Genomic DNA, 144,179 nt, shown 5'->3' on the forward strand with positions numbered 1-144,179 from the left:
CCACCTTCCAGTCACCATTATTTCTGATGAGAAGTCAACCATCAGTCATGTTGTCTTTAATGTGATGTATCTCTGTTTCTCTCTCTTTCTCTTAGTGCTTGCAATGTTATCTCCTTTATTTGGCTTTTGGCATTTTGACTATGACATCTAGGTGTGATTCTCTTTAAGTTTTTTTTTTTGCTTTGTTTTTGTTTTTGTTTTTTACCTTGGGTTTATTCAGTTTCTTGACTCTGTAAGTTAATGTTATTTACTCACATGGAGACTTTTCAACTTTTTAAAAAAATAATTGTTCTGTGCCTCTTTCTCTTTCCTCTCCTTTTGGGACTCCTATTACATTTGTGTTTGAATACTTTATATTGTCTGGCAGGTCTCTAAGGCTCTGTTTATTTTTCTTAACTTTTCGTTCTCTGTTCTTCGGATTGCATAACTTCTGCTCTATCTTCAAATGTATAGCTTCTTTCTTCTGCCATCTCAGATCCACTCTTGAACCCATGTAGTGAATTTTTGTAATTTTCAGCTGTAGAAATCCCATGTGATTCCTTTTTTATAATTTTCATCTATCTATTGAAAGTATCTGTTGGTTCACTGTTAACAAAATTTTCTTAAATTCTTTGAACATTTTTCCTTAATTCCTTGAGCATAGCTATAACAACTGCTTTGAAGTTGTGTCTTAATCTACTGTCTGTGTTGGTTTTTCTGGTCACACTTTCCTGTTTCATTGTATGTCTAGTAATTTCTGGTTGAAAACTAGACATTGCAGTGATTCTAGATTCCATTCACTTTACTAAAAGTTGTTGGTTTTCTGTTTTAGTAACTTTTCTGGACTTAAATTGCAGAATTAATCTCCTCCATGATGTGCAGCCACTGATACTACAGTGCAGTTTTTATTATAATATTTTTCTTTGTTTTTCAGTCTGGCTCCCTAAAGGTGTCCTCTATTCTTGTATTATATGATGATGAGACAATTATTTAGACAGAAGTTATGCTCAGGTAACTTGAACAACTAAGCCTCCCATCTTCTGCTGCCAGAGCTGTGTGTGGCCGAAGAAACACATTCACATGTACAAGTCCTCACGCAAGGTGGGAGGGTGAGACGGGTGAGGGTTGAAAAAGTACCTATTTGTTCCAATAGGTAGTTTTTGTGGCAAAACCCTGTCTCTACAAAAAATACATAACACTAGCTGGGTGTGGTGGCATGTGCCTGTGGTCCCAGCTACTTGGAGGCTGAGATGAGAGGATCACTTGAGCCCAGGAAGTCAAGGCTGTAATGAGCTGTGACTACATTATGGCACTCCAGCTTGGGGGACAGAGTGAGACCCTGTGTCAAAGAAGGAAAAAAAAAACTACCTATTGGGTACAATGTTTACTGTTTAGGTGATGGGCACACTAAAAACCCAGACTTCGCCACTATGCAATATATGCATTGTAAGAAACATGCACTTGTACCCCTTAAATACATAAAAACAAATAAATTTTAAACTAAACAAAAAAATTTTTGCACATCGTCAGGTCTCCCTTGGCTCTCACTTTTTGCTGCCCTTTTTTTTGGGGTTTCTTCCCTAGTCAGAGATGTGCAGGGAGTTTATTGTCCCAGCCCTCTCATGGCTTGCTTACTTCCAAGTTCTCCTCATCACAATTCTGGCTGATCTCCTGTCTACCATGAACAGAAGCTATCATCTCAAGCCAGTAAAGCTGCACATTTTTATTTTCTCCCTAGAACTGATTCCATGAACTTTAACCCATAAAACTGCAGATGCTCATCTCCCCCATCCCAGACCAAATCTACCAACTTCTGCTGGTATAGCTACTAGTTTTCTTTTTATCTATTTATTTATTCATTTATTTATTTAATTTCTGTTTGAGGTGGAGTCTCGCTCTGTCACCCAGGCTGGATTGCAGTGGTGCGATCTCAGCTCACTGCAACCTGGGCCTCCCGGGTTCAAGCGATTCCTGTGCCTCAGCCTCCCGAGTAGCTAGGACTACAGGTACCCACCACCATGCCCAAATAATTTTTGTATTTTTAGTAGAGATGGGGTTTCACCATGTTGTCCAGGCTGGTCTCGAACTCCTGACCTCAAGTGATCTGCCCCGCCCTCAGCCTCCCAAAGTGTTGTGATTGCAGGCGTAAGCCACCGCTCCCCGCCTAACTACTGGTTTTCAGTGACAGCCCTCAAACCAAGTCCACCATTCCCATTAGGTAACCTGTGCTTTTCCTCACTCAGGCCAGGGGCTGGGGAGCTTCAGGCAAGATGTCCGTAGACTCATGGCCATTCTGATGCAGGAGCAGCTTTTTAAGATTAAACACTTATCAGATCATTGTCTGCTTTTGGTTTTTCTAGTACCCAGAAACATTTTCTAGTACCCAGAAATTGTTGTTTTTGACAATTTTGTCTAGTTTTATACTTGTTTTCTTCAAAAAGAAATTGGCCAACTTCTTAGACCCTTCTGAGGTGAATCTTGGACTGGATTGGTTTCATGTTTCTTCCACTTACTTTATTGCCTACAGCTTTTGATTTTGATCAGAGATGTACTGATATTAGGAGGCTGGTGAAGGCACATGGAAGGAGAGCTGAATTTTGCATAAGTCACCTCAAATGTACAAAAATAAATGGCAGAACCAGTGATGCTGAACGCTGAACTGGGCGTTTCAGAGCTAGGGTCTAGTCTCAGTCCAGCCTTGAGAAAACCGCTTTGAGGTTTTCTAACAAAAGACTCCCCAGCCTCCCCTAACAAGTGTCACTGTTCCCATCTTCTCCCCGGGGTCCTTTCCCCACCTCTCTTCCGCCTTTCTCATGGGCCCGTGACTGTGAGGGTGAAAATGGCTGAAATTAACTTTCACTTCTGCTCAGACATCTGGAACCCATGAGCAAAGTCATTACCTTGTTTTCTTTCTGAGTGGCTGCTGGAATCGTGTGTGTGTGTGTGTGTGTGTGTGTGTGTGTGTGTGTGTGTGTGTGTGTCTGGTACTGTTATTTTCCAACCTGTGTCTGTTGGGGTGGGCATAAAGGTGATGTTTTATCACAGATCACATAAGGGCCAGCACACCTCCCTGCAAACTCTCACATCCCCTCCCACTCTAACCTTGGGTAGACAGACCATGTATTTTCTTTGTAGGATGCTGGGTTTCCTGCTCTCCACTACATTCTCTATACCCTCAAGTCCAAGTATATAAAAGTTGTCTAAACATCAACTATTTAGGCCCTATTGAAAAAATGTTAGAGGCGGTTCAGGCAGCGTCACAACATCCTGGTTCAGTAAAAGACTCAGCCTAGGGATCTGTCTCTGAGAGTCTGTAGGAGTCTTAGTCACGAATCATGTTCAAAGCCTTCTCCTTGGCAGCTTCCCCCAGTGACCCCTGATAGAATTATTGCCCCCACCTCTGGTCTAGCACTGTGCCCTGCTGAGGCCTCTGTGGCTACATCTACTACGCTCCACTGCAGTGATCTGCTTATCAGGCCCCTTCTCCAAGCTCCTTAGGCTGAGACTCTCAGAGGAGGATGGAGTGTAGCTGCATTGGTATCCCCAGCCTCCAGCAGGTGCTTAGCACTGAGCAGGTGTTCAGAAAAACAGTGCTGCATTAATTGAATTGAAATAGGAAGACTAAGTTACCTCATCTCAAATCAGTCACTTTTTAAATCAGAAGCTCGCAGAGTTTGGAACTCATGTTTCATGTTTGGATCCATGTAGTAGGTATCAGGAAGTGAATGTAAGAGTAAATTAACAGGAGCTGCCATGGACTGAGCAGGCCCAGGGTTCTGGACATTGTTGTGAGCCCTTTGCTACCACGTGGAGAAGATCAGCTTTGGGACTTAAAGCAATTAGCCACATTCACATCAGCTTCCAGGTATTTGCAGTTTATTATGTGCTAAATACTGTAATAGATACTTTTTATGCATGAATCCATTTATTCTCACAAAACCCCTTGGGGAAGTGAAACAGATTATTTCCATAGTGTCTTAAAACCCCAGAACTCTGCGTTGCTGCGTCTATTGACATGAACACCTGTCAAACCTGCAACTCATAGCTCAGTATTGTTTCAGTCCAATCCAAGGAAATGAACTCCTTGAGAAAGCTGACATTCTGGACCATGGGGTAGAAGCTACCCTGTCTGCCTCCCACACCCACTCTCAAGGATCCAAGACTATGAAGGGAGAAGAGAGAGCCCACTGAGTGGCTTCCTCTTATAAGCCAATATCAAGACACTAGTGGAAAGGAACCAGCTGACCACTGGCTCACTGTGTCTGGCTGGACCAGCAAGACTCTGAGGTCATCACAGAAGCCTTCTTGGTCCCATTGGTCCTTTGACTGCTGTGTACAGGATGCCACCCACCACTCCAGACACCACTCACCACTCTAGATGTTGGGATCCTTCTCCCGTTACCTCCATTATTCTTGTACTCTACTCCTCTGAGTTTTCATAGCCAAGCAAATTTCCACCATTGAGGAGGCTCTGAGATCCAAGTCAACTACTGGCTAGGGTACTGTAAAACACATGGGAAATTAGCTTTTACCAAGCACCAATTCTATGCCCACCATTCATACCCATTCTACCATTTAATGCTGATAGTATCCTGTGAGCTAGCTATTTTAGCATCATTTAAAGACAAAACAAAACCAGTGAGGCTGAAAGAACGGCTGCCCTGGTGCACACAGATGGCACATGGCAGAGCCCAAGCCCTCTCCATGAGATCTGCAGCATTTGTCCACACAGCAGGGCAAATTACCTTGTAGAGTCAGCATGGAGGTTTGCTAACTCTGCCGGACTTGGTGCAGGAAAAATACCAGCCGTGCTGTTAAACCAAAACCCCATGAGAAAACTTTCTGGTGACAGAAGGGCATTGTGACCCACGTTGCCCAGGGCCAGGGACAGGGCAGCTGCTCATGGTTCTTCCTCACGAGTTTTCCTGGAGCAGAGGGACACCCCCAAACCCAGGGAGCCCACAGGAGCTTCAGAAGGGCTCGGCTGGAGGGCGGGGCCCCCATTGCACTTGCTCACGGGGGACTGGGGAGGCTCTGATCGCAGACCGGGGGTGCTGCCACCTCTGTCTGCTGCCGGCAGAAAGCCACAAGCCATGAAAACTGATTGAGATGAGAAGAATTCATCTGGGACTGGCTTTTGCTTTAGGATGGTGTTGGAAGTTGCTCGTTGTCGCTAGGAGCCTGCTCCACTGTAAGGGTGTCGGGATCTGAAGAGCTATGGTGAAACACCACTGAAGCATTGCCAAGGTGAGGCCCTGCGTCTTCCGGGTTCTTTATCGTCTTCCTTTAAACTGTGCAAATGGTGCTGTAAGGCCTGTCGTGGGGCAGGCAGGCAAGGACATTGCTGTGGGTGCCACAGACGGAGGAAGAGGCATGAATGGATCGCTGCCTCAGCTATGAATAGATTGCTCCATGGTTTGTGCATTTCCAGTTTTGAGAATTTTTAATTTGTAAAAGGTCATCCATCTAGGGTAGATTCTGCTTTTTGGAAAAGGCAGTGAATGTGCCACAGAGGAGAGAAGGGACGTGGGATGTAGAGAGGGGGTTGAGCGGGCACACACAGGCCACTGCTGCGCTCCCGGCGAGTCACTCGGCCTCTTGATAGGAGGTGATATTGACTGTGCAGAGCTGACAGAGGTTAGTGGTCACAGGCGGGCAGCATCTGGCTCAAGGCAAATGACTGTTGCTTTCATTTTATTTTGTTTGTTTCTGAATGAAGTTGTTCCATTTTTCAGGCATTCAGGAATGGGGTAACTGAATAGATGTAATGATGATCTTCTTGTTTAAGAGATCTATTTCAGCAGGAAACACCAACTGTGAAAAGGAAAGCATAGTTGATCACATATTTTGAAAGGATTTGTGTAAATTGTAAGGTTTTGACAACGTTTCCATTTATCTGGTAATGTGGGTGGATGAAGTTCACCCTCATCCACCCACATTACCAAGGAACTAAGGAATTGTGCGTTTGCAGTAACAGAGAAGAAATTGCCGTGATATGTGCATATCCTCCTCCCTCGGGAGAGGGGGACTTAATTCCCCTCACCTTGAGTGAGGTTTGGACTAAGAGTATGGAAAGGGAGAAATAGTAGCTCTGTAGAGGAGAAACCTGCAGATGCCAGCTTCACCAAGGGACCAAGCTTAACATCACCGGGAATAAGCTGGGCTGCTATTGTGAACTGCCACGACAGTGCGGTTCTTCCCACCAACTCATAACCCCAGTCAAATCATGAGAAAACATCAGACAAATCCAAACTGGGGAAGATTCCACAACATATTTCACCTTCAAAAATGTCAAGGTCATGAAAAACAAAGAAAGACAGGCAAAGCGTCACAGATCAGAGGAGACATGATGGTCAGGACACCCAAACCCAGAATTCGCATCCTGTATTGGATCCTAAAGCAACACCGCAAAGGTCATTAGTGGAAAAATAGGTGAAATCTTAACAAGACCTGGGATCTCGCTAATACTGTGGTAACAATTACTCCTTAGTTCTGGCAAATGTACCATGGTTACGTAAGGTGTTCACATTAGAAGAACCTGGTGAAGGAAATATGGAAATTCTCTGTATTATCCCTTGTAATTTTTCTCCAAATCTAAAATTATTGCAAAATAAAGAGTTAAAAAAAATTAGACTCATTCTTCCTCAGAGCAGAAGTAGCCAAATCCTGAGCATTCTTGGGAAAACTGGCGTTCATGGCCTGGTGATTACACCTTCTCTTTGAACATTCTGGAATATAGCAGGCCTTTTGAATTTTTGACCATCCATCATTCTCTCTCCCAACCCCTACCTGATTCCAGAATAGCTCTGTATTTGCCTCTCTTCATAGTATTTCTCATGGATGATTATGTTGTTGTTGTTGGTGTTCAATGGGTTTTGTGGGGGTTGTTTTTCGCTTATGTTTTTTGTTTTTCAGAGATGGGGTCTTGCTCTGTTGCCCAGGCTGGAGTGCAGTGGCAAGAGACCATCGCCCACTGCAGCACTGACCTCCTGGGCTCAAGCGATCCTCCCAACTCAGCCTCCTGAGTAGCTGGGACCACAGGTACGCCACTGTATCTGGCTAATTTTTTAATCTTATTTTTTGAAGAGATGGGGTCTCGCTTTGTTGCCTGGGCTGATCTCCAACCCCTGGCTTCAAGCCATCCTCCCACTTTGGCCTCCCACAGTGCTGGGATTGCAGGCATGAGTCACTGTGACTGGCCCAGCATGCATTTTTGAGCCTTTGCTCTGTGGCAGGGGCTGCAGGACTGAATACACCCTCATCTGCCCAGCGAAGCTCACTGCACTGGTGCAGGCTCCTGGCACCCCAAGCACAGGCCCAGCTACCCAGACCTGACTCCTCTCCAGGAAGGAAGCAGAAAGCCAGGAATGGAGAGAATGAGGACCCAGGCCCCTGGGGGACTACAGAATTCCAGCCAGGAATCTGCCATCCTCTGGGCTCAACCACCCCACAGAATCTGGTCAGCCAAGTGGCTGTGAGCTGGGCTTGACAGCCTTCCTCGAGAGTAAACTGTGGCCTCTAGGATGTAGAGAGGGGACTCAAAGGGCCAGATCCCATTTGAGTGAGGATTCTGACCTTGTGAGCCCACCTGCAGCCTGGGGTCTGCAGCCTTGGGGACTGGCCACCGGTGGCCAGCATCCTGGCTTGCAGGGTTCACGTGTATAGAGAGGTAACAGCAAGACAGAGAAGCCTGGCCCCTCTTGCAGGCCCAGCAGAGCAGGTGAGCTGTGCTCAAAGGTGATGCTGAGCCTGATTAGAGAAAAGCTTCCAAAGCAGGTGAGGAGGAAGAAAAAATGATGAAGCCGCAGGAAGACAGCACGTAGATGGAAATCTCAACATACTGAGATGGAAATCAATCACAAAACTCTTACAGGAAAATCACAGCTAAAAGTTGGTGATTACATGTGGGCCTGCAGTGCCTTTCCTGTCACATCTGCTACCCCACTGCCAGCCTGCTGCTACCCCACAGCAGCCCTCCCATTTGTGGAATGTTCCCTGGCGTGCTCCTGCTTGCCTGAATCCCTTCCCCACCTTCCCACCTAGGCAACTTGCATTTGCTCTGACGTCCAGGGCAGGTGCGAATGTCTCCTCCCAGTCACAGTGCCCAAGCCCATTTGTGTGTCCCCAGCAACCACCAGCACACACCCAGGGCTCTGGTTTGCAGGCCTGCCAGGTTCTCTGGACCAAAGCTCCTGAGGACAAGGACATGCCCTACATGTGCCTCCAGGTCCCAGCACCCAGCGCAGTGCCTGGCCCACGAGGGGTATCTGGTAAAGTGGTTCTTGAGTTAAAGACACAAGGGCAAAACCTTAAATGAAAATCCAGGTTAAGACATGAGGATGAAAGCTTGAAAGAGGAAAAGCAAAGATAATTGAATGATCATCCCTAATCGTGGTGCACCCCAGTGCCATCAGCATGCTGGGGTTTTGACAGGACCCTTGGAAGAAAGAGAAGAGGCATCTGAGGCCTCTGGCACATTCCACTTCCTGTAAGACAGTGTGATATAGATGAAAGCATTGGGGCTTCCTGCCAGCCAGGTCAGTCTGGCTCTGCACCTGCCAGCTGGGAGTGTGAACTGGGAGCAGTTGCACCCACTCTCAAGCACAGACATGAGAACTGAACAGAACCACGGAATGGGGGTCCAGAGCCTAAGACATAGACGAGGCTCCTCCTTGTCCACTGTGGGGCTTGTGCAACCCCTTCATCAAAGCGCTGGTGCTTCCCACATTGTAATCAAGGAAGTTTTCTCACGTTCCTTCTCATCACAACTAGCTGCTGGCCTTTTTGCACACTTTGGTACCTAGGATGCTGAACCTGGACCAGTGGGAGGCAAACAGGACACACCTGGGATGCAAAATGTAAGGAGGCTCCCATGCTCAGGTCGTTCAAGTGCAGGAAAAGTTTGTGTATGTGTGAAACGCACAATGCCATGTGGTGTCTATAAGGGCATTTGAGGTTCTGTGCTTAATGGATGAAGTGGGTTCTGAGCATTGAGTCTGCGGATTCCTGATGAGTTTCCTGGTGCTCTGAGCTCCATGAACTTGTAAACAAGCTTTTGTGTAGGTGGGTACTTACAGTTTTTGTCAGATTCCCAAAGGGGTCTGTGAACCCCAAAATATTTGGAATCACACAGTCAAATATCTAGGAAGAATACTTTAATTTTCTCTCTCAGCGTGTTGTGGATATGAGGAAGTGGAAATGACTTGGACATAGAAGTCAGACAAAGCAGCCACATCTGAGTGGTCCCGTCCTGCAGTGTAGTGGTTAGATGGCTAGCCTTGTCAACCAGAGGGCTCCAGTGCAAGGTTCAGCCCTGGCAATGTGAGCAAGTCACTGTGTGCCTTCCTGAGATGACAATAGTTTGACCCCACTATATACTAGCAGCCTTACCTGTCTCGGGTAGGTTAATTATATCCTCTCAGTCTTATTTCTTCATTCATTGATAATAGCACATCACAGGATTAACAGAATTAAATTACAAAGCCCTAATTTTTAGGTGAGTTGAAGCTGAGGAGCACACAACTTTTCTTACAGGGTGCACTCAATTCTCAATGTCAGAACCACCAGGGGGTCCTTGTACTTCAAAAAGACACACCTTACATGACAACTTCTTTGATTTACTTTTATGCCCAATATTCATTTTGAAACCTCACAAAGGAGAGCATGGTGGTGTTGTTTCTCAAAAGAGAAAGTAAATTTAATAAGATTGAGAGCCATGAACCTAGACACAGTCACAGGGCACATAACAAGATTTCAGTCAATGACAGACTACATATATGATGGTGGTCTCATAAGATGAAGACACTTTATTTTGCCTGTACCTGTTCTATGTTTAGAGACACAAATATTCACCACTGTGTTACTATTGCCTGCAGTATTTAGTACAGTCGCAGGCTGTATAGGTGTGTAGCCTAGAAGCAACCGGCTATGCCGCAGAGCCTAGGTGTGGAGTAGGCTCTACCATCTAAGTTTTGTATACGATGTTCGCAGAACAACAAAATCACCTAATGACACATTTCTCAGAACAGATCCCCGTAGTGAAGCAATACGTAACTATATTTTGGGAACTTCCCCTGTATCCATATAGTCAGTCCAAGAGCTGTGTGTTTGGATCTCACAGTGCTTGAGATCCTGAGAGAATCTCATTTCCTGAGTCAGATGTGGGCATTCTTTCTTGGCATGGGTACATTGCCGTGGCTTGTGCTGAAGGCTGCATAAGAAACAGAGGTTGGAAACTCACAGTGGAATTTATTGCTGAGATGACGTTAAGCTGTTCGCATTTCACCCAGGACCTCCACAGGAGGAGCCCAGAGAGGATGACTCTCAGACTCCAGATCCAGGAAATCCATGCCTCTCTGGAGCAATGGATGTCTTACAGACACTGTGACTCTTCAAACTGATTATTTTCTTCTTTGTGCTTGGACTCCAGGACACTTAGAACCCAATTTGCATCTAACCACTAGCAGTTTGGTGACAGCATGTCACAGTTTGTATTTCCGTGCACCAGCTTTATACACATTTTTTTTTCTGCCCTAACTTACCCTTTGGTCTAATGTCTTTATCTGTTTTTCTATCCTGTTGTATTGTATGTATTTTTATAAGCGGTCTCAAATCTTTTCTGGAAACACTAGGAAATGAATATATAAACAAATACAAGCAGGACAGCATTTCTGAAAGAGCCTGATATACAGTGAGGGTGCTCACTAAGGATTAGTTCCCTATCTGTGTACAAAACAGAAAAATTCACTGAGGGAGCCAACCTGCAGTCAAATGTCCAGCTGTGAGTCTATTACAGTTATAGAAATAGCTTATTTTTACACATATTCCACCTTAGATTGATTTGGGGGGTGTTTGTTTTTGTTGTTGTTGTTTGAGACAAGGTCTCACTCTGTTGCCCAGGCTGGAGTGCAGTGGTTTGATCTCAGCTCACTGCATCCTCCGCCTCCCGGGTTCAAGCAATTCTCCCACCTCAGCCTCCCGAGTAGCTAGGACTACAGGTGTGCACCACCACGCCCTGCTAATTTTTGTATTTTTTTGATAGAGACAGGGTTTCATCATGTTGGCCAGGCTGGTCTCAAACTCTGGACCTCAAGTGATCTGCCTGCCTTGGCCTCCCAAAGTGTTGGGATTACAAGCATAAACCACTGCACCTGGCCTGTTTTTTTGTTTTGTTTTATTTTGTTTTTGTTTGTTTGAGATAGAGTCTTGCTCTGTCTCCCAGGCTGGAGTGCAGTGGTGTAATCATGGCTCACTGCAGCCTCCACTTCCCCAGCTCAGGCAATCCTCCCACCTCAGCCTCCCAAGTAGTTGGGACCACAGGTGTGCACCACCACGCCTGGCTAATTTTGGTTTTTGTAGAGATGGGTTTTCACCATGTTGTCTAGGCTGGTCTCAACCTCCTGAGCTCAAGCAATCTGCCTGCCTCAGCCTCCCAAAGTGCTGGGATTACAGGCGTGAGTGACCATGCCTGGCTCTACCTTTTATGTTAAAGTTTATATAAATTATTTCATTTTAAGATTCTTTTATTCCTGCCATTTCTGTGGTGCAATTGGATTTTTACATGAAGTTAAATAATACTTTTTATTTTGGCCAGGTGTGGTGGCTCACACCTGTAATCCCAGCACTTTGGGAGGTCAAGGTGGGAGGATTGCTTGAGGTCAGGGGTTCGAGACCAGCCTGGCCAACATGGCGAAACCCCATCTGTACCAAAAATACAACAATTAGCTGGGCATGGTGGCAGGCACCTGTAATCCCAGCTACTCAGAAGGCTGAGGCAGGAGAATTGCTTGAACCCAGGAGATCTCAGCAGTGAGCTGAGACTGCCGCTGCACTCTAGCTTGGACGACAGAGTGAAAAAAATTAAAAATTAAATGATACTTTTAATTTTATTATTTTATTTGAATAAATAAAAGGATCCTTTAAAAAGTATTACACACGAAAATAGGGTCAAAAGTCATAGCCCATTTTCTAGATTTTATTTGGTGCTTTATGGGAGAGGCTAAACTCTCTCTTTTTTTTTTTTTTTTTTTTTAACACATTAACATGGAAAGGAATCATTTCTACTTTGTGGTGTCTGTCTGTCTATCTGATGGGCTCCCTGGCACCTGCCAGCACAATGGGGGAAGTGTGAGGTCAAGATAGGCATCTTGTAGATGAAGAGCATGGCATGCTGGTAAACGTTTAACAACCAGCTTTCCAGGAAACAAATGTATTGTATACATACATAAGTTTATAGTAACATGTACTGATATAAAGGATGCATAGCACTTAATTTACAAATAATAACAAAATATGCAATAGTCTCTGTCCTAAATACCGCAGAGGCGATTGAGTCTCATAGAAAGCTCTCGTGACTTTGCACTGTCATATCCGTAGCCAAGCAATGGTTGCAGCAGATGAGCAAGTGTGGTGTTGGCACAAACACTGAAATGTTCATTCATGTTAAGGAGCAGATCAAAGTGAAACAACAAAGACGTGGGGCAGGCTGCAGCCTTAGTGCCATGAGCGGCTTCTTTGTTGAATTGGATAATAGTTTTTCAATATTCAGAAAAGTTTCCTCAATGTTTTGTGCTACTCACAGTGTTCTAGCTACAGACAAGATGCTCTTTTAAGCATAGAAAATCCATGAAACAAATCACTGCCGACCTGTAGCATTTGCCTGTTCCTGTTGTGTAAATACTCCCACCAGGGCCAATTTCAAGTTGCCAACATGACTTGCGTGAACATGGGTTTGAGATACGCAGTAGCACAGCACGATAGAGTACTTCCGCCTTATAGACTCAGTCAATTAAAGAACCTCAAAGCATAGCTATTATTAAGATGCAGTAAAAATAATAAGGAAGTGATGAGGTTTAAGTATTTATAACCTTTGTTTTAATAGAATTCATTTAGTTATATCTTGTATAATTTAACATTAATTTTTTATCATTTTAATTTTATATAGTTTTTTTTTCTTTTTCTTTCTTTTTTTTCTTTGAGAAGGAGTCTTACTCTGTTGCCCAGGCTGCAGTGCAGTGGCACGATCTCTGGTCACTGCAACTTCCGCCTCCTGGGTTTAAGGGATTCTCCTGCCTCATCCTCCCAATTAGCTGGGATTACAGGCACCCGCCACCATGCCTGGCTAATTTTTGTATTTTTAGTAGAGTTGGCCAGGCTGGTCTTGAACTCCTGACCTCAAGTGATCTGCCCACTTCGGCCTCCCAAACTGCTGAGATTACAGACATGAGCCACCATGCCCGGCCCCTATAGTTTTTATACCTTAATCTTGCATAATGATTTGAATAATTCAGCTCACAAAATTCCTGAGAATTTAACAATCGGCTCTTGCATACCGGCACAAGCTGGCCCCCAGTGCATCACTGACGGGGAGGCCGAGTGTCTTGAGGCCACACTGCAGATCAGGGTCCTGCCTGCAGCCGAGTGGGGACAAGTGGAGAATAACTTGCCTCCTGGGCTCTCCTGAGTCCCGAGCCTGACAGCAGAGGCCCAGGTGGGTGACCCTGCTTTGTGCTCGGTGGCAGGGGAAGGCGGGTGGGCCTGTGGGCCTGGATGGAGAACTTGTCCCCATGGCTGTCATGTCCCTACACCAGCTGCTGCCAGCCACTGTGGGGTTCGCAAGTCCCCACTCGAAAAACGGCTGCTGTTTTCCACAACCATGGGATACAAGGATGTCCCCTTGGGTGCCTTCTCATCTCTACTCTCTGCTGGCCTCTTTGCACAGATCGATACCTGGGGTGCTGAGCCAGGACCAGGGGGAGGTAAAGACACACCTGGGGTGCAAAACTGAAGGAGGCCCTGATGCTTGAGGTTGTTCAAGTGCAGAGAATGTTTGTGTATGTGTGAAGCACACAACCACACGTAGCATCTAAAAGGACATTTGATGTTCTGCACTTAATAGATTAAGCTGGTTCTGACATTCTACCCCTGGGCTTCTGATGAGTCTCCTGGTAGCCTGTCAGCTCCTGATCTCAGATGGGAGCTTGTGTGTAGGTGGGCACTCTTCTGCAAAGTGCATTTATGGCTTTTATCTGGTTTCTTCTGATCAGAAAGATCTGGGGGTGCTGGCACACCCAGATGACTGGTAACTCCCAAAGGGAGAGGTGCAGCTTTGTCACTTGCCCCTGTGTCAGGTGGGACGTGAGATGCTCTATTTTTTTCTGCTCCATCCTGTGCCCAAGGCTTATGCAGGGTGACCCTTTTCAGAGAGGCCTTTGCCACCAGGTCAGTGTGAGCATGTGGCTGGGTGATTTCCTGCCGTGGACCAGGGATCTGTGTGCTGTCTGAAGTAAGCAACGGTGCTCTTTCTTGGCAAGGTCTGAGGGCTGAGACTTGCAAGGAGACACCTGCTCTCTTGGTCACCAGACTGGAGGTTCCTATGTGCAGGTGTGGAGGATGGAAGGGGTCACTCTGCCCTCTTTCCTGCCTGGGCCTCACCTCTGCTGAGGCTGCTGGCTGCCCTGGGCTCGCAGTGAAAGGGGCCATCTTCCACCCTCCCCTGCTGGTCAAGTGCATCTTCCCAGGCTCCGGCACTCCACGTTGCCACCCAGACAAGTGTCCTGTGGGAACTAGCAAGTGGGAATCAAAACTACCCCCAGAGAGGCTCCTGGCCGGGAGATGAAGGGATCTACCCTGGGGCTTAGGTCCTGGCTTTAGAAAGATCCCATTCACAGCCAGGCACGGTGGCACATACCTGTAATCTCAGTACTTTGGGAGGCCGAGGCAGGCGGATCACTTGAGGTCAGGAGTTTGAGACTGGCCTGGCCAACATGGCGAAACTGTCTCTACTCAAAAGGCAAAAATTAGCTGGGTGTGGTGGTGTGCGACTGTAATCCAAACTACTTGGGAGGCTGAGGTAGGAGAATTGCTTGAACCCAAGGAGGCAGAGGTTGCAGTGAGCTGAGATCGCACCATTGCACTCCAGCTTGAGCAACTGAGCGAGATTCCATCTCAAAAGAAAGAAAGGAAGGAAGGAAGGAAGGTAGAAAGAAAGAAAGAAAGAAAGAAAGAAAGAAAGAAAGAAAGAGAGAGAGAAAGAAAAGAAAAGAAAGATCCCATTCACCTGCACAAAAGCCACACCCCTTTTTGGCCAAGGAAAGGGTTTCAAACCTTTCTCTACAAGGCCCCTTGAAGAGGGATAGCATGGATTGCAGTGGGGGCCACATGCCATGCATTCATTGCAGTCACTTGGAATGGCTCCACACCATTCATCCTGGCAGCACAGAACCTTCTGTTTTGGAATGAGGTTCCCCTAATTGCTGTCTGCCATAAAGCCACCCTCTCATGATGGAGCTCCATCCTTCTCCCTCCCTCCTCCTGTTTATTTTCAGACTGTCAAAATGGCCTATCTGTGGCCATTTTGACTGCCTGCATGTACGAAAATTGGCATCTTGATGTTTTGTCTTCCTTTTGTTGACTGAAGACCTGCTGACAAATGACTGAGGAAGAAGGCATAAATCTGAAGGGGGAGAAGTAGGCGCCTTCAGAAGCTGGTTATCCATGTGTAATGCCATCACAGGGACGTGCGTTTAAGATCTTTTATCAATCTTCGTAGCTAAATACTTTTAGTTAATTGCAGGCAGGAGGGGCTGCTAGCTCAGGCTACATGGAGCATGTGCTCAAAAACTGTCTCCAATATGGTGACTTGCTGTTTGAGGACGGTCTAAGCGACTGAGGAGTGTGTCCCCTGTCCCCACCCTTGAGATGAGGCCTGATAAGGGTGCTTGCATATCTAGTATTGGGCACCCTGGTGCTCTCCAGCATGTGGTGTTGGCCTAAGTGGCCCATGTGGACTTTGTTTCAAGGATTTTACAACAAGAAACACCAAAATGAGGACATCTCTGTGGCCATGTTTCAGGCAAGGGGGTAATGGATACAGAGCATATGCACACACAAACACACATGCACAGAGACACGTACAGACACATACATGCACACAGACACATAGATACAGACACACACGCATAAGAATACACACAGAAACACACAGACACCCACACATATACACACATGCACAGACATGTAGAAATACCTAGACACAGAGGAACACACAAAGATACACAGGCACACATGCAGGTACATCTACACGCTTATCAAAAACAACAGCAAAACCACCTACCATGACAAATACTATTGCAGCAAAACTGAACAAATAAATTCTGTGCCATAAAGTTTCCTAAACCTCATCTATTTTGTAGAAATCTACTCACTTGAGTACCATCCTTCACAAAGTTCTTTCTATTCTTTCTACTGTACAAAGTTTTCTGTTGTCAAATAGCAAGAGACCTCTGTTTTCTACTTGGAATGGGCGTGGAAAAGGGAGACAGCACCCGCTCCCTCCACCCCTTGTCCCTGAGCCCAGCATGGTGACCTGCCAAGCCAGAGGGTGACGTGGACACTCACATCTCAATGCAGGGCCAACTGTAGCCTCTGGCCGGTGGCCCTGAGTGAGGGCAAATTTGTAATAACACCTGTTATCTCCTTTCTCCAATTTTCTCCCAAGCTCCATTGCTTTCGTTCAGGCCCTCCCCCTTCTAGACTGGGCAGTTCCGCATCCTTGGAGCTCATTTCTCTGTCTTCAGAATCTGATGCTCCAATTCATCCCATGTGTGGCTGCCACGGTCTTTCTAAAACTCAAATGTGGCCCTATCACCGCCCAGGGTAAAGCCACCATAAACTCCTCTGTGTTTGAGAACAAGGGCCAAGTCTCCCATTGAGGCCTCCAGGGAGTGGACAGTCTGGGTCTCCTTTCTTCTCCAAGCACGCTGGGCCCATCTGTCCTGTCCCTGAGGACTCCCTGGCACACATGACACTTCAAAGCTTTTGCCAACTCCATTCCCTGCCTGAAATGCCCATCTCCTTCAGAGAGCTTCTATGTATCCTTGGAGGTCCAGTCCTAATGTCCCTGCCTCCAATAAGACCTCTCCCCATCTTCCTCTCGCCCTGCTCCTGTCCCTGCCAGGCATGACAAATCTCTTCCCACAGTGGGCCCAACAGGGAGGTAGATGGTAGAACACGTTTTGGGCCAGGTGCCAGGTGCACATGGCTCTTCATCTTGGTTCCCCACCACACACCTGGAGAGCTGAGTGCTTTTCCTGAGGTCACGCAGAAGGTGACCAGCCTGGCTCTGGAGCTGTCTCTTTGCCACATCGTGGGGTGTCTTTAAGGTGACCTTGAATGTGCTTGAAGCTGTTTTATGTCCTATTTGCAGACCTAGGGGAGGACAATGCCAGGGCTTTTTGCCTTCCCAAGGTCACAGCCTGAAGACACTCAGAAAGATGTAGTTGGCTCATTTATCATTTTTTAGAAAAAAAGAAAACAACAGAATGTGCTGAATCCTTGTAACTGTTGGCAATGGCACTAGTTTCATGGAAGGTGGAAGGGCAGGTTAGGCTTCTTATGAGGGCGTTCCTGGCCTCTGGAGGGGTGTGGGTGGGCTCAGGTGAATGACTGACAGACTGGATTTACGTACGTTGAGTGTGAATCTCAGTCCACAGCTTGGTGTGCAAAAATAGAAAATCTATCTGGTAATAGCTACGTCTCTGTTGGGGAGAGGAAACTGACCTCTCAATTCAGGGTCTTCATACCTTTCTCCAGGGTGGGGTCTAAGTTCTGGGAGCCTCATGAGTCTCAGGAATTCTGGGGTGGCCTATTTGGTCTTTGTCATCAGTCCATGCAGGGGGCTGCTAGAATGTCATGTCAGCCTCTGACCCTGGCCAAGCCCCCTCTCAGAGATTCCGGGCCACATCCCAGGTTGAGGGATGCATCCTCCCACTCTGGGGCCCCCCAGGTGGGACTCTCAGGGAGGCCACTTGAGACACGGTTGCCCAAACTGACTCAACAAGATCTGTCAGTCACGGGCTGAAAGATCTGCATCACGGGCTGAAAGCAGGAAAGTTCTTTTGTCTCTCTTTCTGCTTTCCTGTGACAATGGGTGCAGAACCATCGTGAATGGGTTCAGGTGCGGGTAGAGAAAATAATAAATAGGAGGAAGAACAATCTCAGAAAGGCAGGTAGCCTGTCCCATCTGCTGACAGAGCAGTGTGTAAGCGTCACTGAGCTTGTGACATTGATGTTTTTTCCAACATGCAGTATAAATGTACACTGTGATTTTACAAGGCCAGGAGCCAAGCAACAACACCCTTGGCAGAGGAAGAGTGAAGTGGGGAAGGAAACTGAAGCAGGCTGGGGAGGATGGACAGCTTGACAACTAGTTAGAATTGGAAGGACGATGGACTAGGATTGTAAAAGAATAAGGCAGAATGTCCTACCTTCCCACCTTGGCAAACCCTGCCCCTGGGAGTGGTCCTGGATTTGCAGTGGCCCTGGCCTGGACCACCATGTAGATGTCACTAATGGATCCTCCCAGGGGATGGGCCTGTCATGGCCCTCAAGAAAGGCAGGGATGACCACCCCAACTGTAGGGGAAGACACCACCCACCCTGAGGGCTTTTGGGAGCTTTTAAAAGAAGGCAAGTCAACGCTTTAAAAGAACTTTGAAGAGACAGGAGCTTAGTGGACCCAGTGGAGATAAAAGGTCCAGGTAAGGAGTGGCCAAGCACTTGGAATTTAGAAGAGACCAATCAGAAAGTCCCAGTGGACCAGCTTGGGGGTTTGGGGGTTACTGGGTCCATGTCAACATACAGCTCAGTGGGTGCCAAAGATCAGCCAGGCCTAGGGTGCAGATGACAGTGAGACAGGATGGTGACCTGGATTAGGACTGGAGGGGGAACCTGAGGCCAGGAGAGCAGGGAAGAGATTGCTAAAGACAGTCAGCCCATGGCAAGCTAGTTTTCTCCCCGAGCCAGCATTTCTACACCTGAGCACTGGCCTTGCTGTCTGGCTGGGTGACTTCCTCTCTCTGGGCTTCAGGACCCAGCGCTGCTAATCGGGGGTAGAGTCAACGGCCTTCCAGTGCACCCTTTGGTGGCTCTGTGTGGCACATCAGGCACACTGGTCAAGTAGGGGGTCATCACCAGGCCTTGGGTGCTTCTCAAACCTAAAGTCACGTGGTCCTCACAACAGCCCCGTGATGTCATCAGGAACCTGCCCAATGGCCCAGGGCTGGGAAGGACTAGAGCCAAAGTGCAGGCTCAGGACTGTTTGACCCCAAAGCCAGTGCTCTGAACCCTCCATCTGTCTTCATTAACCACCGCCTCTGCCACTACCGTAAGGCAAGAGAAGCGTGTCACGGCGCGAAGGCTAAGCACATGCTGGGAAATCACCCGTGGCTTGCAGACACACGCACAGCTACTCGGGGGAGATCAAGAGCCAAGAATGGGTGAGCTCAAGCTGTGCTCACACGGGGCGCGTGCTAGGTGACTGTAGGCCTCAGAAAACCTGGGATCCAGAACAGCTTTCCTCTGCTAGGAGGCTCTGGCACAAGTTTGCCTGAAGACATGGCCCCATGGCGAAGCCATCATGTGTGGGACCTTCCTTGGCCCCCTCTTGGTGAGCCACATTCCTGTCCACGCAGTAGCTCCAGCCCCCACCCGTGGCTTTTCACTTCTTCCTTGCTTTCCACTTCTGACCACCCTATACCAGAAGGTACTTCATGTCAGTCCTCTCCCGCATTCCCTCTGCCTCCGGGTCTCCTGGAATTGGAATTGTCACTAGTCAATCATTACTTACGGGGATATGCAGAAAGCCAGACACCGTGCTGGGCCTCGGGGGGCAGAAATAAGACAGCCACTGTAGTGTCAGCTGTGTGCACCCATCTCTCCTTCTGACCCAAACGCAACTGTGATGGGGGCCGGTCCTGCCCTTTGGGGCCATCAGACGAGGGAGCAACTGACATTTGCAGAGGCCAGAGGAGCCGTGGTGGAGGGGTTTTCTCAGGGTTCGAGGGAAGCGCCTGCCCATCCACTGAGAGCTTTGGGAAGGAAATGCTGGGTGCCTTTTGTGCCTCCTACTCACCAATTCCCCCCAGCTGCAGGCAAGGGAGGTTGTTAGCAGCCCAGCCTGTGGGGAGCAAGCAGGCCATGAGCTGCATGCAGCTGGCACTGCTATTACTTAGGAGGCATCACAACAATGACTCAGGTGCTGACCATAACCCTTAACCAGGTCACAGTGGCTGCCTAACTGTTGAAGCTGCTACCCCTCCTTTAGGTTACACTGCACGAAAAGTTGGCAATCCTCTCTCGGTGGCTGCTGTGGGAGCAGCTAACCTCACAGCACCCGAAGGGATGTCATCGGGACCCCAGCTCTGTTTCCAGCATCAGCTGATGCCAGCAAGAAGCCAGCCAGGCCTGGGGCTTGGCAGCCCAGGGACTTTACCATCCACCACCCACAGGGCTGTTGCCCTGGACAGGTCATTGATATCTGACTCACAGCCAATTCATGGATGATGTGAATCCAAAAATCAGAGGCCCACGTGGATTTAGACATGGAAATGCCTCATCAGCTTCCATGAGCCAGTCTCTGTGCGGCAGACTTGAACTGCACGGGGGCTGATAGGAAGCAGCGTGGGCGCTGGGACGTGACTGTGCCCTTGCCACTGTTTCCAGTCACCCAGCTCGGGTTCTGTGGTTGTCTAAGCCTGGGGGTGCTCTGCCGGGTCTGCGGCGGCCCGGCTGCCTTTTCAGCCTAATCACCAGAGAAGCCACAGAAAGAGCTGGACCACTTAGAGGGGCAGGCTGGCCACAGCCACTTGGAAGAACAGGCTGATTTTGTACAGATGTGTCATTTTCTCCTGACTTTTAAACTGTAAACATTATATAACATCCTAGAAAAATTTGAAAACAGATATAAACCATCAATAACACTGGCAACCTAACACTTTTACCTAAGAGCTACCCATTTTGATTTATCTGATGCGCAGTTTTCATTGCTGGAATCCTAAAGACATAGCACCTTAGATTCTTCTCTTTTCTTTTTCTTTCTTTTTATTATAACATAAGCATGTTTCCCACTGCTACTTTTGATCACTTTTGAGGACTCAAAATGATCATTTTTGGGCCTGCATAATATTTCACTGTGTGAACTCTATCACCATTTCAATAGGGTGTTTCGTTTGCTTCCATATTTTTGTATCACCATAGCAGGTGATGACTGAAAAAATAAATGCAGCTTGCAAAGTCATTCTGAATTACATCGTGGAGCTGGAGAGTGTTCTTTCCTAATCCCTTCAAGGAATTACGATGATATGGGGAGATGAAACATTCATTTGGGGGCTGGCGTGGGGTAAGCTTTGAATTGCGTTTAAAGTCAGTGTGATAGTGACTTGAGTTTTTCATCTCTTTTCTCCAGCTCCTTGACGGCCATATTTGCTGGCCAGGGTTACTGGTGTGGTCTTTGGCCAGAGAGCAGACTTTCCTCTCTGTGAAATGAAATGACTCATAAGGAAACAAACCCCAAGGCTTTGGCTGCATTTGTCCCATCTTCTAAACCAGGGTTTCTAATCAGAAGTCCATGAATGATTGTGGGGCTTTGTCGGGGGAGAGGTCCTGAAGCTGAGCACAAAATTTGGCATGTTTGTGATAAGTGTATTTTATAGGGATAGTGTCTGTAATTCCATCAGGTTCTCAACGGGGGCTGTGGCCCCAAAAATGTTTTTTAAAAAACCCAGCTTTCTCTCTCTGTCTCTTTCCCCCTTTCTGGGAATCCGAGATTGAAATGAAAGAAATCGAAAGATCTTTGCCTACATACCGAGGTCCAGTAATGGGATGGGGAATATATTATCCCCATTTTAAAAATGAGGAAACCGAAGCTCAGAAGTACTCACCAAAAAGCACACACATAGCAAGCATGTGGGGAACCTTGGATTTGAACCCAATCTGTCTTGCTGTCAAGTCTGTGTGCATGCACCCACTTTGCTAAAGTGCCTCTTTGTGGGCTGGGCGCGGTGGCTCATGCCTGCAATCCCAGCACTTTGAGAGGCCGAGGCGGGCTGATTACTTGAGGTCTGGAGTTTGAGACCAGCCTGGTCAATATGGTGAAACCCCGTCTCTGCTGAAAATACAAAAATTAGTCAGGCATGGTGACGCGCGCCTATAGCCCCAGCTACTCGGGAGACTGAGGCTGGAGAATTACTTGAACCTGGGAGATGGAGGTTATGGTGAGCCGGGATCATGCCACTGTACTCCAGCCAGGATGACAGAGACTCCATCTCAAATAAATAAATAAATAAATAAATAAATAAATAAATAAATAAATAAATAAAGTGCCTCTTTGTTAAGGCAGTTGCTTCTATTTCTACTTTTTTAACCAAAGCTAATTGCTAGTGTGTTAAAGTACGAGATTCTGCCTTGATTATGGCCGTCCGTGGTTCTTAACTAAAGGAAATGCTTTGGCATTTTAAAACACATGGATCCCCGTAAGCTTTGCATTTCTCACCAGGGAGTCAGACTGACACACAAATATTTGTGGTTAGTTAATTGTTCTTTCCTGCTACAAACACTCACCATAGGAGGTGAGCTGTATTTACCAAACTGAAATGTTACTACTTGAGGCTGAAGGAGCCAAAGAAACCTTGAAATTCAAGAGAACAAATCCAAAAGTTCCACCCAACGGAGTGGGAGACTTCAGCTCATTGAACTCCTGAATACAGCTCGGCCTTTTGTCTTCACACAGCAATGAGAACACATGGACGCAGGAAGGGGAACATCACACGCCGGGGCCTGTTGTGGGGTGGGGGGAGCGGGGAGGGATAGCATTAAGAGATATACCTAATGCTAAATGACGAGTTAATGGGTGCAGCACACCAACATGGCACATGTATACATATGTAACAAACCTGTATGTTGTGCACATGTACCCTAAAACTCAAAGTATTAAAAAAAAAAAAAGCAGTTTCTGTTAACAACAAACTCTGGCACCAGTCAGCGGGTTTGACTTCCTAAAAAAGTTTGACTTCCTTTCTCTCTTAGAAATTCTGTCTTAAATTTCCTTAAAAGCAAGTGTGTATACCTGGAGCAAAGAACATGGGGTGTAATTCAATTTCTCTTCTCCTTTCTTCCTCTGGGAATCTCTGCTAGGTTTCCCACTTATTATTGTTGAAAACTGGCAGTCTTTAAAGGGGATGGACTTCCTGAAATACGGCAAACAGTCATGCAACAAAAAGGAGAAAATTATATTTTCATTTTGGGTGTCTTAGATGTAGTGCAACATTCAACATGAGATCAATGTGCCCTCTTGACCCCAAAGTATTGGCTAATGATCCATAATCAATATTTAGGATAACACTGGTTGGGAGTATGAATGACATCTTTCCACCATTGTCTTGGTAAATGAAACTATTTACTCTTTCTGGCAGTGGATGCTGTCGGGAGGTGGAAAAGTAAGCATTTTCTTATGTTTGGGTTTTCTGTGATTGTTTGATTATTTAATTTATTCGTTCAAAGAAGAGAAAGATTTACTGCATGTCTACAATGCATCAAGTGGTAAGATGGGGCCTGAAAATACAAAGATAAACAACCAAACAAACAAAAATGGCTTTTCCTTGAAGAGCTCAGGAGGAGTCTAGTTTAGAAGGCAGACACGCAAGTTCTATGCTACTGGTCTGTAAGAAGCGCTGTGGGATCAGAAGAAGGGATGACTTAATGGGTACAGAGTTGGTGACGTGTGGATGACCTCGTGAACGAAGACTAGTTCTTCATGCAGATCCGTGGAGGACACCACAGAAAACTGTGTTGTTTGTTTAGCTCTTTTCCAGAACTTGTTATGATCTCTTAACAAGGTCTAGCCAATATCATTATAAGCACGTAAAATTCCTCATCCTAAACCCCACCCTGAAATCACTCTGACGACATGTCAGCCGTCTGACACAGATGTGGATAGTCTGAAAGCCCAACAGTTCTAATCATTTAGGTTCAATTTGGTCTCAACAGAGATTTTTACATGGGACTTCACGTTTTACAAATTATTTTAGTGTTATCAATTTGATCCTTTAAGGCGGGCAGAAAACATATTTCCACCCTCCACTTTATAGATAAAGCCATTGAGGCTCAGAGAGATTTTAAAATTTTACTGCAAATTACACAGGCTTCTGGTTTTTTTGTTTGTTTGTTTGTTTTTTTGAGACAGAGTCTTGCTCTGTCACCCAGGCTGGAGTGCAGTGGCACAATCTTGGCTCACTGCAACCTCCCCCTCCTGGGTTCAAGTGATTCTCCTGCCTCAGCCTCTTGAGTAGCTGGGACTACAGGCGCCACCCACCACCATGCCCAGCTAATTATTGTATTTTTAGTAGAGATGGGGTTTCACTGTGTTGGCCAGGCTGGACTCAAACTCCTGACCTCAAGTGATCTGCCCGCTTCGGCCTCCCAGACTGCTGGGATTATAGGCGTGAGCCACCGCGGCTGGCCAGATTATTCAATTTTAAGGTCTTATGGGCCACATAACATGATTGCCTTTCTAAAAGAATTATTTATTCATGGAAGTCTGAAGCAAGAGTCTCTTGAAGTTCTTTTTTGTCCTTGATAAAATATTTACTTTTCTTGTTTTATCCTCCTACGAGATCCCTCCTGTCCATGCCCACGGCCTAGATTGGTCTCTGGCCTTGAGCCTTACAGAGCATGCTGGGTCCCAGGGCTTGTCCTCAATGCACCACACGCAGTTGGCTCATGAACTAGGACCTCTGTGTCTTGAAGTGGGAGTGGATGGTAGGAAGGGGTAGATGGAAAAGCAGGGGTACAAGGCTGATGCTGGCAGCAATGAAGACCTTGGTGATTCGTGGACCATAGTGGAGACTGAGAGGGAGTGGAGAGACGAAGAGAAACCAGATCATCATTCCTGATGGAGCCCTCTGTTACCCCCAGGCTCCTTTAGGGCATGAGAGTGCCAGGGCTGGACCATCTCCAGGCTCCACACTCTTTCTCCGCAGCTGTGAGCAGAGCCCAGGCTGTCTGTCCCTCAGCACCCCCTAAATCTGCGATGCAATCATAGCCCCTGAATGTTAGGGCTGGAGGCAACTCAGAGATCATCCACCCACAGCCCTCGCTGCACAGAGACAGAAGCAATGAGATGAAGTGACTCGTACAAGATTGCACCTTGGGCTGCAAAATTCATACCAAGTGATCCAGGGAGGCCTTTGAGGCATTGCATTCCCAAAGTGCCTTCTAAATAGTTAGCCAGAGTTACAGAGTGGTGCTCAGAACAGGTTGCGGACGTTTATTGAATTCCATGTGATTTAAGTGTGGTTGGCAGGCAGTCCACACCACCGCCGTGTGCTGCATGAGGACCCTGTGTGAAGGGGGCTTGGGGTAACGGAGCAGCTGGGCCCGACCCAGGTGGATTCAGAGTCTCCCATCACTCGGAGAAGCCTGCACCTTGGAAATAATTCAACTCTTTGGCCTGACTTTTGCAAGGGAAATGTATTGGGCATTTTATAGGTCTCCATGGCTGTGGTGTTTTATGACATTGAACCCAATAAAACTCGTAATGACACAGGATCTGCCAAGGGGATCGGACCTTCCCTTCTGGCCCAAGGAACCATTCTGTTTTGGTATCCCAGGAAATGAGTGGAGTTAAAATCCTTGTTATTTCAAGTGAACAGGGTCTGGGCAAGGTCTCTGTCTCTGGTCACCTTGACCATGTGCTACCTGTCGCTGAGTCTAACGGTTGCTCCAATTCAGTCAAAAGACAGGACTCAGCAAATAGAACCTTGATCTGTCCACGGGGTACTCCTGTCCACTGTTCCAGCAAATGTGAGAAAACCCACTTGTCCTTTGCGAGAGAGAGGCAATGCTGTCTTAGTCCCATCCTAAAGGCAGAAGGACGCTAAACAAGGGTGTCTGTGGGCTACAGGCAAGAGCCCCGCAATGGCCTCCCCGAGGGATCTGAGGCCCAGCAGGCCATCCCAGGTCTCAGAAGCCTTGTAAGAGCAGAGTGGAGGACACTTCTTGCACACTGAGCTCTGAGCAGTGAGGGGAACAGCTGGGAGAGAGGCTGGGGTACAAGTGACACTGTGCAGAGATGCTGCTCCCAGCCGAAGCTGCCACTGTGGGCCTTCTCCGTCCACCCAGCCCCTGTGATTGCACTGCCCCCACCTCTGGGCTCAAGTAGCCCATGAGCCTGCTCTCTGGACCCATCCTGACAAGTTGCTGGTGGATATGTCTATGCAGCAGGGCCACTGCAGGCTTAGGAGGGCTCCATTCCAGCCCTGGCTGAGCATCAGAACGGGGATGAGAGGTAAAAAATACAGATTGCTGGCCCTGTTTCATACTTTCTGCATCATATGCAGGAGCCCAGGAAGCTATTACAGTCCCAGATCATTTCTGATCCAACCCACCAGCCAGCAATACCTGCTCAAATCTAGGAGTCACTGACCTCAGCCCCCTCCCCTTCCTGGGGAGCTCCCACTCCAGGGTTGAAGCACGCACATGACTTTCACCTCTTCTGGAGTCCTCCCCCCGACATTCCCAACAAGCTGCTGCTCTGGGATTCTTCCCCTAGTCTCTCCACACAGGCCAGCAGTCACTGCAAACGCCCAGTTGCAATGCACCAAGAACTTTCAGGGTTTTGCCCTGTTTTGCTGGTTGGTGCCAGGAGATGGAAGCTCTCGAGTGGGGTGTGCTGTCCCCTGGGCTGGGTGGAGGTGGCCACAGCAGAGAAGGAAGATGGGTCCTGGAAGTACAGGCGGTTTGGGCTTGCATCCTCCCTGCGCCACTCCCGGCTGAGGGACCTCAAGCAAGCTTGACCTCCGTCACTCTTCATTTCTTTACCTGTAGAGTGGAAGTCTGGAAGCCGGCCTCCTGGGATGCTTCGAGGATGAACAGGAGGTGAGAGGTAGTGCCAGGGGTCAGCCATGTCAGTGGCTCCACCTGAGTCCTCAGGGCCTGGGGGAGTGTCTGGGACGAAGTAAGCAGCCGGCGCACGGGGGTCCTCCCTGCTCCCCTTTAATTGCTTGCATCTCTCTGGGGCATTCTTTTACTGTCTTTGGCTTCTTCCTTTGCTGCTGCCCTCATCTGGATGCCCGCCTCTATTTCCCCCTTCCTTCCACTTTCTTTAACTGCATTATTTTTCTGTCTTTAGAGGCCAGTCACTTACCTCCTTAATTTTCAAAGTTGTGTCTTTTCTAATATTGTATCAGTGCTTAAAATGCAATTTTCCCCGCCACTGTAGTGCCTCATGTCATATGCGCTGCGCTGCACGCGGGGACGGCCCAGAGCAGCTTCCTGCAGTGTGTGTTCTTCAGAACAGTGGCTTCAAACAGGACATCAAACAGGGAATTGCTTTAGTTGTTCATGAAATCAAGTGGGCTCCTGCTGGCATTTTAAAAACTAAATCATATAGAATAGAGAATACCCAGGGGCATTGCCTGTAGGAAAGGCTTTGGGAGGCTTTTGTATCCTGGTGTGGGAATGCGTGTGCACTCGCGTGCCTGAGATGTCAGGCACTGTAGATGGAACAAAAGTTCATGCCCAGATGAACTGATAAGCAGATCGTGGCCTGTATATTCCATGGAATATCACTCAGCCTTTGAAAGGAAGGAAATTCCTTCACATACTGCTACATGGGTAAACCCCGAAGACATGATGCTAAGAGGAGAGAGTCAGACACAAAGGAGAAACACTGCAATTCCATTTAAATGAGTCCCTGGAGTAGTCCCATTCAGAGAACAGAAAGCAGAATGGGGGTGCCAGGGCCTGACATCTTTCTCACTGACAGCCACAGTAACAAAGAACAGAAAGCCCGACAGACACTGTCGTGGACGCTCTTAGACCACACCGCACAGTGGGGACTTCACAGACCCCGAGTCCTGCACTTGGTGGGTGGGTCTCACGACCGCCCTTCCCCCTTGCGGTGCAAAGAAAGTTCAGAAGGGCAGTGGCTGCCCTATTGCTGTCTCTCCCAGAGGATCTTTCTGACCATTTATTAATAATCCATTGAGAGAAAGACAATCTAGTAGGTCCTATGCATTTTCTATCTTCTCCCATTTTTCCATGAACTATATCTGTTATAGCAGCCCTATTAAACTAACTCCCCGACCCAGCCCCCAGCCCCTGACACCTGTTACTCTACCATCTGTGTCGATGAATTGGGCTACTTTAGGGACTTCATTTAGGTGGAATCATACAGTGTTTGTCCTTTTGTGTCTGGCTAATTTCACTTAGCACAATGCCTTCAAGGCTCACCCATGTTGTAGCATGTGCCAGAATTTCCTTCCTTTGTAAGACTGAATTCCATTGTACATATAGCCCACACTGGGCTTATCCATTCATCTGTCCATGGACACTGGCTGCTGCCACATTTTAGCCACTGAGCAACACTGTTGTGGACACAAGTGTACAAACACCTGCTCAAGTCCCTGCTTTCTGTCATTCTGGGTACACACCCAGAACTGGCCTTGCTGGATCATATGGTAATTCTGTGTTTAATTTGTCGAGGAGACTCCACACAGGACTTTGAATTTTACTCTGAATGAGGGTGACACTAGGGAGTTCTGAGTAGGGAAGCGATGTGATGGGACCTAACATTTTTATAGGGTCACAGTGGGCTGCCTTTGGGAATAGGCAGGTGGGAGGACAGGGAAGAGGAGAGCAGGGAGGAGTTGCTGTGTGTATCCTGGAAAGAATGAAGGTGGCTTAGACCCGGCTCTCGGCCGAGGCAGAGAGATGTCCATTCCTGGCTGCCTGTAGATGGGAGAGCCAACAGAAATCGGGGTTGCATGTGGATTTGTATGTGCAGAATACGAGAGAAAGAGCATGAGGAAGAGAAGATGGAGCTGCCATTCACAGGGATGGAAATTGACCAGGAACTCACCTCTGGCCATTTTAAGTCTGAGACATTTACTAGAAGTCCAAGTGGCCACATCACTTGGTGACATTGTCAGGTGGTCCTCTGACTTCTACCAGCCACTTTCCCTGGCCCCTTTTTGGCTTGATCCTCCCAGCTGCCAAGCACGCCTGGATGCTCCAGATGTTTTCAGGTTCCCAGAGCCCTTGCTGTAGCAGCTCACGCCTTCCTCCGCGGCCTCATCTGCTTTCCCCGTGATGTTTGAGAGCTTTTCTCAGGTGTGTGGGAGGAAACAGCATGTTGGGGGCCAGGAGACAGCCACCCAGACCTTGACAAGGCAGGGGACGGCTTCAGCTCCCGAAGACCCTCTTGCGTTCCCAGCCAAGCCAGAGGCTTACAGGCTGCTGAACACACCTGAGGCAGCACCCATGGTGCAGCCCTGGTGCTGCAGGCAAAGTTCTTGGTCCTGTCACAGGGAGAAAGTCTATGCCCCAAGGCCCCGACAGCTTGAATCTGAGTCAAGGGTCACCTTTCAGAGCTGAAATTGGCTTCTGGAAAGCCAGAGAAATGCATTTTCCTATAGCATTGAGAGCACCCCAGCCCTGTGCCCACTGAGGGAGGGAAGGGGGCTTCTAGAGGCATCATCAGAGCAAGATGTGAGCTGGCTTTGCTTTGACCTCACTGTCAGGGCCTGCCACAGATGCCAGCACTCAGAGCTCACTCTGCAGAAGAGGGAACCGAGGCTGGGAGGGGCGAGAGAGTGTGCAGGGTACACAGTGGGTGAATAAGTGAGTCAGGTAGAGAGCCCAGTTCTCCTGGGCCCCAGGTGTGCCAGCAGCCTGCACAGAGTGGCCTTGGCTTGGCGGTCTTTCCCCACAAAGCATGGACTCTCAGAATCAGACCCCAGCTGAGACGAAGCACTAGATAGATTGCTTTTTAGATGGTGCATCCTGTTAGAGCTTAGGCTTCCCAGAGTGAACACGCACTTTCGTGTGAGTTTTTGCAATGCATTCACTTTTTTAGAAAACTTCCCCGTAGATGCCCGCTAGATACTGGGTTCTGATTCTGAACACAGACACCCCAGTGTAGGTGGATTGGTGGGGGTCAGAAGATTTTAATCTTTGGGAGGATTGAGGGGTGTCTCTCACCCTTGCACCTCTGAAGGTCACTGTCACGCTGTTGCTGGCATCTCAGCATTTCCATCCACTTCTCTATTTCCACTAACAATGCCCTAGCTCTGCCATGGCCACCTCTCACCGGTCTCCTGCGGTGGCCTCCAACCTAGTGTCCTGCTTCACCCGCAGCCCACAATCTCCTCCACAAAACAGCTGCAGTGATCCCTTTAAAGGTAAGTCAGCTCCTCCTTAAAACCATACAATGGTCCAACACGGCATTTGGAAAGAAATCCCAACCCTTCCCCAGCTGGTCTTTGGGCCCTGCCCTCCTCTCGCCATCCCTGGCTGCTCTGCTCCAAGTGCAGGGAGCCTCTTCCTGCTCTGGGAACCTGCCAAGCCTGTGCGCTTTTAGAGCCGTCTCTCTGCTCTGCCCTCTGTGCTTTGCAAAGCCTCTCCTTGCCACTGAAGACTCCAGCATGCGTCGCACTTTCTGGGAGAGGTCTTTATCTTATCTAAATACCCCTGGGCCTGTCCCGTCATCCTGTTTGAATTTCTTTGTGGCACTTACCTCTCCTAGAAATCAGTGGCCGTTTACTTTGCTAGTCTGCCGTCTGCCTTCCCCTCTGCTCTCCTCCCTGCATCAACTAGAATGTGGGCTCCATGGAGCAGGAGCTGCCTGCTGTGGCCTCCAGCATGGTGCAAGATCTATCTCAAAAGTTCTTGTTCAGGGGATAATGGATTCCTCAAGGGAAGGAATCAGACCCTCTCTGGGACTCCCCTGGGTGCTAGAGGACCTCGCTACCTTCATGTGGGGCTGCTGGGAGCCAACACTGTCACAGCCTTTCTGGACAGCAATTTGGCTGTCTAGACCAGAAGCTCCGAAACAGTTCCACAGTATTCAACCAAAGCAATTTTTCTTCTGAGAGCCTAAACTGAGGGAAAAATTCTAAAATGTAGGCAATAATTCATACACAAATATTAGATGAGGCTATATACATACATCCACATGTAGTAGGGAAATGTCAAAAGTGGTATTTATTTTAAGCTTGAATGACATTAAAAAGGTTTACGGTACAATATTAAGTAATATGAAACATACAGAAGTTTATGTACAGCATCGTAACAGTTCATGCTTATTTAGAGGACTTGTGCCAGGCACCACATCGAGAACTTTATTTACATTTCCTAATTTTCTGAACAATCGTGTGAGGTAGTTATTATCTCAATTTTATTGACTGAGAAAATGAGACATGAACATATCAAGGAAGCTGACAAATATGGCGTAGTTTGTAAATTGTAATGTGAGGATTTGAATCCGGAGCCTCTCACTCCAAGCACTCCATTTAAACTCTACTGTATGCTGATGTGAGTTTCATAAACAACTTGAAAATGTGCGTATCCCTTGCTGCCCCCACTACCAGAAAGACTAAGAAGAAATACACCAAAATATTCACAGAGATTGCCTCTGGGTACTGGGGTTCTGGGAAACGTTTACTTTATAATTTCCTGTATTTAAATATTTTTCTGTAAAGAGCACACATCATTTTCATGTAAAGTTTTGAGTTTTATCAAAAGATTAGTAGTCACACACAAACCACAGATAACTTTGGCTAATTAATATAGAATCAAAAATACTTCTAAAAAACAAGCAATTTCAATCAAACATGATGTTTAATATGATTAAGGAGGGCTCATTCCACTGTGAAAAGACAACTTCGCATTAAGAACCATATAGCCGGGCACGGTGGCTCACAAGTGTAATCCCAGCACTTTGGGAGGCTAAGGTAGGAGGATCGCTTGAGCCCAGGATTTCGAGGCCAGCCTGGTCAACATGGTGAAAACCTGCCTCTATAAAATTTACAAGAACTAGCCAGGTGTGGTGGTGCATGCCTGTAGTCCCAGCTACTTGGGAGGTTGAGGTGGGAGGATCACTTGTGCCCAGAAGATTGAGGCTGCAGTGAGCCGTGATCATGCCACACACTTCCAGCCTGGGCAATGGAGCAAGACCTTGTCTCAAAAAAAAAAAAAAAAAAAAAAAAAAAAGAAAAAGAAAAGAAAAGGAAAAGAGAAAAGATAAAAGGAAACATAATCAAAGGCATCCCTGTAAAAGCTTGTTGTAACCTAAAGAAAAAGGAAACTTCCTAGATATCTTCTGCAAGCCTATAGCCAGATTCAGAAGTAAGAGACGCCTGCTAACACTGAGATAATTTTACTTTGTTTTGGGAATTCTTGCCAGTGTAATACAACAAGAAAAGGTAATACAACATCTACACATTTCGAAAAAAGGCATAACAGATGATCTGTTTGTCTTTCAGGGAAATCTAAGACAAGTAATTGAAAAGCTATTAGAGCTAATAAGAGAACTGAAATAGACAAAAATCAATAGCTTTCTTTTTTTCAACAATAACATTAGCAATGCCAATTCTCCAAAAATTGTATATAAATTTAAATTTAATGCCAATAAAAACGAATACAGGAATTTATAGCTTGTCAAAATTATAGCCTGAAGTTAAATCAGAAAAATGAATGAGAAAGAATAATGAAGAAAATCTTTTAAAAAAGAACTGAAACTGTATCATTAAACTGGAGTAATTAATTTATGTGGTTCTCTGCAGGAAAAGACAGAGTCCAGAAATAGGCCCATGATTATGTGGGAATTGAGTAAGTGATAAGGAAGGCAATTCAAATCAGTAAGAAAAATGGCTTTTAAAAAATTTATTATCTAATATTTGATTTGTCAAGTCATTAAATAATTATCTATATCCTAAAGATATCCTGTATTTTTTCTAAAAGATTTAATTTTCGCCTTTGATTTACAATTATTAAAATGTTTTCTTGAGACAGAGCCTCACGCTGTCACCAAGGCTGGAGTGCAATGGCACCATTATGGCTCATTGCAGCCTTGACTTCCCAGGCTCAAGCAATCCTCCCATCTAAGCCTCCCGAGTAGCTGGGACTACAGGCGTACATCATCATATCCAGCTAATTCTTATAATTTTTGTAGAGGTGAGGTCCCACTCTGTTGCTGAGGCTGGTCTCGAATTCCTGGGCTTAAGTGGCCCGCCCAACTTAGCCTCCCAAAGTGCTGGGATTGCAGGTGTGAGCCACTGTACCTGGACCATATTTATGTCTTTAATCAATTTGGATTCAATAGTCAAGAATGGTTGTGCAGTAAGGCCACAGTTTTATGTGAAGGAAAACGTTTTCTCAGCCTCATTTATCGAGTAGCTCATACCGCCCTGGAGACGCACAGTGCCTCCCCGGCATGTGCCTGAGGGTCCGTCTGAGACTCTCCGTTCACTTCCTGTTCTATTTTTACACTCCCTGGTCCGCTCCATCTTCATTACTGCAGCTTTTAGTAAGTGTGGACATCTAGGAGGGGAATCCTCTCTATCTTGGTTTTTTTTCTCTTCATAGATATCTTTTCTATTTTTGAGCCTTTTCTTATCCATAAAATTTTGAGAACCAGCTTGTAAAGTTCCTCAAAAACACCCTTTGGAATATAGATTGGAAACACATTTGATTTTTAAGTAATTTGGAGAGAATATGCCTCTTAATGATGAGTCCTCCTAATCATGGTAAATCCATCTTTCCTTCTGTTTAAGCCCTTCTTTAACATCGTTCAGTAAAGTTTACGTCTCCATACAAGTTTGCACATATTTTATTAGGTCCATTTCTAGGTAAATTATGTGTTTAGTTGGCATTGGAAATCAGCTTTAAAAAAAAACTACATTTTTCTAAATGGTCAAAATATATGAATAGGCCATATACAGAGGCAAAGAATCCATATAACCGATGAGCATCTCAAATATAATCAAGGGAAAACAAATTAAAACAAAAAGATTTAATTTATTACCTATTCCACTAGTAAAACTAATGTTTGACAATACGAGTTTTGGTGAGAATATGGGGAAAATGAAAACTCTCAGGTATTTGGTGGGATGATAAATGGGTTCGATCGCTTTGGGGAGTGTTTTGGGAATCCATAGTGCCACTGAGGGAACATAGCCCACTGCCCTGTAAGTCCATAGGTAAATTAAATATCTAAATTCCCTGTATTGTTCAGAGAAACTCTCACATATGTGCAAAAGAGGGAATGTATGAGGTTGCCCATCCCAATGCATTTCATCATTTTGAAACAGTGTCCCTTAGAAAATGAATGAATACAAGGAAGTTTATTCACTTAATAGAAAAGGATACAGAAAAAAAAAAAGCACTGGGAATCTATGTATTACAACAAACAAATCTCAAAAACACATATTTCTGAAAAAAAAAGCAAGTTGCAAAAAGGTTACATACATTATGAAGCCATTTTTTAAAAGTCTAAAACAAACAGAGCAGCAATATATATTGTTTATAATTGCTTATACATGTCGTAAATGTTCAAAATCATACATGGTTAACACCTACTAACTCCATGAAAATTATTAATTTTGGAGAGAAAGAGAGGAGAAAATAATGAACAATCTTTAGTTGTATCTTCATATCTGGAACATAAAAAGAGAGAGGAAAAAAAGAGAAGGAAGGAAGTGTACCAAAATATGAATACCTGTTTGATCTTAGCAGTGTCACATTATTTTCTGTGTTTTTTAATACAGTTAAAATATTCATAGCTAGTGGTGAAAAAATTTCTTAAATAGTTGTATATTTCTATCATCTTGGAGTGAGGAAGACATTTGCAGCGTGAACGACAAAGGAAAGATTAATAGGAAAGATTAATAAATTGACTAGGTAGAAACGATAGCTTTTACTGCATAATACATACCATGTTGTAATACATAATACAAACACAAAGTTCAGTTGGCCATGGAGGCTCACACCTGTAATCCCAGCACTTTGAGAGGCCAAGGCAGGAGGATCACTTGAAGTCAGGTGTTTGAGTCCAGCGTGGCGAACATGGTGATACCCCGTCTCTACTAAAAAGACAAAAATTAGCGAGCATGGTCGTGGGCGCCTGTAGTCCCAGTTACTAGGGAGGCTGAGGCAGGAGAATCACTTGAACCCCGGAGAAGGAGGTTGCAGTGAGCTGAGATGGCGCCACTATACACCAGCCTGGATGGCAGAGCAAGACTCCATCTCAAAACAAACAAAAAAACATTAGTAAGTTAAAAAGCAAAACCTAAATTAAGAAAAATATTTACATTTATGACATTAATGTAAAAATTAAATATATTTATCACATAAAGAGGTCTTCCATATCATTGAGAAAATGATAAACACTTTAATGTAAAAAGTGGTAGAAGACATGGATGATCAAATCATAATATGAGAAACACAAGTGGCTAATAAGTACATGATAAAATCAATAGAAAAGTAAATTAATACTATGTTGTTCATCACTTTTCACTGAGCAGATTGACAAAGTTGTTTTTTTTTTTTTTATTTGTTATAAACCATTGTACAGGGACTGGAGAAATGGCTTCCTTCATCACGGTGAGAATGTAAACCAGTCTTACCTTTATAAACATTAATTTAGCTTCATAGATCAAGATCTTTAAAAATGTGCATATTCTTAAACACCGTAATTCCGGTTATGGAAACATAGCTTAAAAATATTGGACAATTGAATATTTACCTTACAACAATGTTTACTGTGGGTTTATTTATAACAGCCAAAGGTTGAAAATAACTTATTTGACCGTTAGTGGTTAAATAAATTAATGGTAAATTTGTACAATAGCATGCAGTTATTCATATGTTTCAAAATTACATATATTTATATATAATTTATACTGTTCTGTTCACAGAAATAACCAAGTTATGACACAGTATAAACAGTTTGGCCCATTTTTCAAGAGTATATGTATATGTAACATCTTTGAAAATGCATACACTGAATATTCACAATGATTTTCCATTGGTGGTAGGGTTGTAACTGATTTTTTTTCCTTTGCGTAGATGAGAATTTTCTGATTTTCTACATGTGCAGTGCTTGCTTAATAAAAAATGAGACTGAAAAGTAAAAGACCACTTTTTTGTAAGCCAGCTCAGAAAGGATGAAAAGAATAACAACCCTTGTTAAAGAAAGTGTAGGGAACTACATACTTCCATACTGCTGTATGAAATGTCTGAAGGACAATTTGCCAAAATATATTGGAAGACTTAGAAAGGTTATGTATGCTCTTGAGCGTGGGAATTCCACTTGTGGGATTTTTAACCTCAACAAAAATTAAGGGAAGATATGAGGAAAGAGAAAGGGCATGAGCAAAGGACATTTTTGCAGCATGTTTATGATCTTGAGAAAATGGAAACAGCTGGGGTGTGCGGCAGAAGAAGTGGGGAAAATGACAACGGTTCATTAAACCTCACGATCAGATGCTGACAGCCCCTCACAGGTTGCTGCAGACAAAACAGGGAACGACAGGAAAAAGATGACCGTGATACGCTCGCTAAAAGCAGGTCACAAAACAGGATGTAGATAATGATCCCATTTTGCTTTTTCACAAAAAAAAAAAAAAAAAGCCACGGAAAATTACATATCACGAATGTTCAGAGTGGCTGTCTCTGGATGATGGCGTTGGAGTTAATTTTTATCTTTCACTCTATTTTCTGAATTTCCTATATCAAAAGCAAATTGAGGGTGTGAAGGGGAAAGCATATTTAATGTGATTCCTAAAAGGCTCAGCCCTCCCTGCATGGATTGAGCACTGAAAGAAGAGGGTTCTGTCACCTCTTTCGTCCTGACCCTTGCCTTTTCTAATGTTGCTCAGAGGCACGCAGACGTATTTGCTTTAAGTAATTGCTTGTCTGTTTTTAATATCGCATTTTGAAAAGGTATTTAGACAACATGAGTTTGTTACTTTCTGTTTAACCCAAATCCTTCAGAGGTACTTAAAGCAAAATGTAAAGTCCTCTCATCCCTTTGTGAATTTCAGTCCCCAGAAGTCTCACTGTTAGTAGTTTGATTTTTACCAAAAATGTCCAGGCATTTTCTTTTCATCTGCAAATGTGTTAATAGACTCTTTTTTTAAATTTCACACAACCAGGATTATATCATACAAAACATTCTGCAATTTACTCTTTCATGTAACAATAATGTATCCTGGGTATTTTTCTTTGCCAGTTCAGATCTCTTTTATCCTTTTACTAATTTATTTACCTATCTATTCATTTGCTTAACTAGATTTTATTATTATACAAGTTATCCATGAATATTGTTTTCAAAAATTTAAACAGTCAGAAAAGGTATAAACTGAAAACTCAAAAGTTCACCTTCCCTGCCACCTCTGATGTGCCCTCCTCAGAAGCAAGCAATGGAGCAGCTTTTGTGGGGTTTTTTGTTTTTTTTCTGAGACAGAGTCTCATTCTGCCGCCCAGGCTGGAGTGCAGTGGCATGATCTCAGCTCACTGTAACCTCTGCCTCCCTGGTTCAAGCGATTCTCCTGCCTTAGCCTCCTGAGTAGCTGGAATTACAGGCACCCACCACCACGTCCAGCTGATTTTTGTATTTTTAGCAGAGACAGGGTTTCACCGTGTTTTTATTAGAGACAGGGTTTCACCATGTTGCCCAGGCTGGTCTCGAACTCCTATCCTCAGGTGATCTGCCCGCCTCGGCCTCCCAAAGTGCTGGGATTACAGGTGTGAGCCACCGCACCCAGCTGCAGGTTTTGTTTTTAAACATTCTTTTCATTACAGTTACAACTTCAAGAAATACTAATGCCAATATCTCTGAGCTAAATACACTGACAGATGCAGAATGCACTTCATCATGCTGTCTCTTTTCTTACCTGGCTTTCACCTGCACACTCCCCTCTCCATTTCCTAGATTTTTATCAGCTGTTTTGTATCCTAGTGATTGGCTTTATTACTTTAAATAATATATTTAAATGTTTACGTCTCAATTCATTAGCTTTAGGCAGTATCTAAAGTTAACACCTGCCCGCAAACACTGCTTTCAAATTCACATCCTACTTTTTTGTTATACTGTTATTTTTACATATTAAGGCTTATCATATTTATATTCTGGCTGGACTTGGTGGCTCATACTTGTAATCCCAGCACTTTGGGAGGCCAAGGCGCGTGGGTCACCTGAGGTCAGGAGTTTGAGACCAGCCTGGGCAACATGATGAAACCCCATCTCTAATACAAATACAAAAATTAGCTGGGCGTTGTGGGACATGCCTGTCGTCCCAGCTACTTGGGAGGCTAAGGCAGGAGGATCACATGAATCTGGGAGGTGGAGGTTGCAGTGAGCTGAGACTGTGCCAGTGCACTCCAGCCTGGGGGACAGAGCAAGACTCTGTCTCAAAAAAACAAAAAATTTTATTCTGTTGTGTTCAGTGCTTATATAATTTTACTGTGTTTCATCAGTAGGTTAGTACTCAAAACTTTTTCAGTTGAAAATCAGGCACTACAATAATATAAGTATGTAAATTTTGTTCTGTAGAATCAAGTGGGATAATTGAATACATAGAGAAGGCCATCTGATACTATGTCATTAAAATTTGCCATTTGAGGGAGAATTTCCCAAATATCAAGGTTTTATGAAGCCTCTTTTGTTTTCTTTTATGTGCTTGGGGGTCACACTCGGCTATCCTTATTTCTTATAACATGTCATTCTTATTTGCAGTTTTGTTAGAGGATGTCCTAGTGTCGCTTATTCTTTCCTGTATGCGCATGCTCGCAAGGGGCCTTTCATTGTCCTTAAGGCTGAATGTGGATGTCTAGACAGCAATAAGCTTTTTCTACCAGCTTACAAAACTCAACACACCAAAGACTATACAAAACTCAATACCCTTCAATGGCATGCAAATGCTCTTTTTAAAAGTCACCTCTAAGGGGGTGTAAATAACATTCCACAAAATTCACCCATTTGGGGCACAATTATGCATTTTTGCAAATATATACTCTTGTATAAACTGCACCACAATCAAAATGGACATTTTCACCACCCCAATAAGTTTCCTTTAGCCCTTTCTGTTCATACCCCTTATGCTACCTCCAACCACTGATCTACTTTCTAGAACCATAGCTTTGCCTTATCTAGAATTTTTCTTTCTTTTTTTTTTTTTAGTGGGGAAGGAGTTTAATTGACATAAGCCTAGCCCACACAGGAGAACTGAGTAGTCACTGAAATTAGTCTCCCCAAAGGTGTGAAGGTCAGGACTTTTATGGACAAGTTGGTGGGCAGGGGAATAGAGAATGGATGTTGCTGATTGCTTGTAAAAGAAATCGTAGGGGTGTGGAAAATTGCCCTTGTGAGTGGGTCCTCCTTTGGGTGGGGCCACAGGACAAGTTGAGTCATGAGTTTTGAGTTTGGGTGGGGTCCATTGGTTACCAGAATGCACAAGTCTGGGTGTAAAAAAAAAAAATCTCAAAAGACCAATCTTAGGTTCTGCAATAGCGATGTTATCTACAGGACGAAATGGGGGAGTCAGAAATCTTGTGACCTCTGGCCACATGACCCCTGAGCAGTAAGGGATTACAGAAACTATGCTTACATTTTAGCAGAATTCAGGTCCCCCCATAATCCTGTTCTTGTGGCCTTTCTTAGTCTTACAAGGGTGATTTTTGCTCCCTGAGCAAGGAGGGGGTTAGTTTTAGGGAGGGACTATTATCATCCTTGCTTTTTCTTTGAGACAGAGTCTCACTCTGTCACCGAGGCTGGAGTTCAATGGCGTGATCTCAGCTCACTGCAATCTCTGCCTCCCAGGCTCAGGTGATCCTCCCACCTCAGCCTCCCAAGTCATTGGCACTACAAGCACATGCCTCCATGCCTGGCTAATTTTTGTATTTTTTGTAGAGATGGAGTCTTGCTGTGTTGTCCAGGCTGGTCTAGAACTCCTGAGCTCAAGTGATCTCCCACCTTGGCCTCCCAAAGTGCTGGAATTACAGGCATGAGCCACTGCACTTGATGATCATTCTTGCTTTGAAGTTAAACTATAAACTAAATTTCTTCCAAAGTTACTTTGGTTTATGGCCAGCAATGACCAAGGAGAGCTTGGAGGTCAGAAGCAAGATGGAGTCAGCCATATCAGATTTCTCTTACTGTCATAATTTTGCAAAGGTAGTTTCAATCCCCCTCACACACACTTGGGCTTCAGCACCCCTCAATCCTGAGGTGTTAGCTATGGAAATGAGAAAAGGCTAATGATTGCTCTAACTTCTTCCTGCTGACAGGGGGCATATTTGGGGGAGGGGTTGACCCCAGGGTAAAAGGAGTGGAAGTGTCTTGCAATTGCCTGTATGTATTCAAGTGCAACTTGTTGGGGTCCAAGATGTGTATAACGAAAACATTGGTGCTCTTATCCACAGCTTTAGTACAGCATTTAAAGAAGAAAAATAATGAGCCGTAAAAAGGAACGAGATTATGTCCTTTGCAGGGAAGTGGATGGAGGTGGAAGCCATTATCCTCAGCAAACTAACGCAGGAACAGAAAACCAAACACTGTATGTTCTCAATTATAAGTGGGAGCTGAACGGTGAGAACATATGGACACACGGAGGGGAGTAACACACACTGGGGCCTATTGGGGAGCGGGAAGGAGAGCATCAGGAAAAATAGCTAATGGATGCTGGACTGAATACTTAGGTGATGGGTTGATAGGTGCAGCAAACCACCATAGCACACATTTACATATGTAACAAACCTGCACATTCTGCACATGTACCCCATAACTTAAAATGTAAAATAATAATAATAATAATTAGCCCTAATATAAGGAGTGAAAGTGTAAATCGCCCAGTGGGTTCACCTTGCCCGCTGCCTAGACAAAGCCAATTTATCAAGACAGAGGAATTGCAAAAGAGAAAGAGTAATTCACACAGAGCCAGCTGTGTGGAAGACCGGAGTCTTATTATTACTCAAATCAGCCTCCTTGAGCATTCGGAGATCAGAGTTTTTAAGAATAATTTGGTGGGTGGAGGAAGCCAGTGAGTCGAGAGTGCTGATTGGTTGGGTCAGAGATGAAATCACAGGGAGTCAAAGCTGTCTTCCTGCGCTGAGTCAATTCCTGGGTGGGAGCCACAGATCAGATGAGCCGGTTTCTTGATCTGGGTGGTGCCAGCTGATCCATCAAGTGCCGGGTCTGCAAAATATCTCAACCGCTGATCTTAGGAGCAGTTTGGGGGGCGGGAGATCAGAATCTTGTAGACTCCAGCTGCATGACTCCTAAATCATAATTTCTAATCCTGTGGCTAATTTGTTAGTCCTATAAAGGCATCTAGTTCCCAGGAAAGAAGGAGGGTTCTTCTGGGAATGCGCTGTTATTGTCTTCGTTTTTAACTACAAACTATAAATTAACTTCTTCCCAAAATTAGTTCAGCCTATGCCCAGGAATGACCAAGGACAGCTTGGAGGTTAGAAGCAAGATGGAGTTGGTTAGGTTAGATCTCTTTCACTGTCTCAGTTGTAATTTTGCAGCGGCAGTTTCAAAAGTCCTAGCTTCAGGAGTCCCTGTAGAACTGACCTGAAGCCTCAAGGAATCCAGGTGAATAATCCCAAAAACCAACCAAATATGGGGTCATCAGCAGAAGCTCAAGAACAATGGATGAGGCTGGAATCTAATAACAGGTGTGCTGTAGCTGTTTTGAAACATAATTTTTCCCTCTCCAGTTTATTTTTACTAAAGACAAGACCAATTTATTTGCAAAATAAGCTTGCCTTATTATACTTTGCCTAAGTATTTACATAAAGTGCAGCAAGAATAATTATTGGCCATATAGGCTCTTTTTTTCTAACTGGCTTTGCTGGAATTTTTTTCATAAGGAATCTCAGATTAGACCTTTTAAAAGTCTCTTAAGCCCAGCCAAGAATTTATTTGTGCCTGCAGATACTTGTATGAATTGGGTGAATTCCTTTCTTCTTGAGGTCCCAACAAAGCTTGGAGTTCCTGGGCCTGTCAGAAAGTGACATTCTTTATTTGCCACAGGTCGGGAATCCTGTACAGGACAAGGTAGGAGGCCAGTTCCTCCAAGGGGCTTTCATCAGCACTGTAGGTCAGCCTCGATTTCTTAAAGCAGTCTGAAAATATGTCATTTCAGTCAAAGCCTTGGTAAAATAAGCAGTGTCTCCAACTGTGTCTTGCTACAAAAGAAAACACATTCTTATTGAACTTACTCAAGTAACTATATTGCCTTATGTTAAAAATACTCACAAATAATTTCCAAATTCTGGAGAAGGCAGGTAGAGAGAAAGAAATACGCTCTAAATTTTGTTTACAGGAGTATATTTTGCTCAATTGTTAAAAGTTGTAAATAGCTCAGTAGAAGTTTTCTTTACTCAGAAAAACAAAACAAAAAGAATCAGCAACATTTTAAGTGAAAAGTCGAAAAGATTTTTCCAGTTACTGAACATTTTGGTTGTTTCCAGCTGGAGGCTAATTAATGTGAGTAACAATGCTAAGAACATATATGTCAAGTCTTTCTGTGGTCATATGTTTTTATTTCTCTTTGATAAGCAACAAGAAGTGAAATATCTGGGTCACAGGTTAAGAAGCTCCCAAATTGTTTCCTAAAGTTGTTTCGTTTCACCTTACCATCAGCGTCATGTGAGCATTCCAGTTTCTCCATATGCTTGCCAACACTTGGTATGATCGGTCATCTAATTTTAGCATCTGGGTGGTTGTATGGCATTTCACTGTGGTTTTAGTTGCCATTCCCCTAATGACTGATGACACTGAACACCTGTTCATGGGTTTGTTTGCTGCTCAGCTGTCTTCTTTGTTCAACTGTTTGTTAAATTGAATTTTTGGCTTCTTTTATAGAGTTTAAAAGTTAATTATATATTCTCATATAGATACATGTTTTTCAGAAATGTCCTGCCTGTCTCTGGTTTAGCTATTTCTTTTCTTAATGGTGTTTTTAAAGTGCAGAAGTTCTTAATTTTGAAAAGTCTAATTTATCAATTTTTCTTTTATACTTTGTGATCTTCTATTCTAAGGGAATAATCTATTCTAAGGGAATAGAAGATCACATTTGTATTCTTGTGACTCATATTCTTTATATCCTTTGTGACACCAAGGTCACAAAGATTTCCTTCTATGTTTTCTTCTAAGAATATAATGTACCTCTTTAAAGCAGCTTTTAAGATTGTTTTTATTTATCATTGGTTTTCAACAACACGATTATAATGTACCTTGGTGTGGTTTTCTTCATACTTGGGGTTGATATTCTTGAGTCTTCGGGTCTATAGTTTCTATCAAATTTGGAATTTCCATTTTTGGTTTCTTTAAGTTTCATAGGCTTTGTGGTAGCCCAGTTACGTGTCTTCTGACTGTGTGCTAATTTCTCCCCAGTCACTGATGCTCTGTTGTTTCTGTTCACCTTTTTCTCCCAGTGCTTCACTGTGGGTACTTTCAATTGCACTGTCTCCAAGCCCTCTGACCTTCCTTCTGCAGCACCTAATGTACTATTCATCCCATCTAGAGTTTTGCTTGTTTGTTTGTTTGTTTTTGAGACAGAGTCTCGCCCTGTTGCCCAGGCTGGAGTGCAGTGGCACCATCTCGGCTCACTGCAACCACAGCCTCTCGAGTTCAAGTGATTCTTCTGCATTAGCCTCCTGAGTAGCTATGATTACAGGCACCTGCCACCACACCCAGCTAATTTTTGCATTTTTAGTAGAGATGGGGTTTCACCATGTTGGCCAGGCTGGTCTCAAATCCCTGACCTCAAGTAATTCACCTGCTTCGGCCTCCCAAAGTGCTGGGATTACAGGCATGAGCCACTGTACCTGGTCATGTTTTTTTTTTCCTTTTATAAAAAATTTTAATATTTATTTATTTGAGACAAAATCTCGCTCTGTTGCCCAGGCTAGAGTGCAGTGGTGTGATCTTGGCTCAAAGCAACCTCTGCCTCCCAGGCTCAAGCAATTCTCCTGCCTCAGGCTCCCGAGTAGCTAGGATTACAGGCACGCACCACCATGCCCAGCTCATTTTTTTTTTTTTTTTTGTATTTTTAGCAGAGACAGGGTTTCACCATATTGGCCAGGCTGGTCTCGAACTCCTGAGCTGAAATGATCCTCCTGCCTCAGCCTCCTAAAGTGCTGGGATTACAGGCATGAGCCGCCACTTCTGGCCTCTCTTTTTTCTTAATTTCAGATATTGTATTTTTTTTATCTCTAGGAGACCCATTTAATTTTTTTATGTCTTCATTTTCTCTCTTCATTGTCTTATTGCTTTCAGTTATATATTTGAACCAGTTTATATATTTTGTCATTTCTGTTTTAAGGCACTAGTCTACTAATATCAAAATGTGTGCAATTTCCACTTATGTTCCTATCAATTAACTTTTCTCCTAGTTGAGAGTCATGTTTTTCTGTTTCTTTGCATGCCTGGCAATTGTTACTGGATGACAGGCACTGTGAGTGCTGAATATTATCGTGTTTCTTTAGAGAGTGTCACACTTGCATGTGGCACACTGTTAAGTTACCTGTGGATAAAATTGGTTTTTGAATAACAGTTCTGTGACTTACTGTACCTTCAGCAAGCCCTTAAGCCTCAAGGAGCCTGAGTTTCTTCATCTGTAAAATGGGAAGGTATATGTCTGCTGTCAGGGCTACATATACTACATGAAAAGCATGCAGTAAAATGCCCAGCCTTGAGTCAGAAGGTGTACTAGGCACTGTGCCAGCATCATTAGTATTCATGTTTTTATGTGATAGGCAAATCCTGCAACAGTTTTATGAGTTAATTTTAAATCTCTGCCTCTCTAGCGGGACATCTGTGTCTGTAGATCCACTCAGTAATTACAGTCAACCCAAGCATGTTAAAGGCCTGAGACCTTTTCTTTCCTTTTTCTTTCTTTAACATTTTCCAATCTCATGTTTGAAAGCATAAAAGAGAACCTTTCAGTCTAAATGTTCTCCTGCACCCTCAAACCCGATGGAGGTGCTTCTCACTGCACGCTCCCTTCTTACACATTCCACCTCTGGGTTCTGCCAAGGAAACATTGGAGAAACAGCTCCAAAGGATTGAATGATGTCCAGAGCCTTTTAAGAGAGGTTCAAGTCGTGACCAGATGTGTATCTGGGTAAGATACGTGTGAACCTCTGTGGGAAAGACCAAGGGTTTGAAGTCAGAGATGTGGCTCAAATCTCTGTTCTGTGCTTCAGTTTCTTCCCTGTCTGCCAGAGGAGGAGGAGGAGGAGGAAGAGGAGGAGGAGGAGAGGAGTAGGAGGAGGGGGACGGGGAGGTGAAGGAGAGGGAGGGGGAGAGGGAGGGAGACGGGGACGGGGAGGATCTGTCTAGTTTACAGGGTCCTTATGAGGCTCATGTGGGAAAATGCTTTGCAGGCTGGAAAGTACCACAGAGGTGTGAGTTATTATAAAAAGGGAAGTTATTTCCCTCTGTCAAAAAGCTATGCAGAAATATACTAATATGTAAGAAATGTTTGTATGGAGGACAGAAATAATTCATTTCATGGAGAGACAAGAGGATCACTGGCAGTAAAACTGCAGGCATTATTTATGGGAGACTCAAAGGAGGGAATGCCCCGTGTTGGCGGGCCTGCCTTTCAATCCTTGTCACAAGTCATGATCCAGAAGCTCGGCCAATTGAAGAAAGGGTCTCCATGAAGTGGAGCTCATGATCTGCCTGCATCAGCATCACTGGGGGCATTTTTTGAAAATGCAGATACCAGCACTGCTGGGGCTGGGGCTGGGAGTCTGCAAACTCCCCTGCTGGTTAAAATGCAAACTGAGGTTTCAGAACTATTGTGCCAAAGAATCATAACTGACTCCATTGGGAAGTAATGACCCATGATTTGATTTCTCATTTAATTTTTCAAAATGCAAACAATGCAAAAAGTTAAAAATTGAAAAATAAGTTAAAGCCCATAGTCTCATCAATACAAGACACAACTGTAGTTGGATTAACATTTTGGCATATTGCTAACATATTTTAATAATCACTACTGTGAGAGTTTTTTAAAACATAAATTTACATGGTGTTCCCAAAAAAGAAAATTCACTCACATAAAGGAATTTTATCCGTCCCCAGAATTACCTAATGAATTTCAAGCTTCTCTGTTAGCAGAATCAAATGTAGGTGACTCGATAAACAAGTGTCTGTCTTTGACTTAACACAGCTTTATAAAAATGCCTTCTTCCTTCCTTCCTGAAGGTCTGTTCAGCACCCTCAAACTTTTTACCACCTGAAAATCTTTTCTATCAATTTTACCACAATGGGGGGAGGTGAATTTCCCCAAAAGACCTTTTCACTTTAAAAAATTGAAATGGCCACATAATTTCTCCTCCTAACTGTGCCGAAGTACCTAAAAGTCACAGGTTGGCAATGCTAGGTCAGCCTTTTGCAGGGGCCACAAGTGCCCAAGGCCCTTACACACCCAGCCAGGTGTTACAGAGCAGCCTCTCACCATCAGGCTCTGTGCTAGTGCTGGGAAAAGATTCTGCTGGCATTTAAAAGTATTGCACAAGGAGGCCAGATGCAGCGGCTCATGCCTGTATCCAACCCAGAACTTCGGGAGGCTGAAGTGGGAGGATTGCTTGAGTCCAGGCATTCAAGACCAGCCTGGGCAACATGATGAAACCCCACCTCTACACAAAATTGTTTAAAAAATTAGCCAGGCATGGTGGCGCGTGCCTGTGGTCCTAGCTACTCGGGAGGTTGAGGTGGGAGGATCACTTGATCCCAGGAGTTCAAGGCTGCAGTGAGCCATGATCACGCCTCTGCACTCCAGCCTGGGTAACAAGAGACAGACAGATGAATGAAAGAAAGTAAGAAGGAAAGAAAGAAAGAAAGAGAGAGAGAAAGAAAGAAAAAGAAAAGAAGGAAAGAAGGAAAGAAAAAGGAAAGGAAAGAAAGAAAGAAAGAAAGAAAGAAAGAAAGAAAGAGAAAAGGGAAGGGAAGGAAGGAAAGGAAAGGAAGGGATATACTGCACAAGGCATTAGCTGTGAATGACTGTAAAGCACACACTCTACAATCCAGCAATGGAAAAGCTTTGTTTTCTGAACGTGTTTTCTATCTTCACGTGTTTGGAAAAACACCTATTTCTCAAATACTACCCAACCCTGTTGGGAGTATGCCTGGTATTTTTTTTCTGGTGTTCCCAGTTTCTCATCCTTTGCTCTTTCAACTCCCAGCTAACAAGTGTGGAAGGATTGATGGAATCAGAGCACGCCCATTTTGTAACCACTAATGGGACTTTTAAATGTTGGTGAGGAACTTGTCAATGGAGGAATAGGGAAGCCTGAGCCTGGACCTATCTTAGCATCACTAAAATGATGCAGGTAAACACTGTGAGCCTCCTGGTAGGATGCAACATGGAGCACAGATCACCTCCTCGACAGCACCTCTACCAAGAGGGGCTGAGCTTGAATCTAATGGAGCCTACAGAGGTAACTCTATGTGTAAGAAGGACGAGAGGGAAGAGCAAGTGATGAACCATCACAAAGATGCAAAATCCAGAATGGAGAACATTCTATAGGACTGGCCTTTACAAATCAAAGGCTTGAAACTAACCGAAGTCAGAGCAGAAGGGACTCCTCTTTAAAGGAAACCTAAGACGTTGAGTTATATACGAACCTTGTTTGAATCCTGAGTAGGACAAACTAAGCAAGAAGCTATTTTTAAGTCACTTGTTAAAATGTGATTATGAATTGGGTTCAATGGCTAGATGGTTAGATGATACCGTGGAAATATTGCTAGTTTTGTTAGATGTGATGAAGTAACATTGGGGTTATGTGAGCAAATGTCTCCATGCTTTAGAAACAAATGCAAAATATGGGGTGGTGAAATGACTTGCTTCACTACATTGATTTCATGTTGTTTCCAAGTTTCATTCATTTAGAGGAAATAAAATGGTATGATGTAAAATACTTCAACCCAGAAAACAATTTTAAAGATAATTATTGAATGTGGGTGATGAGTGTAGAAGAGTTTTATTATTATTATTATTATTATTTTATTTTTTTTTTTGAGACAGTCTCACTCTGTCAACTAGGCTGGAGTGCAGTGGCAGGATCTTGGCTCACTGCAACCTCCACCTCCTGGGTTCAAGCGATTCTCCCACCTCAACCTCCCAAGTAGCTGGGATTACAGGCATGTGCCTGGCTAATTTTTATAGGCACGTGCCTGGCTAATTTTTGTATTTGTGGTAGAGACGGGGTTTCACCATGTTGGCCAGGTTGGTCTCAAACCCCTGACCTCAAATGATCTCCCACCTCAACCTTGCGAGTGCTGGGATTACAGGCATGAACCACTGTGCCTGGCCAATATTCTTGACTTTAGTATATTTTGGAAGGTTTCATAAAAGATAGTTTTCATCTAAAAAAATCTATTGTAGCCATCCTTCTCAGGTCTGGCTAGCGTTTTCTCCCAGGTGGAAGTAATTTCTTTTTGCTGAGCTCACAAAACACTTTACCCAGGCCTCTCTTTGGTACAGAATCGTGCCCACTCTGAACTGATGGAATCGGGTGCATGCCTTTCCTCCTTATTTTCCTGTGAGAGCGGGCTCCATCCTTGTTTCATGCCTGTACCTTCCGCTATGCCTGACATAGTTCATGGTTGACAGCCACTGAATGTCTGTGGCTGAATGAATAGAAGAACCTCGGTGCTAAGAACTGTTATCGGGGCTGTTTCAGGTTCACATGTGGAGAGGTCAGTATTAGGGCAAAGGTGAGGAAGCCTTATTTCAGTGGTGTTGTCCTGAGTTGAGACATGAAACATGAATTTTAACTCAAATTCTTTGGCCCCTTCTTTAATTCAGAGCCATAGGCCAATCACTGTTCTTTCTTCATTTACAAGATAAGTATAGCATTGGTGGTTTGTACTGGGAGAATTTGGAATTCTGGACGTTGGTGAGATTCTCCATATGGGATCTCACGCCGGCAGCTAGCATGGCATTGTGATCGCGACACCCAGGTTGAGTCCCAGCTTTCCCAGTAGGTACCCCTGTTCTACCTGGATGCTACCCACCTATGTCTGGCAGGTCAAATCAGAAAGGCAAAGCTTCCAGCACATAACATGGCAAGGCTTCCAGATACAAAATAGCAAAACAATTTTGCCACAGGGGAGATGACATGGAATCTGAACTGTCCCCTCCAAGGGACACAGAGCCTCAGGCAGGGCCACAGGTGCACCTGTTTTGTGCAGAGGGCTCAAGCAGCCCTGGAGACAGTAACACCCTCCAGCTGCCAGCTCTGCCACCTTCAGCATGACCTTACCAAGCCACCTCGCCTCGCCTTCTTCAGTAGTAAAATGAGGATAACTGTAACCAATTTATCAAGGCTAACATGAATTAGAAAAAAAGAAAAACTCGTTATCTGTCAAGTGCTTTTCAACCATGACACGCTAGCCAAGTGCAAATAAGGGGTTTCTAGTTTCTCTATTTTTAGTTATTGCCTCCACCACACCCCTTGTTTGACTGAAGCTGTGTTTCAGGCTTTGAGCATCTCCCAAGGCAAACATTGACTGCCCTGCTCTGGTGAAAGTCTGCATTAGAGGGCCTAGCTGGTTTCAAATAAACAAACAACTCCCGTTTCCCACTTCCCCTCCTCTTGCTAACTCCCCCAACTAGACACACACGCACACGGTACACATGCATGCTCTCTCACACATGCATATACACGTGCACACATAGACACACACACACATATATACGCACACATATTCAAGCACATACACACGTGTGTATTCACACGCATGCTCTCGCTCTCACACACACACAGGTGCACATAAGTGTGTATGCTTCCTCTCCCACTCTCTCACAAACATACACAGACTCACACCCTTCCCACAATGCAGCAAAGCCATCTGGAGCCCCAGCCAGTGTGTGATGCATTTTGCCTCTGTCTGGACTTCTGCACTTCCTGGCTTCACCCAACCTGAAACTGCTGGGTGCAGCCCGAGCACCAGTGACAGCCCTGGTTGTCCCATGGCCTCTTGAGTAACCCAGGTCTCCAGTCAAAGCCACTGGAGTAGGGGGACCCATAGAGACCTGAGGTACTCATGAGAGCCATGGAAAATCATCTGCACACACACTGCTAAGGAGTCAAAAGACAGAAGTGTAAGTAGTGGGTCATTTAATCTTACGAATTTTACTTTCCGTCCGGTTCTTTGTTCAATAAATTGAACAACCAATGTTCAATTATGTTGTCTCAGTGGACACAGGTGTTTGCCAGGAAGCTTAAAGTCAATGGCAATATGGCTGGCCGGACTAAGAAAGACAAGAGGGCTGGTCACCTGGGCAGATGCGGAAGTATGAGTCCAAGTCTGGGGAATATACTAGGAGCTGCTGACCACTGGCCCTTCGTTGAGTCAGGGAGGCTGAGAGAGGCCACAAAAGGCCTGAGGTTCAGGCAGCCCTGGCTGGCCACTTAACGGTCATTGTCAAGAACTGCAGGCTGGCCCTGGCTCCAGGCCTTATGTCCCTCTGTTGCCGGGCAAATCACTCAAATCCTCCTTTTATTTTTCTGCTTCTATCAATAATATATGCTTAGTATTAAATAATTTAAGAAATATATACAATTAAAAGAAAGAAAGTCAAAGTCTCATGAAGTCTTATAATCCAAAATCCGTTTAGAAAATACTTTGGGGGGCACTGCTTTGCATTAGCACACACACCGTTTTTTAAGTCCGCTGGTTTTTGTTTTGTTTTGTTTTGTTTTGTTTTGCCTTACACCACACCTCTGTTTTGTACTCTCCCTTCCTCTAACAATAACCACAGTAAACAACTTGGTGTTCATCCTCCCCAGCCTCTTTCTGTGTAATATGCAAACATATCTACACGCCTGAATAGAGGTTTCTTTTCATTTGGTGTTTGCAAATATGGGATTCCCTCATGCACCTCTTTGGGTCTTACTTTTCTCATGTAACAACATGGTACCGAAATTCCTCTTGACCTCACTGGTGAAGATCCAGCACATTTTTTTTAGTAGTTGTATGAGAGATTTATAGAGTGTAGATTTATTCAACAAGTCTTTAATTGCTGAGCAGTTACATTGTTGTTTTTTGTTTGGGATTTTTTTTCGGGGGAGGGGATTGTTTTTCCAACTATTACTACAACAAACATTTTCATGTCTCACATATGTCTATATAATGATGTTTTATTAACCTGAGATAGTCCAGAGTGGGACTGAAAATCAAAAGGTATGTGTGCTTTTTTATTTTAACAGAATTTAAAAGATTGCCCTTTAAAAGAATTTAAAAGATTTCTTCTTTCAATAATATTCCATGTTTTGTCTAATAAATATTTATTAAGCCCACACTCTGTGCCAGACATTGGTTTAGCAATTTGGATTCAGCAATGAATAAAACAAAGATTCCAGCCCTCATAGAAGATTAATCCTAGAAATGGAGTGTAAAGGAACAAATGAAACAATAATTATAATAAACACTTTACTATTTGGGTTTGTGTTGCACTAACTTCCTATTTCTTATCTTTACACATTTTTCTATTGAATGAATTATATGCTGCAATATACTTCTTGTCAAAATTTTATGAGCTTTGTATATATTATGAATAGACATTTATCTGATGCTTTGCAATCTCTTACCCAATCTATTGCTTATCTACGAACTTCATGAGTAGTTTCTTATACCATCTAATATTTTTAATGTTTATGAATTTGTACTTTTTTTGTTCTCTCTTCGCTTCTGGCTATTTTATCTTTGCTAGTAGTTGTCTCCAAACTCTGGGTTATATACACAGTTTCTTACATTTCTTTTAATTACATTTTTGTTTTTTATTTTTTTCAGTCATACACCTAGAATTTATTTTTTAATATCATGTGAGGTAGGGGTTCAGTTGTATTTTCCTTAAGGTAAATAGTCATTTTCCTAATACCATTTATTAAAATAAACTATCCATTTTGTACTGAATTAAAATGCTATCTTTTTCACATACTCGATTCCTGTATTTACCAAAATCTGTTTGTATGTTTTTTATTCTGCTCTGATGATTGTTGTCTACTTTTATTATTCCAATTTCATGCGGTTTTGATTACAATCTTCTATTTCATAATTATAAAGCTAGGTTAAGACTTAATTTAGTCATGTAAAGCTTCAGATGATTTTATCCAATTACAAATTATAATTTTAATTAAAAGAACATTCCATTTATATTAGGAAAAAGAAAAACACCACAATCAAAAAAGAGAACAGAGTATAATAATTACAAGACAATGCTACATAAAACTATGGCAACAGATTGGAAAACGTAGATGAAATTAAAGATCTATAAACCATATAAATCATCAAAATGGCACAAGGAGGAGAAAAAATGGGAATAGATCATCCCTATAGAAGAAATTGGAAATGTCTTTAAAGATTTACTATTTGAAAGGGCCCCAGACACAGATGGCTTCACAACTGAGTTCTATTTAGCCTGTGAAGAACAGATAACCCCACTGTTAGGAAACCACTCAAGACGATAGGAAAAAAAAAAATTGTAACAGTGTAAGGTGCACTGTTACAATGCCAGTGCACCTTAATGCTAATGCCTCATAGACAAATCTCCCTTGGGAATATAGATTCTCATTCTAAATAAAATATTAGCAAACAGGGCCAAGTGTGATGGCTGACACCTGCAATCCCAGTACTTTGGGAGGCTGAGGTGGGCAGGTCACTTGAGCTCTGGAGTTTGAGACCAGCCTGCATGACATGGCAAAACCCTGTCTCTACCAAAAAATAAAAAATTTAGTAGGGCATGGTAGCACATGCCTGTCATCCCAGCTACTCGAGAGGCTGAGGTGGGAGGATCACCTTAGCCTGGGAGGCAGAGGTTGCAGTGAGCCAAGATTAGGTCATGGGACTCCAGCGTAGGCAACAGAGTGAGACACTGTCTCAAGACAAAATAAAATAAAACAAAATAATTAGCAAATAAGAATCCATCCATGTGCCAAATAGACTAATATGCTGTAATCAAATAGTATTTTCCCAGGAATGTACAGATATTTCAATAACAGAAAATTTACCAACATAATTTATTACATTGACAAATTAAAGGTGAACATATATCATATTGATAGATATTGTATAGGCACCTGCTAAAATTCAGTAGCCATCCGCAATACAAACCCATCGTCTCTCTTTTTTTTTTTTTTTTTTTTTTTGAGATGGAGTTTCACTCTGTTGCCCAGGCTGGAGTGCAATGGCATGATCTTGGCTCACTACAATCTCCGCCTCCTGGGTTCAAGTGATTCTTTTGCCTCAGCCTCCTGAGTAGCTGGGATTACAGGCCTGCACCACCACACCTGGCTAATTTTTGTATTTTTACTAGAGATGGAGATTCACTGTGTTAGCCAGGCTGGTCTCGAACTCCTGACCTCAAGGGATCTGCGTGCCTCGGCCTTCCAAAGTGCTGGGATTACAGGTGTGAGCCACCGAGCCCAGCCAAACCCATAATCTCTTGTCCAAACTTCTGAAACCCTAAATCTCTGAAAACTGAAGTGATACTTGTAACCATGGCACTATAATTCACTTAGTGGTAAAGCTGATCTGAGCTCACATAAAGAAATACTTAGATATAAAACGTGTTGGTCTTTAAAACTGTGAATTATTATGTGTTCTGTATGCAAGGCATACCGAAAAAAACATACTTGTGAATTTTTCGCTTCTGTGGCTTGCTGTCCTATATCGAAATTTGTTATAGTGTTTTCTTTTTCACGGTGGGTTTGAGGAGCAATGACATGAGGAATGTGCTTTCAGCTCTCTGGAAGAAATGCATGACTGTGTTTCACTTAATCGAAGACGCCACTGATAGGAAGGCTAGCATTTAATTATGTATCACTAAAAGAGAAAAAAAATGCTGCTACTAATTATACTGCAAAGCACCCTCCATTGTGAGACACCTCCCAGTTCAGAGATATTGAAAAGTGAAAAAAGGTCCATCTTAGAATTGATGAAATATGGTGTGTACATTTCCAAAGGAAATCACCACTAACAACACGCCCTTCTGACACGCGTGGGGACTTGGGTGCTTCCTCTCTATGATGTCTGCATCTCGAGGAAGAGCCCGATGTAAGTGCAGGAGTGCAGTGGTCTCAGGTCAGACTGGACTCCAGAGCTGGCTCTCACGGGCCAGTTGTTTGACCCTGAGCAAGCTCCTTAACATATAAATAGCAGCCCCTGGAATGAGGATGGTGACAACATGGTGGTATTGATGGTGTCAAAAGGGCCTGTCCCACATCTGCCATCCTAAAATTCTTTACCAAAGAAAAAAACCTGACCACAACTTCCCCCCTTTAAGGAGACCCCTGATATTACTGTGAGGCCGCAGCTGGGCCTCGATGCCTGTGCTATCAATCTGTCCTAAATGTATATAGTGTCTCACCCAAAAATCTGAGAGGGAGAGAACGTTAGTCATCTTCTAACAAAGCCCCTGCTGTTTACCAAAGAGCTAATGGGTCAGAGAGAAAATGTCACTTTCCCAAGTGACACAGCCAGCGACAAAATGAAGACTAAACCCAGAGCCCCAGACACATTGGTGGGCTCTTTCTAGAACACCACGTGGCCTCCCGCTCAGGCTCCTGTCACCTGAGGACCAGGATCCACCCCAGCGGTTTCCGGCGGTTATCTCCAGCCAGAGGATTTCTGTGTCCTAAATGCAGTGCTTTCTGCTGTATGGGCCCCCGAAAAAAGATGGACACCCATTTAGCTCACCCACCTGCTTCTACCCACATTCTGACTTTGAGGTCTTTGCTGCACCCACTTCCACCCCACCTTTCTAACCAGCCTCCCGGAAGGGGCCAGGGATCCCCTCTATGCAGAGGATCTGAGGCCCCGCTCTCTCATGTCCTCTGTCTCCTGTGTGTCTCTGGCAGGATGGGGCTGGTAAGCAGCAAAAAGCCGGACAAGGAAAAGCCGATCAAGGAGAAGGACAAGGGCCAATGGAGCCCCCTGAAGGTCAGCGCCCAAGACAAGGATGCCCCGCCACTGCCACCCCTGGTGAGTGATTGCCCACCCCCACCAAGAGCAGGTTACTTACTTCTCCTATGCCTTAATGTCCACATTTGTAAAATGGGTATAGCAAAAGTGCCTTCCTGATAGGGATGTAACGATCTGCAATGTATAAGCAGGTGTGCCATGCAATAAAACACGCACAGGACCCGGCCTGGTTAGCTCCCAATAATTCTTAGCCAGAGCTCATTTCTCGAGGGCAGCCTTGAAAAGAAAAAGAAATGTAAAAAGGTCAGCTTGGGGAGAGGGTGTCATAAGGAAGGATCCGGGTATCTAGCTGCAGCTACTACCTCTCTTCTCCCCAGCAGCTCCTGGAGACCCTTGTCCCCTATGTGGCATTGCTGCTGGGATTCCAAAGAGTCTGCTTTCCTGGGATAAGCATCATGAAACAGGAGGGTGCCTGTCCTCACCTCCCGAGCAGGCTCTCAAGTTTTCCTGGAATCCCATGGGCATTTTAAATGAGGAAAACTTTCCAAAGGAAAAAAAAAAGTGAAATTTCAAGTGAAAAGGTCTTATTGCTGGGGAATGCATTTTCCTAGTCATGCAGTTTGATTGTTTATAAAACACTTAGCTCCTTTTGATGGCTACAGCATGGCTGAAGATGCATTTTTTTTTTTTTTTTGAGACAGAGTCTCGCTCTGCTGCCCAGGCTGGAGTGCAGTGGTGGCACCTTGGCTCACTGCAACCTCTGCCTCCTGGATTCAAGTGATTCTCGTGCCTCAGCCTCCTGAGTAGCTGGAATTACAGGCACACATGCCACCACACCTGGCTAATTTTTATATTTTTAGTAGAGACAGAGTTTCACCATGTTGGCTAGATTGGTCTCGAACTCCTGACCTCAGGTGATCCACCTGCCTTGGCCTCCCAAAGTGGTGGGATTACAGGTTTGAGCAACCGTGCCGGGCCTGAAGATACATTTTTAGATGATTCTTTGTGCTCCCCCCACTCCCTGACCAGTGACCCCCTTTTGGTTTGGGGCAGTTGGGAGCCTTGCCTCGACCCCCTCTCCTGTGCTGTCCACATGTCCACGTGGTCATCTCTTTATTCTAACAGGGACCTGATGGGGAGACGGGGATTACAAATCCCACTTCCTAGATGAACCCAGGCATCTCACCTATCTGTGTCCCAGTTTAGCGCCGGTCTCAGCGCACAACCACAGATGTTTATTGAATAAATAATTGATCAAATGGGGAAACTTGGACTTAGACTGACTGAGTAATTTCCCCAAAATTACATGATAATAAGTAGTAGCACCTGGAATTTTTTTCACTTAAAAGAGTCACATAATATGTATATGGAAAAAATTATAATTACTCATTATTCCACTATGTAGAGTCACCAGAGTTGTCTCGAGACCCTTCTTCCGTGTGTTCTTTATTTCATGTGTTCCTATTTTTAAGAGAAACATACATGCACATCATTTTGCAAAATGCTACTTCAAAATTGTGTTCAATAAATATGGAATTAAGAAAAGAATATTTATAACATATGTCAGGTTGAAAGAATACACCAAAACGCACACTTGTATAGCCACCTCCCAACTTCAGACACAGAAAGAGACTCGTTCCTTTGAATCTCCCTCCTCCCTCCCCTGTTTGTACCCTTCACCCCAGGCCCCAATACCCAGAATCTGTTTATCATTCTTTAGCTTTGCTTTTTAATATTATCACATATGTATTACCCCTAAACAATATTTAGTTTCATTATTCATGTTGTAAACTTTAAATCAACTACATCAAACAGCACATATGCTTCTGAGACTGGGGTTGTGGCTCCGTGTTACGCATGTGAAATATATCGACGTTGATGCACGTGGCTATAGCTCATTAATTTTATTGCATGAGTATACTGTAATTTGTTTATTCTTCTGTCATGAGGGTTAGTTCCATGTTTTAAAATTGTTTATGTATTTGTCAGGCATGATGGCTCATGCCTGTAATCCCAGCACTTTGGGAGGCCGAGGTGGGCGGATCACTTGAGGCCAGGAGTTCAAGATCAGCCTGGCCAACATGGCGAAAACCTGTCTCTACTAAAAATACAAAAATTAGCTGGGCGTGATGGCGGGCACCTGTAATCCCAGCTACTTGGGAGGCTGAGGCTCGAGAATTGCTTGAACTGAGGAGGCGGAGGTTGCAGTGATCCGAGATTACGCCACTGCACTCCAGCCTGGGCAACAGAGCGAGACTCCATCTCAAAAAAAAATTGTTTATGTATTATGATTTTTGCTAGGAGCACTCTTGTACACATTCCCTGGTACACATACACAGAAGTTTCTCTACAGGATATATACCTACAAATATGTTTGTCAAGTTTTGGGGAAATATGCTTTTTAAATATTTTTTCTTGTCAACAAATACCCGTTTGCAGTTTGATCTTGTAATGGTAGAGCCAGGATGTTAAGCCCAAGTGGTTGGGCTGTCCCTCATTGTCCACAGCTGCCTCTTATCCACATTGGAGCATCCCCCAGTGCGGTCAGGGCAAAGGCAGCAGAGGGCGGGGGTCTGTCTGAGGGTGGTGCTGGTCCCTGGGTACAGAATGTCCCTGAGCAGCCCCCACAGGCAGCTGCCTCTCCTCCTACAGTAGGTCTCTGGAGATACCCTGGCTGCCCGGCTCAGCAGTCTCAACCCCCAGGCCCCACCCACGCAGCAGGGACTGAAATAACTCAAGCGTGTGTTTTCTACCCAAGGTTGTCTTCAACCACCTTACTCCTCCACTGCCCGATGAACACCTGGATGAAGGTAAGAACGGTGGTTTGGGAAGCTGAGGCTCCACAGCCCTCTCTCCTAGGTCGCAGCTTTGTGGAGTTGGATAAAGGTTGAGTCAGGAGCAGCTTGAGGGCTGGAGAAGAGAAAACGGGGAAGCTGAGAGAGGCCCCGGCTCTGTGCCTCTTGGGGGGTCTCTTCAGGAACCAAGAACAAGTTTCTTCAGTATGCCTGAGCCTGGGTGGGACTTTTAAAAAATGAAAGACTTTACAAACTGTAAACAAGAACAAAAACAAGAGTCCCAGGGAAGACACACAGCATCATCAAACCCAAGTTTTCAAATATGCTAACTCTCAAATGCAAAGGGCTGGACCAGTGGCTCCAGGCCCTCGCCTCCAGCCCCAGTCCGCTCTGTGTGGAGGGCACCTTCTTGTTTCCTGCTCCCAGCCACTTCGAGAGTCCCGCTGCTGACCACCTAACCACCCACGCCCCCTCCCTGGTCCCCAGACTCCACTTCTTTTTGTTTGAGACAGAGTCTCGCTCTTGTCACCCAGGCTGGAGTGCAGTGACCCAACCTCGGCTCACTGCAACCTCCACCTCCCGGGTTCAAGTGATTCTCCTGCGTCAGCCTCCCAAGTAGCTGGGATTACAGGTGCACACAACCACACCGGGCTAATTTTTATATTTTTAGTAGTGAGGGGGTTTCACCATGTTGGCCAGATTGGTCTTGAACTCCTGACCTCAGGTGATCCGCCCGCCTCAGCCTCTCAAAGTGCTGGGATTACAGGCGTGAGCCACTGTGTGTGGCCCCTAGACTCCACTTCTGCTCTGGTGGGCTGGCCTGCTGGGTACTGTAGGGAATGAGCTCGGCCTTTCTGGGCCAGAGGCTCCACCCCTGGGGACTCCCAAGAGGGTGGCCTCGTTCAAAGTGACTTCCCGCGGCCTCCTCATCATCCATGTCCACACAGCATGGGGAAGGGATGCCTCGGCCAGCCAGGCCCCACCCATTAACCTGCTCATATCATGTGTACTGGGCATTCAGCACACAGAGCCCAGCTCTGTCCAAGGAATGGCGAAGGGGTGACAACAGGTAGATGCGACCCCTTCCCTGGAAAAGCTCAGAATCTGTCACACTTGTGAGCAGAACCTGAATCTTAAAACTTCAGGGAACCACTGTCACCCATTCTGACCCTTGCTTTCCTGCTGAGAAGAGGTGACCAGCCCAAGGTCACAACACTCAGCTCAGTGACAGAGCGGAGCCACCCCACCCGGGGAAGCTAAGTGCTCTCCAGGTGACCTTCATCAGGTGGGTCCTGTGGCTCCCAGAGCTGTGCAGAGAGCCTGCGTCACAGCAGGGCTCACTTGAAGATGGTGCTCAAGCTCCTGAGCCCTCTTCCTGCCTTCCATCCAGGGCCCGCCAGCAAGGTGGGGGGCCCGGCAGGGTCACTGGCAGCCACAGACAGTGTGGCTGGGGCTCTGGGCACAGAGAGTGGAGAGGCCAGGGCTCCAGCTGCCACGTGGCAAGACCACCCCTATTGGGGATAGAGGCAGGCGGGGCAGAGGAGGAAAAGGATAAGAGGAGACTTATGGGCCTCCGAGGTCAGGTGTAGAATAAGAAGATGAGGGCTCCTAGCACTATGTCCGAGTGTGGGCCTGAGGCCACCAGCAGCCCGGCAGTGGCTGCCTCCCTGTGGCTGACCTCTGGCCATCAGCTTCCTCACACACGCCTTGTCCAGGTCATAGGGCTTCTTAGTGGGTCCACAAAGGAGGACAGGATGGGCTCTGGGGGGCAGCCCATCCCTGGTGGGGTCACAGGGCTGGGAGTGGGGGCCTGTGCTGGGTGAGAACATCATTTCCATCATGGGCAAGCAGAAGCCTGTCCTCCTTGGTAGCCAGGCTCACCCCAGCCCCACCTTCCCGCTTGTGGGCCTGAGTGGTGGTCATCTCTCCCTTGTTCATTTCAGACAAGCATTTCGTGGTGGCTCTGTATGACTACACCGCTATGAATGATCGGGACCTGCAGATGCTGAAGGGGGAGAAGCTACAGGTCCTGAAGGGGTGAGGTTCCAGGACACCATCCCCTGTCCCTGCAGGACCCCCCTCCCCCACATCTCTCCTTTCTCCACCCACCACATCCTCCATGGCTGACCCTGGAAGTCTTCTCCATTGCCCTGCCCCCAGCCCTGACCCCAGCATTTTCTTGAACTTGGCCCTTTTATCTTCCTCTCCAAAATCTTTCTGGTGAAGTAATTTCCATTCACAACCTTCAAAGTCCACGTTCCATGCCACCACCTCCATGCAGCCCTCCTGACTCTTTTGGGCATGTGGACCTTGTCCTTTATGCATGCTGGTCTGGCTGTTCCATGACAGCCTTGCATTTAAGCCAGTTGTGTCCATATTTGTCTCCTTTTCAAGACAGGAGCCCACACTGATGACACACACCAATCCCGCTTTAGCTCATTTCCCATGTCCTTCTCAGAAACTCCTTCTAGGTCAGCTCCCTCTCAGTGGCCAGGCTTGTCCTGTGGAGCTCTGAGGGTCTGATTTGGTTCTTGAAGTTCTCCAAAGGCCTTGAGCCAAGCTCATGAAAGTCCTGACTGCTGATTCTATACAGTCCACGCCAACCGTGTTTTTCTCAAGCCTGTCCCCAGTCACTCACCAAGCTCTGAACACGTCCCATTCATCAAGAGGAAGGCTGCTGGCTGGATCCTTGTGCCCTCTTGGCTGGTCAGGCTGTGTAGATAAGCTCTTCCCCCTAGAACTTGCCCAGATAGCCACTGTACCACTGAGCAGTGGGCACAAGCCCCTTCCTGCCTGCCGTACTGTCTACCCCTGCGGATTCTCTGCCCTCCAGGGAGAGATGACTTTGTGGAGGCCTGAGAGCTGCCCAGTGACGGGCCTACAGGGGCCATGATCTCATCTCTGTTTCCCCTGCTCCCATTAGAACTGGAGACTGGTGGCTGGCCAGGTCACTCGTCACAGGAAGAGAAGGCTATGTGCCCAGCAACTTTGTGGCCCGAGTGGAGAGCCTGGAAATGGAAAGGTAGGTGGGCACGGGAACCCCCCTCGAGCCAAGATGCAGTCACTGTTTCTGCTCCCTGGGCTGTTAGGCAGGGCAGGGCCAGAATGGGACTGACCAGGGAGCCTGCAGGCACTGGCAAAGAGGGGACAGGAAATGACCTCTGCTGCGAAAGGCCTCTCTGCTGGCTCCAGACAACATTCAGACTGCTGTGTGACACTGAGCAAGCCGCTCTTCCCAGCTAAACAAGAGCGGTCCTTCTCCTGGCTTCCCTGGATGGAACCGGCCCCAGTGTCTGATGGCCTCGAAGGCTACCGGGCAGGCACTATGACCAGCAACCCGTCCCCTACAGCCTCCATGGGCAGGACTCAGGGCTCAGCCCTCGGGGGCTCCCAGGAGGGTGGCCTTGTTCAGAACTGATGAACACGAAAGCAAGATCCCAATCTTCTAATCCCCCAGCCCCCATCTTCCCCCATGTCCCCATTGGCACTGGGAATTTCGGACTCGGCCAGCCAGAGCCCCCACGAATCTGCTCACAGGGACTAGCTCTGCCTGAGGACTGAGGCCCAGGAACGAGTCTTCTCTGGGCACTGTGGGCCCCGCTTCTTTCCCTGGAACAGTGTGGGGAACCGTGGGGCTGTCCTGCACAGAACAACCCCATACTGAAGGGGACATACTGGTGTCCCTGCTCAGAGAGTCTCGGCAGTTTGCCTAATTCAGATCTCAGACCGCAAGGAGGAGGCACGTGCCTGTGATACGCAGCTGTGCTTTGGAGAGTGTGATCAGGGGCATTTTTCCAAAGCAAAATTAACAAAGGCCAACCAACTAGTGTTCTTGTTTCATTTTAGGAAAACAGTGAGTCCAGGGCTGACAGGAAGCGGAACTGGAAGGGCAGCGGGGCAGAGGGCACTGACTCCATCACGGTGTGAGGAGCAGCAGCTCAGGGCCGACTGGGAGCAGAAATGCTAGATTTTTATTTCTTGGGGACAGGCAGTGCAGGAGGGAGGCTGTGTGGGAATACTCCGAGGAGCAGGGTCGCTCTGAGTTTCACCTGTTCCTGCCATTTTCCAGGTGGTTCTTTAGATCACTGGGTCGGAAGGAGGCTGAGAGGCAGCTTCTTGCTCCAATCAACAAGGCCGGCTCCTTTCTTATCAGAGAGAGTGAAACCAACAAAGGTAGGTTTGGTGGCTTTGCCTGCCTTCCTTGCCCTGCTCCTCCCGGGAAGGCCCCTCCAGAGGCCTGGCCCTGGAGTGAGAGGGGAAGGGGTGACTACCAGGAGAACCAGCAGCTTCCGGGCTTGTGTCCCTCCCAATTCAGGCCCTGCCCGGGAGTTGACATGGGGGCTGTCCACACAGTCCTCCCTGTCCAGGCTGGAAACCACCTGGGCACAGGAAGCCGGGTGGACAGGGGTGGTCCCACGCCAGACTGGCCCTGCTGCCCAGTCAGCAGGAACACCGAGGCCAGTGGGGGCCAGGGAAGGGGGAACCCTGAGCCCTCAACCACCAGCCTCTTTGGAATCAAGGATTAGGGGGAGCTCAAAGAATCCTTCAAGATCATCTCAGCCAGAGGCTGCAGGTAGCATATGTTAGGAAGTGGCTTGTGCCGTGATGTAAGAGAAGAGGGTGGTGATTGTGGGGAGCCCATGCCAGTCTAGACACTCATGAGTTCAAATCCACTGACTGAGCAAAACAGCTGCCATCACCCTCAGGGGTTTTCTCTTTCTCTGTCATTCGGCTTTCTTTCCTTCTTAATGTTTTTTGGTGTAAAATATAAAACACGTATAAAGCTTGCATGAAGTATGAATGTGTAATTCTAAATCATATAGGGTAATAATAAACAAATCCCTGTGTAATGACAGCCAAGAGAAAGAGCATCCCAGACCACCCTGAGCCCCCTCACTCCCCCACTTGGGCTCCTTCCTGATTCAACCCCCAACCTCAAGAGCTACCTGCTGTCCTGACTTGGATGGAAATCCTTCCTTGCTCTTCTCTGTGGTTTCGCCACCATGTCTTGTCTGTTTTTTCAGCTTGATGTAGACAGAATCACTGTTTTTGTTTCTGTGTGTCTTGCTCCTGTCACTCAGCAGTGTTTGTGGGATTCTGTTAGTTTCCTGGGCTGCCGTAACAAAGTGGCACAGACTGGGTGGCTTCCACTACAGAAGCTTATTATCTCACAGCTCTGGAGGCTGGAAGTCCAAGACCAAAGGGTCAGCAGCGTTGGCTCCTCCCGAGAGCTCTCTCCTTGGCTTGCCGGTGGCCGTCTTCTCTGTGTCCTCATGTGGCCGTCCCTCCATGCATGTCTGTGTCCTAATCTCTTCTTGTAAGGACACCTGTCAATTTGGATTAGGGCCCACCCATATGACCTCATTTTAACTTAATCACCCCTTTAAAGGCTCTGTCTCCACATATAGCCACATTGTCAGGGCCGAGGGTTAGGACTTTAACATATGAATTGGGAGCACACATGATTCAACCAGTAGCAGATTCATTCATGTGGTTGAGGATGGTGAGCCTGTTCATGTTCATTGCTATACAGAATCCCGGGTGTGACCGTTCCAGAGTCAAGTTAGCCATTCTCATGTTGTGGGCATTGAGTTGTTTCCAGTTTGGGGCCGTTAATGCATGTGTTGCACCGAACCCTATTATGGTCCCTGGTGCTCACTGGCCACTAGCTTTTCATCTGTAAGATACCAATCCACTTGACAGATGAGGAAAGGGAGCCCCTGAAACAGGAAGTGACTTGCCTGGGGCCAACAGTAAGCATCAGAGCCCAAAGCACCAGTGACCACATCATCTAAGAGGCTGAGAGGCTTCTCAAGCTCTACAACGTGGCAAGCTAGGGTGACCCAGGGGCTTCCCATGCAGTATGAAGAATGCTTTGCTCATCAGAAAGCTGTCCACAGGGACCAGGTACAGCCTTGTAGCCAATTTTAACTGGAGAGGAGATGGTGACAGTGACATCAGAGGAGGAAAGGGAGAGAGAGTGTCTGGAATATCAGTCTGGTTCCCTGTGGTTGGGGCGATGAGAATGGACAGAGGTGTCACCTGGTGGGAGCACCCTTGGGCTGTCCATTGCTTCCATCTGTGGCTCAAGAACAGCAGCCAGAGTGGAAACCCAGAGTATGAAAAGCTGTCATAGCACCCTGTGATTCTCTGGGGACATCATGAGGCCTTGGTGCCCCACAAAGGGGCAGGACCAGGTTGGGGAGCAGGAAGGGTGCATTGGAAAGCTGGGGTGCTCTGTGCAGGATTTCTTGGAATATGCCAATGAACACATATACATACATATACATACACATAGATATATGCATTTTATATTTATATTCATATTGGATATTGTCACTATTTCATTTTTGTGGCAGAGCACCTCTGTACAAGAAACAATTTGGGAATCACTGGAGATGACATAAGTGTTTTATTGTTGTTCCAGGACATTTCAAACATACACAGAAGTAGAGAAAATAGTTTAGTGGAACCCCTGGTACCCAACAGCCAGCTTCAACAATTATCAACTGAGCCAGTCTTGTTTCATCTGTATCCCCCGCTCCACCCCTGTTCTTTCGAAGTAAATCCCAAACATCATGTCATGTCACCCTGGAAATGATATTTCAACCATTGCCTATTGCTAAGGTGAAAGCCTCCCCACCCCCCACCCAATCTGGTGTGGAGGAAGAAGGGGTTCTCTATGAGTCTGGCATCTTTTCCTGTCCATGTCCACCCCAGGAAGCCAGTCCAAGTTGGGAATAGGCCAGATGGGACCAGGGCTGCAGGACTGTTCAACTATCATCACCACCACACGCACATACACATGCACACATGAACACACATGCACAAATGCACACACACACGTGCATACACAGGCATGTGTGCACACATACACATGCAAACATATACACATGTCCACGCATGCACATATACACACACATGCACACATATATACATGTGCACATATGCACAGATGCATCGCACACGTGTGCAACACATGTACACACCTTACACGTACATATGCACACACACACAACTCCAAAGCAAGACTCCTCTGCTTCTGGGAGCCACAGCAGTGAATGCAAGACAGGGATGGAAGCAGGGGAGTGAGTTCTACCCTTCGTGGCCTCCGGGGTGTCCTTGAGCCTCTCAAGCCTCAGTTTACTGGTGTCTATGTGAGGACAGACTAGTTTCACAGCTCAAAGGCAGGCGGTCCTTCAGTGCTGAGAAATCTTCATCTCAGAGCCAGGCCCTGCCTGCCCAGGGCAGTCCAGACATACCACAGAGGCAGGGGATCCAGGTTTTGTGAAACTGAAGCTGATAGGATCTGAGGTCGTCTTTACAAAGGACACCAAATTGTCAGAAGCCATCAGGGACGGGGCCTTAGAGCAGCCAGGCAAGTGAGGGGCCTAAAGCACCAGCTTGGGAAGCGTCACTGCGTGGAGAGTGGGCTCCTGGGCTCATCGCCCGAGGCACCCGACACAAGTGCAGCCTACAAAATGGAGAGAAGAGCCCTTGATGAATGAACTCCCTAAGGCCAGGCTCGGGTTCCTTAGAGACTGGGGGCACAGCTGCACCCGGGCAGGGTCGGGGAGACAGTTTGCAGCCTCTGGGCTGAGGCTGGGGTGGGGGTGTGGAGGGGCTGTGGCAACAGCAAGGCGTATGCCTCTGGGTGTCCTTTTGCAAGTAGGTGATGAGAGAGGCACATTGGCTGAGGGAAACTGGAGGATGGAAGGGGGTTGAGGCAGGGGAATTGACAGGAGAGGAAAGAGCCTTAAGTCAAACAGGACCGCGGAAAACCAAGCGTCCACAACGAGAACGAGGGGTCCGTGCCTGACCCCTGGCGGGGACGCGTGGTACTGCTCGTGGTAGGCGTGGACTCGGGGAACCGGGAGCCCCCCAGCCTGCCGCGAACTCTGCTGGGCCCCAGCGTCCTCATCTCCCAAATAATGGGTAAGGGGCGGGGTGAGGTCATGGTACTCAAGTAGCTGGACAGACGCATTTTATAAAAACATCAAGTTCATGGAAAAGCGTTTCTTACCTGGAAACTCTTAACCTCCTAAATTGTCCTTAACCCTTGACATCTGCTACCACTTGCCTGCGGGAAAACAATAACCTAGAAGACAAAATAACAGGTGTATGTAACAGGCAGCAAATGACTTTGAACAGAGCCCCTGGGCATAGCTTATTACGGTGTCCGCCATGGACATGGGTACTTGCAGCTGTGACTGGCTATCTGCTTGTAGGAGTAAGAGATACCCTCTTTAGCCAGAAAATAAAGCCCCTAGTCACTCCAACGAGCCTAGATTTCTCAATAGTCCATGACAAAGGGTCCCCGAGTGACCAGATGCCCAAGTGGGGACCTCCATGATTGCTGAGAAACTGTGCTGCCTGCCGCAGGGCTCTGTGATTCCCTGGCTGAGTTTTGCAGGACAGTGGGGGGATGTCAAGGTCAGAGTCAGATGGAACTTACAGGGGAGGCTTCCGAAAGCGTGGAGGTTGAGATGCAGGGAAAGAAAACTTGTGGAGGGAGTGGTGATAATGAAGAACAGAATTGGGGAACTTTTTTCACAGCTTTAAAATGAGGCCCAAATTCCAGTCCCGTTTTTTGTCTTTGTGCCTTACTTCTCGTGTGTGTCTTCATGAACCCTCCAGGTGCCTTCTCCCTGTCTGTGAAGGACGTCACCACCCAGGGGGAGCTGATCAAGCACTATAAGATCCGCTCCCTGGATGAAGGGGGCTACTACATCTCCCCCCGGATCGCCTTCCCCTCGCTCCAGGCCCTGGTGCAGCACTATTCTAGTAAGAGGGGGTGTGCAATGGGGGCAGGGACTTGTGCCAAGAGCCCCTGGATCTCTCGCTAAGATTCCCAATTGTGTGAGTCATTGGTGCCACCTTGGGGGATGGAAAGATTATCCCAAAGTTAGACCTAAGGAGGTAGCAACTCTGAGCACCGGGAATTGGTGGCCCTAATTCCCTCTCCTGGCTCAGCAGGGAACCCCTTAGAGAGTAGCAAGCATTTTCAGTCTTAGAGTGAGCAGGTCGATTTTAGAGATAGCATGCCCTGCTTTGCGCAAACGAGAAAGAGTTGAGTGTGTGTGCATGTGCAGGCGTGTGCACACACCCATGCAGGGGGGTGGGGTGGCTGGGGAGTGGGGGGCCAGCTAGGAATGATACAGCTCCCAAGGTAGAGCCTGGCTGCTCTGGTAACCCCCAGCCCTGTCTTTTCTTCCCTAATGCAGAGAAGGGGGATGGTCTATGCCAGAGGCTGACCCTGCCCTGTGTGAGCCCGGCCCCGCAGAACCCCTGGGCCCAGGATGAATGGGAGATCCCCCGGCAGTCTCTCAGGCTGGTCAGGAAACTCGGGTCTGGACAATTCGGCGAAGTCTGGATGGGTGAGTGTGTGCACACGTGGGAGCATTTCTCCCCCCATTCCACCCGCGCCGCATCCTGAGTCCAGGTTCAGCATTTTCATAGAGTGTCATCTCTCCCCCAGAAGTCTTGAGAGGGAGCGAGGACAGAGGCGAGGACACCCATTTTACAGAGGAGGAAGTGGAGGTGCAGAGCCACTTTGCAACAGCTGGGGCCGCTTATGGTGGTGGCAGAGCAGGAACAGAATCCAGCTCACCCAGCCCCGAAGTCGCTCCCTCCTTCGTTCTCTGCCTGAAGCTGGCTTTGACATTGAGCTGCAGCAGCGCGTTAACTCCCCTTAGCTTTTCATCACCCAGATGGAAACAGGAGGTTAAACGTGATGAGCCATGACGTTCCAGAGCCTGAGTGCACACCGAGGGCAGCCGTGGGACTTTGGCCAAGTCACTGAAGCTCCAGGCCTGGTGTCCTCACATTTCCATCGCTGCTGACACCTGCCCCCTTCCCCCCCACCCACCAGGATATAAAACTCATGTTCCGTTTTATCCCTGGATTGGTCCATGAGTCCTCCCTTACCTGGGGCTGGTCCATGAGTGCTCCCTTACCTGGGGCTGATGCCCAGGGTGCTTTTGGCAGGAGCTGTACCCAGGTCCCTGCCAAGGCCCATGTCCTCTAGAAAGGCAAGTAGAGTTGTCTTTTGCCCTTCAGGGGATTTCACGGAGTACAGGGAGAGTGTGGAGATACAGGTAGTTTAAGGAGTGGGACAGGATTGCCATGGGGCTTCAGAAGGAGGGAAGGATACCCCCATGCCTCATCCTCCTGCCCAGTGTACCCCAGGCTGTGTGCTTATTTCCACCAAGGAGTTATTGTGTGATAGAAGAGACTCATTATGTAGGGGAGGGGTGGGGGAAGGACATAGGTTCCGTGCAGGACAGAAGGACACAGGCCCAGGGTGTGGGGCAAATAGGTGAAATGCCCCCCAGGCAGGGTACATTCCTCCACTGCCTGAGGCCCCATATAGAAGGGACCTGGAACACAAGGTAGGCACCACACAACCATGGCCTCCGGAACTGCATGTTCCAGCTCTGGCACCTGGAATGGGGTGGCACCTGGGCACTTACCCCGATTTTGGTTAAGGGATCACCTCCGAGCAAGCTCTCTGTCTTCTGAGTGGCTTCTTCACTCCCCCGGGCTCAGGTTACTACAAAAACAACATGAAGGTGGCCATTAAGACGCTGAAGGAGGGAACCATGTCTCCAGAAGCCTTCCTGGGTGAGGCCAACGTGATGAAGGCTCTGCAGCACGAGCGGCTGGTCCGACTCTACGCAGTGGTCACCAAGGAGCCCATCTACATTGTCACCGAGTACATGGCCAGAGGTGGTGCCCCCCGCACAGCCGCATCCTCAGAGCGAGGCGGGAGGGCCGGGCTTAGCAGGAGGAGGAGGGTCCGCTGCGGTGGGTTCACCAGGCCAGGGGGTCCTGCAGATCTAGGGCATGGCACGGTGTGGGGACAGGGAGGGATGGAGGGAGGGGGAGGGACAGAGGGAGGGTGAGAAACAGGAGGGTGAAGTGGTTCTGACAGAGCCATGTTCTCAGCCCAGGAGCAGTTCAGACAGCATTTCTGGAGTGCATCTTCTGTGCCTAGCACTCTTTGATGCCTGCTGGGAGGGACAGAGCATTGCAAAGTCAAAGGAACACCAGGCCAGGCATGCAGGGACAGTACTAGATCCAGGTCTCCTGCCTCCTGGTCATGCAACCATTTACAACTGTGTGAATATTTTACAAGGATGGCCAGAGAGGTTAGGCTTGATGGCCTCTGAGGTCCACGGCATGGCCAAGTTCTCATGCCACTTTCTCACCCCTCCTATGACCCTGACCGCACACTGCTCCTATAGGATCCTAACATGCCCATGTTGATATAGCTCCCTAACAACTGTCACCAAGGGGCCCCCGGTCGGAGGCTGTGCTGGGGGTGCCTCTAGCCTGCCCCTAGGGCAAGCATCCATCCCTCCCAGCTTTCTGATTCCAGGGGGAGCTGCATTTGTCCCCTGCACCAAACCTGGGGGACAGTTCTCTCCATTCTGGTGCTTTCTTGCTGATGCCTGGTCCTCAGAGGCAGAGGGTGTCTGCCAGCAGGGATCAAGGGAGCGAGGCCAACACGGGGGGAAAGACAAGAAGGGGCATGAAACTTCGAGTCAGAACTGGGGTCCCACTCCCAGCTCCCTGCTGGGTGACTTCAGACTGGTCCCTGCACCTGGCTGAAACCTAACTTCTGGGCAACTGCTGGTATATTGGCTGCCTCCCGGGGTGCTGAGACTGGCATTTTGTAAAGTGGAAGGCACTCGGCAGCAGTAGGTAGATCCTTCCTGATGCACCGAGAGATCTGAGGGTGCAAACTCCCACTTCCCGCCCCCATGGGGAGCCACTCACACCAGAGAGAGGCTGGCACCACCAGGGGCGGGTCACTTTGCAGAAGGGCACTTGCAACTTCTCTTTTCTTAGGATGCCTGCTGGATTTCCTGAAGACAGATGAAGGGAGCAGATTGTCACTCCCAAGGCTGATTGACATGTCGGCGCAGGTTGGTGAAGTACCAGGTGCAGAGGAAGGGCGGCATGTGCCACCTGCTGCCCACAATGGCCGCTCGTGCCTTACCACCCCATCCTCTCAGCCAGCAGGAGAATTCAGGGGGTACTGAAGGCCACCTTCCTCTAGGCAGATATCTCCAAGGTCACCCACTGCACTTGGACTTGCAAACCCTGGCCACTGTGCCTCCTGCCCCACGCAGCTGTGAGGGAGCCCAGGGAATGGAGCCTTAGACCCGGGCAGCTGTGTTGGAATGAGGCTATTCTGTTCCGAAGGAAGAGAGGGCGAATGAATGTCATGGGAAACACACAGAGTTAGCAAGAGTTCCATTGAACCCGGCAGGCAAGTGTGTTCTGTTGTGACCTCATCTCTTCCTTAGATGGTGCCCACAAACATCTCCTGTAGGACTTCCCATCCCAGGGGCCCTCAGCCTTTGCACAGCCCTGGCGTCGACCCCAGGCTGATGGGCAGGCCTGAGCTACACACAGATGCCAGGGACATGACTTCTCTGAGCCCTGGAGGACAGCCCCACCTTCTGCCACCAGGGAATTGCGAGTGCTGGACCTCCTCGGCTACCCAGGACTGGTCCTCAGTGTCCCTCACGTTCACATGCAGAACCTTCTGGACTCCATGGGGTGAAGAGTAGAGTGGAGAGGAGGGTTTTAGCCGAGAGCTCTAGCTGGCAGGAAGCACATCTGGTGGCCCTGTTAAAACTGGAACTCTCAGCAGAAAAGTTTTGGTCTGTGGTCAGCCTGTGAGGCACACACGTGCGTACACATACACACACACATACAGCTGCCACCAAGAGGAAACGCTCCCACCCACCGCCCACATCAGCCCTCCCACCTCCCCCCTCGCCCAGCCTTACCCAGTAGCGCCGCTGCAGGAACTGATGCCACAACGCCTTTTTCCGCTGAGGTGGGCAGACAGCCATCTGGGCAGGCTGGTTTTGGAAAATGAGTGCTGGTAACCGGCTTCAAACCCCAGGGCAGTGATAAGCCTGCCCACTGCTGCTGCTTCCTTTCCCCTTCCTTCTCTCATCCTCCGCTGTCTCCTATTCAATCCCCACTACACCCCCTTGGGAAATCTCGTGTGACCCAGGGGCAAAGGATGTGAAAAGCCATCGGAGTTTAATACCTGGATGTAGCCACAGAATCGGGGGTGAGGAGCCAGAAAATCAGAACTTCCCAGAAGGGCAGCCTCTAACCACATGCTGACCATGCCAATGGCTCTCCAAGCACACATGTACACACACACACTCTCACACACATAAAAACACAGACTCACACACGGACAAACACACAAACACACAGACTCACACATACACGCAAACTCACACACAGACACAGACTCACACACACACACACACAGACTCAAACTCAGACACACAGACTCACACGCACAAATACACAGACTCAGACTCACAAACACACACAAACTCACAAACACATTTACACAAACTCACAAACTCACACAAACACACACAAACTCACACTCAAACACACAAACTTACACACACATGAGCAGACACACACCCGGCCCTTCTGGGCTCTTCTTTTCTTACTCCATAGGAAGCCATGCAAAGTCTCGCCAGACCTTTCCTCCAAGGCCAGATCTGGCCAACCCCACAAGAACCCTGCAATCACAATCCCTCGGGCCCCACTTTGCAGCCAGATGCCACCGGTTCCCATGCCCCATGCCTCGCCACCCCTCTGCCTCCTCTGCCCAGGAAGCCTTGAACACTTCCCACCTGGCAGAATCCTTATCATCATCCATGGCTCAAGTGTAATGTCATTTCTATGACGGTTTCCCTGGACAAGAAACTGCCAGAGAGCCCTTAGCTCAGGTGTTCCCGGAAGCACTGTTCTTGCTCAGCAGATCTGGGCAGCTTCTTCTTGAAAGCAGATCTGGGCCCTACTCAACATTTTTTTAAATATATTTCTGGTACTGCTCAATAAATATTAGTTATCAGAACGAGTACTGTTAGATGCTGCCCAGATATATTTAGTACTCAGTTTTATATTCCCCACAGTCCCATACTAGTAAATGTGTATTGATTGAATGGTGTAGCAAGGGGATGGATGGATGCGTGGATGGGTGGATGCGTGGGTGGGTGGGTGGATGGATGGATGGATGGGTGGGTGGGTGGATGGATGGATGCATGGATGGATGAATGGATGGATGCATGCATGGATGGATGAATGGGTGGATGGATGGATGGGTGGGTGGGTGGATGGATGGATGGATCCATGGATGGATGGATACATGGAAGGATGCATGGACGTGTGGATGGATGGATGCATGGATGGATGGATGGATGGATGGATGGGTGGATGGATACATGGATGGATGCATGGATGTGTTGATGGATGGATGGGTGGGTGGATGGATGGATGCATGGATGGATGGATGGATTCATAGATAAACCAACAAAATGCAAGCATAAGGAGAAGTGGAATCAATTCTAGTGCTGGCTTCTTGAAGACGCATGTCTGAAGAGGTAAATGGGGTCTTTGCTTTCTGCCTCAGTTTCTTCATCCATTGATTGGGTGAATAAAGCCTTAGTTTCCTCAGCTAAAAGGTGCCAAGTAGCACCAGCTGCTATCCCTGGCCCAGGCTGGTGATCAGGGGAGGAGAGACAAGTCTCTTCTTCTTCACAGCCTCTGTCCACCTGGATCTGCCAGTGCTCCCTGGGTGCCCCCACGGGGCAGGCGCTGGGTGAGGTCCTTGGTCACAAATCACCTCGTCTAATGCTTGCCTCAACCCCCTGCCCTGGAGACCACATCCCTCACGTTCCAGGTCAGGACTGTGGCCCCTCAGGGAGGTTAAGCAGCTTGCTAGAGGTCAGCGACTTCAGCCGAGGGCCTCCAGCTCCAGGAGCTGTGCTTCCAGCCAGCCAGTGAGAGCTGCCTGTCCTTGCCTCCCGCTCCCCCTCCCCCTCCTTCCTTAGCATTTCTTCTCTTCTCCCTCCCTCTCCTTTTCTCCTGCCTGTGTTCTTCTATCTTCCATCTCTGCAGACCCTTGGACACAGCTGTGTGGAGCGAGAACGAGGAAGGGGAGGGGCACAGGTAGCCCCTGTGTCTCTGATGCCCACGTTGCTGCGTTGCTGTTCTGGGCTTCTAGGAGAGGAGTTTATTCGGCTGAGGAGCAACACAGCCACCTTTCTACTCCATCCAAGAAACAGCTCCTTCCCCAGCAGCCCACAGGGGCTGTGCGGGGGACACAGTGTGGGCTCGGTCTTGGCGTGGAGGCCCCCAGGCTGTCCTTCACCATGTGCCTGTTCCCTCAGATTGCTGAAGGGATGGCATACATTGAGCGCATGAATTCCATCCACCGCGACCTGCGGGCGGCCAACATCCTGGTGTCTGAGGCCTTGTGCTGTAAAATTGCTGATTTTGGCTTGGCTCGAATCATCGACAGTGAATACACGGCCCAAGAGGGTAAGCACAGCCCCTAACCACAAGGGAAACCTAGGGCCTTATCTTCCCCAGCTCCTCAAAGCCCCCTTTAACTTCTCCCAGCACAGCCCTGAGGGAAGACACCTGAGGGCTATACGGTTTCTACAGCTCTAGATCAGCATTTCCTTCATTTACCCAAATGTGTTCAGCAGAATGGTAGTGCCCTGAGACCTCCCATGGAGGAACAGCTTTAGGATAAGGTAGGTTTGGAGAAACAGCAGTCCACCCTACTCCCTGTCTTGGACATTCCCAGTGCACATCAACATATTAAAGGCACTGAGAAGTCCTGCAGCAAAGAAACAGTTTATGTTTGCCTCACCTAGTGCCTCCCAAACTAATTTGAGCTCCAAATACTAATTTTTTTTTTTTTGAGATGGAGTCTCTGTCACCCAGGCTGGAGTGCAGTGGCACAATCTTGGCTCACTGCAACCTCCGCCTACTGGGTTCAAGCAATTCTTCTGCCTCAGCCCCCCAAGTAGTTGGGATTACAGGCGTGTGCCACTACACCTGGCTAATTTTTGTGTGTTTAGTAGAGATGGGGTTTCACCATGTTGGTCAGGCTGGTCTCGAACTCCTGAATTTAGGTGATCTGCCTGCCTTGACCTCCCAAAGTGCTGGGATGACAGGCGTAAGCCATGCCCAAATACTATTTTTATATAATCCCTATTAACCTTCCACGGAATTAGGCTTTCACAGAGCACACTGTGGGAAACACAGCTCTCATGTGCGAGCAGCAAACCAACCTGTATTAGGGTGTCCATGGAGCACTGTTTTACTCTGTGAATATAACTGAGGTGGAAATCTACATCACAAGAGAATCTGAAGGGGTCACATATATTTATCAAGCTAGCAAGCAGTGTCTGCTGAACCTACGAGTCAGATGACAAGCAGACAGGATATGGTTTGTTCTCTCGGGGACTTCAGGCTGGCTGGGGAGACCGAGAAATGGAGGCCAGGGGAGGCTGTGAAGTGCCAAGCCCTGAGGTCTGCTCCAAATGCTGGCAGGGGCTGCAGCCATTGAGGTGCTTCACAGGGCAGCCGGATGTGAGTTCTTCCTCATAGCGGCCCTCGGAGATACAAGTGTCACCATTTCCATTTTGCAGGAAGGGACTAACGGAGGCGCGGGCAGGTTTAAATGGCTTGCCCAGGCCATGTCTTTTTAATTAAATAAGGCCCCTGTAAGGTGAAACAGGCCCCTTCCATCCCAGGTGGAAACGTGGTGGCTGCCCATTGAGGCCATCGCTCTCTTTTTAAAGAACCAAAGTGGGTGACTGTGTGGTATTGGTGTCCACATCGTCTTTCTGTGCTGCAGATGCCGTGTCTGCACTCACCTGGTCATGTGTCCTGGTGTGCGGTAGTGGCTCCCCCGCCATGCCTGGCCGCCCCGCCCTGCGAGGCCCCGCAGTGGGGGCTTGATGGAAGGACAGCAGGAGCAGGGGTAGGGGTGAGGTTGGAGGGTAGGGGCCACCGGCCGTGGCCTCCCAAAGCTTGCATGGCTTTTCCCGCAGGGGCCAAGTTCCCCATCAAGTGGACAGCCCCGGAAGCCATCCATTTTGGGGTCTTCACCATCAAAGCAGACGTGTGGTCGTTTGGAGTCCTCCTGATGGAAGTTGTCACTTATGGGCGGGTGCCATACCCAGGTAGGTGGCTCACCGCACAACTCGCGGCTCCCTGCTTTCCTGGCCGGCCCTGATGGCAGGTCGCCTGTCCTTGGTGCCTGTGGCTGCCCTGTTCTTTTCAGAGTGAGTCCCAGAGCGAAGACGGAGACCCAGGCATGGCATCTGGGGTGGAGCTCTGCCCCCTGCATCACTATTGCTCTGGGCCACAGGGCTGTGTCTCCTTCCTCCAGCAGAGGTCAGATGAGTCCCACAAACTGAAATCAAGACAAAGGGCACATCCGAACTCAAGTTTACTCCCAATGGCTTGTTCTCAGTTGAGGACAGGTTGTGCCTACCTTGGCTTTGAACCCATAGTGGATTCCCCAAAGCCCCTTCCTGTGTGGCCAGAATCGTGGACGACAGCCCCCAGCCCCAATCGAAGGGCTCCAGTCACTTGGCCCCCACAGGTGGGCAGGCTCTGGGTCACCTGCTGCTGTGTGCACCTGGCAGCTGCCCATGAGTGATGGGCTTGGCTGTGCCCCTGGTGGTCACAGGTAATCAAGAGAGGGAGGGTCCCATCCTCAGAGGACCTGACCCGTACTCAGTAGAAAATCTACAGCCTCATTTCTAGGCATTCCCCAGGCAATAAAAAGTGAATAAAGGGCTGTTTAGAGACCGGGCAGCCAGGCAACGCACGAGGCTGGAGAAGTGGTCTGGGACTGTGGGCACTGCTGTCCCCTGCCTGGGCCCACTGTGCCCCGCGGGACGCTCAGGGCCCCCCACCCACCGAGGACCCCAGCCCCTCACCCCCGCTTGCGGTCTCCTCTGCCGCAGGGATGAGCAACCCCGAGGTCATCCGCAACCTGGAGCGCGGCTACCGCATGCCGCGCCCCGACACCTGCCCGCCCGAGCTGTACCGCGGCGTCATCGCCGAGTGTTGGCGCAGCCGGCCCGAGGAGCGGCCCACCTTCGAGTTCCTGCAGTCGGTGCTGGAGGACTTCTACACGGCCACCGAGCGGCAGTACGAGCTGCAGCCCTAGCCGGCCGCGCCAGCCTGCGCCCCGTGCCCACCTCTGCGCGGACGACCCCGACTTCCGTGCCAGCCCAGATGGGCCGCGAAGGCGGGGTGTCGCCTGTGCCCTTTTCTCAGACCCGGAAACCAGTGGGCAGAGGCAGCTTCGCAGGGGGTCCCCGGACGGACTCCTTCACCGACTGTATCCTCGGGCGAGTTACGCGGCCTCTCTGTGCCGCTTCATTTGTAAAGAGGGCTGTAACAGTGACCTCGCACGGTCATCCAGAGTACTAAGCCCCAGTAAGGTGTTCAGGACTGGTAAGCGACTGTCATCAAGTATGGTCCCCGTGCTGGGCACCCCCCGTGCTGGCCGCGTCCCCGCCTCTGCGCCCTGCGTGGACCCCGCCCTGCCCCGCTGCAGAAGCCAGACTGGGTCCCGCGGACGCCAGCAGGGGCAGCCCCAGCCTAGGCTGCGCTCCAGCACTGCGGGGCTTTTCTGCAATAAAGTCATGAGCGTTCGAGCTGTTCCGTGTCGTTACCTGTGACAAGCTGGACATCGCGTGCAGGACGAGCACGGGGCGCAGGCGTGGCGCAGCCAGGGAGTCCCTCGTGGTCTGGGCTCCCGGCGGTTGAGCGGGGCCCGCAGGGGGCGCTGTGGCCTCATAAATCCGTGGCTGGGGCCCGCGCCGGGAGCTCTGGGCCGGGAAAAGCCAGGGGCTGACGCTGTGGGCCGGCGCTTTGGGGACGGCTAGGACGAGAGCCCAGCTCCGGAGGCTCCGAGTCCCCAGGCCAGGTGCATAAACAAGGATCGGGTGACGATGGGGCTTAAAAGCGAGGAACGTCGGCGGCTCCCACTGCATGGAGGCTCTTCACTTGGCATGTTTTTGTTTTGTTTTTAATAGACCGATTTTTTTTAGCAGTTAGGTTTACAAAAAAAAAAAGTAGGAATTAAGTAGACAGTCTCCATATCTCGCCCATTTCCCCTATTACTAACATCGTGCAATGGTGGTGCATTTGTTATCACTGATAAGCCAATACTGATAAAATATCATTAACCGAAGCCCACCTTTTGTATCCAGGTTCTCGCTGCCTGTTGTACATGCCGTAGGTGTAGAGGAAAGTGCAGAGATTTGTACCTACCGTTCTGGGTCCCCCACTTGAAAGCCCCCTGGCTCCACCTGTGCATCCCCTTCCTTCCCCTTGAACCCTTGCCACCCAGCTTGTCAGTGTTGACTCCTCTGACTGTGAGAACACCCCGAGGTAGGACTGTAGCCACCCGGAGTACAGAGGTGGAAACTGAGGCACAAAGTGCTCACACACACACCTCTTAAGCAGTAGGACGGGGGTGTAGGTGGGGAAAGCTGCAGGACGGGGGTGCAGGTGGGGGAAACTGCAGGTCTGGGCAGCAGAGGATGAGAGTGGGGACTTGGTGGGAGAACCCCCGGAAAGGGGGCAGTCGCTGCAGGGGTGCTGGGTGACGACAGCCACCAGCCAGGAAGGATGCAGTTCACATAGCGTGATCACCTACAGTGTGTGGATTCTCCAGCAGCCTGGGGTGGGTGCATCACCATTACTACCACGAAGCTGTTTCTGCAGATGATGAAACGGACAGACTCCATGCCACCAGGCTCCTCTCAGCCAGTTCTTGGCCCTCACAGCCCCCACTGGCCGTGGGCAAGCACTGGATGGGAGCACAGCACTTTAAGGAGGAGGTCTGGTTGGGGCAGACCTGGGGCCTCGCTGAGGAGCCCAGAGGGACAGGTGTCCCCAGCTGCTCCAGGATGCTGGAGGTGGAGGAACCTAGAGGTGGAACTCTGTCCCAGACAGTGGGGGCTCCAGAAATTGTGGGGCCTCTGACCTCCCCCAGGACCTGGTCACACCAGGGTGCTGGAAGGAGGAAACTGCCTGGCCAAGAACCTGGTGCCAGGGGACGTGGCTGGTGGGGGGTAAACAGGAGCGTGGGACAACAAGATCAGTGGGGGCTACTGCCAGTGGGGGCCACTGGGACTCATGAATGGGAGGGCCAAGCTGACCTGCTGGGGCTCCTGTGGGGTGGGGCTGAGGAGGGAGCTAAGATCACGGGATGAGGAATGAGCCCTTCCTTCACCTCATGAGCAGGGACCATACGCCAGGGCACCACCTCCCCGGCCCCTACAGCCCCTCTGAAGTGGCTGCCATGACTCGGGAGCTGTCCTCGAGTTGCAAGGCTTGAGACTGTCTCCTCACCTCCCTGGACCCCACTGTCATCCCCTAAAGATGAGTCACCCAGTGCTTTGCCAACGTCACCTCAAGTTTTTGTTTTAAAATGCAGGCTGGGCGCGGTGGTTCATGCCTGTAATCCCAGCACTTTGTGAGGCCAAGGCGGGTGGATCACCTGAGGTCAGGAGTTCGAGACCATCCTGGCCAACATGGTGAAACCCGTCTCTACTAAAAATACAAAAATTAGCTGGGCGTGGTGGCAGGTGCCTGTAATCCCAGCTACTCAGGAGGCTGAGGCAGGAGAATCGCTTGAACCTGGGAGGCAGAGGTTGCAGTGAGCTAAGATCATGCCATTTTACTCCAGCCTGGGCGACAAGCATGAAACTCAGTCTCAAAAAACAAAAGTAATAATAAATAATAAAATAAAATGCAGGCCGAAAGCCTCTCCCTCTCCCACGGAGATTCTGATTCAGTGGGTTGAAGTCTGGATCTGGAAACGTCCTCTTTTAGAAGCACCCTGAGTGATTCCTGTGCAAGCATTTCCGGCTTGGACCAGCAGTTCTCAGCCCTGGCTACTCACTAGGGTCACCTTGGGTAGAATGGGGTTGGAGTGGGGGGAGGCACATTAAAAAGTGCCAGTGCCAGGGTTCCAGGTGAGCATACTTTATCCAGGGCCTCAGCATACTTTAAACATCCCCAGCTGGTGCTAATGTCTATCCCGGATTGGGAACCCCTGGACAGGGCTGTGTGAGGTCGGAAGTGCTCCATCCCAGCGGGCCTGGCTCCAAGTACCTGGGGGCCAGGCTGATGTTCAGGTCCTGAAACTCCAGGACCAGCAGATGCCTGTGGCTTTTTCCAGCTCTGGTATGCAAGTGGCAACCTGCGGAGATTAGAAAAGAAACCCAGAAGACCAGCACATTCTCAGAGGCACGTTCTCAGGCAAGGACACCCACCTCTCCTCTGGCTTGGTTTTCCTGGGAAAGGTGAGGCTGGAGATCTTGAAGGACGAGGGAGAGTTTCTCCACTAGGGGTCGCACTTGCCCGAGTGGTGCCCGGAGCTGAACCCGTGTCCTGGTGTGTTCTTGTTCAGGACATAAATATGTCTATTAAGGATGAGGAGCCCAGTCAATTCTCAGCCAGAAAGTGAAATGTGAGAGTGTTGGGAGGAAGAGAGATGGAGAGAGGAGGCAGTGAGCGCATGAATGGACGAAAGCATCATTTCCTGCTCTGGGGCTTTGCCTTCCTTGTGGGAGGGAGGGTATTTCATGGCCTGCAGTCGGCCTTCTCCCAACCATAAATCTGCACACATGAGGACATTGCTGAGGGGCCCATGCCTGAGCCATCCGGGGCATATGATTGTTGTCCCGACACCCAGAGCTCTGGTGAAGGGGGCAGCCCAGGTCTGGGAACCCCAGACCTCTCCTTGCCTGTGAAGGAGCTGGTGCCTTTCCCTTTGCCTCCATTCCTCCATTCCAGAGCCAGGACACACCCTCAGCGTTGCTGTGAAGTGAGCAACAGCAGGGTCTCTGAGTCAGACAGACCTTTCAAAATCAGGCACTTCCTCTCCCCGGATGTTTGACCTCGGAGACTTTGCTTCATTTCTCTGAGCCTCGGTTTCCTCATCTGTGCAATGGGCACAATGCTGACACCTGCATTGTAGGCTTGTTGCGAGGTTTGCACAAAGCAGCACACAGGAAGCATTTACCAGAGTGCGTCTTATGCTAAATGCTCAGAAATGTTAGCTCTCATTAGGGCTATAATAACCCCCAAAGAAGGGCCTCCAGAGACCCCGATCCCAGCTAAGCCCCCTTAGCCGGGCTTCCCTGGCCTCTGCCATACCTCCCCTGCCTCGGGCTTCTAGCTCTGCGGTTCAGAGCTTTGTTCTCTCTTTGCTGCTGTGATCTGTTTTGTCTACAGTAGTGGCCCCTTATCTAAGATTTCAGTTACCAGCGGTCAACTGCGGTCCCAAAATATTACATGCAATAAGATAGTTTGAGAAAGAGAGAGAGAGGGAGGCCACATTCACAGAACTTTTATTCTAGTATATTGTTATAATTTTCTATTTTATTCTTAGTTATTGTTGTTAATCTCTTACTGTGCCTAATTCATAAATTAAACTGCATCATAGAGATGTGTGTATAGGAAAAACAGTGTATACAAGGTTCGGTACTATCTGCAGTTGGGAGCATCTAGATAGTTTGGGGGCCTTGGAATGTATTCCCTGTGGATAAGGGGGACTCCTGTACTTTCACGCTTTTCCCACCCTCAGGGCAGAACTTCCAAAAGAGCACATGGGGTCAGAAGCCAAGGACCTAGGCAGCCTGGCACTCTCCAGCTGTGTGACTTTGAGTGAGTGACTCCATTCTTCTGAACCCTGATTTCCTTGTCTATAAACAGAGGGCAGTGAGGCCTCCCTTGCAGGGTTGCTTTAAGGATTTAAGGAGTATTTTGGAAATGGAATAGTGTATTCGTTTCCTAGGGCTACTGGAACAAATACCACAGGCGAGTGGCTGAAAACTTAAAAGTTGATTGCCTCACAGTTCTGGAGGCTGGAAGTCTAAGATCAAGGTGCGTGCAGGGTCGGTTTCTCCTGAGGTCTCTCTCCTGGGCTCATAGATGGCCACCTTCTCCCTGTGTCCTCATGTGGTCGTCCCTCTGTGTGTGTCTATGTCCTCGTTGCCTCTTCAAGAATACCAGTTATATTGGACTAGGGCCCACCCATACGACCTCACTTTACTCATCGATTTTTTAAAAGCCTATCTCCAAATACCATCACATTCTGAGGCAGTTGGGTTAGGGTTTCAATATAGGAATGTGGAGAAGAGGAGATACAGTTCAGCCCTTGAACCATAACACATAAGCATATGTGTTATTTCTGCTTTTGTTTCTTTCACTCTAACTGCCATATGGTAGGTATCCATGTATTCTTGTGACTCATTGATTAGTTTCAAAATCAAGAATATTTGGTGTGAATAAATGTCCCATCTACAAATAAGGAAGACCCAAAGCTAAGCTGGAACACCAGTAGAGCAGCCTTAAGCAAATTCACATATGAAAATCTGGATTTCCTCCAAAGATAAAACTGCCTTTAATGAAATATTTTATAAAAGTTTCCACCACGTATTCCATTAGATACTAGAAAACCAGGACTCGAGTTTCCCCAGGACTCATGATGTCGTTTTTTTTTTTTTAAAGGTAGTAAAATACATACACATAACATAAAATTTGCCAGCATAGGCATTTGCTGAGTGTTCCATGCAGTGGTACATTCACACTGCTGTGTAGGTGCCACACCATCATCTCCAGACTTTCTCATCTTCCCAAACTGAAACTCTGTCTCCATTAAATGCTAACTTCCCATTCCTTCCCGCCCCCAGCCTGGCAACCCCCACTCTACTTTCTGTCTGTAAGAATTTGATTCTCTAGGGACCTCAAGAATCGTGCAATATTTGTCCTTTTGTGACTGGGTCACTGCTCTTAGCATAGTGTCTTCAAGGTTCATCTATGTTGTAACATGTCAGAGTTTCCTGCCTTTTTAAGGCTGAATAAGACTCCCCTTTATGGATACATCACGTTTTGCGTATCCATTCGTCAGTCGATAGACATTTGGGTCGTTTTCACCTTTTGGCTGTTGGGAATAATGCTGCTGTGAGCCTGGTGTGTAAATGTCTCCATGAACCTGCTGGACCAGATGGCAACTTTAGGTTGAATGTTTTGAGGAGCCGCACGCTGCTTTTCCCATCGGCTGCGCCATTCCGCATTCCCATCAGCTGTTCACAGCTTCCAGTTTCTCTGCCTCCTCTGTTATTCTCTGTTGCTTGAAATAGTTGCCATCCTAGTGGGTGTGAGGCTTGTGGTATTGTTTTAAGAGCAATAACTGCATGTTTTTAACTTTGGTCCCCATGGCACCTCAGCCCTCTTTGAAATGCCCTCACGTGTTTTAGGGGTTCAGGGATGTTCGCTTCAGGGCCTGGCTGGGAGGAGCCCACTCACGCTGGGGGCAGGAGTCCTTCCCTCTGGAAGAGCCCCTGGCTCTGTTCTTGGGAAAGAACCTTTTTCTTTCTTCCCCTGGGCAGGTCTGCCCTGTGCTGCCTCAGGGTCAAGGGGAAGTTGGTCGATATCCTCACCAGACATCTCCAGGCGGGTCTGCATCCCAGTGGGCACATGCTCGGAACCCCCACCCCAAAATCCAGACATCTCCAGACAGATCTGCATCCTGGTGGGCACGTGCTCAGACCCCCACCCCAAAATGTTCACAAAGACTGGCTGGACACACAGCATCTCGGGCAAAGCAGGCAAGAACCATGCCTAGCTCCAGGCACTCAGTCTCAGGTGGCAAGGACAGAGAGCAGAAGGCAGCGCCACTACGACCCACGGGCAGATCAGGGAAAGCAGAAGCACCGGGCCCCTGACCTGGGCTGTGGGCACTCCCCACAACATCGCTGGGATTGCAGAGTCACCCGACTTAAAGGTTGAAACTTCATACCATGCTTAGAATCTTTAGACAGCTAAAGAGACCTTCATACTCAGTCACCGTGTATTGAGTGTAAAGTGGTGATGACTTGAGCAATCCCAAGAGGTAGGCTTCTGATCCTTATTTTACAGAGGAGGAAGCTAGGGCCCAGAGAGGGTAAGTAGCTGGCCCAAGGCCACACAGCTGATAAATGGCAAAGCAGGGACCCACTGCTCCCAGCCTTTCTTCCAGAATGGCATAGCCACCGCCCTCCACATTTTACAAAGGGGTTTCCCGTGCCTTGCCTCGGGGGCTCCTCGCAGCAGCCTCTTGAAGGTGTGGCATCTTCATTCTGTTCAGTCTGGACAGAAGAAAGGCAGAGATGCTGAGCCTGTCGCCCACATCACATCCCTAGAAATGATGGGGGGCAGTCCTTGAATCCTGAGCTCAGCTCCATGGCCAGCACTTGAGGGGCCCCAAAGGGCAGTGAGATTAAACGTGCTCTTGAGCACTTGAGGAACAAGGCAGACATAACCCACGGGGCCTGTCCAGTGGCCCTCAGGGGGCAATCCTTTTAATAAGGTTAAGCAAACTGCTGAGAGGATGACAGGAAGGTTCGTGAAAGCCTGGTGGAAAAGATTCCAGGAAGAGAAACATCTGGTGCAGATGGGGCCACCAGGCTTAATGGATCCGCATTCTCATCTCAGTATGGCAGCCCCTGGAGGGGTGAATTGGCCAGTCCCCGTGCAGGAGGCCAGGTGCTCTACTGATGATTCAGAGAGAGGCAGCTCCACCTGACATCAGTCGGAGACCAAAAAAATAGCCCTGGGCGAGTATTCAGGAGATCACAGGGAGATGTTAAAATTTATGGGTGCACACAGAAAATTTCCAACTGGCACCATGGGGACTTCGCGGCCTCTCAGGCTTTCACTTGACCCTGCGGAGATAGCAGACCCCCACTCCCAGGGAGCTCTGCCATGCACCCTGTTTGACGGAAGCAAAGGCCTCCCCACGCTCACAGACACGGATGCTGATGTCATTTCCCCTGCCGGTCACGCCACCGAGCTGTGTGACGTGCTGGGGACTATGCTCACACGGCAGGTGCATGGTCCCATTAAGCCAGCACGACCGCCCTTAGGAGTAGATCGTTACTGGTCCCATTTTGTAGGTGAAAAAATGGAGGATCCAAAAATGGAGGCCATCTGCCAAGCCCACGCAGCTGGGACACAAGCCCAGGTCAGCCTGGCCTCCTGCCGGGCCTCAGCAGAGCCGCCTCCAGCCAGAGCTTCTTGGGAGGGGCGGGGAACAAGGCTCTGAGGCTGCAGGTCACACAGCGAGCAAGAGCCAGAGCTGGAGCTGGCCCCAGGCGCCGCCAGGCTTGTGCCCCGCCCACACCCCTCAGGCCTGGCCTCCTTGCCAGTTGCAGGTCGTGTCGTAGAAGAGCAGGCTTTGGAGGAGTCAGGCAGGGCTTACTTCACCTCTTGGTTCTGCCTGCTATCAGTTATGGGATTCTTGGCAAAATTTGTAACCTCTCTAAGCCGCAGTTTCATTACCTTTAAAATGGACATAAGCATACCTGTCTCAAAGGGAAGCTGGGGATGAACTAAGATAATGTACACAAAGCTTTGGCCACAATGGGGTGCACACAGCAGGATGTCAATATATGCACACTCCCTTTCCCCATACACCCTTGACAGCAGAGGTCCAGGCCAGACAGCACCTTCCCTGGGGGCACCTAGGAGCCTGGTCTGCCAGTCCCCTGGTCTCCCTTCCCAGTCTGGTCCCATCCTCCTCCATTTCCAATCAGCAGCTTGGCCCCTGGGCCACCAGGCCCCTGTGGGCTGCAGAGGCTGACAGGGGCTGATGGGAGCCAGCCCCAGGGGGGTTGAAGGCTGATTACTGAGGACTGATGAGGTGAAGAGGGACTGCTGCCCAGAGCTGACAGCCTTGCCTGGGAGGAAGGACAGGCAGGAGGGCAAGGAGAACACTCCAGTCTCAGCCTGACATCTCTGGAAGGGCCAGGGGTCCATCTAGGGGCATCTCTGTTGGTGCCTTCTTTTCTGTGCCAAGGTCACTCCACTGCTCTTGGTTAAAATTAGCCTCCTGCTCACTGCTCTGGACTGAGTGGCCTTTCCTCATTACCAGTAGGACCTGGTCTTGCACAGGCAGGGCTGGGCTACATGCCCTCGGCTCTCCAAAGAGCAGATACAGTACATGCCCGGCGCCTTGGAGGCTGGAGCAGGGTGGGGTGTGTGCATGGACATGTGTGCCTGTGCCTGTGGTGGGTGTGCCTACAAGTCTAACTAACCAAACCAGGGTGTCTAGGAAGGTAACATTTGTGGAATTGTGCAAGCATTTCATCATCAGCATCATTCCTAGGTTGTGTTATTTCTTGCTTATCTCCAAGGCTCCCATGTAATGGCTGATGGCCTCAGCTTACTCATTTCTACCCCAAGCATTAAACACTTGGCCCAACTCCACCCACACATCACCCCTGAGATTAAGAAAGTGCTCTCAAAGGATATTTGTCAAATACACAAAGGAATGGGGACAAGTCACTATCTTATTCTTTGTCCATATCCCATACCTGGTAACATCTTAATCCAAAACTACACACTCAGTCAGGGCTCAGGCAAGGATGATTTGAGCTGGAAGAAAAGCCAGCTGAGGTTGAAAGGAAGAGAAGCACAGTGGTCAAGGCTCTGGGGCCAGTTGGATGTGGGCTCAAGTCCTGCCCAGCCACATGGCCTTCTGCAAGCAGTCACCTCCCTAAGCCTGTTTCCTCACTTGTCAAGCACATTTGCTAAGCAGCAGCCTTGCCCAGAGTGGACGAGATGGTGCCTCTCCAGTGCTCAGCAGAATGCCTGGCACAGTTAGGTGTACAACAGAAGGAAGTTGTTAGTGTTTTTACTGGATGTCAGAGAAAAAAAAATGTGGATTAAACCCTTAGAAACAGAGGATAGCATTGTTGCTAATCCTGCAGAGGGAAACCTGATGAAGGACGTTGTGAACAAAGTTAAAGCAAGTGTCAGGCAGGAAGATAATATTTGCAGTGCCTGTATAACGAAGGATTACTGCAAAGAAAACTGAAGAAGTTCTTCCTGTTCCTAAACAACCCAAAGACAAATGAGCCAACGATAAGAATGGGCACTGCACAGAAAGAGGATTAGAACAGCTAATAAATAAAGCAAACAGTGCCCAGCCACACCAGTCCATGGAAAAATGCAGTTGAAATAGTACTGCCAGATACTTTTACCATCAGGTGGCAAAATGGCAATACTGCTTATATCCAATAATACTGGTAAAGATATGGAAAACTGTTGCTCTCATAAAGGTTAATGGCAGTGTAATTCAATAAAGCCTTTTGGGGAAGCATTTTTGGGATCCAAAATGTTGACGCATACACACCTGATGAAGCTACTGCATTTGTAGAAAACTATCCTATGGTAAGATATGCCCTTATTCCCAAAGATAAACATACGATATTCTTTACTGCAACTTGTTTGTAATTACAATGGGAACAACTTAATGGTACAACAAGAGGGTAGCTGAAAGAAGTGGGGCACAATTTTTTTTCCTTGTTTAATTGTCCGAAGGGCCAGCTAGAAGGGCATAATTATTTTATAAACTACTATTCTGCCATTAAAATGAATCTGCAGGCCAGGGATGGTGGCTCATGCCTATAATCCCAGCACTTTGAGAGGCCAAGGCAGGAGGGTCTCTTGAAGCCAGGAGTTTGAGGCCATCCCCTGGAAAACATAGCAAGACCCTGTCTCTGCAGAAAATATTAAAAAAAAAAAAAAAAAAAAACTTAAAAAAATGAATGGGCACGTCCATAGGTTCTGATTTTGACACATGGCCAAGACTATCAAGTGAGGGGAAAGGATGCAGAAAAACACATACATGCGGCATGATGTACACACTCACACACACAATTTTATGTTCATCACACACATGCATATTTGTGTAAACATGCAGCAAAGGGATCCCAGTGATACCAACCAAAGAGAGCCCCGTGACCTCCGAGGAGGGAGCGGCTGGGGCTGTCAGCGCAGAGGGATAAGGAAGGGCGCTGGCATTTTACCCACATTGCTGGAGTCTTCTGTAGTGAGAGTGCATTAATGCATTCGGAGAAGAAAAAAGCCAGGCCGGCAGGCAGTGATGGATGGTCCGGTGCAATTGTGCCTGGTGGCAGAGAATGGATGACGCGACCCCTGGGGTTGGGTCCCGCCCTGGGGCTCTAGCGGCCCCCTCCGGCCCCATCCCTGCCCACTTCCTCTCCCGATAGCGCCCTCCCCCAGGTTATCAGTGGGGAGGCCACCCCACACCACACTGCCTTCCCTGTGCCCGCCGCGGAGCCCTCAGAACAGTCCATCACCGCTTATCGTCCCTGTCCCTGCGCCAGAGAGGCTGCTGGGGGGTCCAGGCCGTGCACCCACCAGCTGAGAGGACTGGCCCCTCCCCTCCACCCAGACCAGCATCCTAATTTGGGGGAGGGGACTTCTGGCCACTAGGGACAACTCCATGACTATGACATCCCAAGGAGGGCATTCTTCAGAACCCCCACTTCCTACAATAACAGTCACGGCGCCTGGCATTGATGGCTGCCTACTAGGGCCAACCACTGTGCCTGGCAAGGGATGTTCTTTTTGTTCCTTTTCATCTTTTTTTTTTTTTTTTTTTTTTAAGACAGGGTTTCGGTCTTGTTGCCCAAGCTGGAGTGCAGTGGCGCAATCTCAGCTCACTGTAACCTCCACCTCCCGGGTTCAAGTGATTCTCCTGCCTCAGCCTCCTGAGTAGGTGGGATTACATGCGCTCACCACCATGCCCGGCTAATTTTTGTATTCTTAGTAGAGACGGGGTTTCACCATGTTGGCCAGGATGGTCTCGAACTCCTGACCTCAGGTGATCCGCTGACCTCGGCCTCCCAAAGTGCTAGGATTACAGGCGTGAGCCATCGTGCCCGGCTCCTTTTCATCTTTACACAATCCTAACTAACTTCAGAGATGGGGAAACACTCAGAGACAGTAAGTAACCCAGGTCACCAGAAGATACACAGCAGAACCAGGACCAGGTCACCAGAACCCAGGTTTGTGCTGTGACTGCAAACATAGTAACAGGTCACTGCAGAGTCTTCTGCCCGGAAAGCAGGGGTCCCGGTGAACCTAGTTAGTGCCACCCTGGCTCTCCCACAGTGTCCCTCATGATAAGTGGTGACACACTCTGCCCCCTTATCCTTGGCAGTGAGCGAGGGACCCTCTCCATTGAGGGTGGTGAGACGTGGTGCTCACAAAGGCATCACTAACTTGAGCCCAGTAACAGAGAATGGGAGTCTTCCCGGCTATCCTGGCAGTGGGTCAGGTGGAAACAGCCCTTCATGGAGTCAGAGCCCTGGCAGGTCCCATGGCCTCTGGAGCTCAGCTGTGCAGTTTCCCAGCCTCACTTTTCTCATCTGTAAAGCAGGTACAGGAGAAGTCCCAATGGGAGTAAGGGAGATGTCAAATGTATGCCAAGCCCTGAGATGCCAAGTACATGAAAACCAAGCACCTCGAACCCAGCTGGCCCGAGTGCCAGGAACTGGGCACTGTTGTCATGGAAACCAAGCACCTAGAACCCAACCGGCCCAGTGCCAGCAACTGGGCACTGTCCTCATGGAAACCAAGCACCTCAAACCCCGTTGGCCCCAGTGCCAGGAACCGGGCACTATCGTCATGTAGACCAAGCACCTCGAATCCAGCCGGCCCCAGTGTTAGGAACCGGGTACTGTCATCATCAGCATTAGGGCCAACCTCTGGACCCTGGCTTCCTCATCATTAACAGGAAAGGTTAGAAGCCCTGTTAGGTCTCTTCCAACTTTGTCTATAACTCTGAAAAAGCAACGTGGAGTTTCTCTGGCACACTCTTTGAGGAAATAGAATTCGCCAAACCAATGCAAATGGAGAAATACATTTCACCTGAGTAGGGAAGAAAAACCTTGTAAAGGCTTCCAAGAACCTCCAGAAACCTACTGGATGTGCTTACCACTAATCTCTTTTAAAGCAATTCCCTGACAACACTCTGTTAATCTCTCCTGAGCTCCTTAGTACCCCTGAAAGTAGCAGGACAGCCTTACTTTCCAAATCTTCACCTTTGCAAGAGTCTAGTCTGTGAGTCCAGGCTCACCTGAAGTCTGAGATTTTGGGAGCTTTGGAGAATTCTGGATAAAATCCCTTACTGAACTTAGACAGCAGGAATCTCCGATCTGTGGAGAAGTCTCCTCGGTTTTCAGAGACTGAGCATCTGTTCCTAGCTCCCTCCAGGCTCTGATGCCATTAATGACTGCAGGAAGCTGTTCCAGGCCTCAACACAGAAAGAACCCTTAGACCTCAGAGCTGGAGGTGTGCAGACTGGTCTCTGCCTGGGCTCAACCTCTGGGATTTCTGGCAAGTTACTGAAATTCTCTGTGCCTCAGGTTTCTTTTATGAAAATTATAACAGTTTTATCTCCTAGGGTTATGGTGAATACCTAGGGCAGGACCTGGCACTTAGAAAGCTCTCATCCAATGTCCCCTAACTCTTGGAGACAATGATCAAGACTTAGAGGAACTGACTGGGGGAAACCTCAACACTTTCTTGGTTCTCCCAGAGGCCTGTGGAGACGCTGCTCCATTCTGCCTGGATCATTTCCCAGAGCAGGTAAAAGTGGTGGGACCCCTACCCGGGAGGCCAGGAAAGATGCAAAGATGGATGGGTGTGTTACCCAGGAGTGAGTGTGTCCTGGGGTGGGTGGGTCATGGGGAGTGGGGTGTCATGAAGGCGGGTGGCTATGGTACCATGGGAAGTGCTGTGGAAGTGTGGTTGTGTTATAAGAAGTGGGGTTTCAGAGGGCTGGGTGGGCTGTAGGGGTCTGTCCAAGAGGAATAGGACTAGAGTTGAGGGGAGCAATCTTCCAAGTCCAGAGCACCCTCAACCCAGCAAGCCTGAACAAGTGTGTAGGGCCTCTGGCAAAATAACAGCCAGGCAGACGGGCAGAAGAGATGGAGCAGGCCAAGCGCCGGATGGAGAGAGGTGAACATGGCCACCACAGTGTCTGGCAGTGGCCTAGGCATCTCTAGGGCCCAGCAGTGGAGCTGGGGTAGGGGTAGCTGATCCCGAAGTGTTCTGTTCTGGCCGTGCGTCTTCATGGAGACTTTCTGAGCTGAACTTGGTTCTCGGTGATTCCAACTCACTCCCCACAGACTTACCCGGCACTGAGTGCAGGCCTGGAGGGAGACACTTCACTTAGATCCTTTCACCGGATGGCATGATAATGCTGTGGGAAGGTACAGATGAGGAAACCAAGGCTCAGGGAAGTTGCGTGTATTGCCCCAGGTCACAAGGCTTTTGAGCTCCAGTCCAGCGTCCTTCCTGCGTTCCCCCACTGGCAAGGTTTGCCGACGGGGTGGGCCCAGCTGCTCCCAGCACAGCTGGCCCTGGAGAGCACTTTGCAGGGACAAAGTCAGCCACGTGAGAAAGGACTTGGCATACTGTAGGATTTAAGGGTTCTAATCAGGGCTTCCCAGCAAATTCTGTTGGGCCAATGTGGACCTCTCAAGTATGAGGTTGGACCATATAAAACTGCAATTTTGTAGATCAAAAATCATTGAATATTAGCAATTTCATACAGTTCACCCTAACAGTGTTTGGGGGGAAAAGCCCACAAAATGCATGACTTGCCCTTTTCTTGCAGTATGAGACAGGCCTTCATCAGAAAGGCCGGGCCTGTGGATGGAGGCAGGGGGCTGATGGAAATGACCTCTGTGCAGCTAAGGATGCTATGCTTTGTTTCTTGAGCTGAACTGCAATTGTGCCCAGCCTTCCTGGGACAAGGGTGGGAACTCAGGAGTTACTACAACCACCGCCACCCCACCCTGGGAAGGCCACATGTGGTCTTGGACAAGTTCCCTCCCACGTGGCTGGACGAGCCCTCAGGCGACAGCTGCGTTCTGTCGAGGAAGCCACGTAAGGGGGGCGGGGCTGGGGTGGGATGGGTGGTGGGCCTTGTACCCACTGACCATGAAAGACTCCACCCTCTTCCCCCTCGGTGTTCTGAGTGCCTGTGTCACACTGGCATTCCCACCGCAGATGCAGCTGGAAAGGCGCCAGTGGGAATTTCAGTGGGCTCCCGTCCCGGGCAGTGGAGTGAGGCAGGGTTCCAGGGGTCCCTGGACGCAGCCACGCCTGGATGCAGGTCCTGGCTCTGCCCCTCCCCAGGGCGTAGTAACCTCAGGCATGTGGCTGACCCTCTCTGCTGTGCCTCAGTTTCCACAGCTGCACAATCTGGATAGTAACAGGCCCACCCCGCTGGGCTGTGGTGAGGACACTCGAGATGGTGTTTGTGAAGTGTTCAGTCGAGGTTGGCCAGTGTTTTGGTTGCCGTCCACTGAAGCAGTGGGCATTCAGTACACACCCGTGTGGAGCCAAGAATGGACCAAGCCTGAGGGGTCCTTCCCCCTGGCTCCCCCTTTGCTTCAACTCCACCTTGTCTGGCTGCATCGTTGGTGGTCTGGGCCCACCGCATAACTGTCTCCCTGGGACAGCTTTGGGGTCAGGGGGGTCAGCCCGGGGCCAGCAGCTGGTCCAGTATGTCCACTCTCCCCGCTGCTGGGAGGGGCTGTGTTGGAAGCTCGGGGCTGTCACCTCCGTGAAGATGGTGTAAACACCAGGCATCCGCAGCCAATCTGGATGAGCTGGGCATGTCTCCCTGGGCTGGGAGCCTCAGGCTTGGCTGAGAATGGCAACATCCCAGCCTAGGAGGGCCTGATCCAAGGACCCAGGGCCTCACAGGTGTGTTAACACAGCTTGTGCATGTGGCATGTTCAGGGATGTTCTCTGAACGCTACCCATCTGGCTTTCTACTTACTCCTGGCATGCTCCCATATTGTCCTTTGAATTTCATGGAACCTCTATAAACCTTAGTCTTCTCTTCCACAAACAGAGAATAATCCTCCTACCTCCCTACCATGGCCTGGAATGGTCATGAGCATTCAGTTAGTTGCACAGTGCACAATGCAGTGCCCAGGCACAGAGAAGCACTCAATACTAGTGAGCACCCAGAAGTTTTGCCCTCTCTGATAGTGTTTTTCCAGATGCTAAGGTCCCTAGGATGAGCCACAGGGGCAGTCCAGCCTGTGGCATCTGCCAGTGAGGAGAGTGTCACAGTGGTGTCCCAGAACTTTGAAGCTGAAAGACTGCTGTTGAACTGGGCTGGTCCAGTCCTCAGTCCAGTCCTCTACTTTATGAAGGACTCCGGGTGGGTCAATCAGTATGGACTGCTATAATGAAGTGCCAGAGGCTACACAGCTTATGAGCCATGGAAATTTATTTCTTGCAGCTCTGAAGCTAGAAGTCTGAGGTCAGCTGCTGGCATGTTTTGGTGGCTGCACACTGCTGACTTCTGGCTGTGCCCTCAACTGCCAGAAAGAAGGCGAGAGAGCACATTGGGTTCCCTTTTATAAGGGCAGTAATCCCATTTGTGAGGGCTCCACCCTCATATCCTCATCACCTCCCAAAGGCCCCATATGAATTCAGAATTCAATGTGTAAATTATAGGGGGACACAGACATTCAATTTCAATGAAACAGGCCTCAGTTAAAGAGCCCAGGTTGCATTTCACCAGCCGTGTGACTGTGGAGCAGGCACTCAACTGCCCTGAGCCTGTGTCCTGGTCTTCATGTGGGCATTGGAAAAATAACACCTGCTCCACCAACTTCACACAAATGAGATGAAATACAAGAAAATGCTTCATGAATTTAAAAAGTTCTTACTAGTTATTTGCATTGTTTTAAAGGCGTAGGTAGGTGTTTCCCCTACTTAATCTGGGATCAGACTCACCCTGGACTAATGCCCATGCTCCTGCCTCCAGGCCCATAGAAGGAGGAGGCAACCCATCTGGATGTCTGGAGGAGGTTTTGATCTCCTCTCCTTGGTCAGAACTGCTCATAAGAATCTCCACTGCAGGATCGATATTTGCTGCCATTTCTTTTCCTCTGCACACATTCTAGAGTAAGCAGCAAACAGAGGTGACCACAGATGCTAGGATGGGAACATGAGGGGTCTGGAAAGTGCCCCACTGAGCGATCAGAAGCTGGGTTTCACATACTCACCACGGCTAGTCTAGCAAGTTTGCAGAATTCAGAAATGGGATGAGACCCTGAGGTTTGCCTTTCATTAGCCTGGCTGTCCACTTAGGGGACAGTCTCTGCAGGAAGGAAGGAAACAGGGGAGGCTCCTACCTGCCCCATCAGCTCACCTTTTAAAACATGCTCACCTGGCCTCACCAAGTGAGGTGGGAGGAGAGCCCGAGGTCGGTTCACTTTGTGCTTCACATGTCCTTCACATGTCCCCTCTCTACTCCGTGAACTTGCAAGGCTCACCTGGGTCTCTCACTTTCCATTCCCTGTCTCTCAGATCTACTAGAACAAGGCTACAGCCACAAAGCACTTATATAGTTGGGCCCCTTTGCTGACACGTGACATGCAATTCAGGGATGCCTCCTCCTCCCCCTAGAAGTGATGAGTGCCTGCAGCTATTGTAAATGTTAAAGTAAAATTAATGTTGGTTGTACACCCATGTTCATAGCAGCATGACTCACAATAGCCAAATGTAGAAGCAATCTGTATTAGTCCATTCTCAAGCTGCTAATAAAGACATATCTGAGACTAGGTCATTTATTTAAAAAAAAATAGGTTTAATGGACTCACAGTTCCACGTGACTGGGGAGGCCTCATAGTCACGGCAGAAGCTGAAGGTGTAGCAAAGGCACATCTTACAAGGCAGCAGGCAAGAGAGTGTGCAGGGGAACTCCCCTTTATAAAACGATCAGATCTTGAGAGACTTATTCACTATCATGAGAAAAGTATGGGAAAAACCTGCCCCCGCACGATTCAATTACCTCCCACTGGGTCTCCCATGACATGTGGGGATTATGGGAGCTACAATTCAAGATGAGATTTGGGTGGGGACACAGACAAACCATATCACAACCCAAGTGTGCATTGGCAGATGAATGAATAAGCAAAACATGGTCTATCCATGTAGTGGAATATTATTTAACCTTAAAAAGGAAGGAAATTGGGGCTGGGTGCAGTGGCTCATGCCTGTAATCCCAGCACTTTGGGAGGCTGAGGTGGGCAGATCACTTGAGGTCAGGAGTTTGAGACTAGCTTGGCCAATGTGGTGAAACCCTGTATCTACTAAAAATACAAAATCAGCCGGGCGTGGTGGCAGGCACATGTAATCCCAGCTACTCAGGGGGCTGAGGCAGGAGAACCCTTGAACAGTGGAGGCGGAGGTTGCAGTGAGCCGAGATCATGCCATTGCACTCCAGTCTGGACAAAAAGAGTGAAACTCTGTCTCAAAAAACAAACAAACAAAACAAAAGAAGGAAGGAAATTCTGACCCATGCTACAACATGGATGAACCTTGAGGACATTATGCTAAGTAAAATAAGCCAGCCACAAAAGGACAAATACTGCATGATTCCACTTATAGGAGGTCCCTAGAGGAGTCAAATCCAAAGACAAAGTCGAGGTTGCCAAGGTCTGGGGGAAGGGGAATGGGAAGTTAGTGTTTAACGGGTGCAGAGCTTCAGTATGGAAAGATGGAAAAGTTCTGGAGATGGATGGCAGTGATGATACAACAATGTGAATGTTCTTAATGCCACAGAAGTGTACACATAAAAATGGTTGAGGTGGTAAATTTTAGGTGTATTTTATCACAATAAAACAAAACTTTAAAAAAATGAAAGTTGGTGCCTAACTTGGCAAATTAGTAGCCCTCAAAAGTGTTCACTGAACAAGTTATTTTTGTTTTGGACTCTGGGACAGCCATGTGGATGCTTGGAGAGAGCTGGCATGTCACTTGCAGCTGAGTCCCCTGGGTCCGAGGCGGTGCCTGGCACATGGTAGGTGCTCAGCAGATGTTTGAGGAGGGAATGAATTGAGAAGGTCAAGTGGAAACCCCTGCTTGACCTTATTTCTACCTCCCACCCCACCCACTGTCTTCCCTTCCCCATCGCCATCACAGAGCAGACTCAGCTCTGAGGCCCCAAGTTGCAGAGACCTTGAGGAGTCTTGTTGTTCATCCTCCTCCCTCAGGAATAAATGTAGCAGACAATCAGTGTCTGTGCTTTTTAAATCCCTCTGGGTCGTGTTTTTAATGCTCTGTGATTGATGGGACATTCCTCCATGAGTAATCCCAGTTCCTTTCACTGTGGTTGAAACCTCCCACATCCACGGTCCAATTCTTTCCCCATGAGAAATGGGAGAGGGAACTCTGAGAGCAGATGGGGGCTGCCACCAGGGCTAGGGTGAGGGAAGTGATGAGAGTGGGACTCAGCCACCTCTCAAAGACTGTCAGCCCAGGCACTATGTTAACGGTAGTAAGGGGACCACTCCTGGAGGCAGGGGATGGGTTATGTGACCTTGGGAGGTCCCCTTCCCAAGTTGCAGGGATTCCTGGAGTCTGTGAGGCTACCTGCAGATGCTCCAGGGCCAGGCTGCGTGAGCGGCCACTCGGGAGCTTTCCCTGCTGAGTGTGTTCCTAAAAAGCAAAGGAGGCCAGTTAGTGACTGTCGAGTCTCATGGAAAACCCAGAGAAATAATTGTACAGCAAAAGAGCACAGAGGGAAAATATTAACAAATAATGCAAAACTTACAAATTAGGAAAATGAATCCAGTCTGCTAACCAGAAAGAAGAGAATCCCTGCCTAAGAGAAGGCCTCGCTTGAGGTTCATTGAGTTTCCCACACATCTTAGAGATTATGAATAACTAGTATGATTAGTATAAGAAGGCAATGTAAGTGCAGCAGATGCATGGCTAATTAAATATGCAAGCAGAACATATGTCACCGTGGCCATGATGACATTCTCCCAAGTGCCATCCCGCTGCTGTCTTCCAGCAAGCGTACTTCATAGGAGAACTGATAAAGAAATTTCCCAAAAGCGTGCACCGTAGAACCCTATGTAAAGATGGACTTCTTTACAAAGAGAAAAGATGGCAGTGATCAAATGAGTTTGGGAAATGCTTAAATTTATATCTGCCCCTTAGATGTTAATACATGTTAGTATAGTAAAAGATTTTTAAAACACTGCAATAAAGATATGTTTTATTTGCTTCATCTAGCATTTCCCCAAATTAATTTTGTACAAAAAACACTTGTCCGCCAATATCTATCATTCTGTGGAAATGGAATTTCTTGGGGCATATTTGGGAAGTACTTAAGTACATCATTTGAATGCACATGAATTATTCAATGATTCATTAAACTGTGCTCATTCACTGAGACTGGCTGTGCTGTCCGGCACTAGGAATACAGAGATGGGTGAGACATGGTCTATGCCCACCAGAAACTCAGTGTCTAGGGGATGCCATGGGCAACTGGTTTAGCAGGGGCTGTGTAATGCAACCTAACAATTGGATAGGAGTTGGAATGGAGGGAAGGACACAGGAAGTCACCTGCCTCCCAGGCCAGACAATCAGGGAAGGCTTCCGATAGGACATGGTGCTTGAGCTGAGTTTTGAGAGCAAGTAGAGGGTCTTGCCAAGCTGATGCTGGGAGAGGGACATTCTAAGAAGAAGCTCATGCAAGGACTCAGAAACATGAGCTAAAAGAGGCTACAAGGAAGGGCGCACATTAAAAGAATGTGAAGAGGAGAGGCCAGAGAAGACTGGGGAGAGATCAAGGAACCCACCACCTTTGGGAGTTTAGACTCCATCCTAAAGACAATGCAGTATCAATGGAGGTTCTAAGTGTGTAATTGTCACTTACTGTCACTCTACATGACACTGCCAGATGGGCAGATCACTTGACATCAGCAGTTCAAGACAAGCCTGGCCAACACAGTGAAACCCTGTCTCTACTAAAAATACAAAAAACTAGCTGGGTATAGTGGCACTTGCCTGTAATCCCAGCTACATGGGAGGCTGAGGCAGGAGAATCACCTGAACCTGGGAGGCAGAGGTTGCAGTGAACCAAGATTGCACCACTGCACTGCAGCCTGAGTGACAAAGCGAGACTCCATCTCAAAAACAAACAAACAAAAAAACACAGTGAACTTCAGATCAGACCTTTGCTCCCATATGGGCATTCTCTCTTACTCCTGTGTCGCCCCTGAGCTGTCACGCAGTTGTCTCAGAGAAGGGCTCCCCCGACCCTACCTTTCTTTCTCTTGCTTTTTTCATCATTTTGTTTTGGAGTAGAGGGAGATTTTTTAATGACCTCAATCATAAATGATAAGAGATAGTGAAGGGTCTGTTTAATGAAAGGAAAATGTATTCTGTTTGAAGTGGAGCAGTGTAAAAAAAAACAAGCAACAGACTGGATTAAGAAAATGTGGCACATATACACCATGGAATACTATGCAGCCATAAAAAATGATGAGTCCATGTCCATTGTAGGGACATGGATGAAATTGGAAACCATCATTCTCAGTAAACTATTGCAAGAACAAAAAACCAAACACCACATATTCTCACTCATAGGTGGGAATTGAACAATGAGATCACATGGACACAGGAAGGGGAACATCACACTCTGGGGACTGTTGTGGGGTGGGGGGAGGGGGGAGGGATAGCATTGGGAGATATACCTAATGCTAGATTACGAGTTAGTGGGTGCAGGACACCTGCATGGCACATGTATACATATGTAACTAACCTGCACAATGTGCACATGTACCCTAAAACTTATAATAATAATAATAATAATAAAAAAACAAGCAACACCAGACACAGTGGCTCCGGCCTGTAATCCCAGCACTTTGGGAGGCCGAGGTGAGTGGATCACTTGAGGTCAGGAGTTTGAGACCAGCCTGGCGAACATGATGAAACCCCATCTCTACTAAATATACAAAAATTAGCCAGGTGTGGTGGTGCACACCTGTAGTCCCAGGTATTTAGAGGCTGAGGCAGGAGAATTACTTGAACCCAGGAGGCAGAGGTTGCAGTGAGCCAAGATGGCAACACTGCGCTTCAGCCTGGGTGACAGAGCAAGACTCCATCTCAAAAGCAAACAAACAAACAAAAAAGCAATCCATCTTCACAGTACAGCACCTGCAGGTTCTTGGAAGCGCCCTTGGATGAATGCAAAAGTCTCTGTATGTATCTCTGCATTCTTTTGATTAAATTAAATTTTCCTCAGGAACTAGTATTTGGGGAAAGGAAATGATAGCTTCATCAAATTGTTTTATTTTATTTAAATTAAAGGTTCCCAACCCCTGGGCCACGGACTGGTACCATTCTGTGGCCAGTTGGGTCACGCAGCAGGCGAGTGAGGCTTCATCTGTATTTGTAGCTCTCCCCATCGCATGCTTTACTGCCTGAGCTCCGCTTCCTGTCAGATCAGCGATGGGATTAGATTCTCATAGGAGCAAGAAGCAGCAGTGTTGCCGAAAGCCCCTATTGTGAACTGTGCGTGCAAGGGATCTGGGCCGCATGCTCCTTATGATAATCTAATGCCTGATGATCTGTCACTGTCTCCCATCACCCCCAGATGGGACTGTCTAGTTACAGGAAAACAAGCTCAGGGCTCCCACTGTTTCTACATTATGGTGAGTTGTATAATTATTTCATTATATATTACAATGTAATAATAACAGAAGTAAAGTGCGCAATAAGTGTAAAGTGCTGGGATCATCCCGAAACCATCCCTTCTCCCCAGTCTGTGGAAAAATTGTCTTCCACAAAACTGGTCCCTGGTGCCAAAAAGGTTGGGGAACTGCTGATTTAAATTACATACAAGTTTGCAACAGAATGTATTTTTTGCTGGAAATAGATGTCATTTTAGGAAATGGGTTTGGGAGATTTTTGGATTTGGAAGCATTCCATTGTTTCCACAGGGAAGCGTGTGACTAGCTCCAAATGAACCCATCCATATGAAGGCACTCCCCACATCATCACTTCCTTAGCTTTAAGGTTGAAACGGGCCCACCAGGAGAGATGGATGGATAGCAGCAGACCAATGGATCTGGCCTGCACGGCTCTTTCACGTGACAAAGACGGAGGACTCGCTGACTGAGCTTCTGGTTCTAGAAATAGTACCATGGACCCTGTACTGGGACAATGAGGGACACAGCAACAGAGGAGCCGAGAGCCCAAGCCACTGTGAGGCCCAGTGACCTCTACAGCAACCATGCTGTGCTCACGGCGCCGGGCGGGACAGCTTACAGAACTGAAGGCAAGGTTTCCCTGGCCATTCAACAGACTTCCACGCACTTGCCATTTGCAAGTGAGACTTGCAACATGAAGCCAGATATGACTATCCAATGAGGCCCTGCAGTCACCGTGAGGATCCACGGGAATGCACTCAAGTTATGAAACTACAGGAATATCACTGACTCACATTGCAGGCTCTTGGACCTATGAGAGGTGCTGTCTGTGCTACTGCTCCCAGGAGAAGCAGCAGGCATGGCTCCTGGGTGCCGCACCCCCACCCCCCATGCGTGTGTGCGCACACACACACACACACACCAACATTCTCACTTAAGCCCTCCCCTTATTTGGGGATGAACAATGGTCTCTGCCTTCCCGGGATCAGGAGAGCTCCTGGCCGCCTCAGGGACAATTTGCTCCTCTGTGTATGGATCTCCCCCCAGCGGGATCCGGGGAGCACACTCCTGCCTGTCCCGGAAGAATTGGGGCACTCCATAGCAACCATGATGGCGACAGGCCAGGCTGCGGGTGAATTCTACAATCCTGTGACTTTCAAAGGAGAATATTGATGATATTCAGTTTCTTTTCTTGCCTGCTTTTTTCTCATTCCTTTTCTCTACCCTCCTTTCTCTCAGGCATTCTCATTCCTTTTCTCTACCCTCCTTTCTCTCAGGCTTTCTCATTCCTGTTCCATGCCTGCTTTCTGTCTGTCAGAGGTGATTCCAGGATGTCCACATAGAAGGGCCTTGAGGCTCTTGCCAGCTACTTGGGAGGCTGAGGCAGGAGAATCGCTTGAACCTGGGAGGCGGAGCTTGCAGTGAGCCGAGATCGTACCAGTGCACTCCAGCCTGGGCGACAGAGCGAGACTCCTTCTAAAAAAAAAAAAAAATTTTGAGAAAGCAACAATTGTCCATATCAAAGACGTAAGGGTGCTGATGGAGGCCGGGGGCCTGGCTCTCGCTCTCCTCTCAGCCCCCGCCACTCCCTGGCCTTCTCTGTGCCTGCATCCGTACAGCCAGTGTCTCCCAGCCAGGCCACCTCCTCGCAGCCCTCCAGTCCTCAGGGTGGCTATCTGGCCACCCCATCAGCTGGACAAAGCATTTGTCAGCTCTAATGGATGTAAAACTCCCTGCCCTGACATGTTTTATGCATCCCCAGGGGCTTTGATCTCCTTGTCTGCGTACATAAATGAGAGGATTACTGAGACATCCCGAACGCGAATGCGGCACCAAAAATGTCTTTCACGGAGGCGCTTTTGCCTCCAGGAGATAAGGTAACAAGCTGCCACCCCCCAGGGCCATTACGGCCTGTGCTTTGGGAGGGACTTCACTCAGGGAGAAATGTTGTCAGGAGGCTGGCCTACAAGGATCTCCCTGTCATTATTTCCCCATATTGTTTATATCTGGGCGATGTGGATAAAGAAACCGGCCACTTCTGGCACCGTCTCACCTCCCTGAAGATTACAAGCGACTGCAGCTGACATTTGCCAAGGTTTCTCTGAGTGACGTGGAGGCAGCACATGGTTACTGTCAGGGATTTCTGGGGGTGGGGGCTGGGGTAGAGCACTGGGGCGGGGACTGGTATTTTTAGGACACTCGGAGTCCTCTACTGGATTTAGGCCAGCTGTCCAGACCATTGCAGAGTGGCAATGTCATTCCTTTCATACTCCGTCTCCTGAGGGAGACAGGAAGGACAAAAGAGAGACTGGGGGCTGCTGCCCTGACCAATCCTCTGCCCCTGGAGGTAGAAGGCCGGTGTTGGAGATGGGGGCTCTTTGATGCACACCCAGAGTTTCAAGATGGCAGCCCAGATTGGGGAACCATCTGCAAGGCGAGATGGGGCCCCACAAGTCATTTGGCTAAGCAGATTACAGCTCTGATCCCAGTTCTCTGTCCCCCACTTGTTCAATAAAGCCCATTATATGTATTAACATCATTACCATATGTGCCGCTAGGGACAGGAGATGCCAAAGAAAGCACATTCCGGCTGGGAGCAGTGGCTCACGCCTGTAATCCCAGCACTTTGGGAGGCCAAGGTGGGTGCATCACCTGAGGTTAGGAGTTCAAGACCAGCCTGGCCAACACAGTGAAACCCCCTCTCTACTAAGAATACAAAAAATTAGCCAGGCATGGTGGCGCACGCCTGTAATCCCAGCTACTCCGGAGGCTGAGGCAAGAGAATCGCTTGAACCCAGGGGGCGGAGGTGGCAGTGAGCCGAGATCACACCATTGCTCTCCAGCTCAGGCAACAAGAGCGAAACTCCATAATGGGGAAAAAAAAAAAAAAAAAAGGCACATTCCTTCCCTCAGTGAGCTCAAGGGCTTGACGTCATTTTCCTCTTAGTAAAATAGCTGTCTAGGCTGTATGGGTTGGAAGGGAACCTGAAAGTCTGTCCAACCCAACCCCACCTAATGTTTTAGGACTTTCTACAGTATCACTAACACATAGTCATCTGCCTCAGCTTGAATACTTCTCGTGATGGGCACCTCACTGTCATAAATCTCTGGCACTGTGGTTCCTGTAGAGCTCTTTCTGTGTTAGACTCACACTTATCTGCCCGCACTGGCTCAGAGCAGCGCAAGTATGACCCGCCTCTACAGATCTCGTGTGGAGTAGCCGCTAACCCAGGGGCAGGTCATACTCCACAGCGTCAAATGCTGAAGTAAAGTTAGGTAACGTCTAAGCCACACCCCTCACTTTACCCCAAGCCGCCACAAACCCAGGCTGGGCGTGTTGCTGAATTAGAAAAAAGTGCTTTTCCCCAAGACCCATTACCGCCACCTGCTGGAGGATTGCAGTAATGACCTTGCATACCCTACAGCCCGCACAGCAGCCCTGGGGGGCCCTGGCTCCTCCCAGCGCCCAACACTGCGATTCTGTCCCCTTCACTTCACCATGAGGAGGGAGAAGAAGGGATGCTCAAGACCCTCAACACTGGACGTGGATCGGTGATGTACAGGCAAAAGCCAAAGTGTATTTTTTTAACTATTTTTTTAAAAGCAAATAAAAAATTACTAAGCCTCTAGAGCAATCCTGCAAAATTTCAGAAAGTCTCACACTCCTGGCTGCTTGTGGCCTCCTTCCCTGCCTCCTTTCATTTTCTTTCCTGTGTTGATTTCTCATTCCCAGGACCTGACCCCCACTGCCTCATCCTGTAGTAGATGGAGAGGCTCTGAGGCCGTGGACAGGCATGGGCCACGCAGACATCCACTGCAGGAGAAACCAGGTTACAATTCTCCCACCCTGAGCCACCCAGATGAGCTCCCAGGAGCATCAAGCTCAGTCATCCTCTGTGTCCGAAGAAATAGAGGCTCAGCTGGGGCTGCACTGGGGGCAAGAGGCCCAATCATTGCCTTCCAGTGGCCTCCAGCCCAGTCGAGAATCTGACTTGAACTTAACAAAGACATTTCCTTCTTGAAAGAAAAGGTCACTCTATCGGTCTGATTCTTTCCGTTATTTCCAACAGGTGAATTTCAGTGCCAGGAATGTGACAGCAGGCTCCAAATCGGCAAAGACTTTGAGCACCATGTGACCTTTGCTTTCTCTCCTGTTCAAGTCACCTAGGAATGCTGGGGTGGGAGAAGGGCTGTGACCTCAATGCAAGCCCCCTGGTGACACCAACCCTCCATTCCTGGTTGTGCTCAGCAACCCTGTGCAGTGCAGCTTCGTGGAGGAGGTGACATTTGCACTGGGCCTTAAAAGATGGGTAGATTTAGAAAAGTGGAAACAGCCCAAGTGGTCATAGACCCATAAATGGATAAGCAAAATGTGGTCTATCCATGCAGTGAAATAGTCCTCAGCTTTAGAGAGGAATAAAATTCCGACGCGTGCTACAACGCTGGGTGAACCTCGAGGACATCATGCTAAGTGAAATAAGCCAGCCACAAAATGACAAATGCTGCATGATTCCACTTATAGGAGGTCCCTAGAGGGGTCAAATTCATAGAGACGGAAGTAGAACGGGGGATGCCAGGGCTGGGAGAAAAGGGAATGGGAAGTTAGTGTTTCATGGGTACAGAATTTCAGTTAGGGAAGATGGAAAAGTTCTGGAAATGGACGGTGGTGATGGTTGCACAACAGTGTGAAGTAATGCCCCTGAACTCTATTACTTAATGCCCCTGAACTGTATATCACTTAATGCCATGAAACTGTAGTTAAACAAGGTGAAAATGATAAATTCCATGTTATTTTGATTTCACCATAATAGTAATTTTTTAAAAAACATAGGTAGAGATTGGAGATTGGCAGGAACAGCATTCCAGGAGGTGGGAACAGCCAGTGTGAAGGCATGGAGTATCCCATTCAGTACCGAAGCAGAATTTGGTCTCCTTAGTGTGATCGCTTACCTGGGGAAAGTCAGCCAGTAGCTCTAGGTCTCATGGGTAAAATGTGGAATGCGAATCCCAGCCCAGTCCCTCTCTAAAGGGTCAACAAGGAGCAAACAGACAGCGGATGTCAGAGCACTTTGTGAACCACACAAGTGTGAAGTGGCCGCGGTGGCCTTGCCGGCAGCTGTGGTGAAGAAAGCATTTGGGCCACAGACTCTAGCAGACCCAGGTTCAATCCCTGCTTCTCCACATACTGGCTGGGTGGCCTTGGACAGGTCACTTCACTCCTGGGAGTTTCTGTTCCTCTCGGCTGTGACATGGGTGGCAGCATGACTGTCCTTGGGAAATGCAGCAGTCAGCCTCCAACCAGGAAGAGGCAGCGTCCAACCAGGAAGAGGTATCTATTCCGAGGTTAAGACAGTGGGGCTGTAAATGGAGGAACAGCTTACCCAGGCGACACAAGGGCTGAGATGCCAAGCAAAGGGGAGGGGGGCTCTTGGAGATGAGCAGGGGCAGAAGGACACCAGCCTTGGGCCAGAGGAGATGAGAGGAGCCCCAGTCACTAGAGTCCAGGGACCAGAAAGTTGTAGAGTAAGTGGGGACCTGTGTGGGACTGTTCAGAGGGAGCAAGGGCATTGATCTGAAAGCAAACAGGGCTGAAACAAGGACTGAAATCCAGGCCACTCTTTCTCTCCTCAACACCCATCCATACCCTTCTACTGCCACTTAACCCTCACACAGCTTTGCCTGACATGGACAAGTTTCCAGCATAGGCCAAACCCAGCCAGAGCGTTGGGGAGCAGGAGCCCTCCAATGTCCCACAGGGCAGCTCCCAGCTTGGGCTGCTGACAGGAGAGGAGCATGGAGGGGCGCATTGTGTCTGGGAGAAGGCACAGTGGGGCTGGAACCCTCCAGGTTCCCTGGCTCCGCACTGGTCTGCACCTGGGAGGCCCAGCCCTGGCTCAAGGACCACGAAGGTGAAATCAGGTGAGTTGGATCCAGCTCCTGGGCCGGGTGGGGGCTAGTGAAATCAGGTGAGTCGGGTCCAATTCCTGGGCTGGGCTGGGCTGGGGCTAGTGAACTGGTGGTGAGCCCTCGGTTCCATCAGAGCCTGATGCTCCACCCTGGTGATGCGGGCCCACCTCAGCTTTGCTAGGAGTCTGACTCCGGTTCAGTCCCGGCTAGGGCAACCCCCTGTGGGTCACTTCACCCTTAGCCTCAGCCTGGGCCACCTCCTTAGCACACTCTCAAAGCTGAGCTCAGCTCACTCCCTGCCCTGGGTCCTTTCCATGCCCCAGGACCACGCAGGCCTCTCTGCAGCCACCCTGCCCTGCCTCCAACTTTTCTCTGACGTGGCTTCTGCGTGCTGGCTCAAGGGTCATCCTGAGAGGGGATCCCTCCAATAGCTCCATGAGGGAGGCAGGACTGAGGCCCTGTGGCCCCGATTCCCCTCCACCTGCCCACCACACCACCCTCCAGGATGCTGCCTTGCCCACCGCTCCCGGGGGCCACATCCCCTCCATCCTGCCTGCCACCTGCCTCCATCCCCAGGAGGGTGAGGTTAGGTGGGGGAAGGCAGGAAGCATTTCAAAGCATCAGCTCCCACAGGCAGGATGGGGCATTTGAGCTGAACCTTGTGGAGAAACCTTGGGGAAATTCCAGGTGGCTGGGGTGAGGGAGGCGGGCAGGGAGTAGAAGGTACGTCCAGCGTCCAGTGACGGGAGGCTGAGCTGCGGGGCCAGGGGGGCCAGGCCAGCGCCGCCTGGCCGGTGAGAAGTCACAGCTCTCCCATGTGAGGATTTCGAGCTGAGAGTCTCCTCACAGGGCCTGGGAGCTTTCAGGGAGCAAAGTCAAGGGGTCTTTCTTGGCTTCAGCTTCAGAGATTTAAATTGTGCGCTTTGGGCCTGAAAGTCTTGAGCAAGGGATCTCTGTTTCCATGATGGAGCGGAATCTCCGTGGAGGAACTTGCCGGACCAGAGATTAAAGGCAGCCTTCTGCTTACCAAGGACCTTTCCCCATAAACACCTATTAGGCCCAGCTGAACATACTTTCTTGTTGCCTGAATCCCAACACTGACAGAGCCCACCCATCTTCCCCTCCTCCCTGCCCTCATCGCTCTCTCCCTGGGCCAGTCCTGCACCTGGAAGTCTCTCCCTGCATCCGAAGTGAACTTCCTCCCCTCTAATGGCTTGCAGGCTGAGATGTACTCTGAGTGGGACCTTGAACTAGGCTGTCTGTCCCTTAGAAGCTGTGCCAACACCCCTCGCTGGGGACCGCCACAGAGAGCATCCACCTGAGTCTCCTCTGCGGAGCGGACCTCCTTGTTGGTCAGCCCACGCAGATTAGGAGACCGGGGTCTGCGTCGCAGCTGCAATGTGGTGTCCCTGAGCACATCACAGCCTCGCAGGGCTGCTGTGTCCTCGGTCGGTAACACAGGGAAGGAGCTGTCCTTCCTCCCTGATGGTTTCAGAGATCCAAATGGGACAATAGACACTACAGGGCATCGTTGATTACAAACAGCTGTGAAGTTGGAGGGGTTACTGTTGCCCTGGGTACTTTCACAGAACCAGTATGGTCGCTTCTAAAGGAAAGTTCTAAAACGTGTCTCCCCACGACCCCTCTCGGCCTAGCTGCTGGACCAGCTCTGTCCTCGAGTGCAGGAATACATTAGAAGCGGCCTCCAGATGCCACAGATGCTTTCAAACACATCTATTTCAGTCCTGGGATTACTGTTTTAAATTTCTGAGATGCCGGAGAAGCAAGAGGCGCCCTGACCACGTGCTGCTGCCTCCCGCCTGTCTCCCGGAACCTTCCTCCCATGGCTGCCCCTCCAGGACGAGGGCAGTGGGGGCAGCCCCACACTGCGCAGCTCGCAGCCTGGTGCTTGGACCCCGGCCAGCCCGGAGCCAGGATAACGAGGCAGCTCTCCTCCCAGCATTTGAGCCAATTAAAAAGACAAATGACCGCAGGCTTATCTTCCCTCCTCCTCAGCCCCTCTCTTCCTTTCCATTCCCACCCCGACAGGGAAATGGCCTGTGGACCTCAGGGCTTTGGGCCTCGGCTGCTCTTCTTCTCTGGAACAGCCAGGCTGCTCCACCCTGCCTGGGCCTTTCAAGGCTGCTGATGGATGGGGCTTCTCCAGCCTCCTCTCAGAGCTTCTGAGTGTTCCGAGACCTCGGACTAGAAGGAAGGACAACGGGAGGGATGGGGTGGATTGGGAGAAAGTGAAGCAGAAAGGCCGCAGGCTCAAAGACTTTATGTAAAAAATGTCAAAAGCCTTGGAGCTTGTTTTTCAGCTCTGGCCTTGGGGCCCAGAGCTTTAGCAGAAGGCTCAGATTCTGAGGGCCATTTGCTTCATGTAACCCGGTGGTTAGCGCAGCTGGATCCCATGTCTTGGAGGAGGGCCAGCTGTAGCTGGAGGAGCTCTGAGACCCAAAGCAAGTTCCTGGGGTCCTCCGAGCCTGCACCCGAGTTTGTCCATGCCTGTCATGGGATGGTTGACAAGTGTGAATGCCTGTGAGTACCTGGCACAGCACCAGGCACAGACAGGCAAGCCGCTAATGTTTGTCAGTTCCCTTCCCCGTGGCAACCTCGAGACACTGATTCCAGTTTCTCCACGGCTCACAGCTTCGCCTCCCACCATAACTTACTTACAGGTCTTACAGTTTCATCAACAGAATGTTTATCCTTAAATCTAACTGAAGAAAACAAACAAACACTTCTGTTCTCATCGCTCCCTGATAAAATCCTATGCATCTTTCAAAACCCAGTTTGATCGTGGCCTGTCTGGTTTTAGCTTCTCCGAGGTCCTCTCAGCACCGTATCCCTTCCATCCTCACCCTGTGGCACCGTGATTGTTCCATTAAGTTAATGAATATTAACTATTAGGTCTGAGTAACACCCTGGTAAACAGGATGAAGGAAATCCCCCCTCCTGCAGTATATATTCAAGATGGAGAAAAGAGGCATTTAAAAAATTCTAGAAATGAAACTAAAAGCAACTTGTGCCTCCTAGACAGCAAACTCCGTGCCTTCCTTCTCATTACGTTAGGAGAATCTGCGCAGCCAGCAGAGCGGGGGCACGGCCGATATTCACCCTCCACACCACGCTTCGTTCTCGATGCTTCTCTTCTCTGGGAAGATGACCAAGGGTCTTTCACAGGCCCTTTTAGTGGTCAAGGTCCATGCTCCTTAGGTCTGGACAGCTCTGAAGCCCATCTTATGGACACACTTGTGGGCTCAGCAGCCGGCCCTGGAATAGATAAAGCTCCCTAGACCCTCGCTGCTTCCGAGTGAGAAGCACAGCAAAGAGGCTTGGCTGAGTCTCACTCCAGGCTGGGACCCCAGATGCGCTCCAAGGGCTCTCCCCCAGGAAGGGTTGTGTGTGCAGGCTCAGGGGAGACCTGCCTACAATCAGGAGCTGCCTGCTGAGCTGGGAGCTGCTTCCCAGAGGACCCCAAGAGGCAGGAGCTGGCTTCCTTTCTGTTCCTGGCTGGAGCCAGCTCACTGGAGAGAGGCATTTCGGGTAATGTTCAGCTCAGCCAAGGCATGGAGTCTCAGAGTCCTCGAATTAAGGAGCTACAAAGAAATTCAAGGATCAGTCAGCCCAAATTCGTCATGCATGGAGAAGGCAACCGAGACCCCAGTAGAGAAGAGACCAATTTTAGACTAATGGGATCTCAGAGGTCATCTACTTTAGGGAGGGAAAATTCATGGGTTCTATGCTCCTGATCCACTAGTGAATCAATAATGGTGCACACACCACTAATCAAGGATGCCACTCCCTGTGCTGAACCCAGACAAGGCCCTCAATCCATTCGACGTGGCTCTCCAGACACTGACCACTGAACACCACTTGAGATGGTGGTGATGATGATGATGATGGTGGTGGTGGTGGTGGTGGTGGTGTTAGCAACCACTCATACATGCTGGAAGCCTTCTCCATGTTGAGTCTTTACCTGCATGGCCTCATGTGATTCTCACTGCGCTGTGAGGAAAGTATTTCTATTATCCCCATTTTGTAGATGAGGAAAAAAAGACTTTGAGAGGGAAAATAACTTGCCCAAGACCCCACAGCTAGTGATTCAAAAGCTTGCCCAGCCTCTGTCATGTGGGGAGGACAGGTGTGCAGGGAGGCACATGGGTCAGCCTGAGGCTTGTCCAGAGACAGCAGGACATGGTATCAACTCTTCCCAGCCTCTACCTGCGCCAGGGACTCAGCCGCGCCAGGATAATCATAACAGGAGTAGCTGATATTTATTTAGCATCTGCTGTGCTACAGGTACAGTGATGGAAAATTGACATACATTATCTCATTTAATCTTCAATGCGGTCCCACCAAACAGGCATTATTGCTTTCACTTTACAGGTGGAGAAACTGAGGCTCAGAGAAATTAATTGACTTGCATAAGGTCATGCAGTCCATCCGAGGCAGCATCAGCATTTGCCCTCAGACCTTTCTGACTCCCAAACCCATGCTCTTTTTCTGTGGCATTGCGCTTCCCCTCTGGACTTGTCACCACCCATGGAAGTTGTTGGTGAGAGCCCAGGTCTTCCCATGTTTGTGGGCCCAAGTGCTGCTGCCGGCACGTTTCCTAGATCGTTGAGGAGCCATGGCACCCAGGGCAGGGGGCAGGTGACCCTATCCTCAAGCCCGTGTATAGGTCCCCATCTGTACTCCCCACCCTGCCTGCCCACCAGTCTTTCAAACAGCTAGATTGGAAGCACATTGAGGGCAAGTCTTGGTCCCAAACCTACCCGCACCCCCATCTCAGGTATGGTGGCATGATGGAGGAAGAAGTACTCCAGATCTGATTTCGGGAGAGTTAGTTGAAGTCAACTCTGCCTCCAAACAGTTGTGTGATGTTGGGCACTGGTGTAACGTCTGACCACCAGCTTCACTTGAGAAATGAAAAGCTCCAGACCTTCCTCTCAAGGCTGCCAGGGGACCAGCTGAGTTCTCAGATGCCAGAGGGCTTGTCCTGCCACCTTGGGCTGAGCAAGTCATCCCACCTTGCTAAGTTCACTTCCTTCATCAGCAAGATGGGCATGTGAACAACAGCATCTTCCCGACTCTTTCCCACCGTGCAGATCAGATGCAGTGGTATGAGGGGCGACCCTGTAGACTTTACAGCACTATGCAGATGGTATTTGCCACATGCTTGATAAATGGCCACCGCCTGACAAAACAAACCCTATTCCCAAAGTAGCAAGGTTGATGGCACAAAACCAGCAGTTATGAAATGTTGCCGGCTGCCTCGGTCCTGCAAGTGTCCTTGTGCTTTTCCTAGACAGTTGGGCTCTCGGGAAAAGGGCCCCTTCCCAGAGTGGGCTGTTTCTCAGGACCATCTCCTCCAATGCACAACAAACTAAAACTTTCTGACACTCCCTGGCAGCTGCAGCTGCTGCCTGAGACATCTCCGTGCCCTTGAGAAGGTAGCTTGTGGTGCAAGTTTAGTCTGAAATTCCATCCCGGGGCCTCCCCCTGCCCTGGATCCCAAGGCCTTGAGGACGTTGCTCGCTGTGTGGGCTGGACCCGGTGGAAGCACCAGGGCGGGAGCAATGGGAGCAGGACTCGGAGACCCTGAGCTCGCAATAGTCAGGGGTCAAGGTCAGAAAACACAAGCACAGACCAGAGGCCCCAGAATCCTCTTCTGGCTGCAGCCATTATTAGTGGTGATAAATAAAAGCCTCTTCCATGGCTTTTATCATCTCACGACCTCAGATCAGTTTCCAAACACAAGTCACTCACATCCTTTGTCTTGGAAGACAGCAACACCTTCAAGTCTCCAGCCTGGACGTGCCCAGGAAGCTGCCTGCATTTCACCTGCATCTTTTAAATGGTGGAGGCTTGGGGACATTCTCCACCCCCAACCCCTCCTTATAGCCTGACCTGAGCTTTACAGTCAGCATGATCTGCCTGGGCTCTGTTAAGGAATGAATTGTGTCCCTCAAAATTCACATGCTGACGCCCTAAGCCCCTGACCTCAGAATGTGACTGTACTTGGTCTTTGGGGGTAAAGTAAAATGAGGTCATGTGGGTGGGCCCAAATTCAATATGGCTGGTGTCCTCATAAGGAAAGGAGATTGGCTGGGTGTGGTGGCTCATGCCCGTAATCCTAGCACTTTGGGAGGCCGAGGTGGGTGGGTCACATGAGGTCAGGAGTTCAAGACAAGCCTGGCCAACATGGTGAAACCCTGTCTCTACTAAAAACACAAAAATTAGCTGGATGTGGTGGTGCATGCCTGTAATCCCAGCTACTCGGAAGGCTGAGGCAGGAGAATAGCTTGAACCTGGTAGGTGGAGGTTGCAGTGAGCCAACATCTCTCCACTGCATGCGTGGGTGACAGAGCAAGACTCTGTCTTAAAAAAAAAAAAAGAAAGAAAGAAAAGGAGATTAGGGTCTGGGTTTCATGGCTCAAGCCTGCAATTCCAGCATTTTGGAAGGCCAAGGCAGGCAGGTCACCTGAGGTCAGGTGTTCGAGACCAGCCTGGCCAACATGGTAAAACCCCATCTCTACTAAAAATACAAAAATTAGCTGTGCATGGTGGTACCTACTCGGGAGGCTGAGGTAGGATAATCGCTTGAACCTGGGAGTTGGAGGTTGCAGTGAGCTGAGATCAAGCCACTAAACTCCAGCCTGGGTGACAAGGCAAGACTCTGTCTCAAAAATAATAATAATAAAAGAAAAGGAGATTAGGCCACAGAAACACAGAGGGATGACCATGTGAGGCCACAGCAAGAATGTGGCCATCCACAAACCCAGGGGAGAGGCCTCAGGAGAAACCAACCCTGCCGGCACCTTGAGCTTGGACTTCTAGCCTCCAGAACAGTGAGAAGATGAACGGCTGGTGTTGAAGCCACCTGGTCTGTGGGACTTTGTCATGGCAGCCTGAGCTGATTAATGCAGGTTTAATGCCAGCTTCAATTCAATTCAAGAAATGCAAATCTCCCAGCCACTGTCCTCTAGGCATTAGGCTGGATAGTGTGGATTCAAAGAGGAAACCCTGGAGGAGAGCATGCTTGAATACAGGATCTGAAAAGCTGGAGGAGAGAATTCATTTGCACAGGCCTCAGAAGACATACAGAGTGTGGCCTGGTGAATTAGGAGGGACTGTCAAGGAATTCTCCTCAGAGGAGGTGAAATAGGAGCAAATTTCAAAGGCATATTAAGGTTTGGCCCACCAGTCAGGCAGAGAAGGGGGAAGGATCACAGGGCAAAGTGAGCCGTGGGTGCAGAGACTGCCTGTGAAAAGGCACAGCTGCGTGGGTGGAATGGGTGGTGGGAGGCTCAGAACTGCTCCCTCTGCTTGCGCTGCTGTAACAAAATACCATAGATTGAGTAACTTATAAAGAAGAGAAATGGATTCCTCACAGTTCTGGAGGCCGGAAGTCTCAGATGAAGGGGCCGACACTGGTGTCTAGAGAGGGCTGCTCTCTGCTTCCATGGTGGCGCCTTCCTGCTGCGAGCTTACCTGGCTCATGCTCATCTGGCACCTTCTCACCTGGCGGGAGGGGGAAAGGCCTCAGCTGGCCCCTGACTGCCCCTTGATGAGGCACGAATCCATTCATAAGGGAGGAGCCCTCACAGCCTCATCACCTCCTGAGGCCCTCACCCCTTTATACTGCCACCGTGGGGATTAACTTTCAGCATGAATTTTGGAGGGGACACCTTCAAATGACAGCACTCTCCAAACTTGGTTTCTCCATCTGTAAATGGGATAATAACATCTCAGGCAGTTGGCATAAGGGTCAGCTGAGACAACAGGGAAAGAAGAATGTTTATGGCAAAGCACTCCCAGAGATGACTTCAGATGAAGCCATCACAAGCCTTCTGATTTTTCATTCAACTCACCCACCTCCCACCTGTAACCCTTATTTGGCACAGGCGTCCATCAAACCAGGCCAGGCACAATTGTTTTTTGTTTGTTTGTTTGTTTGTTTTGAGATAGGGTCTCACTCTGTCATCCAGGCCGGAGCACAGTGGTGTGGTCAGGGCTCACCACAGCCTTGGACTCGTGGGCTCATGCGATCCTCCCTCCTCGGCCTCCTGAGTAGCTGGGACTACAGGTGCACACCACCACACTCAGCTAATTTTTGTATTTTTTTGTAGAGACAAGGTTCCATGTTACCCAGTTGGTCTCAAATTCCTGGGCTCAAGCAATCTACCGGCCTTGGCCTCCCAAAATGCTGGGATTACATGCGGGAGCCACCACGGCCAGCTGGATTGTTTTTAATAAACTTTCTATTTTAGCATAGATTTAGATTTATGGAAAAGCTGCAAAGACAGTACAGAGAGTTCCCACATTCCTCCACGCAGTTTCCATCATTGTTAACATCTTACATTAGTATGTTACACTTGTCAAATTAATGCACCAATACTATTATTGATACGTTACTACAAACTAAAGTCCATATTTTTTCAGATAGTTAGTTTTCACCTAATGCCCTTTTTTTTCTTCCATGACCCTGGAGTATATGTCATCATCATGCCTCCTGAGGCTCCTCTTGGCTGTAACCGTTCTAGCCTGATTTTTGAATTCCAGGACACGGCATTTGCTAAGAAATGTACCTATGTATAGAAGTAGGAATGAGGGAACAGTTGGAGGATTTTTGGAGAAAAGAACATTATTTTTCAACATTGTATCATTTGGTGAATCAACAACACGTGTTTGTTACAAATGAGACTATCTGTTCGCTGAAGGAGCCCTAAAGAGCCTGTGTTTATGATATTCTCAGTTCACTTTATCCTTTGCACTAAAAAATACTGATTTACATGTGTACATACACATAGACACACACACACACACGCAATTTTAGAATTCACTCGTGTGATAGCCCCAGTCCTTCCCAATAGCCTGTCTCTGGCCCCAGGTGTTCTGTGTTCTCAGAGTGTCTGAGCCCCTGTTCCTTGGAGGGTGAAAGGCTGCCTCCCTTGAGCCCAGAGGCCCAGGGTCAGTATACACTCAGCTGCATTCTCTCTGGGGCCCTCTGCCGTGGGCAGCACCGTACCCGATCCAGGCAGAACTGGACTCTTCCACTCTGAACCTCATGGCCTTGGAAGGGAGAGTGGGTGGGGGCTGTTCCTCATAGGCTAGAGGGCATCACAGCAGCTCCTGCCTCCAGGCTGCAAAGGGGTCAGCTCCCAGGTTGCCTGCAAGAGTGGTGATAAAGGGACACACTCTCCTTGCTTTGCTTGGCCAGGACAGCACTTTTGTTTGGAACACTAGGTTCCGAGACTCTGTCCATCTGCAGGTTTTGCGTGTAAATGACGAGAAAAGAAAGCAGCAGAAGCCACATCTATGAGCCTGGAGCATCAGCAAAAAGCAGCTCCTGCCTCCTCCCCACCACTCTGGCTGGCACGAGGCCACGGCAATCACGGCGTCACACTCTTGCCTGCGTGTATTTCTTTCTTTTTTTTTTTTTTTTCTTTGAGACAGGGTCTTGCCCTGTTACCCAAGCTACAGGGCAATGGCATGATCACAGCTCACTGCAATCTCAACCTCCCAAGTAAGCCTCAGACTCCTGAGCAGCTGAGACCACAGGCATGTGCCACCACACCCAGTTAATTTTTTAAAACATTTTTTGTAGAGATGGGTCTTGCTATATTGCCCAGGCTGGTCTCAAACTCCTGGCCCCAAGTAATCCTTCTGCCTCAGCCTCCCTAAGTGCTGGGATTATAGGTGTGAGCTGCCACACCCCATCTCTTCTTCTTTTTTTTTTTTAATAAAAAACAATGGCTCAAGTCATTGTAAAAATAATAATAACGAAATAAAAAAAGTAGCAGAAGTAAAAACTCACTTTGACCACTACAAAGTCCCCATCTCCTCCCCAGAAATAACTTATGCCCTCAGCTGAGCATGTCCTTGGAGACCTTTTTCTTTTTCTTTTCTTTTCCTTTCTTTCTTTTTTCTTTTTGTTTTCTTTTCCTTTCTTTCTTTTTTTTGTAGCTTAAGTTCATTTTAGATGGTTTGTTGAAAACCTCAATTTTTTTAAAAACATAATTTCAACTTTTATTTTAGATTCAAGGGGTGTGTGTGCAGATTTGATACAAGGCAGTACTGCATGATGCTGGCGTTTGGGGTATGATTGATCCTGTCACCCAGGTGGTGAGCATAGTACCCAATAGTTAATTTTTTAACCCTTGCTCCCCTCTTTCTCTCCCCCTTCTTATAGTCCCCCATGTCTATTGCTCTCATCTTTGTGTTCATGAGTACCCAAGGTTTAGACCCCACTTATAAGTGAGAACATGTGGTATTTGTTTTTCTGTTCCTCCGTTAATACACTTAACATAATGGCCTCTGACCGCATCCATTTTGCTGCAAAGGACATGATTTTGTTTTTTCACGGCTGCATAATATTCCATGTTGTATAAGTGCCACATTTTTTTATCCAGTCCACATTTTCCTAACCATGAGCACCGAGGTTGATTCCATGTCTTTGCTATTATGAATAGTGCTGTGCTGAACACATGAGTACATGTGAATTTTTGGTAGAATGATTTCCATTTCTCTGGGTATATACCCAGTAATGGGATTGCTGGGTTGGATGGTGGGTCTGCTTTAAGTTCTTTGAGAAATCTCCAAACTGCCTTCCACAGTGGCTGAACTGCTTTATATTCCCACCAACAGTGTAGAAGCGTTCCCTTTTCTCCAAAGCCTCACCAGCATTTGTTGCTTTTTGACTTTTAGTAATAGCCATTCTGATTGCTGTGAATGGCATCTCAGTGTGGTTTTGATTTGCATTTCTCTGATGATTCGTTATGTTGAACATTGTTTCATATGTTTTTTCGCTGCTCATATATCTTCTTTGGAGAAGTGTTCATGTCTCTTGCCCACTTCTTAATATAATTATTTGTTTTTTGCTTGTTGAATTGTTTAAATTCCTTATAGATGCTGGATATTGATCTTTGTTGGACACATAATTTGCAAACATTTTCTTCTGTTCTGTATGCTGTGTTTACTCTGTTGATAGTTTCTTTTGCTCTAAAGAAGCTTCCTTAGAGGTTTTTTGCAATGTATGAATATGCATGTATGGGTGCATTTAGGAAAAGAGAATATAATTTTACATAGAGTTTCGGAAGTAGGAATACTGGCAGGGCACAGTGGCTCACACCTGTAATCCCAGCACTTTGGAAGGCTGAGGCAGGAGGGTTGCTTGAGCCCAGAAGTTTGAGACCAGCCTGAGGAACAAGGTGAAACCCTGTCTCTATTAAAAAAAAAATTAGCCAGGCATGGTGGCATGGGCCAGCTACTCAGGAGGCTGAGGTGGGAGGATCACCTAAGCCTGGGTGGTCGAGGCTGCAGTGAGCTATGATTGCACCACTGCACTCCAGCCTGGGTGGAAGAGTGAAACCCTATCTCAAATAGAAATAAAACAAAGTAAGGATACGGTATGATTATGTAACTATTTGCATACAGATATTTGGGGTTTTTTCCCAATTTTCCCTATTACAAACCATGCTGGAAGTCTAATTTTTTTCTCTTTTTTATTTTGTAGGCAAAGCTGTTGGGTATCAGTTCTCCACAGGGACCTGATGATCTTAGGTCTTTCTCTTCATCTTGGGAAGAGTAAGGAAGCTGTTCTCATCCTGCCCTAGTGCGGCTGATGTGACATGACCGGCTGCGCCCAGCGTCCTGCTTTCCTTCCCAAGTTGCGTCTATGTCCACAAATCCAGCTAGTGCATCATTGAAAAGGTTGGTGTTGCTCAAGATTATTCCCAGTCGTAACTCATTATTGAGGTTTCGGCCTGTTTGGCTGGAAGACAACTGCAGAGATGACTGAGAGATTTTATTTGTTTCCTGTGGCCGTCATAACAAATGATCACAAACCGGGTGGCTCAAAACAACAGACATTTACTCTCTCACATTCCAGAGGCCTGAGTGTCAAAACAAGGGCCTTGAGGCCTTCTGACACCTTGAGAAAAGACTGGCCAAAGACTCCTTCCCTGATTTTTCCAGCTTCTGGTGGTTCCAGGTGTTTCTTGGCTTGTGGCTTCCTCACTCCAACCTGTGCCTCCGTCTTCACATGGCTTCTCTAGAACTCTGTGTCCACATCTGCTTCTCTTCTGTCTGTTATAAAGATACCTGGCATTAGATTTAAAGTCCACCTTGGAAGAACAGGATGATCTTGTCTCAAGATCCCTCACTTAATTACATCTGCAAAGGCCCTTTTTCCAAATAAGGTCACATTCATGGGTTCTGGGGCTTAGGACATGAACATATCTTCTTGGAGGCTGTCATCCAACCCAGTGCAGGAATCATTAGCACAGTCCTCTGCTTCACAGATTAGAGTACCCCTCCTTGCCAGGTGGTGGTAAATGCTTTGAAGGAAAATAAAGCAAGAAGAGAACAACTTGGGGTGCCAGGATGGAGGTGAGCTTGCGATTTCAAATAGGGTGCTCAGGGAAAGCCTCTCTGGTGACAAGACATTTGACCAAAGAACTGCAGACGTGGGAGAGCAAGTCACACAAGGGCTGAGGGAGAAAGCCTTCCAGGCAGAGGGAACTGATTGTTCTATTCTTTGTGTATTCTTGACAGTTTGTTCTTGTTGTAATAATTTGCCATGTTACTTTTATTTTTACCATATACATATTGCACTCCTGGATTAAACTGTGAGTTATTTGGAGATAGAGACTATGTCTTCTTGTAGCATCCTCAGCACTAGCAGAGAGCTTGATGCATGAAACATGGTCAGTAAATATTTATGAGAGAGTAAATAAATGACTGCAGTATAAAAGGATCCATGGCTTAGATGACTTGCTTGAGGTCACATGGCTGGTCAGGGGCAATGCTGAGACTGGAACACCATAATCCTTGCTCTCATCAGAAAGCAAGGTGGTGCATTTCAGGCTGGGTGTGGTGGCTTATGCCAGCACTTTAGGAGGCCAAGGCAGGAGAATTGCTTGAGCCCAGGAGTTCAAAACCAGCCTGAGCAACGTGGTGAGATCCTATCTCTGCAAGAAATTTTTAAAAAAATTGCCCCGCATGGTGGCAAGCACCTGTGGTTCCAGCTACTCAGGAGGCTGAGGTGGGAGGATTGCTTGAGCTTGGGAGCTCAAGTCTTCACTGAGCTATAATTGTGCCACTGCACTCCAGCCTGGGCAACAGAGTGAGACCCTGTTTTAAAAGAAAAAGAAAAGAAAAGAAAAGAACAAGCAGGTGGCACATTTCAAAGGAAGCTCATTTTCTAGCTGGCTGTTTTTAAGGAGACTGCTTGCTGTATCAAGACACATGTGGTAGATGTGACATGATGGGATGGAGGCCAGGCCTGCACGGGTCATGAGCCTAATTGAAAAGGAATATCTCCCTGCTCTAAGCTCATTTTGAAACGTTTCATAAATGGCTAGTCATGGAACCAAGAAAGAAGAATGGACAAAATCAATAAATTGGTTGGCTCTTGAAAGTCAACCATATTCCAGGGAACAACCACTCACCAAGCCAGGTGGCTGAGAGAGGAGGTAAGGGTGGAGCATGCAGTGCTGGAGGACCAGGTCAGCTTGTTATCAGCAGGGACAGTAGTAGCTAAGAGTAAGCCTTGACCAGCTTGAAGAGTGAGACTCAAGGTCATCGTGGACTGCATCAAGTGAGCTCAGGTCCTAGAAAGTAAGTGAAAGAGGACAGTGTGATGTGACAGGCCAGGTGTGATGAGGACTAAAGTCAGGAAAGGCTGCAGGCCAAGGACAAAGGTAGAATAATGGAGTCGATTGATGATTCAGAGCACAGGTCAAAGCAGTTGCAGGACCTTGGATAGCTCCACAGGAAGCTCTGCCAAGAGGCGTTGGATGACTGAGCTTTTAGCCCACAGATCCCAAGGGGTGACATTTGGATCCACCTTTCGTAGGACACTCTAGGATTTCAAGGACCTTGTGCAGTCATGGTGGTTCTAACCCTTCGGCCGTGAGGGACAGAAAGGCTACGACTCTCCGGACATATTTCCCAAAGTACTGCCTTTCTTGGCATTTTTAAGGTGTTATGCTTACATGACTGACCATTGTCAATGTCATGAGGCATGAGAGAGCAGTGGCCAAAGGTGGGGCTATAGCTGTCTTCCAGGTCTCCTAGCTCCAGTGGTGCAAACGCCACCCCAGGCTGGGCTTTCGGGGCTCACCTCCAGAGGTTGGACATGGCTATGGCTTGGGTGGGGGAATCTTCTGCTGATCAAGAATCCCAGGCATCTTCAGGCCCTGCCAGCACACCAAGGGGTGTCAGAGTGTGCATGGACTTTGAAACCATTTCATAGCAGAGCACGTTATTTTGGTTCTTTAAGCCTCTGCTCTTGCCACTTGTGAAGTGCGGATAACATCTTGCACAATGATTGTAAGGATTAGTCAAACAACATAAGCTATTTAGAAGAATCAGCCCAGAGCACTCTTCAGCAGACCCACCTCTTACCAACATAACAATGCTGAGGGGATCGTTTGTGGCTTAAAACTTGATCCCCTATAAGGAAGAGGAGACAGTGTGCTGGAATCAGACAGATCTGGATTCAAAAACTCTCTGGTGCTCACTAACTCTAGGGCCTTAGGCAAGTTGCAAAACCTCACGGATCCTCAGTTTTCTCATCTGCAAAATGGAGAGCTGACACCTACCTCAAAGAGCCATGGTGAATAGTAAATGAGAAAACATGTCTACAGCTCCTCGCACATAGCAAGCACTCAACGACTGTGAACTCCCAACCCTTCCTCCCATCGAACTCAATATCAAGATTTTAAAGGGAATAAAAAGCCTGGCTTTTGGGTTTCATTGGAAGTGTTTTAAGTGAGCTAAACAATGACTTCTCACTTCTCATAGGTAACATAGAATCCCAGAGCTGGAAGATCTCAGCACTCACCTATATCAATGCCTATATTTTTACGAGGCCTTAGTAGCAAAGTGGGCTTTTGCATCACATCTCCTTTAGTTTCAAGGGACACACCCCAACTCAGACCAGGATAAGTAACAGTGAAATATTTGGGCCCTTGGGTGATACTGGGACTCAAAAGAGGTTTCCAGAGCTTGTTCTGTCTCATCATCTCCTGGATCTCACTCCCTTTGGCTATTGACCTTATTGCCTTCTATGGCTGGCAAGCTTTCTCCATACAGAGGAGAAAGAAATTAATGACAGCTCTAGACTCCTATTGTCAGTTTTGCAACCCCTGTAGGAACTTCCCACTGCCAACAGTGAGGTTGAATGAATGAGGTTCAATGAATGAACCTATATCATTCATCCCAGGGAAGGGCACTAATGGTCCTGTTGGCTAATCATTGACTCCACCCCCTGAGACAGTGGCTGGTACACCAATGGCTGGCCAAGCTTGGGATGTGATGAGTGATCCAGGACCTCATGGCAGGTGCTGGGCAGAGAAGGACAGCATGTCTATCATTGTGTTTGCCAGTCACCTAGCTGGTGAGGGATACTGATAGAATGAGCATGCAAGCGTTCTGGCTCCTAATTTTGTAGTTTTCCCTTCTATCATCTCACATTCCCAGGCCCATTGGTAGACACTATTGATCAAGTGTTTGAAGTGGATTTGTGCTATTATCGTCCCTTAGGAAATTAGGGGGCCTACAGCTCCCACTTAGGGACCAGCAAACCAGAATTTGTGGTAAGGTCAATCTGCAGCTGTAAGACTGTAATCTGGGGGTCTTAAATATTCATCCATAACCAAACCAGCTAAGCCACCCTGCACATGGATAAGACACGCTGGGGGCAGCATTGTTTTCAACCTCCCTGCAATGTTGTCAGCATGATGGCTAGCTCCATCTCCCATCAGAAATTCAGCATCCTCCTACCCAGACACTAAGCATGTGCCCTCGCACTGTCAGAGAAAGGCTCTTATCTGTCCGTGAATCTGGCTGTGCCTCTATAATAAAACATATCAGGTTGATTGCTTAAATTGTTTATAAATCTGGTGCTATCTTTACTGTTTATAAAAATTCCAGTGTGGTCAATATTGGTCCCTACTGCTCCAATTAAAATGGCCAAATGAACCTCAGCACCAGCTGGAATTTCAACTGTGGCCAATCCACGTGGAGTTTTGCACTTCTGCAAGAGTGGAAGTCATGGAATAGTAGAGCTGGAAGCAGCTCTAGTGACTGTCCAGTCTAATTCTTTCCTTTTACAAATGAAGAAGGTGAGGAACAGGGAGAGAACCACATGACTTCAGGGCAGAGGTTTTCAACAACATTGCTTAATGAAATATTGAGCTCAGGCTATGGCCAAGTGCTGATCCAGAGGCAAGGCAGCCACCATAAAGAGAGCATGGCAGCCACAGCCACAGCCACATTTGCGCTCTCCTAGTTCCCCTTCCGTGGTCATTTGAGTCCTGGGGACATAGGACCTTCAGTCCTTCTGCCTCAAGTGGACCAACATTGGGAGAGTTGTCCTGGCATCTGAGGATTAAAAGCCAGCTCCCCTGACCCCCTGAGGCATCCCCTCCTGCTCCCCAGAAGCACTCCAGAGACCCAGCTTTGGCCAGCTGTTTCACGTCTATTTGAAGAGCTGAAATTCTAATAAGGATGATTTATGAGTTTCTGAGCGAGGATAATGGGAGCCATGCTTTCCCCTGACACAGAGCCTGGTCCCGGGGGTGCCGGGATGAGTAATGCTCTACCATGGAGCAAAGGGCTCTTGTCTGAGTCAAGGGATGATTTAACTCCTCAGAGAGCCAGAGTTTCCCTCCAATAACTCACCCTCTCTGAGAAAAGGAGTGGTACCCCCCTGTCTTGTTGGTGTCTGTGCCCACTCAGTGGCAGGAGCTGCCTTGCAGGCAGTCAGCATGGATGTGCCAGACCCCATGGCCAGTGTCTTGCAGGGTGGGGGTGGGGCCAGCAGGCACTCAGGGGGACCAGCAAGCAGGGTCTGTACACTGACTGCGTGGGCAGTGGATGCTCCAGTCTGCTGAAGGGACATCCCGAGGAAGAGGAAACAGACTTAGATGGGCTGATTCCCAGGGTCAGGCCAGGATTGTAAATAAAGAATACACGGGGATTTCAACTCAGTATAAGAACTTTCTAACAATCGGATTTGTGCCCCATAAAGAATAAATGGTTTTCGGAGGCTGTGAGACTTTCATCAGTAGCAATATTAAAGTGCAGCTGGATCCCACTTCACACACATTTGGATAGCTGTTATCAAGGAAAACAGAAAATAACAAGTGCCGGCAAGGATGTGGAGAAACTGGAACCTTGTGCACTGTTGGTAGGACTGTGAAATGATACAACTACTGTGAAACAAAAAACTGCTATGAAATAGTTCATCAAAAAATTAAACACAAATCTTATAACTAGAAAAACTTAAAGACTCCATGAAAAACCTGTTAGAGGTGATAAATAAATTCAGTAAAATTGCAGGATATAAAATCAACACACAAAAATCAGTAGCATTTTTATATGCCAACAGCAAACAATCTGAAAAAGAAATCAAGAAGGCAATTCCATTTACAATAGCTACCAAAAAGAAAAGGCTAGGAATAAACTTAACCACAGAAGTGAAAGGCCTCTACAAGGAAAACTACAAAACACTGGTGAAAGAAATCAAAGAGGACACAAGCAAATGGAAAGACATCCCATGCTCATGGATCAGAAGAATTAAGATTGTTACAATTACCAAACTACCCAAAGCAATCTACAGATTCAGTGCAATTCCTATCAAAATACCAATATCATTTTTCACAGTAATGGAAAAGATATGCTAAAATTCATATGGCACCAAAAAAGAGTGCAAATAACCAAGGCAGTCCTAAGGAAAAAGAACAAAGCTAGAGGCATCACACCATCTGACCTCAAAATACATTACAAGGATATAGTAATCAAAACAGCATGGTATTGATGTAAAAACAAACACATAGACCAGTGGAATATAATACAGAACCCAGAAATAAATCCACTTATTTATAGCCGACTGATTTTTGACTGAAGCACCAAGAACATATGTTGGGGAAAGGACACCCTCTCCAATAAATGATACTGGGAAAACGGGACATCCACACATGGAAGAATGAAACTGGAGCCCTATATCTTAAAGCAACTGAAGATGAATTAAAGATTTAAAAGTAAGACCCAAAACTATAAAAGTAGAAAAAAAGCATAGGGGAAACACTTCAGGATATTGGTCTAAGCAAAGATTTTCTGACTAAGACCTCAAAAGCATAGGCAACAAAGACCAAAGTAGACAAATGAGACTATATTAAACTAAAAAGCTTCCACACAGCAAAGGAAACAATCAACAGAGTAAAGAGAAAACTTGTTGAATAGGAGAAAATATTTGCAAACTCTTCATTCAGTAAGGGACTAATATCCAAAATATATAAGGAACTTAAACAACTCAACGGTAAAAAAAATCAAATCATCCCATTAAAAATGACCGAAGGATTTGAATAGCCATTTCTCAAAAGAAGACAAACAAATGGTAAACAGGTATATGAAAAAATACTCAACATCACTAATCATCAGGGAAATGCCAATCAAAACCACAATGAAATATCATCTTAGCTCAGTTAGAATGGCTATTACTAAAAAGACAAAAAAAACAGATGCTGGAGAAGACGTGGAGAAAAGGAACTCTTATACCCTGTTGGTGGGAATGTAAATTAGTACAGCCCCTATGGAAAATGATATGGAGAGTTTTCAAAAAACTAAAAATAGAACTACCATATGATACAGCAGTGCCTCTACTGGGTTTTTATTCAAATGAAAGGAAATTAGTATTAGTATAAAAGACCTGCTCTCCTCTGTTTATTGTAGCACTCGTCAGAATAGCAAACATATGGAGTCAACCTAAGTGTCCACCAACAGATGAATGGATGAAGAAAATGTTATATATATACATATATATATATGAATATTACATGATCATTAAAAGAATGAAATCACGTCATTTGCAGCAACATGAATGGAGCTGGGGGTCACTATATTAAGTGAGATAAGCCAGGCAGAGAAAGACAAATATTGCAGGATCTCACTCATACATGGGAGATAAAAATGTTGACCTCATGGAGGTAGAGAAGCTGGGAAGGGTGTGTTGGAAGGGAGTGATAAAGAGAGGCTGGTTAATGGGTACAAACATTCAGTTAGATACAAGAAAGAAGATCTAATGTTGATAGCAGAGTAGCATAACTATAGTTAAAGCAATGTATTGTATATTCCAAAACAGCTAAAAGAGAGGACTTGAAATGTTCCTAACACATAGAAATGATAAATACTGAAGGTGATGGATATCCTAAATACCCTGACTTGATCGTTTCACCTTCTATGCATGTAACAAAATATCACATGTACCCCATAAATATGTACAAATATTATGTACCAATGAAAAAAGAAAAATTAAAAAAATTAAACATATTATTGCCATTTGATCCACCAATTATAGTTGTGGACGTTGAAGTAGATATATTGGGTACATTTGGGTATGTGTATATATATATATATGCATTATTCTCAATAGCCAAAATGTGGAAGCAACCCAGGTGGCCGTCGACAGATGAATGGATAAATAAAATGTGGTCCATCCATCAAATGGATTATTATTCAGCCTCAAAAACAAGGAAATTCTGACACATGGGTGAACCTTGAGGACATCATGCTAAGTGAAATAAGCCAGTCACAGAGAGACAAACACTGTATGATTCTGTTTATATGGGGCACCCAGAGGAGTCAAATACATAGAGATGCAAAGTAGAATGGGGGTTGCCAGGGGCTGCGGGGGAGGAGAAATGGGACTTCGTGTTTTATGGAAGTAGAGTTTTAGTCGAGGATATTGAAAAAAATTCTGGAGATGGATGGTGGTGATGGTTGCATAACAGTGTAGATATTCTTAATACCACTCAACTGAATACTTAAAAAATAGTTACAATGGTAACTTGTAGCTAGGTTCTGTATATTTTATTACAATTTTAATTTTAAAAAATAAAGCTGGATTCACAAAAGAAGGGACTCAGACTTCTCAAGGGCCCAGATGATTTTGAAATGAACAGATTGTGAGCACTGGGGAGAACTCGGGCTGACCCTGAGACAGAAATGGCAGAGGACACTCTGGGATGTGCACAGCTTGGTGCCTCCCAGCCCGAGAGGGTGCATGCACGAGGAAAGCGAAAATTGACGCAAGAGGTGCATCAGCCCTGACCATCAGCCTCCTACGCCACTCTTCTGCAAAGCATCTCCCCGATAACCTTCCTGTAGTAGTGACAATCACTACAAAAATAACCATGGCTAACGTTTCTGGAGCATGTATTCTGTGCCAGTCACTGTGCTGAGCACACTAGAGGCTTTGTTCCTTTAAAACCCACAACAAGCTTAGGAGACAGGAAAACTGAGATGCAATATGACGAAGTAGCTTGAGCCAGAGACCCGCCCACCACCCCCCTCCCCAGCTCTGTCCAGCGTGCTCTGCAGCCCCAAGGGGCTGGGGGAGTGGGTAGAGATGGTAGGAGGGCAACATGATGAACTGGGGCTTCAAAGCACATGGGCCCCTGGCTATGAATCCAGGCATTGTACTCACTGTGGATCACTTAACTCTAAGCTTCAGTCTCTTCATCTGGAAATAGGGGCTAATGATCATCGTACCTACCCCATGGATTACCTCTAGGATTCAATGAGACAGCAATGTGAAGTGCTCAGCCCAGCGCCTGGCACGGAGAAGGGCTGAGAACCCTAAGCTCTCCTTGTTGGCATGGTGTCTGCCTCCTCTGCACCTCAGAGCACTTGGTTCCCCGCATCTCTTTGCACGTAGCAACTTCCACCGTGCATGAGAGCACTTTGATTCAGCCCAGCAACCTCCTCACTCTCCACAGAGGATCTGCTGTTTGGGGCCAGAGGTCATATTTGGCTGATCCCTGGGCTCCAGCAGCAGCATAGGAAGTGCTCAGGGAACGTCTGAGTGAATGGTGAAATAATAAATGGATGCATGGTGCTCTTGGACTGAAAAACCCTCCAGTAGCTATAATAGGAGCCACAGCCTAGCCTGCGAGAGGAAGGGCAGCGGAGACCCCGCTAATGAGGAAGGCCAGAGCACCCGCCAACCGGTCCCGGCTCAGACAGCCAGACGGCTGGCCGGCCCCTTGCAACTGGCTGGGCTGATCTCGCAGAGGATAAGAGGGAGCCGGCGGCTTCGGCTTGGCCAGGGAGACAGCCTTGGGCCTGTGGGTGCCGGTGCCGGCTCCCGGGCAGACAGACAGGCCAGGAGGAAGTCACAGGCCTGGGCCCTCAGGCCCGGGCGGCAGCGGCTCCAGAGGACCTGACCATGGAACACTGGAGCCTGTGAAAAAAAATGAGAGTGGGAAATGGGAGTCAAGGAGCCAAGGGAAATGGCGGATCTGTTAACAGGCTGTTTTTGCTTTTGTCTCTGGAGAAGGAAAAGAATGGAGAATAAAGAGGAGCGTCGCAGGCCGGCTTCCTGTGCCCCGGCCAGGGTGGATCGCACTAGATAATGACTGATAGCCGTGGAAACGGGGAGACAAGATAAAGGGGAGGCCGGCTGCAGCGGCAGACCCCCGGAGCCAGGGAGGGGAGCCGGAGGGACGAGGAAGACGCTGAGGAAGCGCAGAGGAAGTGCTAGGCGAGGGGAGAACCGCGGGCCCGGAGCAGCCGCCCAGGGTCCGGGCCAGGGCCTCGTGTCTGGAACCAGGCTGGGAGGCTGGGCCTGAAAGCAGCCTGGCACGTCCCACTTTGTCCAGCAAGCTCCTAACCAGCTCCAGTGTCCCTTCCTCTGCGGAAAAACGGGGCCGTGGCGGGTGGGTTGAAAGAACTCGGCTTCCTCCGTGGGTGTCTGTGGTGTGAACAGAGGTGCTGCAGGGTGAATGGCTGGGGCACCAGGAGCTCAACTAAGTGACTGTTTCCTTCCCTTCCCTGAAAGCGGCTTCAGGCGGAGGTTGGGCTCCTCAATGACACCCCAGGACAGCCTGGGGGTCTCAGCTCCAGCCCCTTTGACTGAGGCGGCAGCCTCAGGCTTGGGCAGCCGCCTCCTGGGGACCAGGGCCTCCTTCGGCTCTGCTATGGGAGGAGACTTGGGAAGCCCACGGCTCCAGCGTGAAGAATGGTTCATTGTGAGGTTCTCCGGCTGGCTGCATGCCGTTCCCCTCACCACCTTCTCTCCTGAGACGTTGCCTGGTGTTGCCTACCTGCCCAGGGCCTAGACACGGCATGCCTGGGTTCTGACCTGGTCACCGAGGAGGATGGCACGCTCATGCACCGCTCCCTCACAGAGTCTGACAGGCGCTAACTGGGGCTGCAGAGACAGAAGCAGCGAATGAAGCCAGGGAAGAACGGGGGGCGACTCCTCTCCCCTCCCCCGTGTCCGGCCCCCCGCAGGTGGTTTTTCTTCCTGAGCCTCCGCTCCTGCTCTTCTCTTAAAAGTCTCCAACATCTCTCTGGCTCCCGATCTCGGAAGCTGAGATGTGAGTCCAGGGTGGCCTCCTCACTTGGATTCGAACCCTGTCACTTCTCATCGTCAAAGTCTGCCTGGAAAACTCAGGGCAGTCCATCTTCCCTGCAATCACTAGTCTGTGCACAGCACACTGGTCTTTATCCTCATATTTATTCATTCACCCTGTGTTTACTAAACACCTCTGTGTGCTGGCCACCACGCCAAGACACGAAATACGGTGGGAACAAGACTGACAGTCCCTGCCCATGGGGCTTAGATCTGGGGGAAGATACAAGAAATGAACAAATCATCATCACACAGCATAGCAAATGCTAGTAAGGGTTTGGTGAAAGATACAAACTGAGAAGGAGGTGCTGATTTAGGTGAATAGTCAAGGAAGAATACATCAGTGACCTCTAGGTCCAGGTCATTGATTACTGGAGTGAGTCATTATTTCACAAACAAAATTGCAAATCCCAACGGAGAAAGGATAGAAATGTGAAAGACAGGATAGAAGGGAGGGAGAAACGAGAAAGGGAACAATTAAAAAGAGGAGCTGGGCATTGTATGCTAACGTGGGTTTCGTAAAGCCGAGGGGCTCTGATAATGCTAAACAAAGTTGTTTGTTCTGGAAAGGGAGAGGGCACTTCAGTGTATGTAAGAATTTTCCAGGAAACCCAGCCAGACCCTCCAACACCCTGGACATCAGACACTGAGATCACTGAAGCTTAAGGAGTGTAAGTGCTTAGTTAAGCAAAGAGGCACCCTGGAAATGCCGCCTTAAACCCAGGGATCCAACTGATGGAACGCGTGTTCTAGGCATAAACTTGACAGGAGAGAAAATTCCACCCTTCAAAAAAAAAAAAAAGTGGCAGATCTGGAAAACTGTCAAGAACTGTTTTCTATTTCTATACCCACTTCCTCTTGGGCCTTGTGTGTTCTCTCCCCTCAGCATCTCTGGTCTGCACCCGGCATTCTCAGAAGAGTGCGTGTGAGTTGCTCATTCATGCTGAAGTGTTCATGAATTTGTGTGTTGGCCTGCCAGAAATATTTGCACCTTAAATTAGGACAGATGGAAGGCTCATTGGTGGGATTTTACCCCATCCACAGACCTTTGGAAACCCTTCAAGTCACTTAGGGTAAGAGAATTTACATGGCTTAAAGCTGCCCCCTGAAAAGCACTATGTCTTCCTATCCAGGCCACACACAGTATTCCTGCCTCCTTCTTTTTTCCCGATTTTAACCTTTGGAATTTCCAGGAGCGTCCTATCAGGAAGGAGAAGACGGGTCTCATGCTATCTGGAACCAGGGCAAGGTAGTATACCCCTATCCTGGACTTCTGGCCTCCTTAGTCCTGGGCTCTGGGCCAAGATCCCCAAGGACTGTAGTGCTCACGAGAACCTGGCAAGACCCTGAGGAATGAAGATCACACAGTAAACACGGTGACAAAGCAGACAGACCCTGCTCTCCTTTTTAGGCCTCTTTTCTTCCCAGGAATGTGTGTTTCAGAGACAAAGTCAAGTGCTTTATCTGGTGTCACTTGAAGTCATGGAAAAGTCCTGGATTTGGACTCAGAAGGCCTAGGCTTGCATTCTAGCTCTCTGTGAGCCCCTATAGCTTCCTCTGCTCAGACATAATGATTCCTCCCTGATGTGTTTTTGCAGGGTCTGGTGAGAACCAAATGAGGTGGAATTCCCATGTGGCCCCTGACCCTCAGGGGCTGTGCTGGTCGTTACTCTAGGGTCAGCTTCCACAGCCGTGTAAGCAGCTCCTCTGTAAGACATGGGGCAGGGTGCTGGAGCTGGTTGGCTTGAGAGCACGGCCACATTCTATGTGTCATCGGACTGGTCTTGAGCTTCTCACCCTCTTGCAGAGAAAAGAACCTGCTCGCAGAGTTTGTGTGTGTGTTAAATTAGATTACCGTGGCGTGGCCACTTTGCACAGGCAAAATGCACCTTCAAGATGCATTTGCCGTCTGTGCGCTTGCCATCTGTGTCCCAAATTGCATTCCATCAAGAGCACTCCAGAATACACTCATGGTCTATACATGTTGACTCCATAGAAAACCGCAGCCTCCAAATGCTTATGGTATGCACTTATTTGCTTTTTAAAGTTGAGGCAAGAACTTGAGGCCCAGCAAGCTTGCTTTTTCCACATAGGCTGGCCCAGCCAGAGGGACCTCAGCCTCCCTGTCCCAGCTCTCCAAGGAAGAGTGCCAGGAGCATGGCACTCTGCTGTGCTCGCCAGTTCCCAGACTAGGCTTTTGGTCAACGCCCACAGAAAGCTATACCAGTAATAACTGCCATTTCCTGCATGCCTAGTATGTGCCAGGCAGCATGCTAAGCACCTCAATCGTTTCATTTCAGCCTTCACTGCAAGCCCCTGGGAAGCTGCCTTGTGGTACCTGTTTAACAGACAAGGAAGCTGGGTCTTGGAAAAGTGAAGCAATTGCCTAAGCAAACCACAGCCGAGCCTACCCCACTCCAGAGTGAACTGCATCCTCTCTTAACCAGATTCCCTGGGGGGCTGTACACCACCTGCACCTCTAACACACACACACATTCGCACATGCATGTGCATCAGGCATACATGCTGTCTCCCTGTGCGCTAACCTCCACTATGAACAAACAGAATCAGAGAGGGACAGAAGGACAGGGCACGTGGGGAAGGCACAGAGTGTATTTCTAAGACCTCCCTTAAGAGCTGATGCAATACGGTGGGGTTCAGGAGAATGGAGATGAAGACGGGCCTCACATTTTCTATCTGTTCTCAGACTGGACCTTCCAGCTGGCTGCCATTCGCATTAGCCCCTCACATATCTATGGAGCTCCTACTAAGAGCGGTCTCTGGTGGGGCCGTCAGGGGCTGCAGAAGATTCAGAGAAGGAAAAGTCGTGTCCCACCCACCCAGAGCTCTCCATCTACCAAAAGGATAAAGCAGGTCCCCAAAATCCCCAGCCCAAAGCGTGGTGGGATGAAAGTGTCCCCCCATCCTTGCACACACCTCGATATTTCAGCCCTGAGAGTGGCCAGTGGGGTTGAGACCCAGTGCACCTACTTAGGGAAGAGAGAAAGGCCAGGAATCGCAACTAGGAACCCACCCCACCAAGCCTCCTCCGTGGCCCTGACTGAAAGGAGGAACGGGGTGAATTCTCATGAGAATTCTGATAAATGGGCTTCTCCACCCCTCCTCCTCCCCCACCCCCAATTAAAGTGAAGCTGTCCCAGGGCCGAGCAGCAGAAACCACTTCCAAGCCAGGCATGACATCAACATTTTAGTGATAAGGAGCGGACAATGGGGTGTTAGACTAATAGAAAAACACCACTGGATAAGGCCGGCTCCTGATACCCAGGCTGATGGGAAATACCATTGTCCGTCCGCTGTCAGCTGAGTCCCAGGGCGACAGGGATTCCAGCGGCCACAGGCAGGGCGGGGGAGGGGTGGTCCTGCCAGATCCAGCACTGAGGGGGTGCTGAGCCTCCGGGTGCAGCCCGAGAGTGGGTGGGATGGGCATCGTGCAGAGGTGGGAGTGGGGAGTTGGGAAGGAAGGTGTAGGGGGAGGGTGGTGTCGGGATAGGCAGAAATTACATATGACCCCCGCTGTGTCCACGCCACTTGGATGATGCTTGTGTGACCATATTAGTAATGGCTCACAGGTGTACTTGGTTCATTGATTTTCACAGAAATTTCTTTAAAAATTTTTTATCAAAGTAATATGTGCGCATAGTTTTCGTACTTTAAATCAATTCATATTAAAAGAATATGTAACAGCAACAACTAGAAACTGGTTTCCTGCCTACCACCTCCCAATTGTCCTCCCAGCCCCTTCTCTGCCCAGTCCTGCTCACCAGAGGCAACCAAACCAGCATCAATTCCCAGCTGCTGCTTCTGGTATTTGCCTGTATATTTCTGAATAATTTGCTTATGTGGCTATGTCATCACTTACCAATTTTAGGCATCGTCTCATGGCTTCTTCAAATGGCAAAAGAGAACTTAGCAATGTTACACTGCACTCCCCTTCACAGTTTCTCCCTCATCCTTCCATTATCATGATGATATTTAAGTAAAATAGTAATCAGTGATTATTCGGGGACTAAAACTTTCTGTAAGCCTGTTTCCTAGAGCTTGTGGCCTCTACTTTTTACATTTACTCCTTTGTCTTGCTGGAACACCTTCTTCAGTGCCTTCCTGAGAAAGGGTACATTTTTTATTTGGTAAGGTACTGAATTCTGGGTTGGAAATTATTTTTTCTTAGTGTTTTAAAAGGACTGCTCCGTTGTCTTCCAGCTTACCTTGTGTAATTGGGAAATCTGACACCATCCGATTCCTGAAGCTTTGTATGGGACCTGTCTTATTTTTTCATGGGGAGCTCTAAGAAACTTCTCTCTATCCCTCTTGTTGGAAAATTTTGTGTCAATATTACTTACTGTGTGTCTTTCCCATTCACTGTCCTGGACAATCAATAGGTTCTGTCAATCTGGAAACTCATCTCCCTCAATTCTAGAAAAAATCCATTTATTTCTTAGCTAATTTCTGCCCTTCCCCATCTCTTCTTTATTCCACTGCTAGAAATTCTATTAATTGGATATTAGACATCTTAAATTGTTATTCTAAATGTCTCATCCTTTATCCATTTTCCCTGTAAAATCCTTTTTTTCTGCTTTATTTTTATTTCCAAGAGCTCCTTTTTGTTCTCTGATTATTGTTTTTTCACAATTTCCTGGTCTCATTTCATTAAGGCAATACCTTAGCATTCAAAGTATATTAATTATAGGTTTTTAAAAAGATTTTTTCTGCTTCTCCCTTTATTTTTTACCTTCTTTCTCTCTCTCTGTGTCACTTCTATCCCTTCCTCTGTTTCTCCTTATCTACCCATTGACAGATCCCAATACGACAAAGGAATCTCTCAGGAATTGCACCAGTGAGAGCGTTGGATATTTTATTCATGTTTCTTTAAGGTGAAGAAATAGAAGAGAGTTTTTACATAAATAAATCTGTAAATTGAAGCCAGATGGTCCTCACTTTTATATATTTAGCTGTCATATAGCCTACACCTTCACACGCAGACATTATGAACTCTCTCTCTTTTTTTTTTTTTTTTTTGAGATGGACTCTCACTCTGTCACCCAGGCTGGAGTGCAGTGGCATGATCTCGGCTCACTGCAACTTCTGCCTCTTAGGTTCAAGCGATTCTTCTGCCTCAGCCTCCTGAGTAGCTGGGATTACAGGCATGCACCACCATGCCTGACTAATTTTTGTATTTTTAGTAGAGACGGGGGGGTTTCACCATATTGCCCAGGCTGGTCTTGAACTCCTGACCTCAAGTGATCTACCCGTCTAGGCCTCCCGAAGCGTTGGGATTACAGGCATGAGCCACCATGCCCAGCCGTATGGCATTTCTTGAAAGAAATTTGTGAGCTTTTGTATGGTGGTACTGCCTGGCTGCCAGCAGCTTGCCTCTGGCCATGGCTCCCACTGTCTCTGCCTGTTTACCAGATTATTAATGCAATTATTTCTATTATATTAGCACATTTTCCTTCACTATGTTATCCAACTAAGTAGAAAACAAAAATAAAAGCACCGATACTAGTGATGGGAAGGATTAGGTCTCAGGAACTTAATTCAGTAGAGACAAGAAGACACAAGTGGCAGATCAGCTTCAAGCTGAAGTGTGTGAATCACCTTGGCTGGTCGATTGTGTTCATCTGTGAAGGAAAATCAGAGGAAAGGCACAAAATCAGAGACCAGCACGATGAGAGGACAAGTACAAAAGGATATCATCAAACATTAAGTTTAAAAGTAAGTTGTAATTGGAGCATTTATAGTATTGTTTTTAGTTCTTAGAGAATAGAATCTCTTTATAATATATAAATCTATTGCCTAGCTTAGCACATTTGAAACTGTCTTAGTGTGTGTGTGTGTGTGTGTGTGTGTGTGTGTGTGTGTGTGTGTGTATTTAACTTAATGAATTTGGAGGGAGAACGTGGATAAGACGAGGAGATTGTCAGTCTCCTCGATGCCTGAAAGTGAGCCAGGATCAGTGTCCCACCCAGGCAGCCGCTGAGCCCATGAAAACCCACAGAGAAAGCTGCCAGTCCAGAATGTTCTTAGGATCCTCTGACACCTGTGTATGAGGCTCTGTTCCCTCCTCTTGCTTCCTGGACCATCTGCTTCCCCAGAGGACGGCTCCCGGGGCTGCTTCAGGAGGGGGCTTCTCTTGCTCGTCGAGGCCCCACTCCTGTGCCCAGCCCGGTATCCCTGTTCTCCGTGTCTGCCAGGAAATCGGGGAGTGGTGAGGTCTGACCAGAATAGGCAGGCTGGCTTTTCCTACCCTGCCTGGTTCCCATGCCCTCCCTCCCCTATTTCATCCTCTCCCGGACTTCTTGAGGCTCAGGAGAAGACAGAGGGCTCACACACCTCTGGTGAAGTCAGTGAAACGCTCACAATATTCCAACTGTGTTCCCCAAGTCACTGGAGCGGAAAGCCTGGGAGCCATCCTCACCACCCTGGAGCCTCACGTCTGACCTCCAGCCACCTCCTGTCAATTTTCCGTCCAAAGCCCCCGAGAAATCCCCACTGCTGCTGCCCTGGCTCAGGCCATCACTGCAGCTCCTCTGGGCTATTTCAACAGCCCCTGCTACTCTTTCAGCCCCAATTTGCCTCTGTCTGCTTCATTCTTCCCACTGTTGCCTAAGGGATCTTTCCGGAATGCCACTCCATCACCTCAAATCCTGATGAAAACACTTCAGGGCTTCTTACTGTCAAGCTCCAGCCTCAGCATTCACAGCCCACCTGCCTCTCCAGCCTTACTTTCTCCTCTCCTCCCCACCAAGCCCAAGCGGAAGCCACAGGAGGCCATCAGCAAGTTTACCCACAGTGTCTAGAACGCCCCTGCTCCTTAGGGGCGTTCACACCCTTACATGTCAGATCCGCCTTGCTGCTATTCCTCATCCCTTTCCCCAAGAGGAATTAATTCCTCCTTCCTATGCTTCCACAACACTCGAAAACTATCTATTCTCCCTTTAACACACCCTGTGCTGTAGTGATGACTGTCGTCTCTCTTCTTCATGGTAATCTTCCCAAGGAAACACCATCTTCCATCTCCAGCTGCAGGGCCTGGTCCAGCCTTGGCACAGAGTTGGCACTTAGTAAATATCTATTGAATTTATTTAATTAGACTGAAAATATGTAGCCCTTAACTATGTATGGTTTACTATGGAAAAAGTGGTTACATAACTGTTTACGTAGAATCAAAGATATGCTTCTAAATACCCAAACAAAGAGTTTGATTTTAAAATAATGTATCAGCAGCGAGGTGGGGTGCCACTCAATCAATGCATGTTCAGCAAACATATGCAGAACTGGAGGGACTCTCCCATAAACAGAGGACTCCCTCTTTATGGGACCATCTGCTAATCCTCATTCCAGACACCTCAACCTTCTCAATCAGAACAGGAGACAAAATTATTGGCATGGGAAGGAGTGGGAATTAGCATCCCTTCTCTGTGTAATCCAGAAATTAAGGGTAGTAGCAATAGCTATGGTTTCCTAAATATCTTCTGCATGCCAGATGGATCTAATAATTCATATCTAATCTAATATCTAATAATGACCACACACTGTGGTTATAGTAGCCTCTCCTCACTTCTTCTTCTTCTTTTTTTTTTTTTGACATGGATTATCATTCTGTCACCCAGGCTAGAGTGCAGTGGCATGATCTTGGCTCGGTACAACCTCCACCTCCCAGGTTCAAGTGATTCTCATACCTCAGCCTCCTGAGTAGCTGGGATTACAGGTGCCCACCAACACACCCAGCTAATTTTTGTCTTTTTAGACTTTCCATGCATGTCAAGGCTGTCTCCCTGCCCCTTTCAGCCCTCCTATGCTCCCCATCTCTACCCTGCCACCCCCTCACTGCCAACAGCTGAGGCTAATTTCATCACTCTTCTCCAGCCATTTTGCTTATCGTTGACTCCAAGCTCCTAAGCATTTCTTGGCTTCCCCCAGGTGCCCTGTTTTTGAATTAACCTGAGATTATGGCAGACCACAAGGGCTGCATCACACCAAGTTCTCCCTGTTCTCCCCAAGATTTGCCAGATTTCCTCTACCACCAGGTGGGGTTCAAAGTAGGGTGCTCTCACTGATGACCCAAGACTCTTGGGTATGAGGATCAAAAACCCAATTCAAGCCAACCTGAGTGGGAAAAGAGAAAAATCCCTGCTCCTAAAACTGAGCAGTCTGGGCTATAAGGACTCTGGGCAAGGCTGAAATGTCCAACAACATCATCAACTGTTTGCTTCTTTCTCCAGACCCAGCCCTTGCTTACCTTATGTGGCTATCTTGACTCTCATAAAAGGCTCACAAACATAATAAGAAACAGGACCATGGGAGCCTCTGGGCCATGTCTTCACAGCTCAAGATCCAAAAGGAAGGCAGGCTCTTCCAGACTCCATGAGCCAAATCTTGTGGGAGGATTCTGATTGGCTCTGCTCGGGTCACCTGCCCACATCTGAACCAATCACTATGAATTGGGGTTGGGGGTATAAACAACTGGAATTGGACCAGTCTAGGTTGGATGTCATCCCTGAGGCTTTTGTGCTCAGTGCCTCCATGGGAACTGCATGAGGTTGGACTGTGTTTCCCCCAGTGAAAGCTTGTTGGCAGACAAAACATGTGTCCTACGGTCATGCATGCAATGGACAACTCACGAGCTCCTTCTCAGAATAAGGCACTGTACCAGGCTTAGTGGCAGAAAACAATGATGAGTCAGACTCATCCCGGCCAAAAGGGGCTTAGACTCAGCAGGAAATTTAGACACGAACCCAGATGTCTATAGTAGGATGTAATGGGCCCTAAAAACACAGTTTTAAAGGACACAGGAGGGAGGGATCAGAGGGGTCAACCTTCGGACCCAGTGCAGAAGAATAATCCAGTGAACTTGGTGATTACTTGGCTGGTGGTTTAGGGTGAGGCACCAGCCCTGTCTACCCAAGCTGGCTGGATGCATGGACATGACTTTCCAAGGTTCTTCCAGGCATCCATGATGCTGTTTGTTCTCAAGTCCAACCTCCCATCCTTCCATTCGCACCTGGCCCACGTCAGGGCCCTGATTCTTCCTTTCATAATCCACCTGTCTGGTCCATCCAATGCCACCTACTTCCTGCCTCCATCATCACAGACATTTCTATGAATACTACCAATGCCTGAGCGCCACGAGGGACCTGGGTGGTGAAGCTCCTCATGTCCAGTTTGGGCCCAGGCTTTGTTCTCAGGTCCTCCTAACCAAATGCTGCAGCCTTTCAGCCCTATCCTCCTAACTGTCCTCTGCCAGCCAACAGGCACTTTGTCTGCAATCCCAGAGGCTCAGTGTCTTGGGACAGCCTCCTTCTCATCCCACCACACCCCAGCCTGTGACCCCAGCAGTGGCGAAGCTACTAGAAATCTCTATTTTAAGTAGAGATGGTGTTTCACCATATTGGCCAGGCTGGTCTTGAACTCCTAACTTCAGGTGATCCACCTGCCTTGGCTTTCCAAAGTGCTAGGATTAAAGGCATGAGCCACCACGTCCCTTGGAGGCAGGGATGTATGTGGTTAGGAGGAAAATCTCTGCCAGCTAGACTGGCCTCTGGGGTTCAGCCAGTTCATAATTTCCATTTATGCAGTACATGTGTTTTATGACTCTGCTTTGTTGAAAATCAATTGGCCATGGGTGTATGGGTTTATGTCTGGCTTATTCTGGTTTAGTTCTGTTCCACTGGTCTATATGCTTATCCGTATACCACTGCTGTGGTGTTGTAATGACCGCAGGGTTGGAGTAAGTTTTAAAACTGGGAAGTGTGAATCCTCCAACTCTATTCTGCTGTGTTAATATTATTTTGGTAAATTAATGCAGCTTTTATTGCAGGAAGATCTCTGTGATTGGGGAGATTCACCCTTGCCATCCCAGGAGACAACTTGTTACAGAGCAAGGATCCTTGTGGGAGGAACCTAGAGACCAGGGTTCCAGTTCTGGCTTTACTGCTAACTTGCTAGGTGTCTGTTGCAAACCACCTCTTCCTTTTTTTTTTTTTTTTTTGTTGGTCCTCTTTTTTTTTTGGTTTCCACTTTCATCACCTGCTATATCATGTGGTAACATTAGAGTGTGGAGGTGATGGTGGCTCACCAGTGGCCTGAGTAAGAGCTGTGTCTGCAGTGTGATGGGGGAGGCAAGGTTGGGTGGACCATGGAGCAAATAAGGAGATGGGGAGAGAAAGCTGGGGCAAGTTGTTCAGGAGGTCTGGCTTCCACAGTCTATTCCCAGTCCTTCCCTGTCTTGGCAGACACTGGGGAACTTTAGGGAAATCTATTCACCCCTCTGCATCCCAGTTATTCACCAAAGAATGGTGGGGAGGGGGCTGTACGCTATCCCAAGCACATTGATGATCAATTGCAAACCCAAATCAGCATACACAATCTGAAAACAAAAACTGGGCATGCAGAGGAACAGCGGATCAAAAGAGCTGGTGGAGCTGTTTCTCCAGGGCTTCCCTGTCTCTGAGTTGAGAGGAGGCACAGGGCACTTCAGCCTGGGGGATGGAAGGCACTGGAGCATCTCCAGGGTCCAGGGAAGTGAGCCTGCCTAAGGAAGATTCTGGAGGAAGCAGAGAGTCAGAGGTGGCAGAGGGACAGGACAAGCCTGTCCCAAGAAGCCTCAGAGAGCAACCAGTGCAGGAGGAGGGGAACCTCGTGTCACTGAATTATTCATTTCAGAAACTGCAGAGAGGCAAGGGAAGCCAGGCAGGACTGCATGCCTGCACCCAGCAGGCCTGGGGCAAAGCAGGGCTGGGCTGGGAAGGGCTGAGGAAGGCAGAGAGGAGGGGCACAGGAGTAATGACCAGAGCTGGCAGCCAGCCTTGGCTGGAGAGTGACCCCTGGGACCCAGGGTAGAAAAGAGCCGAGGGCGCCTTTAATGGCCACAGGTGTTGGAGTAGAAAATTTTCCATGAAAAGGTGGCCGTTCCACATGATTAAAGTAACCACTTGGCCCTCTTGGCAAGCTCAGGCCCTGTTTTTTTCACACTTTGCAGCGTGTCCTTCAACTCTTTTCGGAGGCTGTTCAGAGGATCAACTGCAAAAGAAATTCATTTTCTTTTCATGCACGCTAATAAGGAAGGAGTGGGAGAGAGCGGCCCCCCAGGGCAGGCTGGGGAGGTGAGGCAGGGGGTAGGGTTTTGCTGAAGACGGTGAGGGAGGCTGGGGAAGGCCAGATGAGGTGGGGCTGGTGGGGGTTGATTCAGAGACGTCGCTGGGTAGGGGCTGCTCTGCAGGAAAAGTGACCCCAGAATCATCCGAGCGTGGGTGCCCTCACACTGGGCACCCCCTGGCGTCACGTCCAGGCTTAGAGAGTCCTGGGGTGGGTTGAACAGAGCAATATGTTGTGAGGAAGCTGGGGGATTTCCTTGGTAATAAGCAGATAAATCTCTATCCCTTGGGGTGGTTTGGAGGCTGTGCCAAGAGACAGCCTGAGAGCAGGTGACACTCATTCCTAAAACAGCTGTGGGATGCCTTGCTGTTCTAGCTTCCTGCCTGCAGAATGGCGCTGCTGTGGGGAGGCAAGAGAGCATGCCTGGAAAGCACGTGGCATGTGGGCCACAGCAAATGATGACGACATTGATCATTACTGACAATGATGACATCGATGATAATGATGACATGGATAATCATTGATAATGATGACATTGATAATCATTGACAATGATAATGACATTAATAATCACTGACAATGATGATGACATTGATAATCAATAATGATGATGATGATGATGATGATGATGATGATGAGATGATCTATCAGTCCTCATTCAGCCCAAGATCTCCAGGGTTTCCAACCATTCTCATGCCCACTGAAACCCTAATTGCATTAAGTTTTTTTTTATTTTGTAGTCCTGGACCAGGCATTAGACACAAGTTCCTTCCTCTTCACCATGGAAGATCCATTTAGTCCCTAGAAATGTGCGTGGAAATGCACCCAATTCCACGGAGGCTAGGTGGGCAGAACACTTTTTGGCTGTTGCATTTGTGACATCATGGTTACTGAGCAAAAGTTGACCATGGCCTTTTTCTGCTTACCTAGCTTTCTACAGATTGCCCTCTGCCCTGGTGGCTGCCCCTCACCACGGGAAGACCCTGAGGCCCTTGCCCAAGCTGCCCACTGACCTGGGTCTCTCTCCCTTCACCCCGCCACTCTTTCCCAGGTTTTCCAGGCCCTGCTAGGGGACATGAGACTGCCTGGCCTCGACCCTAGGTGGCCTTCCCTGACTGTCTCAGGTCTCACTGACCCTCTATCCCTTTGAACAACACTCTCCAGGCAGCCGTTTTACAAGGCGTGTTCTATGGATCACCTACATCAGATTCCCTTGAAGAATTTGTTGGAAAAGTGGACTCCTGAGCTCCTCTCCTGTTCTGAATTAGAATCCCTGGGAAGGGTCAAGGAATCTGCAACTGTAGTAATTTCTACATGGGAACTTTAATAGATACACTGGCTTGTCTGTCTGTACCACATAGTTAGACAAGTAGTCATCTGCCTTCCCTCATCATCTGTGCTGGTAGGCAGGATTGAGAACATCACAGCACCTGTTGCAGTGTTTTGTCCACAGCAGGGTTCAATAAGTGATTGCTGCTCATTACCTAGCTATATAGGTAGATATGGATGGATGGATGGATGGATGGATGGATGGATGGATGATGGATGGATGGAAGGATAGATAGATGGTTGGATAGGTGGATTGATAGATAATGGATGGATGGATGGATGGATAAATGGATGGATGGATGGATGGATGGATGGAGAATGATGGATGGATGGATAGATGGATGGATGGATATCTGGATGGATGGATAAATGGATGGATGGATGGATGGATAAATAGATTATTAGATGGATAGATGGATGAGTGGGTGAATAAATGAATGGATAGATAGATAGATAGATAAATAGATAGATACATAGATAGATGATAGATAGATAGATAGATAGATAGATAGATAGATAGATAGATAGATAGATAAAGTAAAACCTTGTTACAGTAGTGCTGGTCACAGTTCTTCTGGTATCTTGTGGAACTGAAGTGTGAGATGTATAGAAAGTTCTCATGAGAGACCAGGGCCTGGATCTACAAAGCTGCTGGGAGCAAAGGTAGGAGAAATGTTACACTTGGACTCTGTCACTCAGCAGGACGGGGTTCAAGTCTCCCTCTTATCAGCTGTGTGTGTTTTGGTGAATTACTTAACTTCTCTAAGCCTGATTCTCCCCATGTATAAAAAAGGATCTTAACAGTACCTATATCTTAGGAAGGCAGTGAGGGTTGGTTTAGATGATATATGAAGCAAAATCATCCGCAAGCTGGGCTATGAGTTCCTGGTCTCAGCTCCTCTGTGCACCTCTGCCTCCTCCTTCTGTCTCGCGGTCTGGTTCCCACTGCTTCCCCCTGCAGACAGCCCATAGCTGGTTGCATCTTGTCAGAGGCAAACACCCAGAGATGGAGATGTGTCTCTCTCAGTCCTAAGCCCAAGTTTCCAGAGAAGAGAATCTGGAGGGCCCTACGGGGTCCATCCCAATACAAATCATCTGTAGTCAAGAACAAGGAGCCAGTGGTGCAGACACAGATGCTGTTCCATCGCTTGGGCCCCACCAAGGAGAGAAGCAGTTCTCAGAGGCTAGAGTAGAGGATGGAGACAGGCTGGGTCCACACCCCCATGCCCCACAGGTACCTACTGCGACTCCCCAGAAATAAACATTTCCCCAGTCCTGACTCCATGGCTGCGTTTTATCTCCCAGAGCCTCCCCTCCACTTCTTACTGGGATTGGGGTCTCCGGCCTCAGAGCTGCCTGCCTCTACCCCTGGATCTGTCCCCTGTTCCCACAAGCCCACCCCTCACCAATATTACCCTCCCAAAGTTACCAGTGTGCCCCCCACTGGGGACGATCCCAAAATTGAAGCCCTACCCTCAAGGTGCTTACAATCTAGTTGGCGATACCAAACCAACACACAGGAACAGACTGAAGAAGTGTCTGGTGCTAAACCATAACCCAGGGCTCCGGGGTAGTAGGGATGCAGGGAAGGGGGTGTCCCATGGAGGCTGGTCAGGGACAGCTTCCTGGGGGAGGGAAATTATGGAAGGAGCTGTGGAAGTTGGGAAGAGCATTCTAGGTGGGCACTGGAGGAATGGAGAAGTCCCGGCTGATAAGCTGCCCTGGTGGGAATGATTGCAGGAAGGAGCGGGAGAGACTGCAGGTGCTGCCGTCCTGGAGGGCCTAGTTGGCTAAGCACAGGCCTTCAGACTGCATGCTGGAGGTTGGGTGAGCCTGGCCTCCCTCCTGTCCCACTGAGGCAAGCTGGCCAGGCCTCCCAGAGGTACCAGGGATGCTCATTGATCAGCTTATGAAAGGCCTCTTGGCTAGCTGGTTGCCGAGAGACAGCCCCAGAGGCCAGGGCTGGGATTAGTGAGTGGCCCTGTTTGCTCTTCTTGCTGGGCGGAAAGAGGACTTTGGTCCCAGCTTATCAAACTGCCCGGGTTTGAAAGCCCAGGAATGCAGCCTTGGGCAAATGTGCAGGTTCACAGGACACCCATTAATCAAACAGCTCCCTTCCCTCCACCCCTAATAACCTGACCCCCACTTCACACACACACTCCTATCGCACTCACATGGTCTTTCAGAGGTCCCAGAAAACAGCGGGTCCACCATGCCTCAAGCCAGCTGGCAGCTGCGCAGGCCCCGGTGGAGGTACTTCAGGAAAGCCGGCCAGACAGACTCTGTCTTTCCCTGTGTTTGCCCAGTGGGCCCCAAGAGGCAGCCCGAGGTCCCTCTGGGGGCTGCCGGAAGGTGGACAGAGCTGGGCCCAGCTGGCTCACTGCTCCACACAACTAGCAGTGTTATCCCCTCAAGATGGAATGAAAAATATCCCAGGCAGCAACTTCTAGGGAAAACTTTTGCAAAATATAAAATTCTTTTTTCACACTTTTTGGAGTGAAAAAGGGCATGACTTATGTTTTTATAAGCAGATGGAACTAAGGTTGAAAGTCACAAATCAATCTAGAGGCCAAGCCTCGAGGCTTCTGAGCCAGGGCTCTTGCTTTAAAGGAGAAAGCGGTGCAGGTGGGAGGACTTGAATCGAAGCAAATTGAATCTCATTGGGATAATGCAAAGAATAATCACAAATGTGGGTTCCTGTTATTAAGCACTAGACACCAACTGCCGAGTTCCACAATGAGGGCAGAGGGAGTGTGGGCTTGAAACAGACGGCATGGAGGAGTTTTAGGGTCTTCAGGAGACACTGTGAGTTCTGTAGGAGCCGACTGTGCTCTGTGGCTACCAGGCCGCTAGTGTCAACCTTGGTGGCAGAGAAGATAGAGGCGAGAAGGAGGAAAACAAAGTGCCGAAATAGCCCACAGTGTCAGACATCACCTAGAAGTCTGCTTCCATCCTGAGCACCGCATTTGAACTTTCTTGACCTTGCAAATGGGGGCCAAAGAGAGGGAGCTGGCTGACCAGGGAGGGCTTCGAGCTAGATCCGTAGACATCTGTGCGGACTCTGGAGCTCCATGGCCAGAGGAGAGAGGGCTTGGTGTGCCCAACTCCACCTACAGCTCCCAAGCCCCGTGGCCACTGCCACAACTGGCACTTAGGAACCACCACCTCTCGCCAGAGCCACTGCAGCCCCCTGTGCGGGACTCTCTGCCCATACCACTGGATAGCCCCTGAAACCCCTTCTCCACCTAAATTCGCACCTAATTCTGCACCTCTTGCTGAAAACCCTTCAGAACACTGCCACCCTCCCACCCCTGCCATGGTCCTCAGGATAAGGCAATGTCCTGAGGCCCTGCACGCGCTGCAGCTGTTTGCAACCCATATTTTCTTTTTCGCTTAATTTTAACTTTAGGTTTGGGGATACATGTGCAGGTTTGTTACAAGGGTATATTGGATGATGCTGACGTTTGGGCTTCTATGGATCCCATCACCCAGACAGCGAACACAGTAGCATATAGAAAGACTTTCAGCCCTTGCGCCTCTCACCCTCCTGTTTCTTTTGAAGTCTCCGGTGTCTGTTGTTCCCATCTTTATGTCCATGTGTACCCAAGGTTTATGTCACTTACAAGTGAGAACATGTAGTATTTGGTTTCCTGTTCCTGCATTAATTGGCTTAGGATAATGGCCTCCAGCTGCATTCCCATGTTGCTGCAAAGGACGTGATTTCCTTCTTTTTATGGCTGCATAGTATTCCATGGTGTATATATACCACATTTTCTTTATCCAGTCCACTGCTAATAAGCACCTAAGTTGATTCCATATCTTTGCAATTGTGAATCATGCTGCAATGAACATACAAATGCAGGTGTCTTTTTGGTAGAATGATATATTTTCCTTTGGGTGTATACCCGGTAGGCTTGCTTGAGACCCACACATTCTGAACCACCTGCAAGTCAGGGCAGTGTGCTGCACCATTCAGGCTTTGCGCATCCTGTCCCCTCTGTCTGGAGCACCTTAGGGCCCCCAGCTCCCCAGCAGAGTAACTCCTGCGTGTCCTCCTGCAGGCTTGCTATCCCCTCCCCCAGACTCAGCACGCTGACCAGGGCCTGCCGTCTGCCTCCTCCACTAGGCCACCAACTACTTGTAGCAAACCATGTGTCTGTCCCCAGCTCCCAGCACCAGGCCTTGCACCCAGTCAGACTTGAACTTTCCCTAACTTGCAAATGGGGGCCAAAGAGAGGGAGCTGGCTGACTGGGGACGGCTTCAAAGCTATATGTAGCTGAATGTAGGAATGCAGCTGTTTTCACATATGTGGAAGAAGGGCTAGTCCTAATCTGAGTAGCTCAAGAGGTGCAATTAAGGCCACCAAGTGGAAGTGACAGAGAGGCAGAAACCTGGAGAGGCTCCCCCATCCATAGGCTGCCCCTGGTAGCAGTGAGTTCCCTGAATGGGTCAGGATGAGCCCTTGAAGGGAATGCCAGCAGAGAGGGTTCTGTTGGGATGACATGACCTCCACAGCCCTCTAGCACCAGGACTTTCAGGGTCAGCTCAACCTGTGGACACCCACACATACACACACCAGTCAAGTTGCAGCTGGGCCCCCTCCAGCCTGGGATGAGTCTTGGAAAATCTGTCGCCATCCTGGAGAAGCCACTTTGGGCCTGCAAAAAGGCAAGGGGGTTGCAGTCGGATCCTCAGCCTGCAGCCCCTAGGGGAGAGCTGGGCTGTTCTCCACCTGGAACTACAGAGCAGTGCTCTGCCCTCCCCTCCTCCCTGAGAGCTGGGCCTTGTGTTTCCGGCACAAAGAAGGCCGGGAGCCCAACCGGGGATGGAGCGGGGGAGGTCTTTGACATCAGAGCCGACCCAGGTGCAGCGGGGAGGAGAGGTAACCTCAGCTCTGCCAGCACAGCTCCTTGGCCTCGGCGGGGCCGTCCTCCCTCAGCAGCAAGGTCACTGTTATCTGCTTCGTGAGCGGCTTGCAGGGCCTGGAGGCTCTCCAAATATGTGGAGGGAGTTTACCCTAACCCAAGACCAAAAGGCCTCCCACGCCTGACGTTTTCCAAGTGCTGTAAACCCCAGACGAGGACAAAAAAGAAAGGCCCTTGGAAGCACTTCTACAGCCACAGGTTGTCAATGTTACCTGTGTGCGTGTGTGTGTGTGCGTGTGTGTGTGCACGCGTGTGGGCACACGTGTGTGTCAAGTGTGTGTCAGAGCATGTCAGTGTATGTGCACATATGTGCATGTGTCCATGTGTGTGTCCCTGTGTATGCATGTGTCACTGTGTGTCTGTGCATGTCTGTGTTCTAATGTGTGTGTCTGCGTGTGTCCATGTGTGTGCATGTGTGTTGAGAAACACGTACAGATCTTGAGAATAAATTCATAGAGGCGTTTTGTTCAGAACTTCTCTCCAAGGCCAGGAAGACAGGCTAAACGGCTCCAAATCTCAACCTCCAACTGCTTGTCGGATGTGGCCACCTGAATCCCAACAGCGCCTTTGATATCTTTAAAGGTGAGCCATCTCCATCCCCACAGAAGCCACCCCCCTTTTTCCTGTTTCTGTCAAAGCCATCGTCACTTTTCCGCTTTGACAGCCTAATCCTCCAAGCCACGTGGAAAGAGTGGAAACTTCCCATCACAGTCCTGGATCCCAGCTGCCCCAAAACCAGCTGTGAGTTTGCCTCTCTGAGCTTTAGTTTCCTTCGCTGGCAAATCTGTAAACGTTCTGGGTCTGCCTGAGGTACAGCACAGATAGGATGGTTGTGCAAGGATGCCCAAACCCCTAGGAACATTCTCTCCACGGTTTATGGTTTCCTTATTGTAAATCCACTTTCCCAATGTA

At 48.2% G+C, this 144,179-nt stretch overlaps 1 protein-coding gene across 1 annotated transcript; it reads left to right on the forward strand.

The window, feature by feature from the left end:
- Positions 1-5,021: 5,021 nt before the first annotated feature.
- BLK (BLK proto-oncogene, Src family tyrosine kinase) lies at positions 5,022-75,369 on the forward strand. The gene is made up of 13 exons (XM_003805320.5): positions 5,022-5,226; positions 54,480-54,603; positions 57,302-57,353; positions 59,282-59,375; positions 60,262-60,360; positions 61,408-61,511; positions 65,976-66,122; positions 66,563-66,715; positions 67,887-68,066; positions 69,192-69,268; positions 72,563-72,713; positions 74,240-74,371; positions 75,164-75,369. Exons 2-13 carry the CDS (start codon positions 54,481-54,483, stop codon positions 75,367-75,369), a joined length of 1,518 nt encoding a protein of 505 aa, XP_003805368.1. The 5' UTR covers positions 5,022-5,226; position 54,480.
- Positions 75,370-144,179: the final 68,810 nt, after the last annotated feature.

This window comes from Pan paniscus, chromosome 7 (genome assembly GCF_029289425.2).
Source record: "Pan paniscus chromosome 7, NHGRI_mPanPan1-v2.0_pri, whole genome shotgun sequence".
In the NCBI taxonomy this organism is placed as follows: domain Eukaryota; kingdom Metazoa; phylum Chordata; class Mammalia; order Primates; family Hominidae; genus Pan; species Pan paniscus.

What these genes read in the sequence shown, in the direction of transcription:
- BLK (XM_003805320.5), top strand. Translation starts at nt 54,481, where the DNA reads ATGGGGCTGGTAAGCAGCAAAAAGCCGGACAAGGAAAAGCCGATCAAG. An exon ending in AAGCTACAGGTCCTGAAGGG is followed by an intron (nt 59,376 to 60,261) that starts GTGAGGTTCCAG and finishes TGCTCCCATTAG; the next exon opens with AACTGGAGACTGGTGGCTGG. An exon ending in ATTCGGCGAAGTCTGGATGG is followed by an intron (nt 66,716 to 67,886) that starts GTGAGTGTGTGC and finishes CCCCGGGCTCAG; the next exon opens with GTTACTACAAAAACAACATG.